The sequence below is a fragment of the Mytilus californianus genome, unplaced genomic scaffold (assembly GCF_021869535.1).
Source record: "Mytilus californianus isolate M0D057914Y unplaced genomic scaffold, xbMytCali1.0.p SCAF_9, whole genome shotgun sequence".
Lineage (NCBI taxonomy): Eukaryota > Metazoa > Mollusca > Bivalvia > Mytilida > Mytilidae > Mytilus > Mytilus californianus.
In genome coordinates this window covers 62,645,613-62,773,285 of record NW_026262745.1, presented here as the reverse complement: position 1 = coordinate 62,773,285, position 127,673 = coordinate 62,645,613, and the positions used below count along the sequence as shown (strand labels likewise).

The window sequence follows — 127,673 nt, the reverse complement described above, 5'->3', positions numbered from 1 at the left end:
TCATGCTGATATCTATTGACCTAATAACCAAATAAGGATTTGCTTGTGGGTATATTTTATGATTGCTGCTGCACTATTTCGGGGGTCTTTGTCTACTTTGTAAATTCATCATGACATAGACCTTCAAATTAAAATTAATACATGGATAATAGTTTATCATCGCTATTTTAATACGACCAATATATTGTTTTCTCTCAATTGTTGTTAAATCAACTTGTTTAGGAAAACTCAAAATAAACATAAGTATTTTTCTTATGTCACGTTTTTTTTTTTTTTAACTATGTTGCAAATGAAATTTAACTCTCGTTAATGACCTGAAAAATTGAATGCATATTTTTAGTTCTTTTAAAAATCGTCATCCTGTTATATATTGATCAAATAACCAAAAAGGGATTTGCTTGTGCGTACGTATTTCGATTGTTGATGCACTATGTCGGGCGTCTTTGTTTACTTTGTAAATCTGTCATGACATAGACCTTCAAGTTAAAAATAATACATGGATAATAGTTTATCATCACTATTTTAATACGACCCATATATTTTTTCTCTCCATTGTTGTTAAATCAACTTGTTAAGGAATACTCAAAATAAACATAAGTATTTTTCTAATGTCACGGATATATTTAGACTATGCAAAAAGTATAATCACAAAAATACCGAACTCCGAGGAAAATTCAAAAAGGAAAGTCCCTAATCAAATGGCAAAATCAAAAGCTTAAACACATCAAACGAATGGATAACAACTGTCATATTCCCGACTTGTTACAGGCATTTTCTTATGTAGAATGGTGGATGAAACCTGGTCGTCCGAACTTAAAGTATTTCTACTCGAAATTCAATAGGCTATTAACAAAGCAAACACAACTATAGGATTATTTGCTCGCAGTAACATATCATTTTCTCTTGCGATACAATATTTTATTTTACTTAATTGTACAGATTTCTTCAATTCAAACAACATATAAATACATGTAATAAACATAGCAGCAACTGTATATATACTAATGTGAATAACGTCGATTCGACGTAAATACATTTAAATGCCAAACTTTATATAGTACCTTAAAACCCTACCCGTAGAAACCGCCAAAGCTTTTCTCGTGCCTTATGCACCTAACATCAAACTTTACAAATAGTAAGTACTGTTGCAGAACTAGTATCAGATCTAGTTATACTAGTTCCCATCTATATATAAGTACTACAAATAGCAAACCGGAAAAGCCCAATTTTAAACGAAATGAAATATATTGATGTTGATTTGTACAGTCAGGTAAATTACTGTTACAACCACTGAACAGTCTGAAAATAGACTGCGTACACCTTAATCGACTGCAAGCGAATTGTCTGAACAGCGGTGATCTTACCGCTGTGATTAAGTCTATAAAATGACTGAAAGTTGTAGTCAGGTCAGGTTTAGGGATTTTTGTCAGATGTTCGGACTCCTTGATTTTTTTTAAAGATACATGGAAGATATTTTGCCCAATGTCACCTACTTTTCTTTCATAGAAGACTAAACTGGCTCATAAAATTGTCATTATTAAAATTTGAGCAGATTCTAGATTTTTTTTCTGTCGATTTGAGACCCATATAATGCCTATGCTAAATATAAGGTAAACGTCCGAGTCAGCCTTTTTCCGCCATTTAAAAAAAATTAAATATCTCAAAAATTTAAACATTCTTTTCATTATTTATCATACTTAGAATTAAATCATGTGTTCAATATATCAACAACCAGTAAGAATGTTCTTTGTATATATATAACAGTCAGCATCGCCCTTTTTCAGTTCCTTGATATGATACTGTTAACATGAATTCGGTTGAAATGTTGTTCTTAAAGACCGAAGCAATGACATTTTACAGTATTACCAAACAGTAACTAAAATGCAATATCGTGAAAAGCCTAAAAAAGGGCGTTCTCTTTGTGATTTGTACATTCGTGATTCTCTCGGGTGGAGAGATGTCTCATTCGCAATCCTACCACATTTTTTCTTATTTTTATAAGTAATGATGACGTTTGATGCTAATCATTTTTATCTTATTACAAAGGAAATACTATAATAATGTATGTAACAACGAGATTTTAAAACATAGAAGTGATCTAGCAGTACCTTAATAAGAAACCCAGTAGATTGGTAAAAAGAAAGAGAAGCCGGACGTTGTTTTTTTTATAGAAAAAAAGGTTTATATACAAATTACGATAAATAACAACGAGACAATAACAAACTGAAGATGTAGAATGGCAATAAACGCCGTGACAAAACCGGATAAAAAGGTAAATATATCCGTTCTGAATTTAGTTGTTAAATCCGGTGCTACGTGTAGGGGAGTGTCATGCTCTTTAATTGGAAGACCCATTGTAACATATCTCCGAAGTGTACGTCAGTCTTTTGCAATGTTAAAGTTCTGTCCCTATCCAACATTTGCCCATTTTTTGAGTGGCAGCCCGAATTTGCCGCCCTTCTTACCTTTTGACCTATGAGGCCCCTCATGGAGGTGTTCAAGTAATCACATAATCACAAATTGGTTGCCAATATAATCACATAATCATTAACAATTGTTCTAAACAAGATAATCAAATAATCAAAAATACAGTCTTAGATTATTAAATAATCAAATAATCGTGAAATATTTGGTCTGGTAATCAAATAATAACTATAAAATCGGCCATATAATCACATAATCAAAAACCCAATGAGGAGGCTCACATATCTTTCAGATCCAACATAGTAAATTAATTGTTGATTTGTTCTTGTCCTGAAAATGAATGAAATATTTGCCACTAATCGCTAAGCAACAAAACATCAATCACATAACACTGTACAGAAAAATGAGCAACAAAAAAAACCCTAGGCGAAAGCGAGTACAGCTGAACAGTCAATCGATTACTCTCCCCTATTACTACTGTTAACTCCGTTGATTCGCATTTATTTCAAGTCTGATGATACTAAAGTCATATACACGGAATGAAGGACACAGTGTAGGAAAGAACAGAAAATTAACTGAGACATAGATATATGCAATCCGTAAATAACTGTCAGTCAAAAGATGGGTGTATTCTAAAATTTTAGAAAGACGAAGACGCACATAAATTGAAAAAAATGAAGAGATGTTGAATTTAAAAAAAATAAGTAGTAAAGTAACGAAACGACAAGAAAAAAAGCAGAGCGAAAAAAAGTGTTTGGGAAAACGCCAATAAAAAAGGGGGAGGGGGGCATTAAAATAAAAAAAAAAATCATAAGTCGAAGAAAAACAGACAAGACTGAGCTTGATTCAAACTATGATCACAAATATTTAAACGTAAGGTAAGAGAGATAAATCGTGAATTTCAAAGATACTACAGTAGCATGTTAACATTGGTTGCGTTGGTACATTATTTGTAACAACTAACAGTACATAAATTTAGTGAGCAATTTCTGCAATATCACGGTATGTAATTTTATTAATCAGTTAAAATGCTGATCGACGAATAATAAGGGTCTGGATTGGGGTTCCTTCATTTCTGTATTCTTTTATGTTGTAGGTAATTTTTCTCTATTCTTTATATTTTTTGCCCGTTATTCTCTTTTCTATATATTTTTACACCCCATTATTTTTTATTCTTTATTTTTTTTCCAATTTTACTGTAGTATTGGTCCATTATTTTCTAACCTACAAACCCCACCCAGACCCTCAATAATGTCATTCTCTGATGTTTTAAAAAGTATTTTTTTAGAGGTATCATTATAGTCTTTGTTAATAAAAATAAATGATTAACATAGTTACATATTTTCCACTGAAATTCTCACGTCTGGTTGGTTGATCTGTTTTGTAATAATGATAACTTGATACGGTTCTTAATTTTACTGTTTTGAATGACATCATGTATTCTAACTGCAGTCAAATAATTATGTTGGAAAACAAGTTCATAATATGTGAAATGTTAAATCTTTTTTGTTGTTTACTGCTGACGACTAAACAACAAAAACAAGGATGCCTCCCGAGTTATTGTTCTTTGAGGGTTTTTTTTTTGGTTGAGAATTTGGTTTGGTGTTGATTGAAGATCCATGATATTTTCTGATTAACTTAATTACCATTTAACGACTCGTTACGATCTAGTGCAATCTAATCAAAATATAGATTTCTGATTTTGTTATCCATACGATCACGAACGTTAAGATAGATCTGACTTTTTATCAAGTCGGATCTAGGGCTGGAATTGTTTTTGAATTTGCTGACGACTGTATGTTGACATGTAGATATTCTATTATCAGGTTATTTTTATCTCTAGATTGTTGTCTCATTTACGCACATTAACAACGATGGTGTATCTTAAGTACGTTTACATATGTATTATTTTATGTTATTATAGGTTGAAGTGGCAGCTAACCAAGTAGTGCTCCATTGTGTGCATGTGAGAGCTCGTGTAATACAGCTCCTGTAACAGGTTGACAAGGAGTATATATTGTATCTAACAAATAATTGGGAAATTTTGTATTTAAAACGTTTTTTGAAGTATTCGGTTTGAATAATGAAACTTTTTCTGTAAATAGTGAGCAACAAACGCCAACCTACATGTAAATAGAAACAACTCGCATTGTCTAATTATTATCCAACATGTATTATCTAATCTATCTTTAAAATTAATCAAAACTAAACATTTGTGAAACAGTTTTTTGCCCATATGTAAATATTCAGTAGTTGATATTAACAAAACTAAAAAAAAAGTGTCTACAATGCTGGTACCTGATGAATTTTATTAACCATACGCCACGTTTAAAAATACTATTGAAGTTATCATCTGGTGACACATCAGATTGCATGGTCAACTGTTTGTTTTATCTTACGACAATTTGTATTGTCTCGCTATTAATAACTTAATGATACTCACAGATATTCTAACAATATAAAAATAAGAAGATGTAGTATGATTGCCAATGAGACTACATTATACTTTCAATCAGAGACCAAATGACGTAGAAGTTAGCAATTATAGGTCGCCATGCGGCCTTCGCCAATGAGAAAAACCAAAGTCTGATTTCAGGATCCATCAATATAGCTGTAACGGCACAGGCATTATAAAATAAGATGTGTAAGTCATCGTAGTTTATTATGGATAAATCCTCCATATAAATATATATTATCACAATTGTATTCTGTATCACAAACTTTTCTTCTATTATCAAAAATTTCAAATTAAAAATTTCAATTCATATAAATTTTAGGCAACGTCTAATATACAATAGGAAAGAAACAAAAATAAAGATTGTAAGTATGTTTTATTTCTGTATATAAATGTTATACAATATAACCAAGTGCATAAATTTCTATTTTCTCACTAAAGATTCCTTTCTTAACTTTATTATAAAGTTTAATAATTAATCAAGTCCTTTAAACTTTAAACAGTTACTAAAATGTAATTTTGATAATGAATTTCCATATAAAATTACCAAGTAAAATGTTTCTAAGTATTTCCAATTCTTAAATATATTATCTCCCTTATCAAATTATCTCTCCTTATCAATAAGAACTTCAAAAATATGACTAAAAACATGTTATCATTTGTAAACAACAAACATTTTACAACTAACTGATAAGCTAATAAAGCATACACAATTAATAGCAGTAAATTTAATCTGTATTAATAATTTTAAGAAGTCATGGTCGATAAATATAATTACTACACATACCCTAAGTAAGGTAAGAGTAGACATCTCATTGCGAATAATCACAAATCTTTATCAATCTTTCTGACAATCACAGCTGATTACAAAAATCTTATTACACCGGCAAATAACATGTACAGTTCTAAATAGTTCCACAGGTCCGTGACTGAATTAAAGTATCTAATTATGTATAAGCCTTATTTTTAGTCTGGATTTTTAGTATTGGTATTGTCATATAATAAAGTCATGTTGATTATAAGAGGCACGGGTTTCTCTGCTTTCAAAATCTTTCTGTTTGAACCCGTCGACATGGAACCAGAGATATATAATACAATGTCTCTGATGGAACTTATTTATTACTTGGAAATCAAAAGTGCCTGGAGTGGTGTAATTTGTAATCAACATCATTGTCCTTTATTAGTTGTATATACAATGGAATTCTTTAATTCGCCGTTTTAACGCCATGCCGGTTAACAAATTGGAAACTGTACCTACGCCTTAATTATTTTAAGTCTGGATTTTTAGTATTCGTATTGTTACCTTATAAAGTCAAACTGATTAAAATACTTCAACCGGAAACAATGTGACGATGATTGAATTTAGTAGTGTCAACCCTGTATAATGACGAAGTTTAGATGTGATTATGACCCGTGTATATAGCAAATCCAAAATTCACCGTTTGGTGGTGCGCCTGACAGATGCGGAACTCACAGATTAGGTAATAGGTAACAAGTGTGTTAGCACGAGGATAAAAGATATTTATCTATACTTTAGCGCATCATAGGAGCCTGCAGATCACATCACCACATAGATCTGTATCATAGGTGCATGAAGGCCGAATCCTATAATATGATAAGAATAAGTAAAATGGTGACCTGCAGGCACCTATGAAAGGATATGTAAAATAACAGGGTGACCTACAGGCACCAATGATAGGATAAGTAAAAATAACAGGGTGACTCACAGGCAGCTATAATATGATACGGATAAATACATGGTGACCCACAGGCACCTATGATAGGATATGTTAAATAACAGGGTGACCTACAGGCACCTATAATATGTTATGATAGATACCATGGTGACCTACATGCACCTATGATAGGATATGTAAAATAACAGGGTGACATACAGGCACCTATAATATTTCATGGATAAATACCATGGTGACATACAGGCACAAATGATAGGATATGTAAAATAATACGGTGACCTACAGGCACCTATACTATGATATGGAAAATAACAAGGTGACCTACTGGCATCTATAATTAGTTATCAAAGGTACCAGGCTTATAATATAATATGATATGGTAAACAACAGGCTGACGTACAGGCACCATTGAAATGATATGGTAAAGATCAAAAGCAGTGTGACATACAGGCAACTAGGATATGATATGGTACAGATCAATAACAGGGTGACCTACAGGCACTTTTGATAATTATGATAATATATGGTAATGACAATTGCAGTCACCTAGTTAGTGAAATTAATTATAACACTGTGACCTGCAGGCACTTATGATACGGATAAATAGCAGGATGACCTACAGGTACCAATGATACGATTTGGTAAATATCATGGTGACCTACATGCACCTATAGTATGATATGGAAAATAACAAGGTGACCTACGTGCATCTATAATATGACATGGTAAAAAACAGAGTGACGTACAGGCACCGTTGAAATGCTTGATAAAGATCGAAATCAGTGTGAAATACAGGCACCTAGGATATGATATGGTACAGATCAATAACAGGGTGACCTACAGGCACTTTTGATAATTATGATAGGATATGGTAAAGATAAACAGGAATATAATCTTCAGCAGCTATGATAAGATATGGTAGAGACTGATAGTAGATGACCTACAAGCACCTATGATAGGATATGGTACAGATCAACAACAAGGTGACCTAATTGCGTTTTTGAAAGGGTATGATGCAGATCAATAGCAATGTGACCTCTTGCACCTTTGATATTATATTGCAAATATCAATAGCAGGGTGTCCTACAGGCACCTTTGCAATGATATGGTAAAGATCAATAGCAGGGTTACCTACAGGCACCTTTGAAATGACATGCTACAGATCAATAGCTGGGTTAACTACAGGCACCATAGATAATTATGGTACAGGACATCGAGCACCTCATATAACTATGGAACAGATCATTAGCAGGGCGACCTACAGGCCACTCAGATAATTATGGTACAGATCAATAGCAGAGTGACCTACAGGCAACTCAGATAATTATGGTACAGACCAATAGCAGGGTGACCTACAGGTACCTCAGATAATTATGGTACAGATCAATAGCAGGGTGACCTACATGCACCTCAGATAATAATGGTACAGATCAATAACAGGGTGACCTACAGGCACATCAGATAATTATGGTACAGATCAATAACAGGGTGACCAACAGGCACCTCAGATAATTATAGTACAGATCAATAACAGGGTGAACTACAGACACCTCAGATAATTACGGTACAGATCAATAGCAGAGCGACCTACAGGCACCTTTGATATGATATGGTACAGATCAATAGCAGAGTGACATACAGGCAACTCAGATAATTATGGTACAGATCAATAACAGTGTGACCTACAGGCACCTTTCATAGGATATGGTACAGATCAATAGCAGTGTGACCTACAGGCAACTCAGATAATTATGGTACAGATCAATAACAGGGTGAACTACAGGCACCTCAGATAATTATGGTACAGATCAATAGCAGTTTGACGTACAGGCACCTCAGATAATTATGGTATATGTCAGTAAAAGGATGAACTACAGGCAACTCAGATAATTTTGGCACAGATCAATAGCAGTTTGACCTACAGACACCTCAGATAAATATGGTACAGATCAATAGAAGGGTGACCGACATGCAACTCAGATAATTATGGTACAGATCAATAGCAGGGTGACCTACAGGCACCTTTGAAATGATATGGTACAGATCAATAACAGGGTGACCAACAGGCACCTCAGATAATTATTGTACAGATCAATAGCAGATTGACCTACAGGCACCTTTGAAATGATATGGTACAGATCAATAGCAGGGTGACCTACAGGCACCTTAGATAATTATTGTACAGATAATAACAGGGTGAACTACAGGCACCTCAGATTCATATGGTACAGATCAATAGCAGGGTGACCTACATGCACCTCAGATAATTATGGTACAGACCAATAGCATGGTGACCTACTAGCACCTCAGAAAATTATGGTACAGATCAATAACAGGGTGACCTACAGGCACCTCAGAAAATTATGATACAGATCAATAACAGGGTGACCTACAGGCAACTCAGATAATTATGGTACAGATCAATAACAGGATGACCTACATGCAAAGCCCAATGAGTTTCATATGTCATACGGAATGGCCAGCAGTAGTTAATATGTTATCACGAGTAACCTGTCCTTACCCATACGTTTTTGTGTGACCTGCAGCTTCCCATGTTTTATTGGGTATGGCTAGCAGTAGATCAACTGTTATTTAGTATGACTAGCAATAACTCATGTTTTATTTTGTATGACTAAGGATTTAAAACGACACAGCTCTTTGACATCATGAATTACCAAAAAAGGAAAAAAAAACCACTGCAACACTCAAGGAAGGACTCCACTAAAACAACATTTGAACTAAGACGAAGTTCACCTGTTGATTCAGTTAACTTCCTAGATATACCCCTGTAGATTTTTCTGGATTCAAAATTCGGTTGATGTACAGTAAACACCTTTGTTTTCACGAACTTCATAAGTAGACATTTGATTTTGTTGATTTTTAAAAAGTCAAGGGCCTGGTTTTCGAAAGTATCCTAAGATATGTCATAAGATACATCTAGGACAAATTTTATGACCATCTTATGACTATCATATGATATGTCATAGAATGTAAATCAGAGCTGTCATAAGATAGTCATACCTATGATGCTCTTATGACAGTCAAAAGTGAAAATATATAAAAGTATAGAAATAATAACTATTACTATTCTTCTCTTATGCGCATATTTCATATTTTTTCATTATAATGAACACGATGAACATGAAATTATATATGAAAAGGAGTTAAAATCTGAGTTGATAATTTGTTAAAATTTAGTTAGAACTTCGCGTTCATGTATTATTATAATGAAGTGTTGTCTAATTGGGAATACTTTTAAGATTTGGTACATCGAGTACCCGCTTAAAGAAATGCCGGTGCAAATGCGTTAATAAACTACTATATAAGGAAAGAAATATTATAAATATTTATAAAAAATAATCATGACTAAGAAAAGGATTCGAAATTGTACGTCGCAGGAGATTCAAATTTTAAATGACGAAGTGGAGAAGAATAAATCTTTACTCTTTAGCAGATTAAATAACACAACAAACAGTGCCAAAAAGAAAGAAAGAGAGGCTGTATGCAGAAACGGATTAGTAGGAGGGGACAGGGCCTCGCCCCCTATGGAGCTACATATATGGTTTATGTATAGACTTTTAGCGTATGCCACTCCAAACGTTGCCTAGTTTGGGCCTCCCCTTTTTCAAAATCCTGGATCTGCATGTTGCATGCGCAAATAAAAATGCAGTAAATGACACTTATCACCTTAGAAACAAATGTGTGATGTCATAACATTTATGACAATCATAATACCATCATAAGTCATGTCGCGAGGTGTCTTAAGTGTACGATAAAAGTTATGACATATCATAACTTGAGACCCTTTCGAATACATATCTTACGACTATGACATGTCCTTAAACCATCGTAAGACATGTCTTAGTCATAAGATACTTTCGAAAACCAGGCCCCAGGTCTTGCCTTTCAATTTCCTCCTTGTCCCTCATATAAATAATTGTAAATCCATGATACCCTGAACAGATCTACAACATTTTAAAAGTTGGTGATATGTAAATGTGACCTGCAGTCACCTATCATTTTGCCTGATATGACTGTTAATGGTGTTTTAAATATTTCCAATAAACAGTAATTTTCAACGTAATATAAAGAGGATAATCAAAAGATAAAAACGGAATATCCGAAACCTTAAGTTAAAATTAAAGGACAAAAAATGTATATTATAGAGACTGACAGAATTTATGATGTTAAGCACCAACTGAGTCACGTGGCATGTAATAACATCGTCAATTTTAATCTAAATTTTTTGCCGGAATTAATCTTACTTGTAAATCACAGGCTATTCTATTGATAACCAAGAAACATTGCACTGAATTTATAGCAAATTATTTTACCGCACATACATGATCAATTACAATGCTTCCTTTTAGGTATTTAGATCTACCTTTTTGGTTGGGACTACATTAACTTGCGTATACACTTTTCGTTGTGCTTTGGTTTTGACGTTGGGTGACTGGCAGTAACCCTTCACATAAGCTTTTATCCAAAAAACAATGCAATAATTGCCGGACCGATGTCTGGTATGGATATGAAAGTACGGACTGTCATACAGAAAACAGCCCATAATACATGCATTACACAATCTACATGTTCCTTTAAACCCACTTTGAAGGCTATATTAATCTTCAGCTATCCAAAAATGAATGTTATTGCACACTAGCTCTCATATTTGAAAAATCCACAGGGGCCAAAATGCGAAACTACACACCTAACTGTGGAGTGCTACCTGAAGTAACCCCCCCCCCCCCCCCCCCCCCACCCTTTTCATGTTGAATTGATGCGGTTCCCCTGAAGGAAAGTTCTTGATGTGTAATCTGTTGTTAAATTGCTGAGAGCATCCAGGGAATGTGTATCACAAAGTGTTTCAGTGTAAGGTCAATATTTACCGTATCTGCTACGAAATAAAATTTAATTCACTTTTTGTCGCACGAACTTTGTGATTAAATTTTACGAAAAAATGAGACGAAAGACACCCAATTTCTATTTGATCATTTGGTAGATTAATGTCAACAGTTTCAGAAAAAGTATCACTCATAGGCATTGAAATTCTAGTTTAAACCAAATTTTGGGGGAATATATGACATTTTCATGCCCCTTTTTGCAATGTTTTATGATAAATAAATGCAGAATGTTGCCATGGATACACAAAAAAAGAATTATTTTTCACCATTTTAACTTTTGAAAATTTAATCTATGGAAGATACTGATTACATACATTTGCACATGTATGACACAAACAGTTGGCTTAATGTATTAGAAAGCCAGGAATAGAAGATGATAAAACATTTTGTGGTTCAATTGTAAATTTATTTTCTAACTGTGGAGTGCTACCTCAGTTTTCGGTTAAAAATTGGTACCGAAGTGCGGCTGAAATGTGACCCAACCCCATTCATATTTTAATGCATAAAATTTTCAGCCCATTCATATATGGGGGTGGTTCTGAGCACGGAAACACCAGGAATCAGGTGCGGATTCAGGATTTAATGTTAAGGGGTGGAGGGGGGTGCAAAATATATTGTTCTGCGGAACAGAGCATGTTACGAAATATTTTTTGGTAAATTAGCAAAAATTTACGTGCCGTCATCATTTCCGCTTTGTCTGCAAGTACATGTATTATGGTCTGCTCAGCAAAAAGTATACCCTAAAGGGTGGGGGGATTACTTCGGTTTTCGGTTAAAAATGGGTACAGAAGTGCGGCTGGAATTCGACCCCCCCCCCCCCCCCCCCCCATTCATATATTAATGCATAAAATTTTCAGCCCATTCATGTATGGGGGTGGTTTTGAGCACGAAAACACCTGAAATCAGATGCAGATTGACTGTCATGCGCACCTGGATTTTTTATCATTCAATGTTTTCCCTATGTGTTCAGTACACAAAATTTATTTCCAAAATTTTTTTGGGGGATTGGCAAAACTGCTAGAAGTGCTTGACAGATTATTTTTTTTTACCAAATCAGGGTCAGGATATTTTTTGTAAAAATACCAGTCAGTGTTCACTCTATATGTCACCAATTAAAGGTATTTATAAACACATATTATTTTGATCAGTGCAATGCATCCAGGGTATAACAATGACATATCCTATGATTAGATCACAAACGCCAATAGTTTCTGTCGGGAAGACTATTCTTTTGGGTATCATATTGAGTGGTGGTATTTCGTCTGTGATACGCTTCAAAAAGATTTCAGATCTTAATATCGCCTTACACCAAAACTATATATCTTCAAGTTATGAACCAAAGTATATTTCGCAGGTATTTTCTAGTATTCTACTAAAAGAGAACTCCCCTCAAAACATAAAATTACAGTAACAGAAACCTTAATCCGCCCATGTACTATTTCCCATTGACAATAACATTTGAATTGAATGGAATATCCAATAAAAAATTAAAACAACCCTTGACTGCATACGTCCGAAGCGCTTTTCTGTATTTACCTAAATCTGGAACACTCAAAGCTGAATATTTGAAAGCCAAGAATATATTAGAACCGAAACAATTGAAGAGGTGTATGGCCTAAGGGGCATTAGAAATAGCAAAATCCATCTAAGTTCAACTTAGCCTGAGGGAGTTGAAACCTATTATTCTTTATAATTTATATACAAATGGCTATTTTAAATGATTGATTATTGGTTCCTAGACGTCCAGTTAAAATATTTCATGCATCTTCAGGACGATAACAAATTAATAATTAATACAATAGGTAAAAGAGTCCGTCCAAAAGCAAATGGCAAACTCAAAAGCTCAATCACATCAAACGAATGGATAACAACTGTCATATTCCTGACTTGGTACAGGCAACCAAAGAGTTTACAGGGGTCCTTAACGTGCAGAGAACGTGGCACTCTCTTTACACGCCACATTCTGATTGGACGTAGTTTTAGATAATATTGTTTTCGTTTTGATTTGTTTTGGTAAATTTCATTTCGTTTCCTTCCATTCTTATTCCGTTTGGCACTTGTAACAGGTATCCACGTTTTAGTTCTTTCCCTCTTATCTATATTTTAATCAAAAATAAAAAAAATCAAACTTTCAAAAAGCAAAATGATCAAAACTGTACGTTCAGTTTAGTATTTTTAAAGTTTGCTAAAATATCTTAACTATTAAATTTTAAAACGAAGTTTATAATTTTAAAATTTTAATTATTTGGTGAAATTTTCAAAATTTAAAAAAAAAATAAAAAATTTGGGATTTTGATATTGGTAAGTAATGGTTTTCATGACATTCATGTTGTATTTCAAATAGTTCAAACTATACAAGCCATTTAACAGTCCTGTTTAAAGGCTGCAGTAAAAGGGGGCGAGTTTAGTGGATGCATGTGAACTATTTGCTTTTATAAACCTAAGTCCATACCAGGTCCCTTTCTTGGACCCGTTTGGGGCCTTAAATCCAGATTTGGGACAGGCCCATGCAATATGCGGTGGGTAAACATGTTTTGCCGTATACACACCCTCCCACATTATTCTTTGTGATTAATGATGTAAATAAAAACAGTATTAAACACATTGTAAAAAATCAACACCCAGAAAGCACCAAACCTACCCAGAAATAATAATGTCCGTCTGTGTCTGTCTGTTTGCAAATCAGGACCAAGTACTTCGTAAGGATAAGTGTTCTCGGTTTCTTATGAGACACTATCAATATGTCAATAGCCACTTAACATCTAATAAACATATACCGGTTCATGTATTTCAATCCTGAATGGGTATTTACATTTGCAACAGAAAAGGTGGGGTAACTGCTATATGACCTTTATTATACAAGTTTGTTGCAGGTATATAAGCTTAGGTTGAAAAAAAACTCATAAAAAAGAGAAACACAGAAATATTAAAATGTGACTTTTTACGCCATTAGTTTGTACAAGTCTATGTGTGAAGAATGTCAGCTTCATCGCAAAATTCTGACAAAGAAGTAGTTAAACCTATTTTGTCAAAGGAATTTAACTCATGTCAGAGGGCAAGTTGATTTGCAAAGTATGCATGATGGAGATTTTAATTTTATTATGAATTATCAAGATCATTTAACCAAATATGGCATAATCGAATGTCTATCATAAAAAAGAGCCGGCGAAGTTGCCTATAAAGATATCAGCTGTAAAAATGACGAAAAAAATCAGTGAATACCTGTAATCACTGAAACAATCAGTAAATGCATGTAATTACTAAATTGATCAGTAATTACAGTTATTTACTGAATTGTTTAGTACTTACGTGTAATTCTTAATTTCATCTATTTACTGTAACATATATATATATAGCTAAGTTAAGGTTAAGCACAGATACTGAACAGATCTTAATCGAATGGAAGTATCGTACGACATGAGTGATTAATGTATCGTTATGGAATTGTTAAAACAGCTACTGAATAACAAGGCATGGCCTCATAATTACTTGTTCTGTCTTATTAAACCAACATCTCTCTTACAGTCCAAATACATTTTGCTAAGGCTAATACATTGTAATCCCATGTTATGATTAAATGACAGCCATGTATGGTCTACAAACCGAAAGGTGATTTGTGATTTGGGGCAACACAATATATTGTACCTATCAGCCTACGTTATGAACAGATTGTTTTCGTTGTTGATTGTCTTTGTCTTAACGTTTATTTTTTCATAATGCTGTTGGCTTGTAATATGTATGCTTCTAGATGAAAATCACTCAAACTAATAATAAGGAACTATTTAGGAGAGCCGTGATGTAGTGGTTAGCGCATCGGACTACTAACACAGAGGTTCCTGGGTCGATCCCCGTTCCGGAGAGAACATTTCAGGGACTGAATTTTCGGCTCTCCCTTGACACCATTTGCGAGTATGGTCTTGAGAAACTGCAAAATAACTTGTTTGTCATAGATTAACACAAAATACACTCCTTAGGTAAATATATCTGTTTTTGCTTCAAATGTTGTGTCATTTTACTGAGTATAACTATATGGGAGTATAAATCTAGACACTGTTTACTTCTTTAAATTATGTCCACTGTTTTGCTAATATCTATATAATCAACATTACTCCATAGCATGCTAAATGTCACGATATAACTGGTGCAGGTTTCTGACAAAACAACATCAACACATGGGGTGAATTCAGGAGCTCCGGACGAAAAGCAAAATTTCATATTATCTAGTGGCAACTGTCGTTTTACTCATTGCATAGATAAAATACTGGCTGTTACTAAGTAAAGTATGCGATGAATCAGAAATGCGTGTCAAATTAGGTTTTTTTTAGTTCTCATATAGTTTCAGCTTAAAAATAAAAGAACATTTATATATTATTTACTTGTAATCATTACTCAATGTTTTTATTAAATATATAATGAAATATAACTTTTGCTATTGTTGTCCTTTAAAAATATTTGTCATGCAACTCAGGATTTCATATCCGAAAATAAACATCTATTTTAAGAGTTAAATAAATTTAATGACGGTTTTTTTGTGTATGCGTCATGAAAAGTAAATTTCCAATTGATATTACCTTATCATAGTGACTTCATCAAATATTCTCATATGCATATATCTTTATTTCACAGAAATCTACCAGATATTTAATATAATTGAGTCATTAAGGGAAAGGGAAAAAGCTAAAAATCAATCGAATCAAAATATGAAAACAGACACAAAAACGACATTTGAATAAAATATTAATACCTCACTATGTACAGATTTTACTGATTTAGAGTTTATTTAGGTTGATATATATCTAAAATTGTACTTTGAAGAAAAAGCAAAAATCAAATCAAGCTTATAAATCCACCTTGGAACAATAGAAAAAATTAAGAATTGAACGCGTATATACAAATAGATTGAAACACATTCTACGACTGATTATAGAAGAAATGACAGAGTGCAGTTCATCGTTTCACAATGATACATATAGTTGATAATTCATCGTGTTTACACCAAATTAAATCAAGATAGTGACCTTAAATGGATTAATCACCAATCAAATACGTATAGTGTTTACTTTTGAAAGCAAATTTTCAGAATAAATAAAATGTTGAAGTAGAAACAGTATGCTTGATAAGAGAGTAAGATGTTAAAAGTGTACCTAAAAACGTTAAATAGAGACTTGAGCTTATACACCAGTATAAAAAAATCTGCTTTTGTTTTTGATATCTTTTAAGTGTTTTTGGTTAAAGTTGTTATTTCGTTATCATCAACTGCTCAGTAATTGAGAAGTCAGAATGTATTCACTGAATATAGATGCGCTTTAACGTCAATCTAATCTAAACAAAAGCAAAACTATGTGAGAAATGCAAGAAATAATATACTTTACTTTTCCGAATTGTGTTTGTCTTTTTACCTTTCATATGGATTTGATTTTGCATTTCCTTTCGGGAGCACCTGAGACAGACCCACTTTTTTGGTGGGCTTCGTGTTGCTATGTGTCGTGTTTTGCAGACTGTTCTTGGTCTTTTTGACAGTTTATGTTTTTACCATGGCGTTGTTAGTTAGTTTTCGACTTATGAGTAGATTATCTATTTGGTAGCTTCTGTCTCTAATTAAAAAACATTAGTTCTTATATTCTTTATGATATGTACAGTAGTACTATCAAATATTTTGTTTGACACATGTTGATGCAGTAGAAAAAAAAAATAAATGTGATAATACGTTTCTATTGACAGAATTCCCTTATTAACAAATTATATTTTCTATTTATCTAGTACTTTATTTTTTCTCTAATATAACAACGTTAACTTTTATATAGTATTAACTTGTAAACATTATTTATCATTTGTCTCATACGTGATAGAACAAAAAATTCGCTAACGTTGTTTATTTTTATTGTGGATTTTGAGATTCATGGTTTCAAAATACCTGAAAATAAACATCTATTTTTAGAGATAAAAAAATCCGACAACGGGTGTTTTCATTTAATGTCTCATGAACAAGGTGCAAGTACACTTTACATTGTCATAACCTTGTTATTGACTTTGAATATTTTAAATAATATAACTTTGACATGCTTGATAAGTTGTAACACACAAAATGTAAACACTAGTTAATATAACTGGTGAAGGCTAAATCGAGATAAAATGTGTACACAGTACCAACAATAAATCTAAACATTTAAGCTTTTGGTTGACTTGAATCTTTAAATGTACTTTAAGAAAAATAAAAAATAAAATATAGCTTCTAATTCTAAAGAGAACTTAATGGATAGTCTCTTTTTAAATGTAATTTATCGTAAGGTGTTTTTGTTTCTTTTGACACTCAGTATATTATTGCATATAGTATTCTTTGTCGGAACTTGTGTAATCCTTTGTAAGATGGAAATGTATTTAAACTTTGATTTTGGGAATGATGTGGTGTCTTTTTAAAAATAAGAAGATGAGATATGATTGCCAATGAGACAACTATCCACCAAAGTTCAAATAAAGTGGATGTAAGCAATTATAGGCAACCGCACGGCATTCACAAATGAGAAAAACCAATACCGTATAGTCGGATATAAAAGGCCCCGACATGAAAAGTATGAAACAATTCAATTGAGAAAGCTAACGGCCTAATTCATAACAAAAACAATTAACGAAAAACAAATATGACAGACATGAACTAGCGACAACCACTGATCTACAGGCTCCTGACTTGGGACAGGCACATAAAGAATGTGGCGGGGTTAAACATGTTTTTTAGCGCTCAACCCTCCCCTAACCTGGGATAGTGGTGTTAAAGAACAACATAAGAACAAACTATAAAAAAATCTTAACTCATCAGATCGATACAAAGCAGAAAAAAATCAAACATAATCACAGACCGGGCGTGGCAGGGTATTCATCCATCCCTCATCCCTAACAACAAAAAAAGACACTAAGTACAGATCTGAGAGTACTCGCAGTTACTGACAGCTAGTTTAAAAACAATAACAACTTATAAAAAAAATCATGTATAAAAGACTAAAATATCAATCAGTACACATCCAACATCCAATGGATTTAGTGTAAAGACGTTATTAACAGTCAGAGAAAAACATGACCTTGTGCAATGCCAAAATAAAGAATTGACAGATTGTAGTACCGTTAAAGTGCATATGTGTATAACAAAACTATTGATATGATTTTAATTTACTGATAACAAAATCATTATTTACACCAATAAAAACAATATTCAAAGATCTAATTACAGTGTTGAATTGGTAACCTTTTAGAATAAATTGATTTAAAGGATTGATAAGTTTACCCGGATCGTATATGAATTTTCAATCTTGGTAAACAACATCACCGTAAAATTTAGGATGTGCTATTCCGTCTAAAATAAGTTTTTTTTACAGGTACAGCCAAATATTTGTATCTATGGAATAATTTAGTATAGGTTTTAAGTAATATGTGGTAAAGAAATCTCTGACTTAATAATTTACCAGTAATACATAGATTACGCTCATTAAAATCCAAAACATCACAACAGACACGGGCATAACGAATGAGCTGGGATATATAAGCACCGTAAGATGGTGCCAGGGGAATATCACCGTCCAAAAAAGGAAAATTAACAATAGGGAAAGAAAAATCATCCATTTTGTCGTAAATTTTTGTGTAGAGTTTTTGGTGTAAAACTGAAATATCTAAATCTAGGAAAGGACATTTATTGCTGCTAATATTTGATTTATTTAAAGGAAGTTGTTGTGGGTAAATGTTGGCAGTATATTTAGAGAATTCTTGATTATCTAACGAAAAAATATCATCAAGATAATTGTAAGTGTTGTTGGATTTATCAATTAAATGGAATTTAATCTGTATCTTTTGATATGAATTAATTGTTGTTATTGGTACGAGAGACACAATTGGTAAAATTTGAGGATCCTCAGAGGGTCGCATAAATTCTTTTAATATCTATGTAACATTTATATATTATTAGGAGATACTAGAAGAACAGGCTTTGTATCATAATGTTATTTACTCATAACATCAAAATCGAAGCTCATTTGCACACAATTGCAAAGAGCGTCTCAAATGGGAATCTTTTCAAGTTTTTTTTTTATTTCTGAAAAAGGAATGCCATAATTGTATATGTTATTAATGGGTCAAATTGAATTCCGCGAAGTTTCATCAACACCAACAATTTAATGTTTTGCCATTGTACATGTCGTATTGATAATACAAACAGAAATATACTGAACTTGGACTGTTCATGGATAGTAAAAGCCTTTACAATACAGAGGCTCTCTTTGTTGCGGGAATAGAGAACATGTTGAATATGTTCTAGTCTTCCATCTCAAAGGTCATTGTTTCTTATTGCTATATTCTGATCATGATGGTCATCGCAGTAAATTAAGGTTTGCGTACTTGATTCCTTGAAATATTTCAAGAAAATAAAACTCCTATTCAAAAGCTGTTTCCAGGTTTTTGTTTACACACATTTAAGAAACAAACTGAAAACTATAACAATAATGTGTTATGTTTTATCACGAGAAGTATCGAAACGCATTTTACGCACATTCCCGTAAGGTAAAAACGCGTGCGTGTGTCTTCAAAGTTAGTTGCAATTTTGAATCTCATTACGTCGTTATCATTTTAAATCAACATGAAAGGGTACTTTTCCCTGAAGGGAGCAAATTTTATCCACTACCTTCACTTGCGGGATCGGATTTTACATCTCAATCCAACCCTGATTTAACTGCATCCCACCCGCTTCCTCCGGCTTAGGTTTAACTGCAAGATTAGAAAAGTCAAGGTGCCCTTATTTCTATATCTCATTCAAATCTAAAGGACATGCAGTTTGATGATACTGACACTTCAGGGCAAAATAACAAAATTAATATGATCGTACAGTAAGCAAACATTTCAATTACAAATCAGTTTGTGTAATATCATAATTACACGAAATGTGTTTGGGTCCGACCAGTTTTACGTGCGTGCACACAAACCCCTCTTTGCCTAGTATTTAGGTCATATCAGAAGAACTAATATATACACACTTAAAAGCTTACACAGTGCAGCTACCTACAGAAAAACCAATTTGCAATGTAACTTGCACAATGAGATAATAAAACAGCGGATAATTTTTAAAACAGGGTCAAATTGTATCCGCTACTACAGGAAGCTTTCTTACTAGGTAGCAACAACTGTTTTAGATGCTGCCGCTCAAGTAAACAAAAACAAGCAGACACAACACTCCTGATAGTCTCATCATCAATTTAAATATAATCGGCAGTATTTTTGAGAGGCCAGTAAGTTATATATAGCACGCCTTTTACGAATTAACGTATTTAACTCACAAAAAGCGTAGCTTTATGTTTATGAGTAAGGTCTGTCTACATATGACTTGTAACATTAATGGGCGATGGCATATTTTAAAGGTTAAATGCTGATCAACAAAACGTTACATGAATTAAATATGTCGATCAAATAATGACGTGATTTTTATGTCTTATTTTCAGAAAATTTACCAATACAGTAGATGTCAGTAGTATTTGTATTTCAGATACATGTACATGTACATAAAGTGTGGCCGTGGAAGTTTACAGACCCTCAAGTCATTTATGTGTTGTTGAATAGTTTTTTCTCCCCGAAAATTCTAGAGATAGATACAAAATTTTATTCAATATCTATCTGCCTTCAAATCCCGAATAAAATGGGACGTGTAGTTTTGAAAGGAGGTTTAAACGTTGTGATAAGAAGGAAACATTTTTTTAAAACCAATATTATGAATATACTATTCTTTCACCCCAACAACTGCAAAAAGATCGATTAATTGGTTGGTTGGTTGATGATTGCGTAAGGTCCAGGGACAAATATTTAAAGCATGCTCAATTCACGGATTCCTTTGTATTAAAAATGACCAAACATCCAATCACATATATTTTTTGAATGTTAATTCCGACACAATGAATACAGGTATCAAACCGAAATGACGGTAGAAAAATGTATGATCATTTTTTTTTACTTTTTGTGTTATTCTTTCAACAACCAGTGGGCAAGTCCTTTAATTGACGTAAGGAAACAGTGTTGACGAAAAGAGTGGATGTATAAGTTGGGTTTTTACATTGCTTTAAACCACTGCTTGGGCCCCTGCCTCTCCTAAATCCGCTTCTGGAGACAGCAACACAAGCGACACAATAGGTCAGCAGAGGTCAGCGTACAGTCTTCAACAAATCCAAATTATGAACCTTATCATGGTATTAAAGTGTTATTTGGCCTGTCTCGCTGTGTCCAACGTAATACCCTAAGATGGGACTATATAAGGAAGTGTATATATGAAGATATAACTACCTTGATATGTTGTTAACTGTATTTGTGTCTGTTAAAGGCTTTCTATAGAACCGCTTCGGTCAAGTGCATCAGAAAGAGGCTGAGCATGGTCCACTGTCGTCCTTGTGTCATCATCCGTTTGGGGTCTCTCGGGTCTCTACCAGTATCACCATGTCTCTCGGGGCTCTACCAGTATCACCGTGTCTCTCGGGTCTCTACCAGTCTACCAGTACCACTGCCCCAGGCTGGGGAAACTCCCTAGAGGATATGCAGGGCAATAACACTACACCCCCTCCATCTTAAAAAGGAGAAACAACAGGAGGACAACTGTAAAAAATCCCCAGGGCTAGACTGGTAAGGTCTCTCACTGACTAACCTATGACACAAGGTTGCTAAAAATATCTACCCTTACCCTTATTTCCAAAACTACAGGAAAAAATGTAAAAAATAAAATTACCCTTACATGAAGAATCATCAGCAATCCCATAACTGGGAAAAAATGTATCAAATCTGTCATCTTACAGAAAAAAAAAATCACATTATCAACAAAAATTTGTTCAAATCACAATAATACCGTCCTTAAGACAAATTCATTACTCCGCCCTAAATTTCCAATTTTACTAACTAAATAATTCCCCTTATAAAAACATCAACCCGACAAGAAAAAACAACCTCCCATAACTGGGATAATAGCACATGACCATAAAAAGATGACCTTTGGTCCAATCCCACCATCACCGATGTAACAAATTACTATTCTACTCTACTATATACAGTGGTCAAGTTGGAGCTACCAGATCTTGTCGGTTGAACTACTTTAACGAAGTATACACTGTACATGGGATGTGAGGCAAACAGTTCAGCATAAAAAATGCAATTTACTGATAGATCCGTTTAAGAATATACATAAATCCATTCACAAGTATTATAGTCCTTCTACATCTTGTGGAATACAGTTCATAATATGTACACATTTGTCAATATAAAATTCCAGAATCTTCTGTTGTTCCTTAAAATAGTCACTATATAAATGTCCTCCATATATTGTAATAAAATCCATATACATATATCGAAATGTAATTTAAACCTCACATCCTCGAGCTATGTTGCTATAGCAAACCCAAACTGGGTATCATCCTTTAAGGAAATGTACTAACTCAAAGTTGAGTGGTTTCCACTGAGAAGAAAACCTCAATGGTTGGCCTAGTCTCCATCTGGATTATAACCTGAAGTGTGACGAGGGGATCAAGCACCATCCCCTGGAACTGTAAAATAACCTCCCCTCTGCCTGGGAACCTCTCTTGGGCTAGTATGCGCAGATCCCTTAATGAACATGTTGGCACCATACGCCTTTCTGTTCCATTCTGAAGGATAACGATCTGTCTGTCCTCCATAGGCACCTCTTCCACAGACTTTTGAAGGGCAACCTCTGTTGGAGCTACAACAGCTTCCTCCTGCTGAGTTGGAGCAAGCAACTCCGGACCTGCTGCTGCAGGCTGATCCTCAGCCACTTCTTCCACTGTATCTAAGTGTTCCACAGGAACTGTGTTTTCCACCACGGGTTCGACCTTGAAGAATTGCCTGTTCCAGGCATGTAAATAAACAAGGTCGAGTCCATTATCATCGGGGCTATATTGCTCTGTTGCCAGGATGTCTTGTTGGGAGGGTGGCAATCGGTGTATTAGAGTTGCCATAACCCTCCAGTGCAATACACAGACAGGGCTGCTGATGTTCAGTGCCGGTTGGATCTTGAACCAGGCAGAGGTTGGCCAACCCATTTCCCGGCAAACACTCCTGAAAACTGGCATTTCTTCCCCAGACTGGGGGTATCCACTGGGGACTCAAAAAACTGAGAAGATCATCATAGGTGGCGTCCTCCTTTCGCGTCAGCCACTGAGCCAGTACCATGACCATCTGGCCACGGTACTGGTGAAAACTCCGTTGCCTCATCAGGGATGAGTCTTGTTTCGAGTCAAACATGACTGTGAGGTGTTCTGCCAGAACGTAGCGACGCACGTTACGTGTGACAACTGGACAACCCCTCACCGGACAGTATTGGTCTTTTTGGCTAACAACCCATGTCCTCTCCTCGGTCTTGCCTCGAGGGCATACATAGTATGCAGGCACCTGATTTACTGCAGACTGAGGGGGTTCTGTTGAGGTATGTGGCACCTCAGGTACTTTTAAGGTCACGACCAGCTTGGTCAATCCAGCCTGCAAGGAAGAGACATCAGCCATCTTGGCCTCTGGAGGTGTCTTTCCTCCATCCTGTGAGTCTTGAGGAGCTTCCTCACCCACCTGCTCGTCTTCAACGGAGGATACCAGAACATCTCTGTAATAGGTTTTACCTCCCCTCTCCACGGTCATCCCTCTACCCACACTGGGTTTGTCAACAACTGTGTCTTTCAGGTTATTGTTTCCATCCACCTTTCCTTCTTTATAACTTGCCATACTGAAATGATAAAAGGGAAAGGTTAATTATGCAGACCTATTGTACATTTGGCTCTCCGCCCCTATCTGGGACAGAAAGTGGCCTATTTATGAGTTTACAGTTTAGGCAAACATATATATCTATCGCGTCTACCTCCTCTACTGATAAACCTACACAGGTAAGGTGAAACCACTCTTTACATTGGTCACATTGTACCATTGTTTCACCAGTATCTGGGCCCCTGCACAAACAGTACTCCTTTGCCTTATTTTTTACCTTTGGGGCAAGGACATATATACCTTGTGTAAACTGTTCATGGCAGGTCTGCAGCCATGCGGGAATGTTCCTATCTTTGCATAGCTTCAGCCTGTCATGATTTGTGTTGAATACAACTCTTTGAAGTTTTACCTTATACACATAGGGGGTAATTTTACCTATTATCATACCAGGCCCCTTCCAAGGAGAACTCAATTTTTTACTCTTACCCTTTACCTGGGCTGTGTCCAAAAACGTACACGAGGTCACCGGCCGCGTATTGCCGTTCCAATACCCGAAGATCATAGTCTTTTTTCATTTTAGCCTGGCTGGTTTTCAAGGTATTTCTAGCTATCTCATGAGCACTCTTAAGAGCTTTCTCAAGGCCTATTATGTACTCCTCAGTCCCAGTGTACTGAGGCTCCTCTGTTTTGCCAAACATTAAATCTGCAGGTTGGTTTATCTCCCGGCCCAACATTAACTTGTTTGGGGTGTAACCTGTACTTCTGTTAACACTAGCCCTCAGTGCCCCTGCTAACTGAGCTAGGTGTTCATCCCAGGTCTCCTGCTGTAGGTCCACAAAACATCTCACAGCGTCCATCAAGCTTCGGTTTTGTCGTTCTACCTGACCATTAGATGAGGGTCTGTAAGGGGTAGTCCTGGCCTTATGTATTTGTAACAGGTCACAAACTGCTTAAAATAAGGAACTTTCAAAATAACGTCCTTGATCTGAGAAAATTTCAAAAGGATCGTTTTGGGTAGTGGTCCCATAAAGTCCAAATGTACCCTTTCCATAGGAGAACCAGCGTGGTAATTAGTCATAGGACATCTTCCGTACCTGTTGGGTTTCTTATATTTGCTACAGGTGGCACATGTTGCAACACAATTCTTGATGTCACAGGTCATTTTGTAATACTGATATTTGGTCTTGGCCATTGTCCTGACTATGCCCTGGTGTCCTGCACTAGGCAGCTCATGGCAAAGCTCCATTACTGTATCCTGTAAACTGGATGGAATCACTAGTCTTACATTTGCCCCTTCATTTTTGGGATGGCTCTTTAAGATGCCATGGTCGTCTAAAAAGAATTTCTCTTTGTTAATCCAGTAACTCTTGACCGCTGGTGAAGCTGAAAACAAGGCGTTCTGGGTTGGTTCTGCCTTGTCTTTTAAACAACTTAAAAGCAATATGAGATTTTTTGGGGTGTAACCTGTACTTCTGTTAACACTAGCCCTCAGTGCCCCTGCTAACTGAGCTAGGTGTTCATCCCAGGTCTCCTGCTGTAGGTCCACAAAACATCTCACAGCGTCCATCAAGCTTCGGTTTTGTCGTTCTACCTGACCATTAGATGAGGGTCTGTAAGGGGTAGTCCTGGCCTTATGTATTTGTAACAGGTCACAAACTGCTTAAAATAAGGAACTTTCAAAATAACGTCCTTGATCTGAGAAAATTTCAAAAGGATAACCGAATCTTGAGAAAAATTCGTTTATAGCTGCCCGTGCTGTAACCTCTGCTGTTTGTGAAGGCAAAGGTATGCATTCTGTCCATTTAGTGAATTGATCAACTAACATCAAGATGTTCTCATGACCATTCTTGGTTTTGGGTAGTGGTCCCATAAAGTCCAAATGTACCCTTTCCATAGAACCAGCGTGGTAATTAGTCATAGGACATCTTCCGTACCTGTTGGGTTTCTTATATTTGCTACAGGTGGCACATGTTGCAACACAATTCTTGATGTCACAGGTCATTTTGTAATACTGATATTTGGTCTTGGCCATTGTCCTGACTATGCCCTGGTGTCCTGCACTAGGCAGCTCATGGCAAAGCTCCATTACTGTATCCTGTAAACTGGATGGAATCACTAGTCTTACATTTGCCCCTTCATTTTTGGGATGGCTCTTTAAGATGCCATGGTCGTCTAAAAAGAATTTCTCTTTGTTAATCCAGTAACTCTTGACCGCTGGTGAAGCTGAAAACAAGGCGTTCTGGGTTGGTTCTGCCTTGTCTTTTAAACAACTTAAAAGCAATATGAGATCAGGGTCCTCATCAGTGGTAAAGCCTGAGAAATTAATACCCTCTGACTGAGTTACAGTTGCTACGTGACAAGAGTTATGATCACTAGCAATTATCTGAGCCGTTGTTGGTGTACAAATCAATTCAATATGTGTCGAAAACCATGTGTCATTGACTTCCTGCTGTTTCTGAGTAGGTTGCCGAGACCGTGAGGTCGAGGTTGCAGTCCACATCAGGTAAAGCAGATACATCCTGAATATCGTCTGGAGCTTGGGGTAGAGCCAAGGTCTCAGGTTTTGGTGTTAAAAACAGGTGCACCATGGCTGTAGACACATTTGTAAGAGGTTGCTGTCTGTTTCGGTTTTTAGCCAAAGGTATAACTTCATCTACCTCGGTTAGAAATCTGGCCCAATTTCTGTGTGCTCGTTGACAATAGGCACACCCTTTACAAGGTAACTGTTTCAGGCTTACATCAGGTTTGTAGTGTACACACTCTGGCAATGTGTCTGGTGGTCTAGACAAGGCGTCTGCGTCTGCATGTAAATGGCCTGGTCTATGTTTAATTGTCATATTATATTGACTAAGCTCTTCTAGCCATCTGGCCAACTGTCCTTGCGGCTCCTTAAAATTAATAAGCCAAGTGAGACTTCTATGGTCAGATCTCACTGTAAACTCCTTGCCTAACAAGTAATGCCGGAACTGCCTTGTAAACCTGATCAAGGCCAATAATTCCCGTCTTGTAGTGCAGTATCTCTTCTGCTCCGGTGTCATAATAAAACTACCATATGCAATGGTTCTCTCTCTCCCTTCCTGGACCTGAATAAGCTCAGCTCCAACGGCATTTTGGGACGCATCTGTGTCCAAAATGAACCTGTCTGATGTATTAGGCAAGGCTAGCACTGGAGCTACAAGTAATTTGTGCTTCAAGGTGTCAAAAGATAATTGTCTTTGATGAGTCCAAAAGAATGGCTTTTTCCCTCTGACTTCATACAGAGGTGCTGAAATTTTCGCATAATCTTTAATGAAGGAACGGTGATAGTTCACAAATCCAAGGAACCTTTCAACTTCTTTAGTGCAGGTAGGCACAGCCCAACCACTAACTGGTTGTAAATGTTGCTGCCTAATTTTAAGTCCCTTGTTGCTTACACTCCTCCCCAAAAATTCAACAGAGGTTTTAAATAAAGCGCATTTCCTTGGCTTAAGTTTCAGGCCGTACTCTCTGAATCTTGTAAACACATCTTCTAGATTAGTTAAATGCTCTTCAAAGGAAGGTCCTAAGACCAAGATGTCGTCTAAAAAAGCTAGGACTGTTTTCCATGTTGGTCCCCTAAGGACTAGGTTCAACACTCGGGCATAGGTCCCTGGTGCATTACAAAGTCCAAAGGCCATTTTGACGCATTCAAATAAACCATACTTGGTCACAAAGGCTGTTTTCTTCCTGTCTTCCGGCTTGATGTTAATTTGCCAATAAGCACTATTTGCGTCCAGTTTGGAATACCAGACGTTTCCTGCCAAGGTGTCAAGGCACTCATCAATGAGAGGCAAAGGAAATAAATCCCGGGAAGTCACAGAATTCAATTTTCTATAGTCTATACACCAGCGTACCCCTCCGTCTTTCTTCCTTATCAATACTGGTGCTGATGCCCATTCCGACATGGAAGGTTGAATCACTCCTGCGTCCAACATTTTTTGTAGATGTGCCTCCTCTTCATCCACAAAGCAAGCCGGGGTTCTCCTTATTCTGTATTGAATTGGCTTGGCATCCCCTATATCAATGGTGTGCTCTATAGAATCGAAGCTGCCTAGGTCAAAATCTTCTTTGGCGAAAACGTCGCTGTACTTGATAAGCAATTGTCTTAACAGGGTCTGTTGAGATTTAGACAAGTTAGAACCGGAGTCTGTATAAATGTCCTTCAAATGACTTGGCATCCCAGGCTTGGAACTGTTAGCTTTACTGTTGGCCGTACAAGTACCAACACTTGGTAATGGTTCATCCTCTAAGGATTGAATTACACTGACTTCTTGTGTGTATCCTACTTCATCTCCTTTAGGAAGTTTTACGGGATGGTCTGTTATGTTTAAAAAACATAGGGTTGGTTTTTGTCCCTTTGCACAAACTGTTTTAGGTATAAGTAGTGTTGAATTGCCTTTAGGCTCGATCAAGTAGTCGGAGGTTACATCATCTGTATTTCGATTAATACGTAGCGCTGTATTTGGCTGTATTTGGTGGTACTATGATAGTTTCTTGGACTGTTACCCTGTTCACTATTGGGACATGTGTTGGTTCCCCTCCAAGTTTCAGTTGTACCACTGTGTTTTTTAAAGTCATCTTTTTGGCTGGTACATCCAAAATGGCGCTGTTTTTTATCAAAAAATCTGCTCCTAATAACATACATACAGTCTCTCATTGAATGTTAAGTGTTGTATTGAAAATTCCACAGGATTGGTTATTCGACATGTCATAAGCATATCCCGGCCTGCACCATGCATAGTAGTCTCCCTTATTATGTAAGGTTTCTGAGCTAGTGTTTCAAAAACGCTGTCCTTTAAGATAGTAACCTCTGACCCTGTGTCAATCAGAGCATTAACTTCTTTATCTTGGATCTTAACTATACATCTCAGTAAGTTTGCAGAACCTAAAGTACCTACTGAAACCCCTTTTGAGGAGTTTTCTTCTGAATCATCCTGTATTAAGTTGTCATCGTCAAACTCTACCCTCCTTTCCTCCTTAGGGTTCTTTTTTGGTGTCAACTGTTTTGATTGTTGACGGTTGTTATTCTGTCGAAGATCTGGACAGTTTCTTATGTAATGGCCTGGTTTGTGGCAATAATAGCAATAATTGTTATACCCTCTAGGGTTCTGACGTCTGTCACCTGAATTATTTCCTCGGCCACGCCCTCGGCCATAGTTACGTCTAGGAGAATAGTTGGAAGGCCTGTTGTCTTGGTTTAGTGACCCAGAACTTGGACTGGCTCCCTGTCGGACAGATTTTTCCTGAGCCAAACTGGTTACTGTTGACATCATTCTCTCAATGTGTTCCTCTATGCGAGAGAGACGAGTATCCATACTGGACTTGGAGCTACCTACACCAAGAACTACAGGTGAGTTACCAGGTTTCTCTGAACTAGACTCATGTGCTGGTTTACCAGGTTTTTGAATGGCACTGACCGCCTTTCTGGTGTGCTGACACCATCTTATCATGTCCTAGGCTGCATCCATAGACTTAGGTTTTGAGATACAGGCTTCTGTTCCTGCAACGGTATCATTGCAACCCTGGCAAAATCTCATAATTGCCTGTTCAGTCATCAGTTGTTCACTGTATCTGCTGTAGGCTCTAGTGGCCAGAGATAATACTCGTTCCGCCCACTCCTCCAAGGTTTCTTTTTCGCCTTGGGCACTTGTCTGGAACTGGACCTGTGAGGTTTCTGGCAGTTCTTGATGACCAAATCTCTTATTCATTATAGATATGATGTTAGTAAAACTAGCTGATTTGTTATTTTCAAGCATTAAGGTATAATACTCACTGGCTGCATCATCTAGACACCAACAGAGCTGTTCCCTTTTTTGTTCATCAGTCCACTCGGCAATCTTAGCGTAACCAGAAAACTTAGTATAAAAGGCTTTCCAGTTGCCTTTTCCACTATAACGGAGCGTTTTAGGAATTGAGGACAGAAATTGTCTTTTTTCAATCTTTTTGGCTTTCTTTGACCGACTCCTCGTATGTCGACTGTCTGTCTCAGATTCTGATTGCGACTCTCTAGCAGTAAGGCTTCTCCTAGACCTATGTCTATTATGTGCTGGAGAGGTCCTTGCACTTCGTATAGGTAAAAAATCTCTGTGTGAATGATCACTGAGGTAAGCAGGTGCTGACCTACGCTTATTCCTGGTCTGGCGGTATGATGAAGCATCTGACGTGTCAGAATCACCTGTATAATTATGACCTGGATCACTTCTGCGTTGTCTCTCATAATAATCACTATTATAAGGATATTCCTTCGGTCTGGCAGAAGGTTGGTTGTAATGTGTCTGTGGTGCTCCTGATAATGGAGGTTGCTGCTGTTGCACAGGTAATGTGTGTGATTGTGGCTGATAATTACTTGTGTCTGGAGGCCTTGAAAAGGTAGGCTGACCCACGACTGGGTACGTTACACTAGACATGTTTTGTTGGTGAAAGGACTGTGTTGGTCCTTGTGGTGGTGGTCCACTCCTAGGAGGTTGAAACATAGAAGTTGGATGACCAATCATTATAGGTGGTTGGGTCCTTGGTACAAAACTTGGTGGTTGGTACCCTGGTTGTTAATTAACTGGTTGTTGTTGATTCGGCTACTGTTGAGGTAAGGAAACCGGCGCAGCAGCTGGATTTTGTTGTATAGGTTGTGCATAGTTGTTAACCCCAAGTTGAAGCTGGGCTAGCCGTTGGTGTAGGCCTTGTACCTGTTGTTGCAATTGCACACCTTTTTGCGCTGGCAACATTGGTTGTTGAACCTTGTTGACACTTGGTTGTTGGTTGGTGGAACCAAACTGATATTGGGGTACCTGTTGATGACTCTGTACATAAATCTGAGATTGTACCACTGGTTGTTGAACCCTGTTGACACCGCCTTGTGTGTTGCTAGTACTAAGTTGGTATTGATGAGTTGAAGGTATGGCTGTTGAACATTTTCCCTGTGTACTTCGTTGAAAATGATGGGATGTAATATCCTGTTGACGGTTGTACCCTTGTTGAAGGTAGGATTCTGTATGCTGAGCACTCGGTGAGAAGTGAACATGATCAGAAGGTAACCTTTCTGGTTGATACTTGTTGAAGTCGTGTTGACTTACATGGTGAATTGGTTGTTAATGTTCCACCAATTTGTTAGAAATTGGTGGAGGGCTGTGAATACCATATGTCTGATGTACATGCTTGTGGAATTCTGGTTGACGGTGGTAGTCATCATGTTGAATAGGCGGTGAGAATGGTTGAACACGTTCAACTGTTGGCGTGTCAGGTTTGTATATATCCCTATGTTGTTTTACATGATTTTCACTAGTTGACGACCTGTGATATGCCGGTGAAGCCTGTTGAAGGTGGCTGTTTACCTGTTGATCTTGTTGACGGTAGATGTTGTCATGTTGAACACTCGGTGGAAAGTGGAGAACATGGTTACTTGGCAGTTCATCAGTCGTCACAGTTAATATATCTTGTTGATGGTTGTTGTTGACTGGTTGAGGTCTGTTGATACCCTGTTGGTCTATTTGTTGAAAATTAGCCGCAGGTGGTTTGTGATGATTCTCAACTAGTCTGATGTCATGGCTATGTGTACTCAGGTCTAGAACTTGTTGTCGCTGTAGGCTGTCAGCAAAATGTTGTTGTTCTTGTTGGTGTTGAACAACCATATTGGTCCGTGGGGAAGGTGTCAGACTATCCCTATCCGACACATCACTGAGATGTCCCAGCTCACCGAGCAAACTCTCTATTTCACTAGACACCTTCTCTATCTCGGACTCAAGGACTGATTGCATTGCAATAGGTGAGATTGTTTGTCTGAAATCAGGCTGTTCAATCGATTTCAGGTGTGGTTTGACCTTATAGGAACCTGTGTGTGTGGTGTCCCTATTCGCATGGTGTTCTTCAATCCAGTTACTGACCTTATTACCAAAATTGCACATTTCTGCAACCTTTTGCTTGTTCTCCTCATGTTGATGAGCAGGAATAGGCCTAAAATATGATGAATCTCCATATGCCTCTGATCTGCCCACATCTGGGTCAGAACATTTTCTGCGCAACGACGCGTCTCTATCCTCATGTGTCTCCACACATAACGGGCTAAAAATAGGCGTCGACTGCCTGTCCTTGTCTACTACTGGAATGCTGGGGTGCCCTGCACCAGCATTCTCCCTAGTTGGGCTAGGTTCAAAATCAATCATTCCCAGGAGACCCTCAGTTACTCTCAGATAGGGGATTTGCTCTAACACCTCCCTATCAATGTGGATCCCCTTGTTCCTGATATCCATTATCCTGTTTCCTATGGCATCCCCTATGCCAGGCATACACTTCAGTACCACCTCAGGACGGGTGTTTATCTTTATAGTGTACCCTCTTCCTCTTTCCATAATGACTTATAATATTTTATTTATTTTACTTTATTTCGATATAAATTACAAAACAATAATTAATATTCAATGTAATAAAAGAAACAATAAATCTTTATTCAAAATAAAAAAGTCAATATAAAAATGTATACACCGTTATACAATATGCACAAAAACACCGTGTTTCTTTACATCCGTTCATTTAGGAATTCAAGATGGCGCCCAAATCTCGCGGCAAAAACCTCGCGTGACCTCGCTATCAAACTATAGCAAACTTTCAAAAAGTTTTTCCGGGCCCAAAAACTAGTCAATTACGATGTAATTTTCCCTACTTTCGCCCAGAAAGTAAAACACGGGACCTGGTATGACTCTTCAGGACCTAATACCAATTCTCAGGGTTGACCGAAAGCACTCAAAATTTTGGAGTGATGCCCAAAATGGCGTCCCAGCCCCTGCAAGACCAAAATTTAAAACCACCCGCAACTACCAGTAAAGTATTTGGCCTGTCTCGCTGTGTCCAACGTAATACTCTAAGATGGGACTATATAAGGAAGTGTATATATGAAGATATAACTACCTTGATCTGTTGTTAACTGTATTTGTGTCTGTTAAAGGCTTTCTATAGAACCGCTTCGGTCAAGTGCATCAGAAAGAGGCTGAGCATGGTCCACTGTCGTCTTTGTGTCATCATCCATTGGGGTCTCTCGGGTCTCTACCAGTATCACCATGTCTCTCGGGGCTCTACCAGTATCACCGTGTCTCTCGGGTCTCTACCAGTCTACCAGTACCACTGCCCCAGGCTGGGGAAACTCCCTAGAGGATATGCAGGGCAATAACACTACAGTATTTACAAAAAATGTATATCACAAAACGGGTCTAACAAACAGACGTGAGCATTTTTGGATAAAAACATCAGTTCCTCAACAGCTTACAATTACTCTTTATAACTAAAGACTATGATTATTCTAATGATTGTTGTTTAAGGAAACACGTAGCAGAAAATCACTATTCGTCGATCAGCAATTTACCCAATTCAATATATTATATATGGTGATGTTTCAGGCTCACGAAACTTAGTTACTGTACTGTCCATTGTACAAAAGCAATCGATGTTAACATGTTTACTTCATGTAATATCTTTGAATTTTCAAGATTTGTCTCTCTTTACCTAATAAATAACATACTTTGAACAAGTGTGATCATAATTTGAGTTTAGCTTTTCTTCGACTTATGAATTGAATGGAAACGGGGAATGTGTCAAAGAGACAACAATCCGACAAAAGAGCAAAAAATAATCCAAGACCAACAATGGGTCTTCAACGCAGCGAGAAAATTCCGAATCCAGAGTCGGGCTTGAGGTGGCCCCTAATGTATACTAGTTAAGCGAAATAGATGCCACATTTAACTCCAAAACTAAGAAAAAAACATACAAGACTAACAAAGAATAGAGGTTCCTGACTTGGGATAGGCGCAAAACTGCGGCGGGGTTAAGCATGTTTTGTGAGATCTCAACTCTACCCCGATACCTCTAGCCAAGGTGGAATAAACAAACAGACAGCAAAATGCACAGTAAAACTCAGATTAAAAGATCTTCGAGTCACATATTCGAATAGGTAACTGAAGAAACTAAGCAAAATGACATTGATAACATAAATCAACAAAGGATAACTAGCACTGTATTCATTTAAATAACACTAAGATATAGAGGTGTTTTTTTTTCAGAAACATTCCACTCCTATGTATGGTGCCAAAGGCCTTGATGAAATAAACAAAAGTGCAAATTATTTGGTTTCAAAAAGGCTTGATAAGATAAGTAGTGCAAACAAATTATCAATGGTAACCTTTTCGCAAACCTGCTACAAATGTAACAATACAAAATTGTCAATATATAGTATTTAACACAAACAAAGTTCTACTGGTTTTCTTATTACGGTACTGCTGGATAACTATTCAAGTAGCTTCCTGTCATATTCTATAATAATTCATGTTCTACAATCTTATTGTTACATACATAATCATAGTAATTCTTTTGTAATAAGATAAATAATAGTAGAAAAAAACGTCACCAGAAATACTATATCTAGTCGGAAACATTTAAAGTCATGTAAACCAATCATTGTAAAATAAGATTGATTGATTGATTGATTGATTGATTGATTGATTGGTGTTTGACGCCACTTTCAAAACTGTTGTGCTATTTTGTGGCGGTCAGTTTTTATTGGTGGAGGAAGCCGGAGTGCCCGGAGAGGACCACCGATCTTCGGTAAGAAAACTGACAATCCTTGTCAATTAAGATTGGAGTCGAGTGCACTTGTCACGTGCGGGACCTCATATTTGACAGACTAGTGATACATTTGTGCTTCTACTCAGACCACTCGGCCACTGAGGCCCCTTGTAAAATAAGAAGATATGGTATGATTGCCAATGAGTCAATTCTCCACCAGAGAGAATCACGAATGCATGAACCAGCTTATAGTATAGTATAGAAGCTATTTCTAATAAATACTCAAATGGGTCAACATCAAATAAACTTATTTTTCAGCCTATAAATGAAGAATTTGTTTCTAAAAGAATTGGTAAAATAAATGTTAAAAAGGCAACTGGTATAGATGGTATATCACCAAAAATTTTACACGCTGCTAAACCTGTAGTGATGAAACCTATCACACAGCTTGTTAATTTATCATTATCCACTTCCATTTTTCCAGACTCGTTAAAAATCGCCCAAGTGGCACCCATTCATAAAAAAAAAGAAAAGGGTAATTATAGACTGACCCGTTAGTGTTTTACCTGCTATATCTAAAATTTTTGAAACAGCTATAGAAAATCAACTTACTAAATACTTTGATGATATTTTCGACCATTTCCTTGCGGGTTTTTGATCAGGCTATGTCTGTTTGTCAACATTACTTAAAATTTTGGAAGACTGAAAAAAGGCACTGGATAATAATAAATACTTAGCAGCAATATTGATGGATCTCAGTAAAGCTTTTGACTGTCTTCCACATGATCTACTTCTTTGTAAATTGGAAAAATATGGCATTAGTCCATCTGCTCTTGAATTGCTCAAAAGTTATCTGACGACAAGAAAACAGTGAGTAAAAATAGGTCAGAGTATCAGTCAAATGCAAGATATCTATAAAGGTGTTCCTCAGGGATCTATACTAGGCCCTGTATTATTTAATGTATTCATAAAAGACATCTTTCTTTTTGTCAAACACTGATTTATATAACTATGCTGATGATAACACCCTCTCTAAATCAGGTACTACTTTGGAATCAGTAATTAAACCCTTAGAGGAAGATAGTAACTCCTTAATATCATGGTTCTCTTTCAACAAAATGCAGGCAAACCCTGAAAAATTCTAGGCAATTGCCATAGGTAAAAAAAGACACACACTCAAAATGTAGTCTTCAACCTACATTTTTGTAAACGGATTCAACATAAAATGTGACGACGAGGTGAAACTTCTTGGTGTAACATTAGACTTTAAACTGGATTTCAACACTCACATTTCAAATATATGTAAAAAAGCTGCACGACAACTAAACGTACTAAAAAGAATCGGCACTTTTCTCACCAGACTTTCTAAGCTTACAATATACCACTCATTTATCTTGTCAAACCTCATCTATTGTCCTCTTACATGGCACTTCTGCAGTGAACAAAACACAAAGAAAATAGAAAAAATACAAGAAAGAGCAATCAGATTCATTTATGAGGACTACAAAAATTCTTACGAGACACTCCTTGAACAGTCTAAGCTACCAGCACTAAAAATCAGAAGAATGAGAACCATGGCAGTAGAGACTTATAAAATAATTAATAAATCAAGTCCAGAATTCCTACATAATTTGATAAACATTAAAGAAAATTCATATAACTTCAGGTACAAAGGCATAGCGGATATACCACGGCCAAAAACAACAAGGTATGGTAAGAAAATCTTTAGTTATGAGGCAGCAAGACTCTGGAACTCCTTTCCAAATGAGGCAAGGAGCTTATCAACTTTTGGCCAGTTCAAAAATTTTATCTCCACCTGGTGTTTTTCAGAAAATTGTACCTGCAGTGCTTGTAGATAATGTAACTCCTTGCTGCCCCATGACTTGACCTTTAAGCCTGCTGTTTGTTTTATGTTTCTATTTTTTTGCAATTATTTTATTTATTATTTCCTTGTTTTGCTTATGCATTGCTTGTTGTAGCTACTTGCAGTCTTTTGCTTGTGATTTATAGTATTTAATTTTGCATGTGTTACTTGAATATAAATACTGTGTGCTACTATGTGCTGATATTTGACATTTGTTTTGATATATATTTTGCTTAGCTTTTATTCTGCATGTGTTACCTATGTACTAATATTTGTATGTGCTGTCTGTCTGTATGTTTGTGTTGTATATGTATCTGATGTTATTACATGTATGTTTTGTTTATTAATATCAGTCCGTTAAAGAGCTCATGTTCTTTGTTATTATGTATGTATGCAACCCGACTTCAAATAAAGATTACTTACTTACTAACATAACCAAAAGTGTTTGAGGAGGACGCCTATACGTAAGGCTTATCACGATATTGCATTCGATTACTGTTAGGTCACTATAAAATATCAACCGAATTCAAGTAAGTAGTTGCATACCAATGAGCTTTAAAGGGCGAGGCTCAATTAATGTTTATATCTACAAGGAAAATATTCTGACTCATATTGAACACATTATTTTATACTATTAAACTTTTTTAATTTTTTCCTTTAAAAAATTGGCCTTTAATGTCACCATTCTGTAGTTTATTTCCCCTCATGTTAGAAATTAGGAAGTTGGTTTTCTCGTTTGAATTGTTTCACATTTTTCATGTCGAGGTCTTTTATTATAATAGCCGACTGTACCTTTTGGGTTGAATGCCCTACGGTGACATAGAATTGCTTATATCCACGTCTCTGGTCGATATTTGTTTGGCAATCATACCGCATTTCCTTATAAGTGAGCTTTTCTCATCACTTAGCGTCCGTCGTCCGTTGTCGTCATAAACTTGTACAAAAATTTACATCTCTGAAACAACTTGGCCAAATGTTAACTAAACAATTGGCCACACTCATTATTTGGGTATCTAGTTTAAGAAATGTGTCCGATGACCTCGCTTGCAAAGCAAAATGGCCGACACGGCTAAAAATATAACATAGGGGTAAAATGCAAGTTTTGTTTTGTCTATTATTTTTAAAATTGCTATGAATAGAGAAAATCTGACTGGACAGAAATGTTCGAAATATTGGGCTCTACATGTTGTCTGCTTACGTCAAAACTGTCAGACGAATTTTTATAGGAGTTATTGCCCTTAAATGACGAATTTTACTTTTGTGTTCTCTTCTCAATTTTTGCTTATTATCTTGAAATATATATTAGACATGTTAGATAGGGAGAAACTCTAAATAGCAAAAAAGATCAAAAAAAAAAAAAAACGAGATCTATAATTAAGTCAAATGGCCGAAATTATCACACAACTCCTTATTAGAGTTGCTGTCCTTTAATGACGATAAGTCAACATTGTTGAAATCGTTAGTCAACTCGTTTATTAGAGCTCTTGCTCTTAATGACGAGATATACAATTGTTTTGCCTTTTATCTTAATTGAAAACTATAAAAGATAGATAGAAACTATAGATAGATAACAAAAATGATCAGCAGGACAAGATATTCAATCAATTCAAATTTTGCCGATATATTTGTACTCTTTATACAAATGATTGCCCTTAAAGACGGTTGTTTTACCCTTTTTTGGGGTTTTGGGCGAAAACTAGAGAAGACAGAGAGAAACTGTTGACAGAAAAAAAGATCAGCAATACAAGATCAACAAGACTCAGATGTTTGTCATGAATTCTATTCTAGTCTACATTGTTGGAGAGTGTGAATTGTTGAAGATGCATATAGAACTAGATGAACGACTCATGCAGGTTAATTTTTAACATTAACAAATTCTTTATTGCACTATCTAGTTGTTAACAACTGCCCTATATCATGTATATAATGCAACTATTCTATATAGGTTTATCCCTGTGTGTTGATCGTGCAGGTTCGCTAGAGCCTCTAGTTTTTATATAGTTATCGCTGTAGATGAGCTGCTTTGACAACTCGGCAACCGAGCTCCCTATATTTCATAATCCCCTCGAGTTGTCCATTAAAAAACCATCACCACTTATATAACCCAAAAATAGTCACCATATACCTCTAAATTGATCCACAATTATCCATAAGTGATCCACAATTATCCATAAGTCAAGTTAAAAATAAAGATCCTGCGACTATAAAATAATCCACTGCAAAATCTCTGTCCCGGTATGTAGTGATCATGTAATGAATTATCAATGGTATAATTAAACGCAGTGTATGCATTTTGGAAAACGAATAACTATCACTACCATACTCTTTTCTTTTATATGAGTGTCTGGATGGGAGTCCTTCATTTCTGCATTCTTTATATTGATTTGGTCATTTGTAACTTCTAAAATAACGCTTTTTCTATAAAATTCTCAAGAAATCATTTTACTATCAGATTTGTTTGATATTACATGATTTCTTTATTCTGTACATGGTTCTTTCTGTAATCAGTATTTTATTACCTTATTTCTTTATTTTTTACAGTTATTCTTTATTCATTTGTACCCCATTATTCTCTATTCTTTATTTGTTTAGCTCATTTATCTCTATTCATTATTTTTTTGCCATTATTCTCTATTCTGTTAACCCTATCCAGACCCTCTTATATAAATATCGCATGATATAGCCAATCTGATTAAAATTCAAATCTATCGCAACTCGCGTGTCATGAGTATAAAGAAATCAGAGATCTATCTATATTTTAATCATTAGATTGGCGATAAAGAAGAATATGAAGTGCACACGCCTTAAACTTGTCATGATATATAATGCACATATTTGTTCTTAAGATTTAAAAAAAAAAAAAAAATCGATTAAAACGTAAACAAATCTAAAAATTCGGTTATACCTTGTACGTCAGAAATAAATATTTAATTATGTAATATTTCATGCATGGGATCTTTAAACGAAATCGATCTTTTCGAACATAATTGAACACAACAGCACAAAGGACTTTGCAAAAAAGTAATTATATTTTATAATTATTCGAAACAGGATAAACATGTCGATCTCGCAGTAGAAACACAGTTGCAGATTTAAAATGTAATAAGTATTAAAAAAATGTATTCATACATAGCCAAAAAATAAAAATTGTTGACATTAAATTAAAAATGCCAGTAAAATCCCCTAAATATACAATAAATTTGTAAATTTTATTCATTTCAATTAGAATTAAATTGAAATTTTGAATAAGTATAAAGTACATTGGGAGATTAGGTCGTCTGCATTTTAATGCGATTTATCATGGCACTTCCTAACCATGTATGATACATGTATGTACCCTAGGATAATCGATGATGACTCAATCTCCACGCGTGTACATGTACTTTTATATGTATTCAAAATTTCAATTAACAACAAACGTAAAAGTTCGGCTTCTAAACATGACAATATCTGAATCAAATAAATAAAAAAACTCAAAATGAATAAATAAAACAACTCAAAATGATTTACAATTACAAATAAAGACAGGTTTTACAAACTTTCAATGTACTCTACAGAGAACATGATATCTTGACTATTTCTGTCGATATTAAACACTTATTCGAATGATTTTAAGATTCACGTTACTCTCACTTAACCACGGTTATTAAATTTAAACTTGAAAACTAGGTTCGACCACTGTTTTCTCAACTCATGTTGTTTGAAATTATTGTCTTTGAGCATTCGTCACAACTCGGCCGATTCCGTACCTAAGACGGAGAGAAGTGGAGTCACCCGAGGTAAGTTGATTGGGCCATTGAGGTTAAAAATGTTTTTAAGACTGATTGATTCATACCAGCGATAAATACAAATTATATTCAGGCCCCTAAAGAATAAACCATACTTGGTACTAAACTTTGGTGGAAAGTCGTCTTATTGGCTATCATACCACGTCTTCTTATTTTTATATTGTTACTAGAACAACTCGTTTAATAGGCTTTTTAACGTGCTAGTTCAAAAAGTAATAGCCTAGTTAGAGGTTGCACCGTGGTTTAAAATTTGCCTTATTTTTTCTGTTAAAGGGGCACGACTCGCCCGCAAAGGAACCTCATTTTGCTATGCGGGGTGTGTAAATACTCAGCCATGTCTCGTCGGAATTGGTATGTCAAAAACGACTCTCTTCACGTCATGAAACCATTACAGCAGCTCTTTTGATCGTCCATCGATGACCTGCTGCAAGGCAAACTGTTTCAAATATTCAGTGGCCTGTTTCAAGCCAAAATGTTTCCCCTATTCAAAATACCTTAATTTTCCATGGGCAGTCTAAATTTCCGACCTTCATTCAAGTCGACGCAATTTGGAAACTTACAGAGCATACTTTTTATAGTTATTTTCCTGACTATGCATGAAATATTTGCCATTTGACGTTAATCTAAAAAGTCCAAGAGAACATATATATGCACTCTACAGGAATCCTGTATTCTGTTTTGATCGAACAAACCATTGCTTTTATTTACTTATATATGCCTCGTGCTTCATGGAGATACAGTACATATTAATTTGATAGTAATCGATGAGTTGATGGAACCGCAACATTTGGCTCTCAAGGCGCTCACGCTTTCACGAGTCCAACAAGATGGTGTGTAAACTATTGAAGAAACATTTACAAGTAATCGTGCACTATATATGACTGAGGATTTCGATTATGATATCCTATCTTTCACATCAATCCAAATCACATTTAGATCACAAGTATTAGTAATAGAAAATAATTCAGGATTAAAACGCGGGTTACACTAAAGACCTGAAAGTGGACCTGAAAAGACCTGAATAGACCTGAAGATATACGACTCAAATTATTCAAATTGCAATAACTTCTTTATTTTTCAATGGAATTTCTTCAAGTTAGAATTTTATTAAATGTAAAGATCAACATTTCATAAAAAATAAAATGTTTAAAATAAAAAACCAATTTTTGATGCCAAAACTTGAACCTGAACGGAGAAATTAAAAGACCTGAACGGACCTGAAAATCTATGGTCGGACTTATTCAAACTTCAATAACTTTTTAAATATTCAATGGATTTCCTTCAACTTTAGATTTTGTGAAACTAAAAATTAGGTTCATACAGATTTTTAATTCTCCGTTCAGGTCCGAGTTTTTACACCCCAACAATATTTTTCATAATGTTTTTTTTTAATATTATTAGTTTATTGAATTTTTAGTTTCACACAGTCAAATGTTCAATTGTTGATGGTTGTATGTAGTACTGTAAAACAACTTATTTTCGCGGATACTTTATTTCGCGTTTATTCTTTACTATCCCAATTCGCGGCGATTTAATTTCGCAATTTTCAAATTTACTTGATGTAGTTAGACAAGGAAATATCCAGGTTTTAAATTTTCTCGCCGATTTATATTAGCGTTATTTTCTTCTCGCGAAAGTCGCGAAAATAAATCGCTCGCGAAAATTAGTTGGTTAACAGTATTTAGTTGGCTGTAACGTAAGTAAACCAAGTAGTCTCTGCTCCACTGGTGACATCCGTCAAGAGTACGGTGTTTTATATGGGTAAAGGTGCTGACTCTCTTTTAAATGTATCGAGCATACATTGGTATTTTAAGATGTTTTATTTTGTTGGCTTAGTTTTCTTAAATGTAATTATAAAAGTTTACAACTTAAGACTACTTTTGCCATTGAAAACCAGTTAGGTTGTCCCACGTGTGTTTTCCGTATAAACACAAAGCCGCATTCGAATGATTGTTGTTTGCTTCATGTCGCATCAGTGCAAAGAAAAAACGTTTGTTTTACTGTGCAAAGCAAGTAATACCAAATTGTAAACAATCGTTTTAATCTTAAAATTTAAACAAAAAAGACAATTTGGAAGTTACACGCGAAAGTGCCTGTAACAAGAAAGGATCCTGACGGACAATCGACATTATATATTTTCCCTTTATGTTTCTATTAAGGATGTAGTCAGGTGAAATTAAAATAAATCTGGAATTTAAAATTGATACTATACACCAGAAGAGCATTTAATTTAGTTAGGGAACAAAATAAACTAAACATATTGATAGGTTATGGAACTTCTTTTCGAGATATTTATTTTTTTTTAATGGCGGAAAAAGGCTGACTCTGACTTTTATCTTATATTAAGCCTGGCATCATTTGGGTCTCAAATCGTAAGAAATCTGCTTAAATTTTGATAAAGGACCTTTTATGAGCTATTGAAGTCTTATATGAAAAGAAAAGAGGGTGATATGGGGCAAAATATTTTATCCTGTATGGTAGGACAAAACCCAAGGAGTCCGAACATCTGAAACAATTCCTTGTCCTGACGTGCATCCTCAAGTGATTTTCGCCAGGACATATTATTTTCCCGCAAATATCATCTTACCTTTTCGGTGTGCTTTCATCCTTCAATCTCAATAACAATGTTTCTTTTCCATATTTATTTATTTATTTAAAAATAAAATAAAAATGATTATACATAACTATTATTGCATGATAAAAAGAGGCGGAAATTGAACACAATGGAAGGTATATTTACAATGAAGGAAATTAAAAAATCAAGCAGTCTTCATTTATTAGTAAGACAACATTGACAACCTCAGGCATTGATGTATGCACCACATACAGCCTCGGTGTCGTCGATACACTACGCCATGCTTGTTTTGACAGATCAAGTAGCAGATAAACTGGCCACTGTTTCGGTGATGTAATAATAACACTTTTGCCTTTAATATTTTAAAACGATAGTACTGTGCAAAGGGATTTAACAATATACAGGTTTTGAGAAGATTGCTAAACAGGCGTTCTAATTCTACAGATAAATGGTCCACTGTTTGCTAATTTGAAAAACATTTTCACGGACGAACGTGATGCAGGATTTTCTGTTTCTCTTATTCGCCGTTTGTGTGTTTTACGCTGTCCCTTTTGCACTAAAACGTTACTATTTTCATATTACCGACTTTTGACTCCGTTATATATAATTTTTCGACAGGTTACCTTTTCTGTGGTAGGACATCCTGGTACCAAGTCAAGTAAGAGCAAAGTAAAGAAGTAAAACCAAGTTTTCAATCGGTACAATTTTATGGGGAAATTAACTGCTTTACATTTTCTTTACACGACAAAATCATCGGAAAACAGTAAACTTACCCCTCAAATAACAGCAATTATATGTTTGATTTTACTTTTTTTGGTTGCTCCTACTGGACCGAGTACCAGGATGTCCAACCACAGAAAAGATAACCTGTTGAAAAATTCTATAATCCGGAGTCAAAAGTCGGTAATATGAAAATAGTCCGCTGCGTAACATTGCATCAAGGTAGCAAGCAAATCTAATTCCATAATCTGTTACGTCACAATTTAAATGTTAACAATATAATTCTTTGTATCAATAAATTATTATACAATAAAACATATAGACAAAAGTTGACATCATCTTAACGTACAAATATAGGTATAGACGTCAGGCTGGGATTTAAAAACACCCCCTATTCATATATTGATTTTTGAGAAAATCCCTACCCATTTATATATGTCATAGGCACATCAAAACCCATTTTAATATATTCCCCAGCTATCACGACATCTTATTCAGACGTTAACCACACAGGATCTTTCATATTATTAGGTAAATAGATCAGAACACAGGTTTTACAGACACCTTAAAATTTATGACCCATTGACATATAAATTTCTACCCATTGGTATATTACCTTCGTGAAAATGCACCCCATTGATATATTTGACATTCCAAAAAGTGACCCATACCAGTGGCACGTCTGTGTATACCTTTATATAGGAAGAGACCCCTCCCCCATCCCCTGGTGATCAAAATAGATTTGACAAACGTCAATGAAACTCAATTTAGTTAAAGATCAGGTTCGAGTTAGACTTTGAAACAAATTAAAAGTTCGAGCCACTTTTGTTATTATTTCGCTTGAAATTAACAACATTGTTATTGTTCATAGCTTTCGATATAAATCAGCAAATAATTTACATAGTAGCCTAATATGGCGCGAAGCACACAAAGTGGGCGTTCTTATCCAAAATAAAAAATTGGCTCATATAAACTTGTACTCTTTTTTCAACAAAAATCAAACTAGATTTTGAACTAAATGTTTATGCACGTCCAACAAAAATGATTATTATTCGTAACAAAAGAATAAACTAATGATATTTATACTACATGTAGTATATATAACTGTGATGTTCCCACAAATGAATTAGACTACGGAGCCCCGTTGGGAACCTTTACAGCACTATATAAATATTTTGTGCGCACAACATAAATATTTTGTGGCGCAATATAATATTTTGTGCGCACATTATAATATTTTGCGCGCACTTTTTAATATGTTGTGGGCACAGTTTAATATTTTGTGCGCATATTATAATATTTTTTGCGCACATTATATTATTTTGCGCGCACAATTTTTTTTTCTGTATTCGTCACAAACTGGTCTCCATATTAGACAGACTTAGCTGTGCTTAAAATATGAAGTGTAAACATAAGTGCATTAAAGTGGCGCATCTGATGCTTCCGCGTAAGGAAATAATAAAAAATGCATCATTACAACCAATCCAGATTTCATTCATAAGTTTTGGTAGGCATATGGCACACGTATTTAGAAAATCCTTGTGAACATCTTAATCTTCTATAACGAATTAATCGAAAGATTAAAAGTAAGTTAGTATAACTTAATGTGTAATTTTGCAAAAATAGTGTCTTATACAATGCAATAAAAATCTCAGTACAGATGAACTGATATAAAATATACTATTCAAATTTTCACTTTTAAAAATAATATTGCAATGTTATCATTGACTAAGGGGTTAAACACTTCCCCATTCATTGAACACTTATGACTGGAGTGTTTGTTTTGTCCGTAAGTGCTTGAAAGACGAGAGAGATATAAAAATAAAACGTATATTGGAAGTCTTTGGAAAGGTGTTTGATTCCATGTGGAAATCCTCTAAAACAATGATGAATAATAGAAGCTAACTGCAAACGCGTTAATGATAATTATAGTTCATCCTCCTTGATCTTTAATTGCATAATTGCACAATTAATTTTCGTTGATATATTTAAACTGTTTGTACATGTATTTTTAGTGATCCGCTCTAACTATTTTTGTAGAAAACGTTTAGTTACATTTTCATTTTGAATGTAAACTGCATAATTGGCAAGAACGTTTAATAGAAAGCTTTCCGGAAATCTTTTCAGCAATAAACTGTATCCTACTTGTCTAAAGATTGGCACCATTTGTAGTCTGAAATGAAAATAATGAAAACATAATTATAAATAATTGTGTATATGAAAAAAGTACATTTAACTTGTTTAACATTATTACTGCATTAACTTTACCTGAGTGGGCTTTGCCTCGTATTTACCTAATTTTGGACCCCCCCCCCCTAAAAAAAGTAACCTTTAGCACAATTCAGCTGTAAGGATCGCTCCTTTAAACCATACCCAACCAAGTTATACACAAAAGAACACAAAAATACATTTACCACATAGTTTGCATATCATTTCATTGCATATGCAATATTGAATATAACTAAGAAAAATAAAAGGGGATACTTGTACACAGGACAACATTGTCATGAAAAACGTGCCAATCGAAAAACAACGGAACAGCATATTGTCTTTCTAAACTGCATATTTTATGAAACATCATATATCAAGACATTTGAACTGCTTATTGCTGAACCTTTATCGCCAAGTTGGAATTATGATTATTACTGTAACTGTCAATAGTTAATTTGTTTTATAGTTACTGGGCTGATATGCATAAAACCACTCAAGTTAAAATATCCAATCGTAGTACTAATTTATCGTAGGACATGTAAAAAAATCCGTCTGTTCGGAACTAATCTTAACTTAAGTAGTTTTATGCATATCAGCCCTGGTCTTATTATTTTTAAAACGCCGGACGCGCGTTCCGTCTATAAAAGATTTATCAGTGACACACGAATAAAAAAATATTAAAAGGCAATTAATTGCTGTGTGTTTGTTTATTCTACATTGACTAGAGGTATAGGTGAGGTTTGAGATCTCACAAAACATGTTTAACCCCGCCGCATTTTTGCACCTGTCCCAAGTCAGGAGCCTCTGGCCTTTGTTAGTCTTGTATGTTTTTTAATTTAAGTTCATTTATATTTTTTGGAGTTTAGTGTGACGTCCATTTTAATTGAACTAGTACACATTTTTGTTTAGGGGTCAGCTGAAGCCCGCCTCCGGGTGCGGGATTTTCTTGCTGTGTTGAAGACCCATTGGTGGCCTTCGGCTGTTTTCTGCTCTTTGGTCGGGTTGTTGTCTCTTTGACTCATTCCCCATTTCCATTCTCAATTTTAAAAATAAAGTACGAAGTTGAAGAGCATTACCCATTTTGTTTCCAAATTTAGTTTTTTGGCAAAGTAGAACAACATCAAGGCAGGACAAACTGTATCCCTGTCTATGCAGATTACCTTATAGAAAGAGAATATTTTAAAGTACGTTAGATTAATGAATTTTAATTGCAAATAAAATCCTCTTTTCTTACAATCCCATTTTGACCATAAAAGTAATTAATATGTAAGATTCTTACGAAGATAAAGGTATTGTCAGACCCGGCAATACAATATGCGTATTTCACATGCTTTCCATTGGCAGGGATACAGTTTGTCCTGTACTGGTGCTATTTCTCTTTCTAACAATTTTAAAAAATTGGAAAAAAGTCTCTATCGATGCTTTGTAATGTAGAATGCACGTATTATATCAACATTATATGCGTAAACTATTTTATCAAGGGAATGCTATAGAGTGTATCAATACGTACCTGTTTTTTATGTTCATAGCTATCGATTATGACTGTTAAACACAAGTCCTATGGCCACAAAGACAATTGTCCAAGTTTTGTTGAAACCTGTTATATAAGAAAGCAGATTTAGAGTTCAACACATAGTGTAACCACTTCAACGTGGTATAGGACTGTATATTGACCGCTAGGCATCTTTTCTTTTGTGTAATTAAGTTGCTGTCTCATTGACGTTTATTTTATATCACCTTCATTCATATTTTAAATTTTCACATCAAGCGAACATATAATATGTATTCAAACCAACCATTAAACTATCTTCTTAATATATTCTATCCGTGTTTTATTATATATTATTGCAAACTCAAATCTCTCCAGTGGCGTATGAGTAGATCGGAAAGTGTGGTTGGTTTTCTTTTCACGAGGAAGGGGATCTTGAAAAGTTAATTACAGTCGTCTATCATTTATTTTTTTTTTTATGTTTTATATGTTTTTTTCACCACCCACCCCACCCTGCTTTTTGCAGAGAGAGTAAACACAAATTTTAGTTCTTTGGTTTTACTCGGACTGTGATTGACCCCATGCATGACAACCAACCTCGAGACCGGGCCTTACAGGCTTTAAATTATAAAGTACAATTATCGTTCTCAGACTCAGAAATCAACAAATCACAATAATTATTATTATACTGGGTTCGGTGTTTCGACAAATTTTGTGGACCGAGTACTGGGTAAAGTTTTGAGACCAAAACGCCTGGACGCCTCAACGAGATAACCGAGGCAGATTTGAAAATCCTGTATTAGAGTCATATCCAGAGAAGCGCATGAGGCTGTCATTTTCATTCCATAGTAAAATATGTAGCCTGTGCCGACAAAGCATAACACGCATAATTATGTATCAACCACGCGGAAGATGTCGAATTGTTTTTTCATCGAAACACATTGTCAATATTTAAAAATATTTGAACCTTTTATCGTTGTTTTTTAACATGCATAGTTGAACAGTTGTATGGGGAGTACATACCATAGTTAAAAAACGGTTTGTTGAGTTAAAAAAACAATCTATTTTTATCTTTGAGGAGAAATTACTCCCTCTTTTTTTCTGTTTCGAAAGCTTAATATGTGTGGATATACATCTTCATGTTTCCTGTTTTTTTTCAAATTTATTTAGTTATGAATGGATCTGTCAAGTTTCTAAAGAGCATTGCATCTGAACCAGCTGATCTTAACAAAGCGTTTCTGTTCACCGAGGGGTAAATATTGCTTTTATTTAGCATTGTGAACTACATCGGTATGTATTATGCAAGGGAACCAATTCAGGCAATATTTGAATTGAAGTAACCATTCTTTGTCAATTTTAATTGTATGTAGAACAGTTCGATTCAAACGCCATGTACTGTTTCCGCAGTATGTATATTTTAATAGAACAGTTTTTTTTATTCATTAAGCATGGTTATACACATACATGTATGCATCTGTTTGTAACTTTTAAAATTTTGAACATACAGTATTTTAATAAATAGCTTGACGTGAGTATGGATAGGATCTGATTTATGTTCACATAATTTCACTTTGTTTGGTAGGGAAAACATGAAGTCTGGGATGTAGCTTAAAATATAGCTAGCAAGCTAGTGACAATAGTGTTTTGATTGGTCTAATTCAATCTGTACCCCTAAAAAGTGTTTTGATTGGTCTAATTCAATATCTACCCCTAAAAAGTGTTTTGATTGGTCTAATTCAATCTTTACCCCTAAAAAGTGTTTTGATTGGTCTAATTCAACCTTTACCCCTAAAAACTTACCTATAGAATAAGCTCTACTGCTGCATGAGCTGCCACACTCACATAAAGGTGTACTGCTGGGCAAGCTGTCACTTGTACCTGTGAACAAACATAGAACTGCGAGTGAACTAACAAAGAGATACACCATTCCCGCAATGCATGACGTAAAAGTATTTTGAAGTAAATAGATTTGATTATTTCCCCTTCAATATGTTGTTATATTCCCTTCTACACATCACCAGGTAGTGCTTTACAACTACGCTACTTTGTATCAATATCCGTCAAGCCGTATAGAAATTTAAGGAGTTGTGCCGACAAGGTATACGGAGAGTACAGACAGACAGACAGGGTGTTTATAATCCTATATACGGGGAGGGGGAATAAAAAATAAAGTAAAATGAATATACATGAGGATTTCAAACTAAGTTCGAGACAGTTGAAATTTTGATATTTTGATATCGGGAGGGAAAATATGTCATTGCAAATAGGGCGAAGTGGTATAATTACCTTTATCGAAAACTTCAACATTTAGTTAAGTATGATAAATAGTGAAACAACATATTTAAACACTTTTCTAATTCTTTGGCAATTTAACCATTTCTTGAACCATTGTATACAAAAATGTAATCAACGTATGGTTGCCGATGATATCGGAAGATGATTTGCGGAGTTTAAGCACGGGTGTCATTCGTTTTATCGAGAGGAATGATCGTGAAAGAATAGCTAACGGTGGTCAAGCATTGCGATAGGATCGTGAATGAAATATTACCGAGAAGACACATCCTCCGTCAGTAAATAATCTTATTTAATCAAGTATTATGAAAAATATTGCGGAAAAACAAGACCGTCTGTCAAAATGGTTCAACATTCTGATTAGAATCCGAGAAAAATCAAGACCTAAATATACACCGTTTTTACAAAACTACAAATTAAAGGCAGATTGCTTTTCAAAATTTCAGAGAAATGAAAATGTAAACAAACACGATTTTTTTCTTCAAATTTTTAATGCATAAAATACTTTTCTCATAGAAATATCGTTCAATATTACTGTTTGAAATAGTTCTTAAAGTTATTTTGATTTAGTTTATTCAGAAACTTTGCAAAAACGGTAATATTTGTAAAAAAATTGATATTACTGATCGTGAAAGATCGGGTACCGCATTTGGATGATAGTGAAAGATCTGTTGCCGCTTATACGTTATTGCAAAATATCCACGAAAACGCTCGAATATTTCTTTAAACAAGTGATTATTTATGCTTGTAATCGGTATATCAACAGATTGGATTTAAATGACTTATTCCGTTTCACTTTTGTTTGTGAATAGGGCTATAATGGTTCAATGCCATTTGATTTGATTTTTTGATAATACCACACCGACTAGTTTTCTTATAACAATAGAAGGATGTCTGTCTGTCCTGCATAAGTTTTATTTTGTTTGTAAAGTTAAGATTGTCTCATCTGATGCCCATTAATTTTTATGCATAGTCATACATGTATCTGTACAACAAAGATCCTTGCTGATTTTTGTAAAAATTGGGGAAAACATTGTTTAAAACAAAAAAGCAGAAAAACAACTGTCATATTACTGACTTGGCATAGGCATTTTCCTAAGCAAATGGTGGGTTAAATCTTGGTTTCTTGCTTGCTTATACGCCCACTTGTATGACAGCTGTTTAATGTTCCGTAATATTGTCAAATGTGGGGAGCAACACTAACAGAATTAATAGGTTTACGTGGTCATATCTTGCATCCAGTAGCACACATCAAAGGCATACAACACAGCTTAATTTAACGTTCAATAGATACCAGAAGATGTGATATGAGTGCCAATGAGACAACTCTCCATCTAAGTCACAATTTGTAAAAGTAAAGCATTATAGGTCAAAGTACGGCCTTTAACACGGAGCCTTGGCTCACACCGAACAAACACACTTACAATTGAATCAAACAAATACGCCAGCCAAAAAAAGATTATGTAGTTGATACAGCCAGTATAGTATAGCATAACTGATCGAGCCCCTTAAGTGTCATGTAAATATAAATATGTTCGTTTGCTAGATATTAAATTTTGCACGCACCAAGTTGAAAACTCGTGCGCACGACGTTCGAACTTGTGTGCATGACTTTGAAACTGGCGCGCATAACTTTCAAACACGTGCTCACGACTGTCAAAAATGGTGTTCACGACCTTCAAGATCTGGTGCGCATGACTTTGAAACTGGAGCGCATGACTTTTAAACTGTTGCGCATGACTATCAAAATTGTGCGCACGACTTTCAAACTGGCGCGCACGACTTTCAAAGATGGTGTGCAAGACTTTCAAGAACTGGCGCACACGACTTTCAAACTTGTTCGCATGACTTTTAAACTTGTGTGCATGACTTTCAAACTTGTGTGCATGACTTTCAAACTGGTTTGCATGACTTTTAAAGTGGCGCGCACAACTTTCAAATTGGTGACCTTTGACCTAACTACTTGTTGAGGGATCTCTCAAACTCGTGTGCACCAGTTTCAAAGTCGAGCGCACCAGATTTTGAAAGTTATGCGCACCAGATTTTGAAAGTTATGCGCACCAGTTTTTAGATGCCGTGTGCACGACTTTTCAAACTAGTGCGCACCATCTAAATGTTCGGCGAACGAAAATATTTCTATTTACTTGGCACTTAAGGGGCTCCGTAGGGGTCTCCTCTCATATAGACATATACACTAACCCGATAAAATTCATAAAAATTAAAATATAAGTACAAGGGTATACAAAATGAAACTTCGCAATAAAAATCCCAATGTGTCCTTATCGCATCTCTGGACCAACCCACATAAAGAGCGCTAAAAGTCAAAAATCTGAAAGCTGGATGCACATATACCGAACCGCGACAAGAGGCATACGATCAAATGGAACATAATACTATACAAAGACAAAAAAAATAAAACTGTAAAGTAGATAAAATGCTATACAGAGTCAACACCTTAAACCCTGGTTCATTAATTGTTTGCATTATCTTGACGCAGTCGTATACATTCGTAACAAAGTCCTATGGATCGGGAATTGTATTTTATTAATATTTTCTAAATAAAATGAACTACCTAAGCAAAAATTCACTTGGACGGGAAATCGAAATTGACTTATTAATTGATTGATGTTTGTGTTACACCCTTAAGAAATCTCATGAATATTGACCCAAAAAAATGCATGCATCGTGACTTATAGAAAAGACATGTTCGAACATAATTTTTTCTGAACCTGTTTCAAGGACAGTTTTTTTTTAATTCTATAATGGAAGAATAAGAATCATTTAATAAAAGTGGTATGAAGGCATACTAGGGCCAATACATCATGAACAGCAACCACTTCCATTCAAGATGGATATAATACACCATATCGGATATTTGAGTAATCAAAGCCGTAATTTTGCAAAATCTGCAACAAGTGTGCAGATGACGTGACCCTAAACCGTAAACGTGACAGTAAACTACCTTAAGTTACATCATTGTCCTAGGTTAGGAGGAGGGTTGGTGCTTTCAAACATATTTAACCCCGCAACATTCTGTATGTGCCTGTCCCAAGTCAGGGGCCTGTAATCCAGTGATTGTCATTTGTTACTGTATATCATATTTGTTTTTCGTTCATTGTTTTGTATACATAAATCAGGCCGTAAGATTTCTCGTTTGAATTGTTTCACATTTGTCATTTCGAGGCATTTTATAGCTGACTATGTGGTATGGATTTTGCTCATTGTTGAAAGCCGTACGGTGACCTATGGTTGTTAACGTTTATGTCATTTGGTCTCTGGTGGAGGGTTGTCCCATTAGCAATCATATCTTCTTTTTTTATACCTTAAACCACATGGGATGGACACTAGTGTAAAGCTAGTCGCCGTTAATATTCATGAGGGGATGGATGCACATACCGAAACATAATCGCTGCCTACAATCATAGGCGGGGTTAAAAAAAACCTGCACAATCAATATATAATTAAGTTATGCAACTTACCTGATTTTCTTAATGTACGAATTTTCGGTGTCTCTGTGTACTGACAGAAAGTGTTACATATTGAAGCATCATCAGCTGTGTTAGTTGACACGAACACTCTCTCATTCGGATTTACGTCAGTATAAATATCTGTATAAATAAGAAAAACGATTATGTTGTATACAAAAAATACAAATTTACAATCGATGAATCTCTCTCTCTCTCTCTCTCTCTCTCTCTCTCTCTCGTTTGAATTTTTTCTTTTGTAAAATGTGATGATATGTGTTATAATAAATGTCATGCTTATACTGTAATTGCTATACTTTGATTAGGACAACGGACCTCGGTGGTCGTTAAGTTGCAACTGCTCATCTTCAGTATCATTAAGCTGTCAACACAGAGGTTGTTATTTTAAACCTTGTGCGTAGCAGATGCGTTCGAGTCTAATCTTCAAGTTTTCCTCTCGCAGGTCGGTTGTTCTCTCCTGACACTTTAGCATCCTCCACCAAGAAAATCTAGCATCCACTATATGGCATATAGTGCCGCTGGAAGTGGCATTAAACATCAATAATTAATCAATCAATTGAATAGGATAAAACTATTTTGTGTTTGACATTTCATACTTATAACAAATTGCCTTTGTCTGCATTTGTAAAATTTGAGTACAAATTCTTAAATCATGACACAAGTTCCAATTTGCTTCTATCGGATTGATGTTTCATTCAAAGAAATTTACATATCGTGTATTTTTTTTATTTCAATTTTTGGACGAGTTCTTTAAAATTTATAAAACTAAAACATAATCGAAATAAAACGCCAACACACTAAAATGGCTAACAGAATATTTAGAACACAACAACACAATGATCAACTTCTTCAAACATTAAAAAAAAGTTTTTAAATATTGTATATAAATAAAATAGATATTCTTTTTAATTCAATAAAGTTAAACAAAACACATGCGTTTACTATCTTTATTAATTTAGCCCTAGTCTTCACCTTTTTTTTTAAATTCGGGCGTGCATGTATGTATATGTATGTGTATCACTAAATACTTGTTGTCGAGGATTGTGTACACTACAATATACAATATAGTATCTGTACTCAGCCCTTTTTCAAATTGTAAATGAAGTCACATACCTGACAAAAGGTAAAAGTAATATAAATCGGAGGTAACTTCTGTAAATTTCATACATAGATAAAGCCTGTTTCCTGATGTCAAACCTCCATCGGTAAAGCTTGTGTCACTTCTGTAATATATAATCATAACAACAACCTATACATGTAGGAATAACATTTACAAAATTAATGTATTTAATAGTCAATATTTATAGTATTTTCTTACATTATAAAGATTTTTCATTTTTAGCTACCAAAATCACAAAACAAAAAAAATCTGAGTGATTGTATTTTTTTTTACTTGTTTGAAATTTCTTTATTTTTGTATTGTGTGTTTTAATTGTATACTTTATTCTTTCATTAACAAGTGTCGAATCTATCAAGACAGGACAGTTCATTAAATATTAGGTAATTAAAGCATTTACAGTATATCAATGTAAAATAAACTTTATTATCACAACGAAACGAGAAGCAATTACATCATATCATTTACGTCTCTCTTGCTAGGGGTTCTCAATCTTAACAAAAATTTCATCAGAAAAATATAGTTTTGCATCATTTATCAATAAAATTTAGACAATCTTGGTCAATCAAAATGAAGGAAAACATAAATTTTGAGTTAATAGATATTTTCAAGAGAGCGAAGTAATTAAACAACGCCGATTTACGTTTAAATCTCCAGTCATGGATGATCCATTGTAATCATTATAATCATAAAAATTATTGATAACATGTGGCCGCCTAACATCCACGTTACATAATTATTCTTTTCTTTACAAAAAGTAATTGAGGGGGTGAACATGGGGTGATTTCCACTTCCCTCTCCCTTACTATTTTGTTTGTTGGTGAAGCATAAATTATCCCTTTTTAGCTCACCTGGCCTAAAAGGCCAAGTGAGCTTTTCTCATCACTTGGCGTCCGTCGTCCGTCATCTATCGTCCGTCGTCCTCGTCGTCCGTCGTCGTTAACTTTTACAAAAATCTTCTCCTCTGAAACTACTGGACCAAATTTAACCAAACTTGGCCACAATCATCATTGGGGTATCTAGTTTAAATCAAAGTACTGAAGTACTGAACATCGGATGACCGCAAGTTCTTGTGGATGGTCAAAAGCACTTGTCACAGAAAAAAATCACATCTCTATGCCTGAAACTGAGGTTAATGTACAAAGATATATTTTTTTCTGAGACAAGTTCGTGCTAGGATGATGAATAAATGACAGGAAATTCAACCTCACCGTAATAACTATTATATTGTAGTGATACAAATCAGTATACACTGGTTAGTTGTTATATATTATATTAATATAACAGTTACATATATATATATAATTTTCATCCATTTGTATATCATTCTATTATACTATTCTAATAATAGTGCAATGCAAGTGCATGGTGGACACTCTTCTGTAAAAATTCGATTCTTCTAAAAGATTGGATATGAGTAGGCATTCATATTTTCCCGCAAAAACAATTATAGAGTTTTCGGTCCTTGCCGGGATTGTCGCAAAACGTTCTTGAGATATTCTTCCGCATGCTTTAACACAATTTTTCGGTACGTGTGCATAGATATTATCAATGATATTTTACTTATATATATATATATATATATATATATCTAACGACAAAACATTTTCATATCATTAATTTATGTTCTAAACAAAAATATTTTTATCAGTATTCATTGAAGAGATGTATTTATAACAAACGATAAGGAATGTTAGTTTGCACTCGTTAATATCCGCGTATTTATCATGTTTATAGATCGGTTATAAACCCAAAACGAAAGTTACGTAATGGAAATCTAGGCGATAGCAATACATCGGAATACCCTCACGGTCATCGCGATTGTAAAAATGTGTCCGATGACCCCGCCCGCCAACCAAGATGGCCGCCATTGCTAAAAATTGAACATAGGGGTAAAATGTAGACTTCGGCTTATATATCTGAAACCAAAGCATTTAGAGCAAATCTGACATGGGGGTATAATTGTTCATCAGGTCAAGATCTATCTGACCTGAAAATTTTAAACAAATCAGACAACCCATTGTTGGGTTGCTGCCAATGAATTGGTAATTTTAAGAAAATTTTGCAGGTTTTGGTTATCATCTTCAATTTTATTATAGATAGAGATAAACTGTAAACAGCAATAATGTACAGCAAAGTAAGATCTACAAATAAGTCAACATGACCAAAATGGTCAATTGACCCCTTATTGAGTTATTGCCCTTTATAGTAATTTTCTAACTTTTTTTTGTAAATTTTTTGTATTCTTTTACAAAAATTTTCTCCTCTAAAACTACAAAGACAAATTTAACCAAACTTGGCCACAATCATCATTAGGGTATCTTGTTTAAAAAACGTGTCCGATGACCCCGCTTACCAACCAACATGGCCGACATGGCTAAAAATAGAACATACTATTAGGGGTAAAATGAAAGTTTTGTCTATTATTTTTTGAACCGTTATAAATAGAGAAAATCTGAAAGGAGCAAAAATGTTCAGAATAATGAGCTCTACCAATTGTCCATATACGTCAAAACTGTTAGACAAATTCTTATAGGAGTTATTGCCCATAAATGACAAATTTTACCATTTTTTTCATTTTTGCCTATTATCATGAAAACTATGATATTTAGAGAGAAACATTTATTTTCCGTTATGCCTCATATGATTTAAATTATAATAGATAAATAAACACTTTAAATCACAAAAATGATCACAAGCAAGGCAAGATCTATTAAAAAGTCAAAGTTTGACCATAGATGAATAAACCCTCATACATCTATGGTTTGACGATATAGTTAGTAGACTTCACTCTTCATAGGAGTGATTGCCCTTAAATGAGGATTTTTTTTTCATCCTCTTTTGTGTTTTGAGCAAAAACTAAAGAAGATAGAGAGAAACTAAACAGACTAAAAGATCAGTAAAACAAGATCAACAAAATAGAGATTTTTGTCATAAAGTCTTCTCGTCTACAATGTTTAGAGTGTCCTTTGTTTGATATGCACATAGACCAAGGTGAGCGACACAGGCTCTTTAGAGCGTCTACTTTACTACCCTCTTCACCAGGTTCCCGCCCGACTGACCCCTGTAATTGAGGGGTGAACATGGGATGATTCCCACTTCACTCCCCCTTACTATTTCTTTTTGGTGAAGCATAAATTATCCCTTTTTTACTACCTTCTTCACCTGGTTCCCGCCCCTGTAATTGAGGGGTGAACATGCGGTGACTCCCACTTCCCTCCCCCTTACTTTTATTTTGGTGAGGCATAAATTATCCCTTTTTTACTACCCTCTTCACCTGGTTCCCACCCGACTGACCCCTGTAATTGAGGGGGTGAACATGCGGTGACTCCCACTTCCCCCCTTACTTTTTTTTGGTGAAGTATAAATAATCCCTTTTTTACTACCCTCTTCACCTGGTTCCCGCTCCTCTAATGTAGGAGTGAACATGCGGTGATCCCCCCCCCCCCCTTACTATTTTTTTTGTGAAGCATGCATTATCCCTTTTTTACTACCCTCTTCACCTGGTTCCCGCCCGACTCTCAAAATTCCCTCCAACCTAACTCCCAGTCATTCCCAGGATTCGATTCCAGAATCGTGTCCACGCCTCGTATTTGTAATCATAATTGTTATATGTACACTGTGATATGTTCCCCTGGGGATCTAATTTGGAAAAAAAAATAATAACTTATCCTATCTTATCTGTATATCATAAAACACACTGCGACTTTTATGTAGCAAAATGCCAAATAAAAAAAATGAATCAAATAGGTACAACGGAATCTAAAGGAAATCTTCGGTATCAAAGATATTGTCATCAGCAGCCAATTAAGCCGTATGTCTGACCATAATTTATTAATTACCACTATTACAGCTAACAGTTATGTAGACTATTGAACATTAATAAAAAAAAATTATAAAAATAAAATAAAAAGAAAGGAATATATATGTAATACACATTATGTTCAGCAATTAACCATTGGTACATGCATTTCGTATTGCTCTGGATGGGGTTTACTTTTGGGAATTCACTAAAAACTCTGGCTGTTACAATAAAATGATGGCGGTTTTGGGGTTTTCCCGGGCTGGGTTATAATCGTAAAAATTGATAATACTGGAAAATACTGGTTAACACGATTTTTAAAGCTTATTTATTCATAAAATGGTTAAGTAATTGTAGTTTCATAGTAGTAATGCGTTACATATACATGTTATTCAAATAAACCTTTGAAGTAATTTTCAGATGATACACAATAAAATTACCTTTTCTCCAAAGGGTCTATATCGGCAGAATACAATTGTAAGTTTTGCATATTTTTGGATACCTTTTTTAATTCCCAGAAAAAAAGGTCTCTTTAACTTATGTGTCGCGTAAACCTCACTGTCAGGAGATACATCATGGTCATATCCATAACGTACGTGTGGAGTAAACCTCACTGTCAAAAGAACAAAAGGGAATCCCTATAGAGTATGTGTCGAGAATCCTCACTGTCAGACCAAATATCATGGTAATCCCCATAACGTACGTGTGGAGTAAACCTCACTGTAAAAAAAAAACCAAAAGGGAATCCCTATAGAGTATGTGTCGAGAATCTTCACTGTCAGAACAAAAATCATGGTAATCCCCATAACTTACGTGTGGAGCAAACCTCACTGTCAAAAGAACAAAAGGGAATCCCTATAGAGTATGTGTCGAGAATCCTCACTGTCAGACCAAAAATCATGGTAATCCCCATAACGTATGTGTGGAGTAAACCTCACTGTCAAAAGAACAAAAGGGAATCCCTATAGAGTATGTGTCGAGAATCTTCACTGTCAGAACAAAAAGCATGGTAATCCCCATAACTTACGTGTGGAGTAAACATCACTGCCAAAAGAATAAAAGGGAATCCCTATAGAGTATGTGTCGAGAATCCTCACTGTCAGGACAACAATCATTGTAATCCCCATAACGTATGTGATGTGTGGAGTTAACCTCACTGTCAAAAGAACAAATGGTAATCCCTATAAGGTATGTGTCGAGTCAACTCCGCTGTCAGAAAAACACATGGTCATCACTATAAAGTATATGTAGAGTAAACCTATCTGCCAGGAGAGCATATGGTCATTTCTATAACGTACAAATGTATGTGTCGCGTAAATTTCACTGTCAGGTGAACACATGGTCATTTCCTATAATGTAATGTATATGTAGAGTAAACCTATCTGTCAGGAGAACACATGGTGATTTCTATAACGTACAATTGTATGTGTCACTTAAACCTCACTGTCAGGAGGAGATAAGTCATGGACCTCCCCATAACGTATGTGATGTATATGTTGAGTAAACCTCACTATCGACAGAACAAATGGTAATCCCTATAAAGTATGTGTCGAGAATTCTCACTGTCAGAAGAACAACTGGTTATCTGTATAACTGATTTCTATAACGTACAATTGTATGTGTCGCGTAAACCTCACTGTCAGGAGGAAATAAATCATGGACCTCCCGTTAACGTATGTGATGTATATGTTGAGTAAACCTCACTGTCGACAGAACAAATGGTAATCCTTATAAAGTATGTGTCGAAAATTCTCACTGTCAGAAGAACAACTGGTTATCTGTATAACCCATGTGTCGAGTCAACCTTACAGTCAGGAGAACAAATGGTCATCACTATAACGTTTGTGTCGAGTAAGCCTCACTGTCAAAATTACATATGGTCATCCCTATAACGTTTTAGTCGACTCAACCTCACTTTCAGAACAAATGGTAACCTTAAAACGTAAATGTCGAGTTATTCTCACTGTCAGGAGAAAAAAATGGTCTTCCCTTTAACATATTAGTCGAGTCAACCTCAGTTTCAGGAAACACATTGTCATCCCTGGACGTTTTTAATAGTCGACTCAACCTTCGTTTTCAGGAGAACAAAATGATAATCCCTATAACTTATGTTATGGCTTAATTATTAAATAAGTTCTAGATATTTCTTACTTGAAAACCATAACTCCCTCTGTGCTAGAGATGGTTAAACTATTTATGCAAGTCCAATCGTCTATTGTTGTCCCAAAAGCATTTAAATTGATGACGGAATTCTGTAGCGTTGTAGTTGAGATTGTGAGTATTTTTGATTGTTCTGAATTGTCTGATACTTGTGTGTATTTATATTCCCAATCTGAATTTCTCAGATTTTCAGGCAAATGACATTCGGCGTCTAAAAAAAAAACCCAGAATAATAAAAATCATACCTCATGAAATTCAACGAATTTGTACAACAGTAGATCACGGTAATTGCCAAAAAAAAAAGAGACAACCATTGATGTAAAGAAAATAAATCGTAAATACACTTCGTATTGTTTGGTTAAACTTCGGGAAGGGATTTGTTTTTTGTTTTTTATAAGATTTCGATCCCATACACAAATGTTAAAGAAATGTAGACGATTTCAAAGCCTCTCTCGAGCTAAACTCGTCCTCTTGCCGATGAGTGTGACGAGTAAGAAATCTAACTTGTCACTGACTTGCTGGAGGAAATCAACTACAACTGGAGACTGCATGATTTTCTGTAGATTCGGGTAGAATCCGTCTCACTGATATTTAAATGTTCCATACCTAGCGTGTATTTTATGTCATGCCTGAATAATGTATAATTATTGAAGTTACATTAACAAGTACATATTTTTTCGCATTTTTGCTGTTTCCATGGTAACGGCGGCCATCTTGAAAATGCCATACCCCGATTGCAAATTTGCACATGTTGGTTAACATTATGGTATAGTTCCATAACAATTGGTTCATAGAATTCCAAGATATAAGCTGGACAAAAAAAGTGGAAGAAAAAAAATAAGAAAAAAAGAAACGTAGAATAACAATACGTCACCCCAACTCCGTTGAGGGTGCCATAACTAGATTTGTAATTGCAAGCAATAACGGATGGCACCCTCGTCCCCTCATTGCCAGGGTAACGGCAGCCATTTTGAAAATTCAAAAGTTGAACATCGCATCTACACATGCCAGTTACCATTACTGTAAATTTTCAGAGAGTTTGAAGCATTTCGAAAAAAATTGACATTTTGAGTGTTTCCATGGTAACGGCCAATGTTAAACTTTCGCCCAGTTTCCATGACAATGGCGGCCATTTTGGAATTTCTAAATACTGAAAAATCATCTAGGCATACGAACTAACATTTTCATAAAGTTTCATCCAGTAAGGTCTTATAATAAAAGATTTTGATTTTTGATTTTTTTTACATTTAAATGGTTTCCATGGAAACGGTGGCCATTTTGAACCATTCCAAAGTCAGGTGCACAACTTCACATGGGGGTCCTCATTATAGTAGAGTTCCATCAACATTGGTCCATTAAATTCCGAGAACTAGCTCGGACAAAAATGTGTGGAAGAATAATAAAAAGGAAAAAAAGAAACGTAGAATAACAGTACGTTACCCCAACTCCGTTGAGGGTGCCATAACTAGATTTGTAATTGCTAGCAATAACGGATGGCACCCTTCCCCCATTGCCAGGGTAACGGCAGCCATTTTGAAAATTCCAAAGTCAAAGAGGGTATTTACACATGCCAATTAACATTATTGTTAAGTCTCATTGAGTTTGGAGCATTTTGATTTTTTTTTACATTTTTGCTGTTTCCATGGTAACGGCAGCCATTTTGGAAATTCCAAAGACAAATGGGACATCAGCATATGCCAGTCAATATTTATGTGAAGTTTCATTAACTTTGAAGCATATTGATTTTTTGGACATTTCTGCTGTTTCGATGACAACGGCAGCCATCTTGGATATGCCAACCCTTATTTGCACATCTGCACATGGTGGTTTTACATTCTGGTATAGTTCCATTAAGATTGTTCCATACAATTCCGAGAAAACGTCTGGACAAAAAAAGTGGAAGAAAAATAATAAAGAAAAAGATACGTAGAATAACAATATGTCACCCCAACTCAGTTGAAGGTGCCATAATAATAATAAGAACTGAGCAAAAACAATAAGTCTTCCCAAACTTCGTTTGGGAGACTTAATAAAATGATTTGTATATACTGCAAATACACTATTGCGTATTATTATATGAAAATCAATCTCTCAGACTTGTTATCTAAATTCGAATACATGTTTAAATATCTGAAAGTTTTCATCATTAAAGAGAGGCGAAAGATGCCAATGGGGCATTCAAACGAATAAGTCGAAAATATACTGACAACGCCATGGCAAAAATAAACAAGTTGCTTTCTTTCAAAAGAGAAAAACAATACGTGAACCCCATACCGCTGACTGGTCACCAAAAAAATGTTGCCGATTTCTTTCGCTTTTGATTTGAAATTATTGACTGTGAATAGAATAAGGTAATCGTGATGTTAAAACATATTTTGAAAATGTGTAACTTTGATAAGATTCTTGCAGATGTCAATTAAAAGCACCGTTTGATTTTAGTTGTAAATAGTAAATAAAGTTGAGAATGGAAATGGTGAATATGTCAAAGAGACAATAACCCGACCAAAGAGCAGATAACAGCCGAAGGCCACCAATGGGTCCTCAATGGAGCGAGAAAATCCCGCACCCGGAGGTGGGCCTCAGCTGGCCCCTAAATAAAAATGTGTACTAGTTCAGTGAAAATGGACGTCATACTAAACTCCAAAACATATAACTGAACTAAAATTAAAAAAACATACAAGACAAACAAAGGCCAGAGGCTCCTGACTTGGGATAGGCGCAAAGATGCTGTCTGTACTCATGGTAGAGGTGGAATAGGGAAAATTTCCATGTGATTTGTAACTCTGTGTCCTGCAACTTATAAAAAGGGTGCGCATTTTGTTCTTGAGAGTAACACAGCAGCTTCATTAGGATCTATAATATACTGGCAATTATTTTCGTCTCATAAAACATTACTTAATTCAATCCAAATATTCTACAGGACAAATTTAGTTTTGAAGAATATTTTGTTTTCAGATATATTATGAATACCTGAACATGCTCTCAAAAGAACCAATTTATATAAAAAAAAATTGTTTGCTAAAAGTCAATTATATCATCATAGATACTAGGATTTAAATTGTGTTGGCCAGACGCACGTTTCATCTACAAAAGTCTCAACAGTGACGCTCGGATGAAAAAAAGGTAAACAAGGCCAAATAAAGTGCGTAGTTGAAGAGCATTGAGGACCCAAAATTCCGATAGGTTTTGCCATATGCAGCTAAGGGTATCTATTTCTGGGTAGAAACTCCTTAGTTTTTCGAAAATTTAAAAGTTTATGATAGTACAGTCACTTAAAAAAAAAAAGAAAAAAAAGATAAGAAACAACTACAGGTCAGAATACCAGAAGTCTTCAAAGTCACATGTCAAGCTCTTACTGTCGTGTCCCGAATTAAAATTGGAAATGCGAAAATTAACATTCCGCGAGTGAAATTAGTATTTATGATGCATGTGGTTTTCTTGCGCAAGAAATAGTAAATGGAAAACATTTTCTCAAATCTTTACTCAAATTCATTCGTTTGATACAATAATACAATAATTGGTGGATTCATTTGACACAATAATTGGTGGAGTATTCGTTTATTCATTTGACACAATAATTGGTGGAGGCCCGTTAATAAATGTTGGACGACTTTTAAAAGCTGACACCAAACATCGACATCCAGACCTTACAGCATGCTAGCGTTTCGACAATTCGAACAGGAATATTTATATTTGAACATTATTTTTGTACCGTTCGAACTATTTAATTTCATATGTATTTCCAGTAAATGATTTATTTGTGAATTAATCAGAATACACCATTGAACAACGACACCAGCTGAATATCAAAGAACATATATATAATGCATTATTTTCAAAGAAGAACTTTTATCAACATCAGTGACATTAATAACTTTAAAGTTATATTTTTGTGTATTTTTATTGTAAACATATATTTTCATGAAACTGTGAGTATATCAAATGCTTATTTAAAATCTATTTTACAATCTAAATTTTAAATTTTAAATTTTCAGCTATGAAACAAAATGTTCATTCTCATTTCACAAATCGTATTGCGTTTCATGTCTTAAAATTTTAAGAAAATCTTTACTCAAATGCTGTTTGAATAAGTTATAAAATTATTTTTAGATAAAATGTTGTAAAATTTATTCATTTAAATCATCCATTGAATAACTTTTCAGAATGATGTTAATTAGAACTTTGTTTGTATTTCAAACGCTTGTCAATATTATCATTTGCAATCAGTCATCTTTAAGATTAGGTTCAACTTTCATTTAGGGTTACATAAAGTAAATCTCCTTGTTTGTAAGTTACCTATTAGGAACAAGTTAGACAAATTCTTGTTGCCGTTTACTGTTGGATAATCTAATACCGGTACAAAGTAATAATAATTTAATATATATATATATAGGCAAGCATATTGCATAGGCAACCTGAATAGCAGGGACGCCACACAAAAATACTAAATAAAGGGCTACCCCAGGAGCAGGAACGCCACAAATACTTAACATAAAGGGCTACCTCAGGAGCAGGGACGCCACAAATATTTAATATAATGGGTAACCTCAGAAGCAGGAACGCCAAATAAACGACTAAACAGTAACTTAGAGACTGAAGTAAGCAATTCAAATTCTGTTAAAGTTTTATTCTAGTCTTTTCATATTTCATATATTTTTGCAACATTTTGTTTAAAACACTTTGCATATATTTTTAATTAAATTTCATTAACTGTAAAAATAAACGTTCAATTGTAAGCATGCGGGTAACAAACTTTCAAGAGCAACGATTTAAAATTAATACCAAAATATTGTAACATCAAAGACATCGATTGATTTATAAAGAATTACAAAAAAAAAACACCAATTAAACAGGACGATTAACATGCAGTCTCGAAAATGAAAAAAAAAAAAAGAAAAAAAAAAAGAGAAAAATATTTAAAAAAAGAGGATTCAAGTTTTTTTTATCGCTTAAAATCAAAAACAAAATACTATACTTTATTTTTTTTTTGCATCGCAATCTTCTCAATTACTTGTCTTCTATATTGTTTTGAGGTTTAATATGGATATTAATTATTTATTTACGTTAATAATTAATAGTTATAAATCCATTTTCAGATTAATATAGTAAACATAAAATTGTATGCGATTTCTTTAAAATATTTTTTTTTTATTTATATAATTTTGGAGTCCAAAATTTCTAAGGAGAGTGATATATTGTGATAGATATTTGACATAAATTTTGGATATAGATGACGTTACAATTATTCCTTTGATATTGAACTTATCTCTTCTATAAAACTTCGGCTGATGCCAGACTGACCTCCAGTTGTATGTCTGGCAGAGTTTGACATAAGGTCTTAGAAGTTAGACAGCGGTCAACCTGCGTCAGCAACTTTATTTATAACTCATAAAGCATAAATTCTTTTGTTTGTTGCAATCAGTTAAGGGTTACTAGGACATTCAGAAATTAGTATATAAACTGATCAAGCCGCTATAATATTAATAGCGAGTTTCTTGATGTTCTAGGTGAGTCTCTTGATTTTGAAAACAATTTAGATTTTAAAGTATTTTTCTTTTAATTTTATTTTGGAAAAAGAATAAATAAAGTTTATAAGTAACTAATATTTTAATTCAAAGGTTGAATTTAACAGTAATTATTATTGTTATTATTTGATATTTAATTTGAATTGTTTGTAGTATTTTATTATTGTTTTCAATTTATTTTGACATTCAAACTTTGTATATTTTAATTATTTTTTTATTAAATTAATAGCGAGTTTCTTGATTTTCTAGTTTGGTTTTCTTTCCTGTTGTTGTTCCCGGCCTGCCTCTACATCGGCAACAACGCCCGGCCTGCCTTTACATCGGCAGCAATGCCATACACCATCAAAGGCATTGTTCACAGCTAGTTTCCTCCGAACATGTAAAAAAATCAGAACCAGCTCTCACAGATGTAGTTCGTCTGTTGAGAGTCTGAGGGAAAAGAACAGTAAGCAGACCATGTTACATTACGCAAATATCAACCAACTTCTTATTACAATAAATGGTGGTTCATTCATTCGGACAATAATTCGGATTCTCTTGATACAATAAATGGTGGATTCTCTTGTTATAATAGATGCACTGATATTCTAGATAAGAATATGCTTTCACTTTATCATACGAATACCTTATCTAGGCTCAAATCTAATGTTAATTGAATTCGAATGTCAAACTACCTATCTCAAGAGGTTTGACTCCATATTCATTGCCCTTTAGGGGCTTCGGTGGACTAGTTACACCAAACAAAGGAAATGATAATAATAATAATAATAACAATAATAATAATAATAATAATAATAATAATAATAATAATTGGCCTAATATTAAAACCGAACTGGTGCAAAATACATCATTATATAATATAATACACAAGTGGTAATTAACGATAAAAATCAAAGCTGGTTCTTTCAAAGTCGTAAACAATTATGATTTTGCAGTAACTCTACAGGAATTGTGTGGGTTTGGATGTTTTCTTTTTGGTGTTATTGAAGAGAATTCTAAGGTAGATAACTATTTTTTTTTCTTCAATTTATTCATAACCTTTTGTAAAATCTGATTGTAAAGACATCGGTCTATCGAAGAAGGCTGTATGTTGGTCTCTAGGTGTAACTTTCAGTTGCGTCGTTGGGTTAACCCCACTTTCCTCACATCTTTAACTCAAACGAAATATGTTATTTTTGTGAACAAATATTGGTTGTAGTATGAAAAAAAACATTCTTTTAAATGTATTTTTAATATGTTTCTCGTGAGTGAAGACATTTATTACATTGATTATTTGTTAAAATTGGATTTCCATCTAGCTTAAGTTACAAAATGTATCATATGGCTTTTGGCTATTTGCCTGAAATATGTATTTTCATTTGAAAGGCGTATTTTAATTCAAATATTATTTAAACTCTCCTTTTTGTAACTTTTTTAACAGTTTGCATTCAAAATTCAAGTGTGGAATTTACATTATAAAAGCATTTGAAAATAACTTTCATGTTGTGAAAGTCTTTTATCAGATATATTGTTGTGTAATTACAATTATTGAAGTGAACATTTAAGATAACAAAAAATGCTATCATATATATATTGGAAGACATGCTATAGGGAGTTCCATCTGATTTTGGTAATTAAAAATATTAACGAATAGCAAACATCTACTTTTATGTGTTGCTCCAAAATATGAATATAATGAGAAAAATAAATACAGAAAGAAAAATTAAGAGAAGAAAATGAAAAAAAAAAAAGATTGAGATAAAGAAATACAACGAGAAGGAGAAGTTTCTTGCCCTTTAAATGCGCTCACACAAGGAGTTTCATACAATTTTATTTACACCAAAATGTGTCTTATAAAACTAAAAACAATATTACGTACGCAAAGTATTCCAAAAACAATATAAGATTCAAAGTACAAACAACTTAACATGAATACTTAAGATATGTAAACAAGTTTATGTTTTGATTAGCTCAATCTCAGACAGAGCCCAACAAATCAAAATGTTGCTAAAGAAAATGGCATTTAATTCTTCAGGGGAATATACAACTAAACAACAGACATATAAAGCACCAAAGGATGAACATGCAGTGCAAGGTAAGTGATAAATGGTGTATGTTGGTGGATTTTTTAAAGTAACATGTCGACAAAAAAGAGAGGCGGAATATACCAAAGGGAAATCCAACTTAAAAGCCGAAGACAAATTAAACTGACAACTCCATGGCAAAAAAGTAAAACAACGAAAAGACCAACAAGAGTATACAAAATACAACCCAGAAAACTAAAGACTGAGCATTAACAGTAACGCGTCGCAGGGGACATGGAAAAACCGGGCGTCCGTCCGTGCGTCCGTGTGTCCGTCCATCCGGTCTTGTTAGCGCTCTCACAGGTACAATTCTTGCCAGATTTTTATAAAACTTATACTATAGATTAAAATCAGCAATATCTCAGACAAGTTTTATAATGGTGGACGATCGACTTTTTTAAAAAGAGTTATGCCCCTTGGAAATAATAGATTTATGGAAAATGGCCTCGTTAGCGCTGCCACGGGTACAATTCTTGCCAGATTTTTATAAAACTTATACTATAGGTTAATATCAGCAATATCTCGGACAAGTTTTATAATGGTTGTTGGTTGACTTAATTTTTTTAAAAGAGTTATGCTCCTTGGAAATATTAAATTTATTGAAAATGGCCTCGTTCGCGCTATCACGGGTACAATTCTTGCCAGATTTTTATAAAACTTATACTATAGGTTAATATCAGCAATATCTCGGACAAGTTTTATAATGGTGGACGATCAACTTTTTTAAAAAGAGTTATGCACCTTGGAAATATTAAATTTATGTAAAATGGCCTCGTTAGCGCTCTCACTGGTACAATTCTTGCCAGATTTTTATAAAACTTATACTATAGGTTAATATCAGCAATATCTCGGACAAGTTCTATAATGGTGGACGATCGTCTCTTTTTAAAAGAGTAATGCTCCTTGGAAATATAAAACATGTGCAACGCGGGGGAACTTGGAATTATTTTTCTTTTATTATTTTTGACGTCTAAGGCGCAATATAGAAACAGACACATATCTGAAGAAAGGACACAGATTTGAGGCCGGACATAGATTTGAGGCTTACATGTATAAAGATAGCGAACAAAAACACACCAAATGAAACTGATTTCATTTATTTGTTTCAATTTTATTTTTTTTCAATTTTATGCCATTTCATTTTAATTAAAATTGTTTTTTAAATGTAAGATTTTTAAGGTGCAAAATAATTTTATCTTTAAATTACATATTTTCTTATAATTAAATTGTGTTCATCCAATCACTAAAACATTACATATTCAATTTATTTTGTTGGCATTCGAGGAATAGATATTGTATAAAATATTGGCATTCCAGGAAGACACAGGACACATATCAAAACGTAAAGTAAAATTCAGATCAGAAACTAAGATATTTAAATTTTGAGTACCGGTATTAATTGACAATAACAACAGAGAAAGAAGTAAAGAAATAAAAAAATATAACTGTATCAAAGATTGTTCACAGTAACTGGATGATTGATTTGGATGCTTCACGTCCAGTGGCAGATATTTAATGGATGTTCAGCCAGGACGAAAAAAAATTAACTATACATACAATCATTAACTGAAGAGAGGCGAAAGATACCAGGGGGACATTCAAACTCCTAAGTAGAAAATAAACTGACAAAGCCATGGGTAAAAAAGAAAAACACCAACAGACAAACAATAGTACACAAAACACAACATAGAAAACTAAAGACTGAGCAACACGAAGCCCATCAAAAACTAGAGGGATCTCAGGTGCTCCGGAAGGGTAAGCAGATCCTGCTCCACATGTGGCACCCGTCGTGAAAAGACGCCCAAAGTACTGAACCTATTGATATAAGAAAGCTGTAATAGCAATGGCTGAACTTCATAGAAGAATTAACACAGGAACTAAAAAAAAAAAAAAAAAAAAACAGTACAGAAAGACGCTTTTTTGCCATGCCATGAACACACTTTACAGACTTTCAATGCAGGAAATAAATTTAATCTTTATATAAGCGAATTGTTGTATATCCTATATTTCAGACGCAATCATTGCACAACAATAAAAATTTATAACTTCAATCAACAGGTTTATCAACCAAAAATTATAGATTCAAAAAGACAATTCCTAAAAAAAATTTTCGTAAAATACTGGATTTGAAATACTGTAACGTAATTGAGTTTCTTCAGATTGGACCAGACTGCAACGTTTGACCTTCAAGTCTTGACCTGCTGACATAAGTTTATAACAGTTTGTGGTCAGGTTTTGTAAATGTTTCTACTTGCTGCTTAACATTATTTACAGGACCCACCTATTGTATTAATTGTTAATTCGTTCTCGTCCTGGATATACATAAAATACAAAAAAATTTACGAAAAAACACATATGACAGACATGAACCAACGACAACCACTGAACTACAGGTTGCTGCCGTGGGACAGGCACATAAATAATGTGGTGTTGTTAAAAATGTTTGTGAGCGCTCAACCCTCCCCTAACCTGGGATAGTGGTGTAACAGCACGACATAAGAACAAACTGTAAAAATCAATTACAATTGGCTAAATTCAAAAGATTGGTAAGAATAAAAAATAAAAGTATAACAAAAATGCCGAACTACAAGGAAATTAAAAGAATCCATCTAAGTAGATATAAAAAGATGTGGCATGAGAGCCAATGAAACAACTCTCCATCCAAGTCACAATATGTAAAAGTAAACCATTATAGGTCAAAGTACGGCCTTCAACACGGAGCAACGAAGGTCAACTTTGTCTGAGGGAGTTGGGTCATAGTTTCCCAATAATCTATAAATTTATCAACGGTTTATTTAAAAAGCTATTTCATAAATCATGTCAGTACTGAAGCACTGATAACTGAGCTTTAAGTTATTAAAATTATTTGACCGCCATTAACAAAACAAAGAGTGACACGTATCAACCAAAATAGATAAATATACTATTTTTACAATTATATTATGATTCAATCTTACTTATAATTAGACCATTTACGTTGCGAATTCAGACATATATTATATAATTATATAATATACATTATACTACAATAGAAGTGCACTAATTTAAACTTAAATATAATTACAGTTCGACACTTGAGACTTACATGCAGTTTGTCTTGTACGTTTTTGTTATGTTTTCTAACTACTAGTAAACAAACATTATGAAAGAAAGCATGCACGTAAGAATTTTAACAAACAAAACGTAGCTGTAATATGCACAGTACGTGGACCTCTATTCTTCCCTCCCCTTATACATGAAACTGAATAATGAAACACTGTGGATTCGTTTATTTTCGTGGTCTCAAATTTTCGTGGATTGAGGGAATATTGCACTTTTGTAGATATTTGAGTTCGTAGATTTGCCAAAACCTGCATATAAGCTTATAGAAAATGTGTACTTCGTTGAACATTTAAATTCGTGGATCATCTTTACCAACAAAATCAACGAAAATTGGTATCCCACGAATAAAAATGAATCAGCAGTAACGAATTATCTAAATTGAATACTACGCGTTTAGAAAAATATGATTTATAATGGATATACGTTAAAATACAGCAATCCAACTACAACAATTCAAAATAAAGTTAAATGCAAAAGTACAGTTTTAACAATGAACAAGGGATTATGCAATATATGTCTTAATCGCCCCAAGTCTAAACATTAGTGAATAAGTCATTCAGATCGCATGGTTGATTTTCGTCGCGTGCGCAAACGATTAGATAGCGGGAACTTCTAGTGTCAATATGAATAGTTTATTACAATAAAAGTGAAGTTTGCTTGTGTGACGGGATTGATTCCCTTGGTAGGTATTTAACCAGCCGGAAGCGGTAGAGCTAGGGAAGTATCGGTCAAGAGGACTGACTTCGAACACAGTGGTCTCGTTTTCGAATAGGGGAACTTTGAATTCTTCATTAAAATTCGTTTGATGTGTTTGAGCTTTTGATTTTGCTATTTGATAAGGGACTTTCCGTTTTGAATTTTTCTTGGAGTTCGGTATTTTTTTTATTTTACTTTTTAGCTATTGTAAATAGAGTAACAAACTGGCCTAGCAGATTTGTCCGTCACCTTTGTTTAAAATTGTTTGTTGTTGACTAGATATAGCTATTGTTACTCTTTCAAAATGTAGTTAATTCCTCGAGTTTAGAAATATGATCAACTCTAGGCCTGGACTTTTCCCGTGCGTCAGTAAAAACCTTGCTAAAGTTTGGCATACGTTTTGATCTGTTAGATATATAAACACGCAATCATGTCTGGTCAGAAATCTGATGCCGATTGCACGGAAACCCTCAAGCTTGTAACAACTCTTTGAGAAGTCAGTATGTGGCACCCACATATCCAATATACCATCATTTCCAAGTGGCAGTCAAATGTCCCGCCTTTTATCAAACTTTGCATTACCTAACTATTGTATAATAATAATTAAATGTTTTCTTGTCCTGAATATGCGTGAAATATTTGCCACTGAGCAATAATCAAACAACTTATATTTATTAAGGAATTGTTATAGTGATTACATTGTTCATCTCGCAAACATCTACATGTGATAACATTGGATATGTAATTCAAACTTTCAATTACCCAATGGTTTTGCAAGAAAATTGAACAAATTTGCTTCATAACATTTTCAATTGTTTTTGAAAATCAGTATACTTCTTTCAATTTACCGTATATTGTACTCAATTCAAACCAGACTTAAAGATATATATTTAGAAATATTGGAAAGCAGACTTTTTTGTGATAGTAACCTGAGAACATATAGATAGAGTAAAGAAAATTAAAAATGGAAAACATACTTAAATGAAAAAGAGATAGGGAATTTTGCTAAAATTATAAGTAATAATGTCCTTTAAATTGAACAAGGTCGATATACTTGAACTCATTTAAAAGGGATAATTTTTCCCTTGAGTTTTTCAGAACTATAGAAGACGAATTTCATTTCATTCTATAATGAACAAATCTTAACACAATTAGAGAACCATTTTTTTCTGAATTAAGTGAAATGTTTCCTTTTTTTTTAATATAAATCTGGCTAATGAAGCTATAGATTTAAGTATTTCTAGCATTTACATTTTGTACATATCAGTTATAAATTTTTACAACAGTTCTAATGATAATGAAATGATCGTCACAAGAATACAAAACTCTTTGTGATTAATACAACACCTCTTTAGAGTGAGACCAGATTGATCAAATAATGTTATAATATTTTCTTTTTTAGTCACGGAGGGAATACCTTTATATAGGTTTGAACGTTGTTTTCAATTTAGACTTGTTTATATATATCTATCTATATAAAAAAGTGAAAAAGTATAGTTTAACAAAACGCATTTGACTAGCAGGTCGAACAACGGAGGTTCTTAAACCCTGCTGACTGTCACTTGCGATTGCCAAATAAAAGGATCACCAGATGTAACAAAATGGATCTTAACTTTTAATTTAATACCAAACAGAAAACGATAAACTTGCGGAAAAGATGGTATACCGCAAACAAAAGGTGCAAAAATTAGTACACCATATCCGGATTACGACAATTAATGTCTCTTCAGTGATGTTAGGAATCGAAACGGTATTTTGAAGGCCATATAATTTACCTCAATGTAGGATAGACTCTTGAATTTTGACTCTTATGATCTGTTCATCCAAAAGACCAAAAGAGTGAAAAAGTATATTTTAACAAAACGCATTTGACTAGCAGGTCAAACAACGGATGTTCTTAAACCCTGCTGACTGCCATGGCGATTGGCAAATAAAATGACCCCAGATGTAACAAAATGGATCTTAATTATCAATTTAATACCAAACAGAAAACAATAAACTCGCGGAAAAAATGGTATACCGCATACATGACGTGCAAAAATTAGTACACCATATCCGGATTTCGACAATTAATGTCTCTTCAGTGATGTAAGGAATCGAAACGGTATTTGGAAGGCCATATAATTTACCTGAATTTAGGATAGACTCTTTAATATATATATATAATATATATACAAGTCTAAATTGAAAACAACGTTCAAACCTATGATTGCGTAGGATAAAAACCGCAATTTTTATACGTGTGCATGCAAAACAAATTTCTTGGTAGAGGGGTCTAAATACAGCACAAACAACATTTTCCAAAAGACCAAAAAGTGAAAAAGTATATTTTAACAAAACGCATTTGACTAGCAGGTCGAACAACGGATGTTCTTAAACCCTGCTGACTGCCATGGCGATTGCCAAATAAACGGATCACAGTTGTAACAAAATGGATCTTAATTTTAATCTAATACCAAATAGAAAAAAAAAAAAAAACTTGCGAAAATGATGGTATACCGCAAACATGATATATATATATATCTACATCTATATTATATACGTGGGAATAAATATGTATTTGTGTGTTTATTTGAAATTTTAGTAGCAATCCTATAATTTTGGATTAGAAAACAATAAAAATATATTGTTCTACTTTTCGTATAACCGTGTCTTTTTGCGCACACTTGATTATATATGTTGCAACACGAGTTAGTAAGAGTTTGGTTTCAAATGACGTGGCATTACTGACATGTATACTTGTACATGTCATCTAGTATACATTATAGAAATTTTATAGACATACACACTTTTGTAAAAACGTTTATCTATCAACAGATTAGTTCAAACTTTTCAAACACTTCACGTCTCGCGAAAACATGTACACACATGTATACTAGTACATGTCATCAAATTGCGGAAGGTGTAGGTTTTTTGTTATACAGATGATTCACTTTCAATTTTATTTTTTAAACTGATGTAAGAATATATCAAATAGACATACTATACACGTGAACATTTTTGTAGCTTTTCTCATGTGACATTACAGTCACTTCATTAATCATGCGACATGTCAGTCAACGTAAAATCATATGACACATCAGTCAGTTTTACTTGGAGCGTACGAATTCACATCTTATGTCATTTATGTATTGTACTCGTATCAAACCTTTTTTTCGTGAGATGTGAAGCGTTTGAATAGTTTGAATTAATCTGTTGACAAATGGGATTTGTTTTTACAAACTTGAGTATGAAGGTATGGATAGGGGGTCTTTCATTTCTGTATTCTTTAATTTTTTGGCTTATTATTCTTCATCTTTAAAAACAATGGGGGTCTTTCATTTCTGTATTCTTAATTTTTTGGCTCATTATTCTTTATCTTTAAAAACAATGTAATTATTCGATAACTATATTTTGGACATTGCTCTTTTTTATAATCAGTAACTGACTCTATTTTAAAAGAGTAAAATCCATTTTATTCCTTTTTATAATCTTTTTCAATGTTTACTATAAATGAATGCAGATTTCATAAAGAAACACACAATTTTTACAATATTCCATGTTTTTATTCTTAAAATTGATAAAACTTAAATTTAATGTTCGGGAAATTTCCCAAAATATATGAAAGTTTTAAAATATTAGTGTTAAATATGTATGTGACACTTGTTGTTATTCGGGAAATGTCCCGAAATCATTTTCAACATTATTATTTATAACATATAAAAAATTGTTGGAAAAGCGTTTTGACAAACAGATCTGAAACACATTTCGGGAAAAATCCCGACAAAAATAAACTAAGTACAAAATGTATAACACAGATGTCTTCAAATATTTGGGGATTTATCCCGAAAATCTATGTATATGCTAGAACTCATGACTAATAATTTCTTTCACATTTCGGGAAAAATCCCGAAAATATAAATCTATTATCAGGCACACACTTGGTGCATAGTTTTTTTTTTACCCATTTCGGGAAAAATCCCGAAATAAAATCTACAAGCAAAAATTATGCTACAGATTTCTTAAACATATTGGGAAAAATCCTGAAAAACAAAATCTTTCAGATTTTACAACACAGAATTTTGATACATTTAGAAGGTTTTTATGTAATCATGAAATATAATGTTTGCTCTCTATTGCATCTCTTTTGCAACATGCTATATTTGACTAAGTGCATATTACAGGTTAAACATAGAAAATAAAATTCCATTAAAAAAACTTGTTTTAAAAATTATTTCTTAATTAAAAAGACTAAGATTGATGATAGGTATGGTATTTAATAATGCATATATATGCAATTACTACGCGGCAAGCGCTAGTTAACTAATAAACTCACATATAGAAATACAATCAGGACAATGTTTTATAAATAGTGGTTGCATTAAAAGGAGCTAAAAGGTACCAACAAGATTTGCAGGATGTATACATGCCTATACAAATAAGATGATATTGCATTATTACATTTATACCAAAAAGACACAATAATTTGAAAGATATCAGGAAGTATGCAGTCCTTTAAACTATGTTTGGCATTCTTTTCCTCTTGTTTATCTTCATATCTGTGTCTTTTAAGACTCAAGTCAATTTGTCCTCCAAGATTTCTATGTATCCTACAAAGAAAAGTCAATTCAAGTTCAATATTTTAAAGTCCTTCAGGCATATTATTCATGATTTTTTTTTTTCCGGCATATTTTGTTCTTTCTTATAATCATGATAATAGATGAATTTGTTATCACAGGTCGACATCCTTTCATAGCTTACTCATGTTACTGTATGTCATTTGTTTTGTTCAATATATAATTGAAGCCTTTCCACACTGATGATATATAAATTTTGTTCAGATTAGGGCAGTTGTCTCCTTAGCTATCATACTGCATCATTTTTTCTAATCTGGTGTTTTCATTTTTTGATATATATATATATATATATATATGTGTTACTTTACCGATTATTACCTACAAACAAATGGGGCAAACTGGAAAAGTTTTAAAAAATAAAACATTTTTTTTTTTACTTTTAGAGTTATCATTAGGATTAGCAATCATACTATAGATATCTTCTTCTTTTAAAGGGGGCAAAGTTCTAATCCTATTAATTTAATTATTTTACTTTACCAATAATTGTCTGGAAACAAACAAGGCAAATTTAAATGGTTTTAAGAAAAATTTGTAAGGGTTCCAAAGAACACAGTGTAACGCCTGTGATTGCTGCTGTCACTGTAAAAATGACTTTCAAAGTAAGCACAATTTTACTTGAAAAGACTCAACATAATCTAGACTGTACTTAACTGTACTTGACTTTGGTCTACAATTTAACCTAAAGAGTCTAAGAGTACTTGATAATCTTGGTAAAGTCAGAATATGGTCTTGTCAAATGCTCAACCAGTCCCGACCAGTCTCTACTTAGTCTTGACCCAGTCTCCACCTGTCTTGACCTTTAAATTTAGTCTTGACTGGTCTTAAATCAGTCCAACTATATCAATTATGTATTGAACAGGTTATTTTATAATATATGGTTTATTGCTTTCAAACTTAAGGATTTAATTTTAATAGGTATAAAAGCTACAATTTTTAGTTTGAACTAAATTTCAGGCAGTCAACTTTAAAAATTTCTATAACTATTTCAAATCAACTTGGTATTAAAAAAAATATCTAATTTAAAAGCTCACAATCATCATTTTTGCTTTTTAAAGTTTCTATTTTCCATAAAAAAAAACAAACAAACCCATCACTGACAGGCAATAACTCAACTGATGATTTTGGCCATGTGACTTATATGTAGGTCTTATGGTGTTATTCATTTTTACTATTCAAAGTTTCCATCTCTTTACTATAGTTTTCAATAAGGCTAACAACAAAAAAGATGTGTTTTGATTTCCCTTCCAACCCTAATTTATCGGCTCCGACACCAAAAAAGTCAAAAATCGATGTTTAACAAAAAATTAAATGGGGAATGTGTCCATGGACCACAGATGATGCCCCCGCTTGCATATCATATAAAGTTATAAAGGGACATAACTGAAGAACAGTAAAAGTGACTTTATCAAAAACACTTGATCTGAGTTTAGTGGTAACAGGTATTGTGTATAAGTTCCATAAAATTTGGTTGATGCAAACTTAATTTAGAGAACGGAAACAAAAAAATCAGCAATTTTTCCATTTGCAAAGGGGCATAACTCTAGAAAATTAAGTGACAACTCCAAAATTCAAACTTGATCTGTATTTTGTGGTAATAAGTATTGTGTACAAGTTTCATAGCATTTGGTTGAGGCAAACTAAAGTTAGTGAATGGAAATGAAAAATTCAGCACTGTTTCAATTTGTGAAGGGGCATAATTCTAGAACAGTTAAAGTGACCCCCTAAAATTCAAACTTGATCTATATTTTGTGATTTATAAAAAGCATTGTGTATAAGTGTCATTGCATTTTGTTGAGGCAAACTAAAGTTAGAGAACGGAAACTATAAATATAAGCATCTTTTTCATTTGTAAAGGGGCATACCTGCAGAACAATTAAAGTGATGCCCCCTTAATTCATACTTGATCTGTATTTTGTGGTAATACGCGTTGTGTATAAGTTTCATAGCATTTGGTTGAGGCAAACTAAAGTTAAAGAACGGAAACGAAAAATTCAGCAATTTTTTTGTTTGTAAAGGGGCATAACTCTAGAATGGTTAAACTAAATGACGCCACCAAAATTCAAACTTGATCTGTGTTTTGTGGTAATAATTAAGCATTGTGTATCAGTTTCATAACATTTGGGTGAGGCAAACTGAAGTTAGAGAACGGAAACCAACTTTGGGAAGTATGGAAAGACTTACGTACAGACAGACAAGGGTAAAACTACTGCGGGGGCATAACAAAGGTCTTCCTTATCATGTCCCTAATTTGCACTATTTGTGAACATTAATGCTAATAAACAACTGGCCAGCTAATGTGTGCTGGCAGTACGCTTGATTATACAAATGCAACATTCAAAAAAGAAGATGTGGTATAATTGCCAACTGTCCACAAGAGCCCAAATGACACAGAAATAACAACTATGCCTGCTTTACTTATGATTGAAAATATGACGCTTTTACTACAATTATCACTTAAACTTGATCCATAAATGATCCATGAAAATAAAGGCATGGTCAGTTTAACCCGTCAGGCAAAAACAGCTTATAATCATTTCATACACAAATATAGTGGCCTTATTGCTACATAAGTGTCTGAGAGACAGAGTATTTTATTTGTGAAACAGCACATTTTGTTAGACATAACATATTTTTGTACACTTACAAATTTTCAAACTTACCTTTCAAATCTTCCCATATTTAGACTAAGAAAGACCTTGAACTTCACAGAAAATTAAATCAGAGACCTTTCTCTTCCTTTTTGTCTAGGCTAACTGCATGTCCTATGGATATGTCAATCTGAAATAAGAACAGAATGACATAAGACTTCATGCTGAAAATGTTTATCATCCTTAGCTTTTTTTTTACACATGAACTGCTTGAAGGCACATTAATTAAAAATGGTGATTTGCACTAATGCAGGTGGATATTAGATTAATTTCTATGAAATTTTGTCTATGAAATCAGACCAGAGATATGATTTTCACCTAAATAGGTGGATATTGGATCAATTTCTATGAAATTATGTCTTTACTAAGAAAAAGAACAAAGTTGAAAATAGATATATATAATATACCATTCATTACAAATTATCATTCGAATTCTTAACATGCTTAAGCAGAAAACTTCAAAAAGTATTCAGGAAATACTGGCATCTTATTAAAACAGATTCTACAAAAGGTGACAAATTCCATAAAAACCTATTAGTGAAACAGCTATAAAATAATTTATATGAATCTAATAGTTCCTTCTAATGTTTAACTGTGCAGAACTAATTAATGACATTAATGTAAACAACACATGTAAACTGGTATTCTTATGAAGACACTTCCTTACTATGAAAAACTTAATTCAACCATGAAAGTAAATGAAATATAATACTTCCATGATTCAAACAATTTAAAAACCAAAAAACCAAACAAAAATTTTGGTAAAATATTCTTTCAAGGGCAATAACTGCTTTAAAGGATCAATTGTCAATTAAAATAAGGAAATAATGCAAGTCCTATTCCCAGATCGTGCTGATGTTCTAAGTTTTGTATTTTATGTATGAATTCTGTCTTTCTCTGTTTTTCTCTTGATTATCCAAGTTTTTAATTTTGTACATTATTTGGCCTTTTAAACTTTTGTTATTCGGAAGTCACTTATGAGTCTTTTGCAGACGAACTCTTGTCTGACCTAAAAACAAATTATTAGGGTATTTGTTATTTATGTGTTTATGGCTTAAATTTATTAAGGTCTAGATAGGGGTTCTGTATATCTTTATCCTTTAATACATGTATATTGGATTGTTTTTCTTTAATCTTTTGTTAATTTTTTTTAATCTCTATTCTTCATATTTCATCACACTATTATTCTCTAATATTTATTTTGGTTTCCTACTTTTCCCTGTTTATTATTTTTTTTTACCTTTATTCTGCACATTTTGCCCGTTATTCTCTATTTTGTAAACCCCATCTAAAATCTCATCCATGTCAATTTTTTTTTTCAAGTGGCATACTCATTATACTTGTATGCAAAATTCTTGAATTTTAAATTGTAGGCAATTATCAACTCGTGAAATTCAGAAACTAATTCTTAATACTTTTTTTTGCATTTAAATCAACAACAATAATGTGTCCATAGCACACAGATGACCCACTGGTACTATCATTTTTATATGTTCAGTGAACCATGAAATTGGGGTCAAAACTCTAATTTGGCATTAAAATAAGAAAGATCATATCATAGGGAACATGTACTAAGTTTCAAGTTGATTGGACTTCAACTTCATCAAAAACTTAAACTTGAAGCCGGAAAGACGGATGGAGGAACAGACGCATACTCATGACTCATCAGAAAGCATATAATGCCCAAAGGTGGGACATAAAACATCTATAGGCAAATATCCTTAGGTGACAGATTATTAAATTTATCACTAATGCATATATATATCAATATAAAAAGTTTTAATTGATATATTAGAATTTTTTTAAATTATAAAACATCCTTAGTTTCTGTATGTCTGTGGTATGCAGTGGCAGTACCAGAATTTTCAAAAGGGGCCCGCTCAAACTTGCTTCAGTGTTTCGATCCCTCAAAAAATTAATCAACCAAATTTTTTTCAAAAAGGGGTGCCCGGGCCGTATGTTGCGTGTTGCATGTAGATAAAGTTAATTTTTTTGTACATTAGGGAAGTCTTTTCTTTCTTTTTTGTTTTTTGATTGCTATTTCTATGACGTAATTCACAATTATATAACAATACCTTCATTACATGATAGATGAATGGTGGTTTGATTTTTTTTCTGTCATGAGAACAAATTTATGTATTTTATATATGTTTTTACCAGTGTCTGTAAATTTAACTTTTTTTTATGTTAAAGTAACAGAATCTGAAAAATGAAGGCTAAAAATTTTTAATATTCATTTGTTAAATTTACATGAGGTTTAATGTTATAACTGAATGTACATGAGTCATATTTATTCTGTACTATATTATGCTTGGTAATAAATGGACCAAACATGAAACTATATGATGACATACATATGTATATATATATAGTGTATCCTTCAATTCATTTGACATTTTTAATTAACCTATCAACAAAAGTCATCAAAACTTAGATTCTAGAGACTGATCTATAGTATTAATTAGATGATATGGGATAATTTGATAGAATTTTATGACCTGTTAACATGGTTAATTATTTTCAATAACAGAGATTTTCTCTCAACATAGAGATTTTTATATTTGGCTAAAATAAATAAAAAATTTATCAAGCTAAAGGTGAAATGATCTCTTATAATTGAATTGATTCAAATTTCATATATACATATTTGTTATCTACAAATTCCATCATATATATACAAATACATATAGTTAAAGAGAGACACATTCATTAGCATAGGCGTAATGAATGGAAGTAGCTAATCAGAGGCGGATCCATTTTTTCCGAAAGGAGGACAGGCCTGCTTAATTTTTCTAATCTGTAAGTGTGGGGGTCTTTATCTTGGAAATCTGTATGAAATCAGGATTTTGGGGTCAAATTTGGTTCTGCCCTCTCCAACTTACAGTTAAAAAATGTAGCGGGCATGTCCCAGTCCCCCTCCCTTTTCGGAAAGTCATCACTATACATACTCAACTTTTTCACATTTTAACATTTAAAACAATATTGTTAATATTGACCAGGGCTTGGATACTTTCTAATATGAATCAATTTAAAAGTAGAATGTAGTTCAAGATCACACAACTTGAGGAACAGGATATAAAAACAACGAAATCATATAATATAGGGCTAGTAATGAGAGATGATTAGAGTTGATTCACAACCATGACAGCTGCACAATACGTTAAAATTTAACAGTCAATGGGTCAGTCTGCTAAAGTACATAAAAACAATTAATTAGTAATATCAACACTCCTGAAAATAGCAAATTATTGTCAGCAATTAAAAACTGATAAGAGATCAAATATAGTTTACAAACTTAAGCTCAATATTTTAAACTTTAATTAAAGAACCTTAGTGAGCGACCTCACATACCCCACGTCCCCACATTGTCACTGGAGAAATAAAATAACTGTAAGAAAAAAAAATTGTATAAAAAAAAAAATTGAATCCTAATTTCCTGTCGATATGCACATCTACCTAGTATGTCCTTATTATCTGAAAAGGTTTCATGAAATTCTGTTGTGTGGTTTGAGAGGAGTTGCCATGACAAAAGGTTGCAGTAGTATATTGGGCAAATAAGTTCAAAGGGGCGTAACTCCTGGAAAAAAATTGAATCGTTATTTCCTGTCGATATGCACATCTACGTAATATGTCCTTATTATCTGAAAAGGTTTCATAAAATTCTGTTGTGTGGTTTGAGAGGAGTTGCGATGACAAAAGGTTGCAGTAGTATATTAGGCAAATAAGTTCAAAGGGGCGTAACTCCTGGAAAAAAATTGAATCGTAATTTCCTGTCGATATGCACATCTACGTAGTATTTTCTTTTTTATCTGGAAAGGTTTCATGAAATTCTGTTGTGTGGTTTGAGAGGAGTTGCGATGACAAACTGTTGCAGTAGTACATTAAAGTCAATAAGTTCAAAGTGGTGTAACTCCTAGAAAAAAAAAATTAAATCGTAATTTCCTGTCGATATGCACAACTACATACTATGTCCTTATTATCTAAAAAGGTTTCGTGAAATTCTGTTGTATGGTTTGAGAGGAGTTGCGATGACAAGAAATAGGACTGACGGACTGACGGACGGACAGACGGACGGACGGACAGACAGATGGACAGACGGACGGACAGACGGGTCAAAAACAGACTCCATGATGTAAGTCAAAGACATTTTAAAGGGTGAATTTAAACGATGACTGATGAGAAATTTTACCAAAAATATTTGTATATATCCAAATTAAAATTCTTCCAATTTTACAAACAGTTTTTGTATATCCAAATTAAAAATTCTTCCAATTTTACAAAAATTGTAAAAGAAATAATCGAAGATCAATGTAACACGCAACATGCAACACACAACATGAATACTAGTCAATTTCGCCCGGGCCCACTAGCCCCATCCCCTTAATCCTCCTCAAAATAAAACTTTAAGCAGACCATACACAAAACAGAAAATATAAACCAATTATTGGCATTAAGTATGAAATTATTACTTACAATATTTTTTTTCAAAATCTCTCCCTGTAAGGCTGTATGTCATTATGAACATATAATACTGTGTATTCTAATCCTTCTAATGATTTCACTTTTATTTACACTAATAGACCTACTACCATTATACTTAATTATGTCCATTGAATCAATGTGGTGAGTATATATATATATGTATAATATTTACTTGTGTTTTTATGTTTTTTAAGCATAATACACACAACATGTACAAGTAAATGTGACCTGTTTTTATCCAAAGATCTAGGAAGACATAAAATGAATTTCTCTTTTATCTCATTGGTTACTATATGGATTCATATTGATGTCATGACCTCATTACTTGGACATCATAAAATGTGTAGAGGAATATAAAATGTTGAAATTCATCAAGAATACACTACTCTTATTACTATCTTTATTACTATTGTTTTTGTGGTGATTTTGTGAAGAACCATGCAGTGGAGGAAAACAGTTCAAAGAAGAAAATGGCAAGTTAATTCACTTTGAAGTTTAGATACAGTAATATAAATTATATAAAAAGATAATTACAATGATTCTCTATCAAATATTTCTTTAAAAGTTCAACAACAGTGTGTTTGAAATTTACACATCATTCCCTAATTAATGCATAATGACTCTATACAAATGTAATTCTGTCTTGAAATAAGTGGTTCAGGATAGTTTGAAGGGAATATTTTGTCACATATATATATATACATGTGTATACCTTCACTAGATGATTTAAATTATCTTGTGTATGTTTTTTTAATAGTTCTTTACTAAAAATTTTTTTGTATCTTATATTGCTGATCAATAAAGTCTGTTTAGTTTCTCTCTATCTTCATGATCTTATTTAGCTCTTGCTCCAAACACAAAAGAGTATTTTTTCTGATCATTTTTGCATTTTAAAGTTTCTCTCTATCTATTATAGTTTTCAAGATAATAGGCAAAATTGAAAAAAAAAAGTGAGAAAATTTGATTCTATTTCATGTATTTGGCCCAGTAGTTTCAGATTACAAAAATTTACGAAAAATCCTTAAAATAGACTATAACTCCTTAAGGGGTCAATTGACCATTTTGGTCATCTTGACCTAATTGTAGATCTTACTTTGCTGAACCTTATTGCTGTTTATAATGTATCTCTATCCATAATAATATTCAAGATAATAACCAAAAACTGCAAAATTTTCTTAAATTATTAATTCAGGAGTGCAACCCAACAATTGGTTGTCTGATTTGTCTGTAAAAACTATTTTCCCCAATGATGTTTGTGGCCAAGTTTGGTTAACTTTGGCCCAGTAGTTTCAGAGGAGAAGATTTTTGTAAAAGTTAACTGACGACAACGGACGATGACGACGGACCTCAAGTGACATGAAAAGCTCAGTTGGCCCTTTGGTCCAGGTGAGCTAATAAAAAAACTAACAAAAGTTTGTAACATTAGAGTTCTCACGTCAAAATGTGCTTCAATGGTGACTTTCGATTTAATTGATTTTTACACAACTTTTGGTATGCATCCCTAAACTACAAAGTGACAAGGATGGTGAATATACAGCTTTGATTATATCCAAGGTTAGACTAACTTGGCTAGAATAGTGGCATCATTTCAGTTAGTTTACATTTTAAAGTCCAGCAGTTCTTGTTATGTTATTATCATGATTATGTACCAAATGTATTTTAACTTTGAATAAATGCCTTTTTATTTACTTGCATTTAAAGCCTGGACATATTTTTTCAGGATTTAAGAATACATTTTTTATAATGACTGTTAACATCATTTCTAGATGATAGACTTAGTCTACCTGGGCATTACCTTATTGACAAGGATTTAAGCTTAATGCCTAATTTCACTTATTGCCACTTACATATGAATAATATAAATACTTACATATATATCATAAAGGTTTCTACTTCATACTAATAATTGGCATTGGCCTTTTAAACTTTTTTTATTTCAGCACTTTTAGGCATTAACAAAAACATATTTAAAATGTTGAAAATAAAAAATGAAAATGAAAGAGGATGCTGATTTTGTATAAACTGTTGACTACATGTATAAAGCATTGTAAAGACTATAGACTTGTTTTGTTTGCTAGTTAAGTATTTCAAAAGTTTGTCCTCCACTCAGTGTACCCTTGAGCCACTATACTGTGCTAAATCTCTAGAAATATCTTGTACCCAATTAACCTACTAGAATTTAATAGAACCATGAGATAAAATTTCATTTTCTGAAGAGGGTGTATAGAAATACATGTATGAATTCTGATAATAATATATATGATCTTAGTATTATGCCATATTATCAAAATAGTTTCTCTATTACTTTCAATTCCCAGTAGACATGGTAGATGTCTTAATGTTACATTTTTTTGTATGTCCTATGGATTGAGGGATATCAATTTTAAATAAATTCAAGAGTACAATGGACTAAGCAAGTTGATTGTTTGACCACATAAATAACAAAGGCAGAAAATAGTAGATTTAACTTTTTGACCATAGTAAATAATTGATAAAGAAATCTAAAGAATAAAAGAAAAAGAGGAATCTAAGGCACTTACTCATGTTATTTTAGTAAATCAGCTGATTATGTTCTTACCAGCTGCACAAATGGTCAATCAATTAAAAGCAATAAATTTCTTCAGTTTAAGTGACCACAAATAATTGCTCCCAATCAAGCATTAAATTTCTCTGACCCTAAAATGTTGTGGAACAGTATCATTATAAATCACAGCTTTATTCTGTTAAGCTCCTGTATATTTAGCATGTCAGTTAATACATGAGATTTAATTATGCTCACTGAAATTAAAGTTATTGGAATAAACATAATGTTGGAAGAAAATATTTTAGTATATTTAGGAACTTTTCTACAAAAACCGTCACAGATACTGGACAAAAACTATAAAAAAAATCCATTGAAAAAACAATGAGAAAATATAATAAAAACGCGTCGAAAACTAGTGCAAAGAATGAATAAGGTAGCTTTGTTACTCTAATAATACCAGTTGTTTCCAGATTATTAGGGTTGATGATATGATGATATATTTCACTTTATTCATCTAATTGTAATTATAATAATTTGTATGTATAAATGTAACACTCCCAAACGTGTCCATCCCCCCAAACGTGTCCGATTCCCCCAAACGTGTCTATTTCCCCCAAACGTGTCCTTAAAAGTTGATATCGCCCAAACTTGTCCGATTTCAAAACCCCCAAACGTGTCCGATAATTGTTATTCGCTAAAACGTGTCCACTTTAAAACGCCGGAACGTCTGAAAACTTTAAGCGCTATTATATTCTCAGTTACGTCTATAACATTTACGGCAATTCCATAATAGGGGACATGTCGGGTTTTTGTTGGATCCTAAATAAGATAAAAGCCGCATTCAAAAGACATTACTCCTGGAGTATATATTTTGGGCACAATTACCAGAAATTAAAAAGGAACAGAGTTAAAAGAAGAACATTCAAAATGTATTAGCATTAGTTTGTTCAACACCAGTTGTTTATATGTATGCAATATTGATTATCAACATATACATAATTCTTGACTGTTGCTTGCTTAATGTCTAGTGGCAAGTATTTGATGCATATTTAGAGCGAACATCAACATTACTTTAGTACAGTTAAATTAATCGTTTACTCAATAAATTATTTTGTACTAATAAACTGCAGTGATGTCTTACTATATTAATCATGTATGAGGATAATGTACGACTGGCTTCCTGCAGCGGTGTTTTCCAATTTTTTTCAACAGTTCTGATTTTTTAAAAGCTCTTGAAATCATAAACTTGTTTTCAGGTTTAATATTATAAATTTGGGGTTTCGAACATCACTTAAAGACACACAAACAAGAGACATTACTTCCAGTTGCAAATATTTCATGCATTTTTAGGACGACAACATATTAACAATAAATATTATTGGTAAGTTCTTTAATGAGAGACGGAGGACTATTTCCCGGGACTTTAGGATAGTAACATTTTTATGACGGGAATTTGGGATTGGGCCTAAATTTGTACGGTTATTAGGAATTTACACTAATCGGGACTCAGAATTAGATAATAATTTTTGGGAGCAGAGAAAGACCACTTTATGTTTACGGGGCTTCAGTATAACAATCTTTTATTCCCCTTTATATAATAGAGGCCGTTTAAAATTAAAGTTGGGGAAATTCCAACTGCCACTAGATAATATGTATAGGCACAAAAATGGTTGCCTTGATGCATACTATCGACGGCACCCTGAAAGAGTTGTTACAAGGATTTTAATGTACAGATAGCGGGTATTCTCCCTATACAGGAGGTATCTGATTCAATATCCACATTGTTACCTGTAGACATTGCTGCGTACTTTTACACCCCGCCCAACCAAACGGAGGCCCCATTTTGGCACGGGTTATTCTGTTTGTTTGATAAAGACCTAAAGGACTATATTTCAATTTGCAATGAAATAGTAAAAGGAGTATATGAAAGAGCAATAACCATGCAAATAACGGGGACACGTTTGGACATTTTTATGATATGGACACGATTGAGCTTTTAGAGAAAGAAGGAAAAAGTTAGGCTTCATATGGACACGTTTGTGAGATGGACACGTTTGGGTGTTATTATATAAATGGACATGATTGGGCGTTAATAAAAATGACACGCTTTGGCGCCCTTTTACATTTAGATATGTTTTGCAGTTCAGTGACGTCATGTGGACACGTTTGGGGGAATCAGACACGTTTGGGGGGAAGGACACGTTTCTGAGTGGACACGTTTGGGGGAATCGGACACGTTTGGGGGGAAGGAATAAGGTAGCTTTGATACTCTATAATAATACCAGTTGTTTCCAGATTATTAGGGTTGATGATATGATGATATATTTCACTTTATTCATCTAATTGTAATTATAATAATTTGTATGTATATATTCAATAAAAATTTTGATAAATGTTTGTCTAAAATTAACCCCTATATGGTACAAATACATATAGGGGCCAGTTAGTCCTAGACTGTATGAGTATACTCAAATGGTCTGACCGTACACATATGGTCCGACTGCACGAGTATATGTGTACGGTCCAAATACTCATATGGTCTGGAACATATATACAATATGAAGATTTGGATAAAGAGGTTTTATTACATTATATTCTTTGATGTATAGCCTGTACATGTAAGAATATTTAATCGCATTAACAAAATCCCTCTGCCCTGATTACATGTTTCCCCTAGGTCTGTTAACCCAGAGTTCATTCACCCACAGAGTCTGTTCGCCCTAGGTCCGTTCTCCCTAGTACTTTTATTAAAACATATTGTTTAATGGGTATTAAATTTTAATAAACTTATTCATATGGTATAAATTCTGGAAATTTATGAAAACACATGGAAATATTTAAAAGTTGTTGGCTTAAAATTTGTTTTAGAGCATTAATTGTTAAAAATGATAATTCTCACTGATTGTTGTAATGGATTTATAATAAAAATAACATTTTTTTTTGATAAACTAGCTATATAGTCAGCTTGGAATGAGTAACAAAAAATGATGTACCAATTTTAAAACTTGAAAAAGATATAAATTCATATTGTTATCAAATTGACTGATTAGAATTAATAAAATTGTTAACAAATATCAATAAGATAAGTCATGTAAGTACAATGTATTCCAGTATTCTACTATGCAAATAAAAAATAATTTATATTTGTTTGCAGCAAATACATTTTACAAATATTGGGCGAATTTTTCAATAAACTTAAACATACTCTGTTCGAACAATAAATATTATTGATTATGCAACTAGACTATAATATAAAAAAATCAGGATGAAATTCGAAAAAAAAACAGGACAGGAGTTTTGAGTAATCAAAAGGTGGGATGAGACACTTTGCCGAAAAAAGGCAGGATGACTATTTACATGTATGTAAAAAAAAGTCAGGATAAACTAATGAACTAGTACACATTATTGTTTTGGGGCTAGCTGAAGCAAGCCTCCTGGTGCGGGATTTTCTCGCTATGTTGAAGACCCATTGGTGGCCTTCTGCTGGTTTCTGCTCTTTGGTAGGGTTGCTGTCTTTTTGACACATTCTCCATTTCCATTCTCAATTTCAAAACAAAAAAGGCAGGACCGAATAGAGTGAAAAATACATAACAACTAATAGAATGAAGGACAAAATTGTTCATCCTAGCCCCCCATGAAAACCAACTGGTAGGTCCATTAGTTATCTATACCTTTCACCTCCCCCCTCCCCCCTCCCCCCCCCCCCCCCCCCCCCCCCCCCCCTCAAAAAAAAAAAAAGAAAAGAAACAAAGATTCAAAACAAAAAATCCAGTCCCCCTTTAAACGTAAATTGCTCTCACACTTGTTTTAACTAAATGTTTACCATATATATAAATTGAAATCATTTCAACAACAGGCTACTGTCGTACTGACAAGTTTTCATTCAGCATCTCTGCATCTTCAAGTTCAAGGTCACAACAAGTTTGTCTTACATGAACTGGTTCCCTGATTGCATTTGGATAACAGACGTTCTTCTATCGCACTGCAACTCAGGACTCTTGTAGAAGTTGAACTTTACCAGTTTGAAGGTGAGGATGTTTGTTCCATCCACAGAACTGTTACCCGTCACCTATTCTGTATTAAAATTCCACCTTTTTTAGACGAACCACTTCGGTTTGGAAATCCTCTGGTTACCTGACAAGTATGGGGAAAATCTGGATTCCGAATATTTTTTGGTATCTGCTTGACCACAATAATGTCAACTGGTCAATGCTTATTAGATAGAGCAATAATTTCTCTTACACAGTTTAATAATACCAATTTAAAATTCAGAAATAAAGTTATTCATTAAATCAAGACTACCAAATATAGACCTATTCAAGTACACCTTTGCCTTTGGCTTTGGGTGTGTTTGACTTTGGATTGTATTTGATTTAAGGTTGTGTAGGACTCTTTGTAAACAATAAATGCTGGCATGGACATAATACTTGTAAGTGAGTTAAATTTTACAATGAAAATCTGTAATAGATCAAACTATAACAGATAAAAGTCTTTGTTTTTTTTTTTTTTTTACAAAAATCTAGGCTTTACTTGCATACAATCCCTATTTTCTATTCACCTACATCTGACACAGGTATTTGGGGATTTGGGGCCCACTGTAAAAAAGTCTTTATTATTCTCCATAATTACAATTTTCTAAAATGTATTGACATATAACAAGTCTCAACAATCCATTACTAGTCATTTACATGTGTAAGTAACAATACCTTTTTTTACTATCAACCACCTTGACACTTTTTCACAGAAAATGTAAATATTTTAATTTGTCCGATGCTTTGAAAAAGTGTCCTTCAATTCATTATTTCATGATAAAGTACTATTAAATTCTGTCCTGCAAGGTTGATTTTCAATAAGAGGACCTTTTCACAGTAAAAGGTGTCCTTTAAAGGGAGATCATAAAAAAGTCACTCACGTATTTTGGCTATATTAAATGTTCTATTACTAAAACAAACCAATCAAGAACCTGTTATAATTTGATAAAAACACCAAATGGAAGGTGTTAAATTCCAAAGCATATTCAATTATCTTAGCTATAAAGATGTCAACAAAAAGTATCCACCAGCATCAACTGTCACAACCCCTATATAAAGTACAAGAATACCAAATGAAGAAAGAACAGTATTTATGAGAAAATTCTTGAAAATTACATGATTTTTAGCTCGCCTTGACAGAGTAAAAAAGCGAGACATTATAGGTTTGCCGACGGCAGCAGCGGCGTCAACAATGTATTAGTTTGAGATTAGGTCTAGTTTATGGTGAAACACAAGTGGTAGGTCAATGATATTTGGTATGCAGTTGTATAAACATTGGCATATCTCATTTCCATAGAGATTATTTGGCCCTGCCTCCTGAGTCATGGTCTATTGACCTTGAAAATTTTGCTTAGTTTTATACATGTATTAGTTTGTGATTAGGTCTGAGTCAGTTTATGGGGAACCACTAGTGGTACATTTGTAGGTCAATGATATTTGGTATGCAGTTGTATTAGCATAATGGCATATCTCATTTCCATGGAGATTATTTGGCCCCTTCCCCTCAGTCATGGTCTATTGACTTTGAAACATTTGCTTAGTTTAAATGTATTAGTTTGTGATACTGATTAGATCAGTTTAAGATGAACTGCTAATGTTAAGTCAATGATATTCGGTATGCAAATTTATTGGCATAAATTTGCAAGTCTTGTTTCCATGGAGATTATAAAGCCCCACCCCCTCATCATGGTTCATTGACTTTGAAACTTTTACATAGTTTACCAAGTTAATGTTTGTGTTTAGGTTTTTTTAAGGGAATGACTTAGGTAAGTCAATTATATTTGGTATGCATAAAAAGAAGCTTTTGTATAATTTAACATTAGCACATCTCATTTCCATGGAGATTGTTCAGCCATGTACCTTCAGTCATGGTTCATTGACTTTGAATATTTTACATAACTTACATGTTAAAGTATTGCTATTTTAATTTCAACAATATTGCTTTATCAAAATTTCAAAAAGGCAAGACATATCTCTGTGATAACAGTTTATGTAAATTGAAATAAAATACATGTATTTTTATTAACATTGTTCATATTTTTAAGTACTATTTAATATATTTCTGTTTTTGTGTGTATTAGTACATGTTTTATTGTATAATTCATGTTTAACTACACATGGTGATGGTCACATTTAGTATGAATTCACTACTCCAGTTTACATGCCATGTTTTAATAGAGACAAAACCTATATTCTAATTTTTAAACTTTAATTTAGATAAAGAATTGAAGCTATGTAAACATAGTAGGTATTGATAGTGGGCACTTTTTCTCTTGACATACTGTCCCTTCAATGAAGGACACTTTTTTCATATGAAATATTGTCCCTTCATTGAAGGACAATTTTTTTCACATCTGGACACAATTGTATACTATAGGCAAACATTGTTTGGACAATATTTCATAATAACATTAAGTCCGTGGACACAATTTACTGTGAAATAGTGTCTGGTGGACATAATTTCATGGCAGACAATATTAAATCCGATATATATGTTCTTTGAAAATTTCTTAATACATTGTTGGTCATCTAAAATGTGAGTCATTAATATTTACATGTACTTGGGATCTTTTAAATGTTCAAAACTGTTCTATTTGCTTAAAAGTAATCTGAAGCAATTTCTAGACACGCTTCGATCATTAGGGTAAAAGCCTTGTGACATAAGGGTGTATCTCCTACTCGAGCCCCAGTTTATGAATGCATGTACATATCTTACCTTGGAGAGGAGGTTGATCTTACATTAGAGTCAGTCAGGGTAATTCCGTACACTTTTGGTCCTAAATGAAAGTCATTTGGTTCCCTGTTTAATAAACAAGCAAAATGTACAGTAATTACCTGGTCTGGACACACAGTTATCGTCCTTTGATTTTCATTGTCCACGAATATAGTCCCTAACTAGTGTGGACAGGGTGTTACTTGCCAATTTTTTTTTATCCCCCTTCCAAATTTATTTCTTCATGTTTTATGTCTCAAATAGCAAGTTGGGGGATAAAATTACACTGTTAAAAAATTTGAATTATGAATTTTAAAGTAAAATAGTGATTTGTTCCAGCTGAAAAAGGTTAAAAATTAGCATTGATTTTGGAAGCTGTCAAGATTTCAAGACCCCCTTAACATAAAATAGTCCATATTTTGAGTTAGAGCTGATGAAGTTTTTCTATAATTTCTATATAATTTGTCCCAAAAGTTAAGTAGTACAACACACTGTAAAAATATTATTGAGAAAGCTCAGTTTGGATTTTTTTTATTTCCACTTATTTTCTAAAAGAAATGCACTACAAAAAAACTGTGTTCTCGGACCAACTGCCTGTACGAAATTACCTGGATCGACTATAATCTTTATAGATTAATCAGTTAAGCTAATTCTTTTTTTTTCATTAATAAAAAAATTCTACAGATGATTAAGTATACAACGTATATCTATTTCAAACAAACTAAGAATGTTTAAAATTAAAAAAATTCACAGAATCTAAATAACAAAAATTTTTAACTTTGCATTATTTGTTAAAGGGACAGTATAGACTCAGTTCATCATTATGATAGGAGCACATGTCCTGTGCATGCTGTGTATATAGTATAATAGATTTATTATGTCTTGTCTGTATCTTAATTTTGGTTAAACTGCCTACTGGGAAAAAAATTATTACATGTTTACATTCCCAATTACTACTATTAGTCAATTATGTGTGAAAAGTTTCAATTTCATGGGTTTATATCCCCCAGGATGTGAAACATCATTAGAATTTGTAGATATAAATGAAGAGATATGAAAATGTTATCCTCAGTACTGTGTCAGTCACTTAATTAAAGACAATAAAAACATTAAATTAGGGTAATAAATATTCCCCCAAAAAATGAACATTGAGAAGTTCTGACTCTGATACACATTTCAATGATCAATTAATTCATCTTTTAATAATTACCGTAGATGTGAGGACATGATGGATAATTTTTAAACTCTTTCCTTACTTAGAAAAAGCACCTGGTTCCCTTCAGAGCACAAAATTTCAGGGGGAGGGTGCAGAGCCTCGATATATTTACTGCTCTCCCGAATACTGATTTGTGAACATGTAAAAATAAGGCAGCTAATGCACTCATGTAACCTCAACAATGAAAGCGACAAATGAATAATTTTATTTACTTTTTGCAATTTCTCATTGATGTGATGTAAATTTTCTGTTAGAAAGTCACACGATTCTGTATCTAAACTAGTATGACAGTTACACAAGACTGTTTTATCTTATTTTTGCAGATTTTTTTTCTAGGTGTACAACTGTGCAAGTATTGAACATCAGCTTCAAATGCAATGTGATCTAAAAGACAACATAATAATGGACAGATGTAAGTAATGATCAAATAGTTAAAGATATGGGAATGTATGAAATTGTTTGAAAATGTCCACATGAAAGTAGATAATTATCATTTTTACTGTTCTGCTAAATGAGGGTTTGGATGAGGGGGTCCTTATTGTCTTTATTCTTTAAATATTAGACCATTTTTCTCTCTATTCATTATTTATTTTTTGCCCATTTATATTATCTCTATCATGTCTTAATAATTTACTGTATTTTTGTGCCCTATTATTCAATATTCTGTATTATTTTTCCAATATTCTCTATTCTTTATTTGTTTGCCCCTTTATTCTGCACATGTTTGTCCAATATTCTCTATTCATTATTTGTTTGCCCCTTTATTCTGCACATGTTTGTCCAATATTCTCTATTCTTTAAACCCTATCCATTCTTTCTCTCCATTACAGAGTTCTTGAAATCTTTTTTCTCCTGGTGGTCCTTGAGGGAAATACTGAAATTGTTCTTTGCAAATTTTGGTGGTCAAAAACTTAGACTTATATGTGATACAGAAACAAAACAACACAACACAATACAAATATAAACATTAACAAAAGACTTCTGTGAACATGAATAATTTAAATTATGAACTTTTCAATAGTATTTTAAACAAAGTGTATAACTCTGTATGTCCCCGCAACTAAAAGTTGGCGGGCATATTGTTTTACCCCTGTCCCTCCGTCTGTCAGTCAGCTATAGGTCACAGTACAGCCTTCAACAATGAGCAAAGCTCATACTGCATAGTCATATATAAAAGGCCCCAAAATTACAAATGTAAAACAATTCAATACTAAAGGCCTTCTAAAAAAATACAAAAAAATTAACGAAAAACAAATATGTAACACAGCAACAAACGACAACCACTGATTGTCCAGGTTCCTAACTTGGGACAGGCACAGAATGTGGCAGGGTTAAACATGTTAGCGGGGTTCCAAGCCCTCATAAATTCATATATTTTAGATATTCTCCTCAAGAAAATTGGATATATCAGAAATGTTATTAACATCTACACTTTTAAATGTTGTACTTAACTTTACTTGATGTATGCTTATAAATGATGTGGTATGATTACCAATGAGACAACTCTCCACAAGAGACCAATTGACACAGAAATTAACAACTATAGGTCACCGTACGGCCTTCAACAATGAGCAAAGCCCATACCACATAGCTATAAAAAGCCCCGAAATGACAAATGTAAAACAAGAAAACAAGAAAAATTACGGCCTAATTTATGTACATGTACAAAAAATGAACGTAAAACAAATATGTAACACATCAACAAACGACAACCACTGAATTACAGGCTCATGACTTGGAACAGGCACATACATTACATTGTACATTAATATTTAATTTCCATATTGCTATAAAATCTATCATATGTTTTTTCTCATGGGAGCTCTAATATAAATAAAAAAATTTCTTTGGAGTGCATTATCTTCTTTATTTCTAAACACCTGTTGAACATCTTTTTTAGCTCACCGCGGCCCAAAGGGCCCCATGTGAGCTTATGCCATCACTTGGCGTCCGTCGTCTGTCGTCGTCTATCGTCGTAAACTATTTCAAAAATCTTCTCCTCTGAAACTACTGGGCCAAATACCTTCAAACTTTAAATAAATGTTCCTTAGGGTATCTAGTTTATAAATTGTTGTACATCTTTTTTAGCTCACCTGGGCCCGAAGGGCCCCATGTGAGCTTATGCCATCACTTGGCGTCCGTCGTCTGTCGTCGTCGTCTGTCGTTGTAAACTATTTCAAAAATCTTCTCCTCTGAAACTACTGGGCTAAATGCCTTCAAACTTTAACTAAATGTTCCTTAGGGTATCTTGTTTATAAATTGTATCCGAAGTTTGTATCCATTGACAAACATGGCCGCCATGGCTAAAAATAGAACATAAGGGTCAAATGCAGTTTTTGGCTTATATCTCAAAAACTAAATCTTTTAGAGCAAATGTGACATGGGGTAAAATTGTTTAATTGGTCAAGATCTATCGGCCCTGAAATTATCAGACGAATCGAACAACCCATTGTTGGGTTGCTGCCACTGAATTTGTAGTTTTAACAAAATTTTGCAGTTTTTTTGTTATTATTTTGAATATTATTATAGATATATATAAACTGTAAGCAGCAATAATGTTCAGCAAAGTAAGATCTACAAAAAAGTTAATATGACCATAATTGTCAATTGACCCCTTAAGGAGTTATTGCCCTTTAAAGACAATTTTACACAATTTGTTCATCAAGTTTGCTAACATTTAAAAATCTTCTCCTCTGAAACTACTGGGCCAATTACCTTCAAACTTTACCTAAATGTTCCTTAGGGTATCTTGTTTATAAATTGTATCCGAAGCTTGTATCCATTGACAAACATGGCCGCCATGGCTAAAAATAGAACATAAGGGTCAAATGCAGTTTTTGGCTTATATCTCAAAAACTAAATCTTTTAGAGCAAATGTGACATGGGGTAAAATTGTTTAATTGGTCAAGATCTATCGGCCCTGAAATTATCAGACAAATCGAACAACCCATTGTTGGGTTGCTGCCACCGAATTGGTAGTTTTAACAAAATTTTGCAGTTGTTTTGTTATTATTTTGAATATTATTATAGATATATATAAACTGTAAGCAGCAATAATGTTCAGCAAAGTATAAGATCTACAAAAAAGTTAATATGACCAAAATTGTCAATTGACCCCTTAAGGAGTTATTGCCCTTTAAAGACAATTTTACACAATTTGTTCATCAAGTTTGCTAACATTTGAAAATCTTCTCCTCTGAAATACAAGTGAGCGATTCAGGCTCTTGAGAGCCTCTTGTTTTATTTATGCCTATTATCAGGAAAACTATGAAATTTAGAAACATTTTTTATGCCTCGCCGTAGCGGAGGGGGCATTAAGTTTTACCCTTGTCCGTCTGTCCCGTAGGTCCGATAATTGGTTTCCGTTCTCTAACTTTAGTTTGCCTATACCAAATGTTATGAAACTTATACACAATGCTTATTACCTTAAAACACAGACCAAGTATAAATTTGGGTAGTGTCATTTTTACCGTTCTAGAGTTATCCCCCTCTACAAATGGAAATATTGCTGAATTTTTCATTTCCTTTCTCACTTTAGTTTGCCTCAACCAAATGTTATGAAACCTATACACAATGCTTATTACCACAAAACTCAGATCAAGTTTGAATTTGGGTAGCGTCACTTTTACCGTTCTAGAGTTATCCCCCTCTACAAATGGAAATATTGCTGAATTTTTCATTTCCTTTCTCACTTTAGTTTGCCTCAACCAAATGTTATGAAACCTATACACAATGCTTATTACCACAAAACTCAGATCAAGTGTGAATTTGGGTAGCGTCACTTTTACCGTTCTAGAGTTATCCCCCTCTACAAATGGAAATATTGCTGAATTTTTCATTTCCTTTCTCACTTTAGTTTGCCTCAACCAAATGTTATGAAACCTATACACAATGCTTATTACCACAAAACTCAGATCAAGTGTGAATTTGGGTAGCGTCACTTTTACCGTTCTAGAGTTATCCCCCTCTACAAATGGAAATATTGCTGAATTTTTCATTTTCTTTCTCACTTTAGTTTGCCTCAACCAAATGTTATGAAACTTATGCACAATGCATATTACCACAAAACGCAGATCAAGTACAAATTTGGATAGCGTCACTTTAACAGATCTTGAGTAATGTAAGAAAAGGCATGGCAAGATCTATTAAAAGTTAAATTCTGCCGATATAGTTAGTAGACTGTCACTCTTAACATGCTTAATAGGAGTGATTGCCCTTCAGTGAGGATTTTTGTTTACCCTCTTTTGTGTTTTGAGCAAGAACTAAAGAAGAAAGAGAGAAACTAAACAGACTAATTATAAAAGACCTGTAATAAAAGATCAACAAAATAGAGATTTTTGTCATGAAGTATATTCTCGTCTACAATGTTAGAGAGTGTCCTTTGTTTGATATGCACATAAACCAAGGTGAGCGACACAGGCTCTTTAGAGCCTCTTGTTTAGCTCACCTGGCCCAAAGGGCCCTCGTCGACCATTAACTTTTACAAAAATCTTCTCCTCTGAAACTACTGGGACAAATTTAACCTAACTTGGCCACAGTCAATCATCATTGGGGTATCTAGTTAAGAAAATGTGTCTGATGAATATTAAGAAAGAACAAAATGAAAATGATATTTTGATAAACATGTTGTTGTCGTGGTATTGTGCTCTCTTAAACCATCAGATTATTACTGTACGTACTGCAATAAAAAAAAACATGAATCAATATCAGGGAACTTGAAGTAATTGAAAACTAGTTCAAATCCCTAATTGCACTTTAGCTTTTCATTGCCTCAACCAAGTGTTATGAAACTTATACACAAAACAAGGAATTATCTGAATCTGGAATAATTTTGAATTCTGGAAAATTGATAAGAAATGTATGATGAAAACATACCCAACTAAATAGGGATAGCCATGCAAGGGTAATTTTACTTTCACTGTTCTTTCAGTATGAACTAACTAACCCCCCTTAGCCATGCGCGCATGGCTAACCCTATTTAGTTTGGTTAGTTTTCATCATAAATTTCGTTTCAATTTTCCAGAATTCAAAATAATTCCAGATTCAAATAATTCCTTGTTCCAATGCTTATTAACATCAAACACTGATCAAGTCACTTTCATCATTCTCATATTATGTTACTTTATTAATAGAAAAAAAGGATAAATTAGAGATATATTTACAAGCAGGGACATCCGTGTCCCATGGACACATTCTTGTTTTATTTATTACATATTTTAGTGTATTAAAGTAATTATACTGCTTCCACCTTTCAAAATTCTAACAAAGCTCTATCTCTTTAATGGATAAATAAATGATACTAGTCGAGAACTCAACAGATAATTTTTTTTCAGGTTCTCTGGTCGTTAGTACTGGTTTGCCACACACATGAATATATTGATCCTGCTTTCAGCTAAATATCAGAAAAATTAAGAACAAAGGAAAGGATGCTGAAACTGTACAGTCACCGGTCAGGATTGTTTCAGAAGTGAAATTACAATACAATATATGTTACTGGTTAATTCCTATGATTTGTAATTTTAAACAACACACATAGACTTTGCATTATTGTTTTACAAGAGAGACACCAAAAGATGCAGTCAACATTTATTATTTTTATCAAAATACACCGAGGACAAATCATGGGTACACTTAGCTTGAAATATGGTGCTTTCATACCAAAATTGCCTGGACGTAAAAGAAATAAAGAACCAAAATTCATGTCAGCAATCATGCAGGGGATAAGATGAAAGAATAAAGAATAAGGTACTGTCATATTCAGTCTTAATAAGAGTCCTGCTGCTTTATATGTATATGCATTTTGTTATGCCCCGTCGTAGCGGAGGAGGGCATTAAGTTTTATCCTTGTATGTTTGTACATAGATATAAGAAGATGTGGTATGAGTTCCAATGAGACTACTCTCCATCCAAGTCACAATTTGTAAAAGAAAAACCATTATAGGTCAAAGTACAGTCTTCAACACAGAGCCTTGGATCACACCGAACAGTAAGCTATTATTAATTTAAGGACCCCAAAAATGATTAGTGTGAAAATAAATTTGGAAAACAAACGGTCTAATCTATATAAAAAAAGAGAAACAAGAAACACTTATAGTGCGTGATTTTCTCGCTGTGTTGAAGACCTTATTCTTTGAAAAAGCGACGGAGGTATCATGTGCTCATGGCACAGCTGTTTATTCATTTTAGTTCACTATAAACTTAAGTTTGCTTAACCAAATGTTCTGAAACTTATACACAATGCTTATAACCACAAAACTTAAGATACAACTTTAGGTAACAGGAACGGTCTTGACTTTGGAAAGCCACATGAAAACTCAATTCTGCTCCCCTTTTAAATCTTGATCAGTATTTGTTAAATGAAAAAAAGTAACATAAAAGAATGCAGGTTGCCAGGAACATTCAATTGGAGAAAGGGAAAAGAACTCAACTCTACACTAAATAATTTTGAAAACTATTATTGGCTATACTATCTTTATTGATAAAAAATGTCAGAAAAGTTATGTACATTATGATCATGTTGATTGTGTGAAAAGTCACACAAGGTAATCAAAATGGTCAGAGGGGGAAAAGAAGTTTTGTTATAAATGTCAAATGTGATAGTCTCAACCTATCAACATGATCAAAATTGTTGATTTCACCATTAATATTTACATTTAGCATGTTCAGCGGAATAGCACGTTTTTGTTATATTTTACTAAATGTTATTTTACTTTTCTCTTATAGGCAGGAGTGAAAGGAAGAGAAAAAGTCATCAGTAAAGAAACAGATCAATTTTAATTAACATGTAATAATTCCATCTGAATATAACAAGCATTGCACATGTTATGAAGATTTATTCACATGTTACTATGATTTGTAGTTATATTTTATTGTATGTATTTGTAATATTATATAGAACATGTATTTTATTTTAGAACAGTATTTTTCTTTTTCGTCGAGCCTGCGATTTTGTCGCAGAAAGCTCGACATAGGGATAGTGATCCGGCGGTGGCGGTGGCATCGTTAGCTAACTTCTTAAAAGCTTTATATTTTAGAAGGTGGAAGACCTGGATGCTTCATACTTTGTATACAGATGCCTCATGTTACGATGTTTCCGTGTGTCACATTTCCATTGACCTTGACCTCATTTTCATGGTTCAGTGACTACTTGAAAAAAAAGTTAAGATTTTTTGTAATGTTAATTTCTCTCTTATTAAGAGTAATAGGTTAACTATATTTGGTATGTGCGTACCTTGCAAGGTCCTCATGACTGTCAGACAGTTTTCACTTGACCTCGACCTCATTTCTTGGATCAGTGAACAAGGTTAAGGTTTGGTGGTCAAGTCCATATCACAGATACTATAAGCAATAGGTCTTGTATATTTGGTGTACAGAAGGACTGTAAGGTGTACATGACCAACTGGCAGGTGTCATCTGGCCTTGACCTCATTTTCATGGTTCAGTGGTAAGTTAAGTTTTTGTTTTGGTCTGTTTTCCTTATACTGTTTGCAATAAGTCTACTCTATTTGGTGTATGGAATGATTGTAAGGTGTACATGTCTAGCTGGCAGGTGTCATCTGACCTTGACTTCATTTTCATGGTTCTGGGGTCAAAGTTAAGTTTTTGAGTTGTGGTCTTTTTTTCTAATACTATATGCAATAAAGGTCAACTATATTTGGTGTATGGAAATATTTTATGATGTACATGTCAGTCTCGCAAGTTTTATTTGACCTTGACCTCATTTTCACAGTTCATTGCTCAGTGTTAGGTTTTTGTGTTTTGGTCTGTTTTTCTTAAACTATAAGCAATAGGTCAACTATATTTGTTGTATGGAAGAATTGTAAGCTGTATATGTCTGCCTGGCATGGTGCATCTGACCTTGACCTCGTTTTCATGGTTCATTGGTCAATGTTTAGTTTTCTTGGTTAAGTCTATTTCTTAGAAACAAAAGCAATAGGTCAACTATATTTAGTGTATTGAATGATTGTAAGGTGTACATGTATTTCTTGTTTGGTTTATATGACCTTGACCTCATTTTCTTGGTTAATGTTAAGTTTATGTGATAGTGGTAGTAAAGCTTTATATTTAGGACTATCAACATAACATCAATAATTAGTAAAGAAGGCGAGACATTTCAGCGTGTGCACTCTTGTTATATTTTGTTGTGGAGAACATCAAAGAAATTTAGAAAAATATAATTAAAGATAAAGTTTCTTCCATGTTTTCTGTGACAAAAACAAAATTGTGCAAATTAGGAAAATGAAATGAGGCTACATTATTGAATATTTTTGAGTTTGAGTTTTTTCTTTTTATTCCTATTTTAAAATTTCATTGGCATTTGAAGTAATGAGTTAAAACTAGTTTTTATCAATCATTTTGTTTTCAAGATGTACAAACAGTACAGTAGGTTAAGGTTTTGTGTACAATAGTTTACTATGATGTTATGGTCAAATAAACTTGAAACTTTGTACATTCAAGTGTTCATTATGAAGTCATCGATTTTTTAAGTAATTACAAATAAGTTACTGACAATGGAAATCTGATTGTGGAAGCAGGGCATAATGTGTTATGGAAACACATCTCAATCCCATAGAGCACCGCCCTCCTCACCAGCCTCTCAGTAATGGAATATTGACTTTGAAAATTTCCTTAGTTTACACTGTAAGATTTGTAAGAAGTTCAGTTTAAGGAGAACCACTAAAAGTAGGTCAGGGATATTTTATATGCAGTTGAATAAGCTTTTGGACAATACATGTGCTTGGGGATTTTTTTATCCTGAACCCTAAATCATGGTTTTATAACTTAGAATCTTTTGCAGTTTATATGGAAAGTTTATGCTTAGGCCAGTTTAAAATCGACCACTTATAAGAGGAGGATTTAGAGGAGGCCTAAGCCCCCTTTTTGTGGGACAAATTTGGTTGATATTATATTTGGGAAATTACTAAAGCATGACAAAAGAGATGCAGTAGAGAGCAACCTTAATATTTCTTAGAAAATACTTTTTTCGGACCTGTAATGAAAAGTATGGTTATAAACAAAATACATATTTTTTTCAGTTAGAAACATATTTTTTATGAATCAAAATTTTAACAAATGTTGGAAACAAATTTACATAAAAACTTTCTGAATGTATCAAAATTCTGTGTTGTAATATCTTATAGATTTTGTTTTTTCGGGATTTTTCCCAATATGTTTAAGAAATCTGTAGCATATAATTTAAAAAATTTGCTTGCAGATTTTATTTCGGGATTTTTCCCAAAATGGGTAAAAAAAATCTATGTAACAAGTGTGTGTCTGATAATAGATTTATATTTTCGGGATTTTTCCCGAAATGTGAAAAGAAATTATTAGTCATGAGTTCTAGCATATACGTTCTGTTTTCGGGATAAATCCCAAAATATCCGAAGACATCTGTGTTATACATTTTTCACTTAGTTTATTTTTGTCGGGATTTTTCCCGAAATGTGTTTCAGATCTGTTTGTCAACATTCTTTGCCAACATATATGTTATAAATAATAATGTTGATAATGATTTTGGGACATTTCCCGAAAAGTTGTCACATACATCTTTACCACAAATTTTTAAAAACTTTCATATATTTTGGGAAATTTCCCGAACATTAAATGTAAATTTTATCAATTATAAGAATAAAAACAAGGAATATTGTAAAATATGTGTGTTTCTTTATGAAATCTGCATTCAATTTATGGTAAACATTGAAAAAGATTATAGAAAGGAATAAAATGGATTTTACTCTTTTAAAATAGATTCAGTTCAGTATATTTTTACCCAATTCTTTAATTTTTGAAGTTATTCTTTATTCTTTATTTTGTTTGCTCATTTTTCTCTATTCTTTGTTCTTTTTGCTCAATTTTCTCTATTCTATAAACACATTCTACACCCTCGTGTATGTCAATAAACTTTCTATAATGTAACTTTGAAAATTAGCTTGCAAATTGCATGCATGAAGCACGTAAATGCATAAGCTAAAAGCATAAATACGACAATTACACTGCTGAAATTGCTACACCGAGTCCACAGACACCTGTTTCTAAATTTCTTTTTACCTATATACCTTAATATTATTTTATATTAAGGTTTATATGTATTTTTTTTTATAGAGACCCCGTTTATTGGATTATCACAGTTGATTGAATATTTGAAAAGAATCATGGAGTCATAACGGACAAAAATGATGAATATAATCAAACTTGCAGTGAGGTGTTTGATTTGGGTTATCCCTGTGTTGGATAACTCTTTGAAATGAAGAAAAGCAATGAAAGCATTGTTTCTTTGTCTTGAATTTTGTCTGTGATTGCATATTATGTCAAGAATGTATGTATTTGCCCTTTGTTTTCACATACATTTTATTTTTGCAAAAATTTATATTTTTTTTGGAATTTTGCATTTTTTTCGATTTTTTATTTAATTTTGGAAAAAATGATTTCCCGGAAATTTGGATTTTGATATCCCCGGGTTAACTAGGGTGGGGTGTTCTTTACATCCGGGTTATTATCCAGTGAGATTGCAAGGTTCTTGCTTTATAAGAAATAAATGTATTTATCCCTTCTTTTCACATATAAATTTTAATATAAAAAAAAATGAAAACTTAAATCTAACCTGGTAAGCAATGGGGACAATCACTGTATTATTTATAATACAAGTTTCAAAAAGGCTTATACTAATTCTTAAAACATGATTGATCGTTGATGTTTGGCAGGAAAACTGAAAATCCTAGTCAATTAAGGTTGGAGTCTAACGCACATGATATATCTACGTGAGGGGTTCGACCTCACAACCTGGTTGTTGACAGGCTAGTGATACAGTAAATGAACGACTAAAGACTATTCGGCCACAAAGGGCTCTCTTAAAAAACTGTTTTTTATCCTTCAAACATGTGAAGTCAATCGTCAATTTTTTGAAAATTTTTAATTAATTTTAGATGAATCTTTTATATAAAGCAACTATTGTGTAAACGTATGAAAACAAACAAACCCTCATGAGTATACGTGCACTATACATACATACATTACGATTTGTAAATCAAAGTCTTACCTACTATTTCCATTCTGTTGATCACAAAAATGGAAAGAAATATAAAAAAAAATCCAGTAGAAATATGATCTTTAAGTATATCCATATTCGTTGTTTTGTGGAGCTTTAAAATCCTTCAAATGATGTGTTATGAAAGTAATCATGAAATGTACATCAAAAACGTATTTGGTATTATGTAAATATCATTTATGTTCAATAGAAATAGTCAATAGATTCTACCTGTGTATATTTCGTTTACGGGCGGTTTGAGAAATTCAATCATAAATATATATTATACATGAATTACTGCATTGGTGCATTAAATTGAGTTTGACATACATGGTTTGGAAGTGCTGTCACTCATTGTATTCCACGTTGAATTTGAACGATCAATCTTCTTTGTAAAGTTTCTTTTTCGTTTAGTATTGAGCAGAACAATAAAAGAGGATCACAGTTATATTATGAAAAAAGTAATTATAACGAACAACTGATATCATTGTAGAAAGCTCTGAGCAAAAAGATTTTAAAACATATACTTGATGTATAAATAAAAATAAAAAAAGATTGGTAAATAAACTTCTACAAAAAAACATTCAATGAGAAAATATTGTTATTCATTAATCAAAAGGAAAAGTTGTTTTAAGTCACATGAAACGAGTTTCTTGTTATTATAATGTTAGGGAAATTGTTGAACCAATGCATGCATATATACTAAATTAAGTCCTTTTATGCGTTTTTAAAAATTTATTACGAATCCATAACGTATAATCGGCAAAAAATATTTCATTCAGTTAAAGTTGATTAAAAAAATTAAACGGCTTATTAACTTTTGGATTTTGTTGTTGAAGTTTACCGATCGTGAAATTTGATAAACAATCAACACAGAAGCATGGAGCACACGGAAAATAAGTGAGCTGGTAGAGCGATGTGTTTATATCTTTACTATGCGTTTATTTTTGTTAATTCAACTTTGTCATAGCAGTTGTTAGATGAATTGGTGTATTGTTTTTTTCTTTCTTTCAGAATCATGCAATTAACACAATCTCGTAACCTTCCAGTGCACGTTTGTTTCATCACGTGTTTCACTCGCACTTGCGCTGTTCGATTGTAGAAGTTCTAACTAAATGCCTCGTGGTTAATATGGCTGCATACAAAAAAAAAAAAACTATCGGCGAATTAGAGTACGGGAAGACAATACTTCAAAAGCAGTATATTTCTGAAGATTGTGATGAGATAAGGTATTTTATATTACAATGAAGTCAAGGCCATGAACACTTAATTTTCGTTTTATAGTAAAACATTCAAGATAATAAAACATATTCAACTATTTTTTTTTAAATTGGAGGATAATAATAATGACTTAAAATTTTTAAAAAGCCAATGCTACCAAATGTTTATAATTACACTAAATAGACGTTTCTTCTATTCTGAATTTTGATTGACTGAGGCATTCAAAAACTTCTATTCTATTTCCGAGACCTATGACTGCGCGCGCTTTCAATGACAAAACTAAAACAATACGCATGCACAAAACATGAACGAAAGGCTTGATTTAACTTGCACCCTCATTATTGTAGCTTACAAATGTAATCACAAGAATTAAATGCTTCTTTTTGTAATATTAAAAGGTTGCAAAAAATGTTGAACGGTTGTCGGGTGGATTTTTCGAAAATTCAAAAACATTTAAAAAAAAAATCTAATTAAATATTTAATGGAAGGGCAGACTAAAATTTTTCAGAGGTCGAAGACTAACAACCCTAGATAAAACACACAAAAATGAAGTTTTTTTGAAGTTATGCATTTTTAAGATCCACTTGTAAAGTCTGCCGTCAAGTAGTCTAGTAAAAATGTGTAATTCGAACACACCTACTCTGTTGTTATATCTCATTAGACAGGTATTTCACTTGACCTATATATTTCATTTTTAGTACTGTGAATTTTCAATGTTAATAAATCAACATGTAGCCTAAATATATCAAAATATAGAATCTGAAGCGAGATTATATATTTTAAATATTTTTGCTTTATTTAGTTAATTTAGTTTTTTCCTTTTTTTTTTCCTGTGTTTTTTTTCCAGCGGAATTTTTGCTTATGCACAAAAAAGATCCACTTGTATTTGCACAGGTCTACCACAATTGACTGTTTTATGAAAATTTGTCTTTAATTTAAAAGTTTTCAAATATCTCGAAGCCCCATACTATAATTTAAGTAAAACACGTATATAAGATGCATAAAATCCTAAATTATGTACCTTTGTTGAACTTTTAAAACATTTCTTTTGTTTAATTTCAACTGGGTATACGTCTGATTGAGGTTGACATCTTTTACTACTTATTGTAATTCGCCTATACATTTATTTGACAAACAGCTTTTTTCTATGACTTAGGTAGTTCTTTTTAAATAAGTTAATTTACTTTCTTATTGCGGAAATCGAACCTGATCGGACATGGCGTCAGTGACAGCAAAACCAAAGCCTCTTTTGAGGACAGGTTATCTGAAATAGAACACTGCTAAAATATTTGTTTATGTTAATTTGATAGATTCATAATTTGGTTATCTTTTAATTATTTGATAACGAAAACCATCAGTTTCGGTAATTTATTTTGCAGAAAAGCATATTCCTAAATAACTAGCTATTAATTGAAGGCGCCCAGCCTTGTCAAAGTTATAAAGCAGGGTCCGGATGGGGGTCATTGATTTCTTTATTCTCTATCATTTTTGAACATGTTTTTTTTAGTTTTTATTTATGTTGATTATAATTCTCTATTTTTTAATTTTAGCAACCCATTATTCTCTATTCTTTATTTTTTGGCCTATTTTGTCTCTTCTTTAATTTTTTACCCTTTTGTCTGCACTTTTTGACCTTTATTCTCTATTTTGTAAACCCGATATAGACCTACATAAAGATTTAAAACTCTCAATACCATTATTGATCATTGGTAATCATGTGTGGAAACCATTACAATATGCGAACCTCTGCACCTTTTTTTTTTTTAGGTACTAATACAATATGTCAGTGACGTCATACAAATATAACCTTTAACTATAATGTCGACCTATTATAAATAATACAGCTGCATTTAAATACAGTCATCATAGATAAATCAAAATTCGTATAAAGACCACCGCGTATGTAATATAATCACACGGAAGTCTATCGCATTTTATAAAATAAAAAAAAGAAAAATATATCCTACCGGATTATGACTTTATAATATAGGATTTCTTAACATCTTGTAGGATTTTAAAAAATCCTATGAAAGAAAACGATATCAAATAGGACTGTTGCACAGTTTTCACTCGTAATGCAGAACCACGCCAGCTATATCAGATTTGTTTTGAAAGTTTTACATATCCCAAGAGGTATAGTATTGCTTAGTTCGATGATTCTACCTAAACAAAATGTTGTACCAGTTTGTACTCATGAGAACTGCAAATTAATCTGGGAAACTGTTTCGTGTACCTACAGGAAGAAGGATGTTATATTAAGTCACGTAAATCAATGAGTTACAGGTGCACGACACTTTTCTGTTAAGACAATGAGAAATCGTTCATTCGAGCTTTCAACAAGCTAACTTACACTGTAGGAATTCGGAAGATCCGAAGGAAGAGATTACAAGCTTGGAGGATACATTATCCTGACATCGAGCCGGCCAGTGCTCGGGTTTATTCCTCAATACCACATGTTTAACAGAAAAAAAATCAATCACTATTTCGAAAGTCTTGTTTGAATAAGTAACAAGGCAAGGAATCAAACCCACGACCTTCTTGCGAGTACATTACCACGAAACCACCGATGCGGTTTTAATTGAGTAATCATGATATCTGAAAATGGAAAGTTATACTTAAACTAGATATATACTTCATCCTCCGAAACAGTGTTTACGTCGTCCATGGTACGCGACAGTAACTTATCAGTAGCACGTCTCACCTGTATCGTTGATTGCGATGAATGCGCATGTTACTACAACCGGGCTGAAGAAGACTTCGAGAAAAAAATGAAAACAACACTTTAATATAAATTTCATGCGTCCGAAGCATATTTCTGGATTAACCTTCATCAGGAACGCTCAAGCCGAATATTTGAAAGTAAAGGGTGTATAATACCCAAAACATCTGAATCGCATAAAAAGTAAAACAAACATACCGAACTCCAAGGAAAATTCAAAACGGAAAGACCTTTAACAATTGGCAAAATCAAAAACTCAAGCACATCAAACGAATGGAAAACAACTGTCATATATTCCTGACTTGGTACAGGCATTTCCTTATGTAGAAAATGGTGGATAAGACCTGATTTTAAAGCTAGATAAACCTCTCACTTGTATGACAGTCGCATAAAATTGCATATAAATGGACGTTCTTACATCAAACTTGAATTATCACGTGGTCACTAATAATATCAACTGATATAGCTTTTTCTTTTATGAATGTAATATCTTATTCATGTATATAATATTCCCGACCCTTGAACGAAACATTTAGTAATACTTGCCTAATGAATTTCACTCGGCTGCATGTAGAAATCTAATACGTTTACAGCAGTTTGAAATTCAAATAGTAAAGAATATTTTAAAGTTTATGTCATAAAATTTGATATTAACAAAATATTTTATATATGTCTGAATTTAAAATATATATTTTAATATCAAGATTTGTTTAGATTTCAGAAGATTTATTATAAGGTAAAATATTTTTAGTTTAAATTTAGCATCTTTTAAATGTAATATCGGTTTTTATGATCTAAAAACTCATCAAAGATACTGAGAGTAAATATAATACGTAAGATGGTTGAAAAGAAATTTTTTGAGTGCTATATGATTTCCGAAAAAGGATGTTTACCAAACATGTTCCTAACAAAACATTAAAGTACTTTTTACAAAGAAAAAACTCAAACACACAACAACAGATGATGTTTAAATCCCAGATGTCACTTTAAAACACGCAATTTAATAACTTAAAACAACTTTAGGATCATATCAACAGCATTCATTTTTATGTTTCATGTGACGCCTGTTAACATTAATTCGAATGATGTCGAATTTGAGGTAAAATACTTTATACCTTCCGGAACACCTAAATAAATACATGCAAGGAATTTGTTGAAATTTTGTTACCCAAAGCATTAATTTTACCTGTATAGCTCTCTTTCCATCCACCTCTCTTCTTTCAAGATTTAACATTCATTATCAGATTACATATTAGCACTAGAGTTTTTATTTTGCCCCTCATTCTCAATTCAGATCAATTTAATCTTCAATAGATTACAGATTTTCTGTCGACATCAATTCTACGTGACCAATTGAAAATAACCACACATTTAACTCGATTCATCGTTTAATTATAGCAACCTTCTGTCTTTTTTTCCTGTAGAGTAGTGTGTTAACTATGGTTTTCGATATTGTCGTTTTTATTTTTTGGTTGTGGTTGTGTGTTTTTTATCGACTTATTGCTTCGCATCTCTGTTCGAAGCAATTAGTTTCTATCAATATCCACGCCATCTTGGAATTATACCTTAACAAATATTGGTTCTGATTGGTTGTCATATGATGTGGCTTAGTTTCTATTGGCTAGACTAAGACATAGAATTGAGAACACGTCCCGAACGGGAGAATATATTAAATACGGAAGATAAGGAATATTGTATATATAATACAGTATGGGTATTAAAAACCCGATGTGCATTTATTGCTTCATATTGACGTAAGCAGTCTGTACCCAGTTAGAGGTTAAACGTGTTAATCTTTTATTGTCCCTTTGATATATTCCACCTTTTGTTAATATTGCAAATGATAAAGAACGATCCTGGCTATAAAGTACTGAATTTGTTAATCTAATTTAAGCTACGTACATTCAATGTTATTTTATAGCTGAAAACTTATTTTGAAGTTCTTCTTCTTTATTTCATTCTAATTTACAAATGAAAAAATATTGGAACCAAAAGGTCCTAAAAAAATAAAAGGAACACGTTATAAATTTCTTGCGTCCGAAGAGCTTTTCTGGATTTAACTTCATCCTAATGGTTTAAGTCATCCTTTCGACACTAATACGGACACCATCTTCCTTTGGATTATCAATTTTGAGTATTTGTGTTAAAGATTATCACGAATATGTTTTCATTTGTCGATGCCACTATCCAGTCTTCTCTCCTTCGATGTGACATCAACGGATCTAAATGAACACCGAGTTTTGTTTTTTCTATGAAAAACATGGCGGTTACCACTAGTGGAGAAGGATTTACGCACCCTTCAGGATGACATGGAGCCATTCTCGGTTTTTATGGTTGTTTTCCTGTTGTTCCATTTTTTAGTTTTCTGTTTAGCGTTATATTTAGTGTTTTGTGGACTCTTGTTTGTCTTTTCTTTTCTTTTAATTATTCTGTCCATGGTTTTTCTTCGGAGTATGGTTTCTGCTTATCCATTTTCATCTTCTGTCCTCTTTAAGATTTACAAGAAATGTTAAAAGTATTCAACAGTTAATTCTTAAATGTATTAAGATTTTAAATTAATTTCAAACTGAATTTCTAAATGTGTTGTTTGTTCAATACATTTAAAAAAAAAATTTAATTTTTAATTATACGAAGAATAATTTTTTGATTATATAATTTAAAGTACCATTTCAAAAGGTGTTCTGAATGATTAAATCTAATATACATTAACATTTAATTTAAAAAAAAAGTAAAAACAGCAGTTACATTTTTTTTTCTCGGAATTACGCAATAAAACTTGAGGCTTGATATGTATTTGAAATTGGAAAGAAAGTTTCCCTTGTCATAGATTGTTGGAATATAAGGACACCAATCTTTTTGTGAAATGCGACAAAAATATGAAAAAAGCACAATACATGTACTAACTTTCATTTTCATGTGTGTTAAATAAAATCGGTACAAGGACATCATTCGTAAATATAAATCAACGTGCAGACATCTTATACGTTCAGGTATTTCACATCCAATCTTTTATGGTAATATGCTACACAAAGCACAAAAACTTCGTCATTCACCTCAAAAGCTAACCAAACCTTTAAACAGACTTATCCAGAAGGGATATAGTTACGATAATATTGTCAGGTTATTAAAGATGGCATTTTTGAAATTAATATTGATTCACTCATAGGGTCTTTGCATCGGAAATAAACACATTTATTCTAAAACCAGTTTTTGGCATGATACGGGTTATGTTCTTCTCATATATTTTATGATGGTATAATGCTAAACCCCATAACGGGAGTGATTGTGCTTGATTTTCAAATGATGAAGACATAATCTTTCAATCAGTTTGATTGAGGTCTGGAGCTGGTATGTCAGTAACTGCTAGTAGTCCTTTGATAATTTATGTATCATTGTCATTTTGCTTAGTTTCTTCAGTTACCTTTTCTGACATCGGACTTTGACTTCTTTTAAACTGAGTTTTATTGTGCGCATTGCTGTGTGTTTGTTTATTCTACATTGGCTAGAGTTATAGGGGGAGGATTGAGATCTCACAAACAATGTTTAACCCCGCCGCATTTTTGCGCCTGTCCAAAGTTAGGAGCCTCTGGCCTTTGTTAGTCTTGTATGTTTTTTTTTAAGTTTGGTTCATTTATATGTTTCGGAGTTTAGTGTGACGTCCATTTTCGCTGAACTAGTACACATTCTTGTTTAGGGGCCAGCTGAAGCCCGCCTCCGGGTGCGGGATGTTTTCGCTGTGTTGAAGACCCATTGGTGGCCTTGGGCTGTTTTCTGCTCTTTGGTCGGGTTGTTGTCTCTTTGACACTTTCCCATTTTGCATTCTCAATTTCATTAATTGATAGTTGTTAAAATCGATAATTACATCGATGAGGGCCGAATGGGGCCTATAGAATGGAGAATAATTGGAAAAATGGTCAAAATAAATAAAGAATAGATAAAAATGGAGTGCATAAAAAAAGAATAGAAAAATGGACAAAACAACTCAAGAATAGAGAAATGAAGACCCCTCTAATCTAGACCCTCATAGATATATTTTTCAATGATGATCAAAATACTTTGTTCATTTTGAACTTCTCGTAATATTGTGTAGCCCACTCGTTGTTTTCCTTAGTAAGCATGCCTTAATTTGTTTATCAGTCCGCTGTCATAAAAACTATTCTTACATTTGTTTTTTAATGTTTATTACTACAGTTTAACATGTTGAACATTCATTACTTCCCACACAATTTACAAATGCAACTTTGATGACACCCATTTACCACTAACCATATTATTGTACAAGGACAGCAAAAGAATTGTGTTGCATACCGATTCAAAAATTCAAAAATAATAATCTTGCTGTATACGCCCCCTGAATCAGCCTCTATTTTTGTTATTTATAAAAAAAGAAGATGTGGTATGATTGCCAATGAGACAACTCTCCACCAGAGACCATTTGACATAGAAGTTACCAACTATAGCTCACCGTACGGCTTTCAACAATAAGCAAAACCCATACCGCATAGTCAGCTATATTTGTTTTGTTGGGTCTCTCTCATTGTCATATTAAATACAAAGCCACATGTATTAGGAATACAAGAAGGGATGACGTATAGGACAATTAGACTGCAACCCAATAACACAGAACAAACACAAAGACATTTGTAGATGTTACACATGTAGCAGATTATAAATCAAATGATAGAGACAAGAACAAATGTGTTTGTAAATGTTGAAGATAAGCGTAGAGCTTTTGCTGTTTTAAATTGATCTTGATATGGAGTGTCAAGAGCAACTGGGGTGGATAAAGGAACTGTATTATAAAACAGGCATACACAGTTTTACTGTGCGTATTGCTGTGTGTTTGTGCATTCTACATTGGCTAGAGGTATAGGGGAAGGGTTGAGATCTCACAAAACATGTTTAACCCCGCCGCATATTTGCTCATGTCCCAAGTCAGGAGCCTCTGACCTTTGTTTGTCTTATATGATTTTTTTAATTTTAGTTCATTTATATGTTTTGGAGTTTAGTGTGACGACCATTTTCACTGAACTAGTACACATTTTTATTTAGGGGCCAGCTGAAACCCGCCTCCGGGTTCGTGATTTTCTCGCTGTGTTGGAGACCCATTGGTGGCCTTCGGCTGTTTGCTGCTCTTTGGTCGGGTTGTTGTCTTTTTGACATATTCCCCATTTCCATTCTCAATTTTAAAGAAGAGTCAAAGCCATTCGATTCAGTTTGGCCCGAATGCTGACTTAGTTTAAAATAGTAAATTAGAACCAGACGTTTCATAATTGTCAAAAATAGTGAACTATTTATAATTTATAATGTCAAAAGAATTGCTGTTAGATAAATAAAATTGTGTTTCTTAAATGTATGTATAAAATTATATATAATTATTATATAATTATATAAAAAGTACGTATAATATGAAACAGTTGGAGTATACTGTGTCTAGTTCAACGCTATTTAAAATTCATTGCAACAATTCACAAATTAGTATACACGAAAAGATACTATACAATAAAATGTACTTTGAATATAAATTACACAACACCTTTAAGTTTTCAAATGGCTTATTTAACACAAAAGGCCTTTCTTCTTTAGTTTGACGTTTAGAAATTACGCACATTCCTGTAAGTATGACTGTAATGCATTCACCGCAAAATGGAGAACATTTCACAAAGTTTGAAAAAGAAAGAAAACATAAAAACCAAATGATTTTGTCCTATGATGCTCAATCGTATTCAACATGCGTATAGACAATATACATATGAATTATGCCACTGTATCAAGTGTGATGTCATTTCCCATCTCGAGACTGTTCAACATTTAATCAAAATGTCGAGAGTTGACAATTGTCGTTTTGTACAATATTCTGTAGGGGGAATCTATTTTTTTCTTCTTCAATTTCTTCCAAATAGATTTGTTCCTATTTTTTGACTTTATATTTTCTGGTGTTCCCCTATATTTGTATTGGTGACGTCACCAAAAAAGGCAACGATGCCCGATGAAGTCAAATAATAAGAACAAATTTATTTGGAAGAAATTGAAGAAGAAAAAAACAAATTCCCCTACCGAATATTGTACAAAACGACTATTGCCAACTCTCGACATTTTGATTAAATGTTGAACAGTCTCGAGATGGGAAATGACATATCACTGGCCATACTGGAAATTTAAAAAAAAAATAATTGTCCGGTCGGAGATGAGATATTACATTTACAACTGGAATCAGTTTTATACGCCCGTTTACGGGACGTATTATGGTATACCGTTGTCCGTCCGTCCGTCTGTCCATTCACCAGTCTGTCTGTCCGTCTGTCCGTCCGTCCATCTGTCCGTCCGTCGTCAACATGCCGGACAATAACTCAAAAACGCTTTATCCAATTTGCATGAAACTTTGGAGAATTGTTTTTATCTATTGACGTAAGCTCCCTTTTGATTTTTATAAATTTTAGATTTTACTGTTCCGAGTTATGGGGTTTTATTCATTAAAAAAGGGGGATTTTCCTGTTTTCGGACAATAACTCAAAAATGCTTTGAGCAGTTTTCATGAAACTTTAGTGACTGGTTTATATAACTATCAAAATAACCTCCCATTAGTTTTTTTATCATGCGCTCATGGCCCAGCTCTTTATTACACTGATTATTAAATGTTTTATGCTGTTTTGTAAATAGTCAGTTCAACGTTAATTCAATCTTGAACAAACAAAAGTAGAAGTAACGCGATCATAGCTGACACACTGATTTCACAACCCCACATACATAAACTCAAAACAGATACAGGATTAAAATTTTGTACGGCAGATGCGCATGTTGTCTACAAAAGACTCATCAGTGACGCTCGAATCAAATAAGATAAGGAGGCCAAATAAAGTACAAAGTTGAACAGCATTGAGGACCCACAATTCCGAAAAGTTTTTCCAATTACAGCTTAGCTAATATATTCATAGGAAATCCTTAGTATTTTGTAAAATTCAAAGTTTTGTAAACAGTTAGATAATAATTATGTTCATATCATTGATAATTCATATCAAAATGTATGTGGTGACTACTGGACTGGTGATACCCTCTCGGAGAAATCTTTCACCAGCAGTAGCATCGACCCGGATGGAGTTAAGAAAATCATCATATATACCAGGCATTGGCAAAGTCGATGATGTGCTGAGGAAAACTCAACAAAATAATTCAAATGAAAAAAGAAATAAATGATGTTCTCAATGAAATTACATGATTACGATTCTGAGAGAATTAGATAAAATTCTTATTAGAGATTGAGGAAAAGAGAGGATATCAAAGGGTCCTTGGGGATGTGACAATTAAATCCAAATATCGCTCGAATACAAAAATTGAAAATGCAAAAGTACATCATGTTTAACTTAAAGTTTCATTAAACTTTGTCGAGCGGTTCAGGAGCAGTTGCGGATACAAAAAGGGGTAGGACTTGTGACAAAACTTATTGCAATCCAAATTGCGTAATTGAAACAGAAATTTGATTTAAATCCACGTTAGAGAGTTTTTTATATCACCATATCACCTTTGCAAACATATTTACAGATGTAAAAACTAAAACCAATAACAAGCACACACTTTAGTCAAGGCATTAATTTATAAGGGTGTAAAGATTACATTGTCGCTCAAAAGATACTTTGGTTTAAACATCAGTGTTTTTCTGTATTATGAATAGACCGCGACTGATCTGAAATCTGACGATCCTAATTTATATTTACTGGGGCTAGAGATCGTTAGAGCGCCGCCCATAATGGTGAATATACCTAATTCGTCCCAAAATAGAAATAGAAACAAAAAACCTCTGACATTGAACATAGTGATATTTCAATGTTTAACTGAGCTTAACCATTAGTGTTTTTTAAGTAAAGAAGCCCATACAATAAAGATGTAAGATTTTTGGAGTTTTAAAATAAAGTACAGAATTAATCTGTGTAAAAAGGGAAATTTTAGTCGCATAACAAGGGGCCTTTCATGGTTTAAAATTTTGGGGAAAAATTAATCACACTTCGTACCCCGAAAATGTTACCACATTTTCGAAAACGTCTCAGCTTCAAATAAACTCATCATACTTCCTAGGATTAAAATTTGGTACACCAGACGCGGGTTTCGTCTATAAAAAAACTCACCAGTAACGCTTGAAAGAGTTAAAAAACCAAAAAAAGTACGAAGTTGAACAGCATTGAGGACTCACAATTCTGAAAGATTTGGCAAAATACAGCTATCGTAATATATTCCTAGGGTAGAAAATTCTTTGTATTCCGAAAATGTAAAACAGTTGGTAAACAGTTGATTTTTAAGTATGGCCATATCAATGAAAACTCATGGCAACACAAAAGTGCAATCTACATGGCTGGTGATACCCTCGGGGAGGAATCCTCCAACATAAGTGGCATCGACCCATTGGTTGTAAATAAACTCATCATAGATACCAGCATTGCAATTTTGTACGCCAATGAACAACTATTCATATATACGTTTACGATATGTCCGGAAGAATGGAAGAAAAGGCTACCATTGTCGTCTACCTGAAACGAATTGCACGTATTAACCCATTAAAAAAACATAAATAGACAAACCGGAAAAGCGGACGTAGTTAAACATGGGAGTTGAAGGCAATATATAGCTTTCTTTTGTGCGTAAAATGAGGAGATAGTGTTTGTATTGTAATAGTACATATTATCGGAATGGAATTAATAAGGAATTGAATAGTGTAGGATTTATGTACTTGAAAATGGATCTATATATAACGATTACGAGACAGAAACTAAGATACGACGTCCAAGGGACCCAGCAAGTCCACAAGAGGTCGTCAGATGTTTGCAAAATCTCGGACTATATTCTAAATAACTCTTTCAAGACGTACAGCAAAATAGAGTTATGTAAAGAAACTTGGTCAACACATGAATAGCGTATTGTATGCATGAAGATGACATAACAAAATAAACATTACGTTGCGTGCACTTATACATGTATGTCAAACGATTCATTAACCGTGGTCATATTCATTTAAAGTCTTTAGGAAACAGTTGTAGCGATTATAATTTATTTTGGGAGATAGAATAACAAGTATATGTTAATAAGTAATGCCTGTTTTATTAATTTAAGCTAGACTGATCTTGAATGAATATGTGGATAATCGGTCCATATATGATATGTTTGCCTTGGTAGGTACCATAGTTCTGGAAGTTAATATCAAACAGCTGGAATTAAATAAAGATGTGGGGTGTATGCAATATTTTTAATTGCCCTACAAAATATTTGTAATATAGAGCAAATCTATCGCAAAAAATAGTAATCAAACAGTTAGTGTATTTTGTGTTTATTGATTTACTGGCAAAAGCAAATTTTTGGCGTGGCTTGCGCTTTATGTAAATTTTAACATCCAAACAGTTTATTAATTCAAATAAGCATATTCAAGACAAATATCTGAAACGTCACTATTAATGATTTCACTTTTTAAATGTGTCATCCTTGCTTCACCTGACTAATATTCCCATCTTCTGAAAACCTTTCTACTTATGTTCTAAACAATTATATTATAGTACCTTTTATTTCTGGTGAATGTAAAATGTCAAATAAGCCCCAAAACGTACATTATCCAGTGGACCTATGATTTAATACCTGCGGGGCTTACCATTCTTTAATCATTCATGTCATGCAAACTAAAACTGTATTACGAAAAGGACAAACTTCCCTTCAAACAGAGAAAATTCTTTCATTCGATAAGTCTATATGTTTACATTCGAGACGAAATTTGAAACAAAAATGAAAGATTTATAATTTACTAATTCATGTTATTCATAGTGTTTTTTTTCAACGGTTATGGCTACGGCTAATGAACCATTTGAACATTAAACATTTGATTGATATGTATAATGTTATTAAATTACATGAGATATGCATTTAAAGTTAACATTTCACTGTTAAATCAATTTTTGATGAAATCGAACCAAATGAAGTTAATACGATAAATGCTTTTTAGGATATGATTACTGTACTACAATGCTCCCTTTTTACTACGCATGTGTTTCATATCATGATTTCATTGATAGAGAATTGGACACGAATCCTTTGAACCAAATGTTCCTAATTGTTCGAGTCCTGCCATAGAAAATTATACTTCCCCTTACGGTCACTATATCGTCTTTTTTTTTCAGATTACTAGTGACATTACCGGTTGCATCTGATTACTTTATATAATATTTATATGAATTAACACCACAGTAGTTTACCGATATTCAAATCTCGTAAATCCATTAGGTAGAGAAAAATCAAGGTAACAAACAGAAACTGAGGGATCGCATTAACTCCAAATATAGCGAGACCGGGTTCGTCGGCAGAGTAAGTGTCTCCTGCTATACATGCATCATCTGCCATGCGACACGGTGGATGCAACTAGTTAGGCTGGAACTGCTAAGCCTTTCGGCAACCTGTTCACTACTGTGTTTTGTTTGGTTCGCACTACTCAGTCTTTAGTTTTCTGTTTAGTGTTTTGTATGTTTTTTCTTCAATCTTATATTGCCCATTGTGATGTCGATTTTTTACTAAACTTTGAATTTTTTGAAATACTTAGGATTTTCCAGCCCAGGGATATACTACCTTAACTGTATTTGTCAAAACTTTTCGGCATTTTGGGTCTTCAATGCTCTTCAACTTCGTAATTTATTTTGCCTTTTAAACTTTTTTGATTTGAGCGTCACTGATGAGTCCTTTGTGGACAATGCGCGCGTCTAGCGTACACAATTTTAATCCTGGTATCTATGATCACGACGAGGAGATTATTTCTAGCTTATTTCTGACTAATGCTTTTTGATCATCTTCTAAATATCTTCTGTCAAGCTTTATATATGCAGGAACTGGAATAAACATTTTTCAATTTTCATGTGTATCAAGATTTTATATTAAATTCAATTTCAATTTTTAAAGTAATTTGTTTGTTGCAAACAATGTTTGTCAATTCAGGATAAATATAACGTGACGAAGTAATTGTTGTTGGTTGTGTAATTTAAGACACCATTAAAACGGAAACATTAAACAGTTAACCACATGCATAATGAGTTAGAAAAGCAATACTACTTTTTTGACAAAATTACTCAAGAAGTCGATCAAGTTTAATATACTATTAAATACAAATAATAAATCGAAAAACCAATTATCAAAGATCAAGAAAACGTGAAATAAGATACCTTGTTATGGTTTGTTTAAATGTAATTGAAAACATTCTTTTTTTTAAATGTAAGTGTAACAAAAGATGTCAAAATTCTCACAAAATTTGACATTGCATAATATTCTATATAACCAAAATAAATAATTATGACACTTGTAAAAATCAATACACACATACATAAAGGCAAGTTTTATTTATGACGTGATCTTTGTTCATTCTAGCTTAAGTACATGGTGGTCTTGCATTAGCGTGTTCGTCCCAAATGCTAAAGGTTGTGGGTTCGAAACATTGCCGGGTCAAACCATAGACTTGGTATTTGCTATTCCTTCGCTAAGCATACGACATTAATGGAAAGAGCATATACTGGTCGGTTTTTTAGTCAAAATAATGTGTCCGGTTAGAGTTGCTCCACTTAAGGCTTGCCATGTGACACATTTCTGAGCGTAACAAAGATCCCGGGTTTGTCAATTAAGGTTGACGTGAAGAATCACACAGAATAAAAAAAAAAAAAACGCTGAGTTGTTTACAATAATTAAGCATAAATATTTTACTACTATTAAAACATAGCTTACTTTTGAAAAGTGCACGCAGTATTCCATCTTTACCACGAGCTGGTAATATTCCATTTATGCTTAACAATAAATACTGATGGAGCGCCACAAAATAATATTAGTTTAGACTAATTTCTCAGTTTTCATTCATTACTTAAAGTCACTTCGGTATACAATTGAATAGTGTAAACATTTTTGAAATGACACAATGGACATACATATGAGATATGACAAAGGTAGTATATTCATGTTGTTTATGCAAACAAATTTAAATATCTAATGTATTGAAGAATAGAGACACGTTTAATACATTGTAGATGCAAAGAAGAACTACTTTGACAACAGAAGGGGACACAAATAGTTTCAGGATGCAAAAAAGGCCATATACCTTATATTATATTCTTATTTTAACTTTTTTTACAAAACTTATCCTGCTAAACATCTTACTCCCATCACTTGTGGTGAAGATGGGTTACATTTAATCCTGGCAAACGGACGCGACTGTTACAAGTAAATAATATAAACTTAACAGTAAAACATGTATTACTATTATTTATATATGTATTATTGAATGTAATATTAGCTCAAACGAGATCTTTTATTTTGGCGGAAATGAAATATAGTTTCCCTTTCTAGGTCAGAACATCAAGCGGGACGCAAGTTTAGAAATTGTTACTCGATTCAGTTTTCATTCATTTAAAGTAGATTGGTGGCAATTCTCTCTTCTTTTTTTCTTCTTCTAACATATGCTAGAAGATGTTCATTTTTGTATTTGATCGTATGCACATACACTTGATTACAGAACTTTGCTTAAATGTACGAGGTGTTTTAATGCATTTTTGTTTTCTGTTTCCATGGCAACGGCGGCCATTTTGATAATTTCAAAGACATGTCATTTTAATAACATTTAACTGGGTTTGATCTTAAAATTTGCCAGAAAATGTTACTTTGACGTTTTATCCCATATGGGTCAATATTACACTTTTAGCATGATCTCCATGGTAACAGCAGCAATCTTACAAATTCGCAATCAATTGTACAGTGCATACCCTCAATTCAAGGGGGCAGGTTTTTGGGTCGTATCTGTAACGGTTAATTAACTATGAATTAATCAAGGATTTTGTTTTCACATTTGGACGATTTCCATGGCAGCGGTGGCCATTTTGAAAGTTTCAAAGATGGATGGCACACTTTCGAATGACGAGAAATTATTTCCTGAAAGTTTCATTAGATTTGGACCAATTTTCAGTTTTTAACATTTCGCCCGTTTCCATGGTAACGGCGGCCATCTTGAAAATTCCAAACCCTATGTGCACATCTGCACATGGGGATTGTCATTATGGTGCAGTTTTATCAATGTGTGTCAAGTCATCTCCGAGAGCTTAGCTGGACAAAAAAAGTGGAATGTAAATCGTAACAATAACAATATATCACCCCTATTATCATAGGGGATAGGAGTGACATAATGGGCTTTTTCTTGTATACAAATATTGTGTTACTTCTATATTCATCACAATACGATGGTAAATCAAATGATAAAAGGAAAATTGTGTTGGTAAATGTTAAAGTAAACCAAAGAACTTTTGCTGTAGTAGATTAGTTTGCATTCGTGAAGCCAAGTATAGAATTATATCGTATAAACAATATTTTTTTATTCAAAATAATTAAACTGGATTGGAAATTGGCCAAGTCTATGTAAATTACATAATTATTATATAATGTGAAAAGGACGAATAAAACGAAAGCAATGTGTTCTGTGTATAGTTCAAATTTATTTTAAATTCATTGTAACCAGTTCACAAATGCATTAAAAGATATTAAAAATTCAAATGCATTGAAGAAAATATGGCTCACTTTACCATGTTTACGCCTTAAAGTTTTCAAAAAGCTCATTTGACGGGGAATAATTGCCCTTTTTGTTAGCCTTGCAACTATGATTTCGTAAATATGTCTATAATGAGTGCATCATAAAACGGTACAAAATTCACATAGTTAGAACATTGCGAAAACATTGAAACAAGCAGTGCTTATTCTAAAGTATTCAAACTTTCTTAACATGCATACACATAGTAACCAATATAATTGTAAATTTTACCACTGCATCAAATTTTATACGAAGTTTCTCTACTCGAGACAGTTAAATTTCTAAATTTTTAATGGGAGGCTTGTCGAGCGACTTGTATGGTATTACATGATGTTTAGAGATGGATGCCTTTTTGCATTGATTTTTGTACAAGATATGTTGTAAATTTCCCTTTCTTTTTCTGAATTAAGATGTGTTTTTTTTTATTGACGTCATCAGACATGGTCGTTTTTTTTCGATGCAAATTCAAAAACAAATATGACGTCATACATGTAATCGAATTTTGATCGAGACTGGGGTATAGAAACAAGGTTGCTTTGGTCTTCTACCAACCGTCTGTAATTCTCTCGCTACAATCGGGCGTCCGTTTGGAATATGTCAATTCGAAGAAACGTGAAGTACATGTAAGTATTTTTTTTTTTTTTTTTATTCAACAATATATTGCACGCTGTTAACAATTTACTTTACTAGTCCAGCAATCTAGTGAAGGGTCCAGGATTACTCTCTGGTTATCATTATTACATTACATAACATTACATCTAAACTAAATCATAATATTTCATTTTTAATCATGAATAAACAAGTATAGATGAAACTTCTTATTTATCGATATGTATTATCTAGCTTCTTTAGTAAAAATAATTTCCGGAAATAGTTTCCGTTATCAATTTACTAGTATCGTCTTGAAATCTCTTCCTGGTACATGTAAGTATTAAAACTTTAACTCCGATGCCTCGTAAACAGAGTCACTCTCTCTTTGTGATTAAAACCCTTGCAACAACTCTTTCAGTGGTCCGAATTTGGCCTACCGCATTGAGAAAATTCTGTCCCTATTCAAAACACAGGACATAGCCACGAAAAGGCGTTAAATGGAAAGACGTTTTCGTTTAGGATTTGTGTAGGGATAGGGGTTAGTACTTATACACGGGTAAATTAATCAGAAATTGAATAATGTAGGATTTTTAAACTTGAAAATTACAATTTCTGGACAGAAATTTCCGTTCTACATTACCAGGGCTTGAACAGACAAAGCAAGTCTTAAAAATGCCGTCAAAAAAAAAATCGAACCAACATTAAAATAGCTCTTAACAGACGTACAACAAAATCGATTACTGGAACAAATTGATTGACACACGAATAGTTTATTATTTATAGACTACATAAAAAAAAAGGTGCGTACACATAATACATCTTTGACAAATCCATAAAAGTCTTTCAGGAACAGTAGTATTAATTATCTATGATATAAATAAGTAGTGCCTTTTTTTAATATTTTAAACCTCATCGATTTTGTTTGAATAAACGGATATTCGGTTAATTAACTTGCACTTAGACAAGTTTTTAAAAGAAATCCTTTATTTTATCAAAATCTTTGAAAGGGTATTACTATTGAATTATTGTTTTCACATACTTTTATTCGCCGACATCATTTCCGTATGCAGTAATCTTAATAATAACTTTTATCGTTATACACCCGCTTTAAAAAAGTGGGGGTATTCTGTTTTATTTCTGTCTGTCCGTCCATCCGTCCGTTCGTCCGTCCCATGAATATTTTTCGTCGCATTTATCTCAGGAACTACATTACAAGGATTTCTGAAATTTGGTTTAAAGGTTTATATGAGTGAGCTTTATCGTGTGATGCGTTTTCAGATTCATCACTCAACAACTTCCTGTTTACCGAACACTTACATATTTTTACACTATTAAAATTATCCATATTTGGGTTGAGGTATCATCAGTGAGCAGTAGCTCGCAGTTTCACTTGTTAGACATTCGACAACCATCTAGGGTATAATGGATACGAAAACCGAAATGAAAGAAAAAGTAAAACAGCGTGGAAATAAGATATTATTAATCGATTCAGAATAAAAAATTTCGAATACACCAAATTACAATATTAATATTTATGAAAATAACAAAAATCAAAACATCGCTTTTTATCTCATTTTCTTCACGTGATCTATGATTCTATCTTTTATTAAGACTACAATAGGAAAACGTCGGCACCAAAACCCTGAAGTTTCCGATTAAAAATCAATGATAATTGTAATAAGATATTTTTAATCGATTTATATATAATAAATATTATTTACATGAATGATCTGTTTTAGTATATAAGCTTGCATTGGTTCAGTTATTGCACCAGATACAATGTATGACTTAAATATTAACATGATTTCATAGCTGGATATGAATAAAAAGATATGAGGGGTATATGCAAAATCTTAAAACTTTGAAACTTGTCTTAAGGGACAAGGGGGGTGGCAGGCGGATTTTTTTAAAATATTCATTCTAATATGCTTTGCTGAGTAAATATAAAAGAGAGGCGAAAGATACCGAAGGGACATTCAAACTCATAAGTCGAAAAAAAACGTGGCGAAAAAAGAGTAAGACCTACAGACAAACAAAAGTACACAAAACACAACACAGAAAACTAAAGACTGAGCAACACAAACCCTTCCAAAAAACCGGGGGTGATTTCAGGTACTCCGGAAGGCTAAGCAGAATCTGCTCCACTAGAGGCACCAGTCGTATTGCTCATGTAAGTACAAACCCAGTGATATGTCTAATTTGGTTGGTCTCATTGAAGGAAAAGAGAAGGGGATTGCAGCTACGACAATTAAAACATTCCGTCTTCATCTGATGTTCCATAACGGTTAACCAACTCGTGATGATTCCATTAAATTTACGAAGGGATGATTTCAACTTCACCACTTGGATTTCTTGGTTTAATAGCTTTCTTATACGAACCCTCTATCAATGAAATCATGATAGTAAATACAAACCCTGGACCATCCTATCAACTAGGAGATATATTCTCCATATTCAGGCGCTGCTGGAATGTTGCTTCATAGAAATGGAAAGTTCACGATTGGATAGCTGAAATCATCTCCTTTGTCGGAAAGTTTTGTTTTTAACCGACCCACATTATCAATTTCTAGATGAAAGTCAAGATATAAGACAGACTTAACTGTATCTGTTGTATTTTTTATCTCAAGTTCGATGGGATAGATGCATTCAACAAAGTCATCAAACTTTGAATTATTTAGTAAAAGGACATCATCTGTATGAAGTTAGCCTCATATGAATATAGGAATAAGTCGGCGAGACGAGAAGCAAGGTTTGTTCCCATTTATTTGTTTAAAAACACGTCCACCAAACGTAAAAAATATGTTGTCAATCTAGAAATCAAGCATCTTGATAATGTCAGTTTCGGAGAATTCTGTGTTTGACATGTTTGAATCAGATGGATTTGTTTCAAGGTACGATTTATCAATCCCTAAGACAATATACTTGTAGATACGTTGACTATTCTTTTTAATGGAACAAAGCAGGACCAACTCTTTCAATTTGTCTTTTAGTTTGGTATAAGGAATACTTGTTTAAAGTGTTAAAAAGTAAAATGCTTTAATACTGTTGCAAGATGAAAGAGTCTTAGAAAGTATATACTCTAACAGATCGTTTGATTTCTTTTATAGTATCCACATCGGATTCACGCCAACTCTAGAATAGGTAGTTTCAAAATTTTGGATGCTGATCAAATTGATATTAATAATTTAGAAAGAGGTTTCGTAGAGCACTTGGAAGACCCAGAAATTTAATGTTGTTTGTAAGGACACGTATGTAATTTAGGTATCCAATACATTGAAGGAAAATACAGTTCCTCTTCTTTGGTTGAAATTCCAATGAAACATAGAATAGACCTATGCCTATCCAGGATTTCCTCCTTAGTGAGTGTCGTGGGGTTTAACTACGTTGTGTTTCTAAGTGGATTGTCAATACCTAATTCATTTATCAAGCAGTTTATGTAATGCAATTTAAACCCAAACATGATCCTGTGTTATCTTTTGGGACAACACCATATTTGTTATGTAGGTAGGACAGGCGTTTGCAACATTAGGATCTTTAAAGATTCATGTAGCATGAACATTTTTAATTCTGATGTGTATCAACGACCTAACAGCCTTAATTCATTCGGAAAGAGTATCTACGTCTTCCTTCTCGCGTCTGACCCATGGCCATTGTCCAGCATAATCGTCGACTGAATCCATCAGTATTTTGAAATTATGTTTCTTATTGACGGATTCAGGCTGACGATAGTTCGAGTCTTTGGATAATACATTTCACAGAGAAGTGTTATTGACAATGTTTAGGCCACCAGTATTAACATGTCCAGTCGGTTTATATATGAATGGGGAACTAGAACTGGTGTAATCAGGAGGTTTTTACTTAAGGTTTTCAATATTGAGATCCTGCAACACGTTTTTGTAATTGAAAATTTTAGTTGCAATTATACCAATCAATATAAATGATACAACGTTTTATTTCCGGTGAACAAACCAGGCCAACTAAACTCCAAAACGCAGGCTTGACTCTTAAGAATTGTCTTGTAAAATTCAAACTTTATTATCAGAAAGATAAACACCACTTTAACGAAGAATGTTTTTTTCTATAAATCTCTATGTTTTGATATGATATGAAATATGATTTTGACTCCGACAATGTTTAAATATAAATAATAACATTACATTATATGTTTCATAAGAATCTGTAGTTTTGATTGACTGATAACAACCGATAGACATTCCAAAATTAGATTGTTTTCTCTAATAAACAGAGTGTTTTATAATAGTTGATCGTGGGCACATTTTTAGTATGAAGCGCTTCCGCGCTTGATTCAAAATTGCTGCGGCCATCGCTTTTACCTTCCAATAGAATAAAACAAAGTATTCAATTGTTTATGAAATATTTATAATTGACTAATGCACAGTGTTCCGATTTCATACGGATATGACCATGGCTAATGAACCACCTGAACATAAAATATTAAATTGATATGGATAATTTTATTAACTAACACGAAATATGCATTTAAGGTATATTCTCCATTACCAAAAATCAAGCTATGATGAACACGTGAACGAATCAGGCTAGATGCTTGTTAAGTCAATAGTTATAACTACACAATAGTTGCTTTTACTAAAACAGTATAAATACAAGGTTGAAAGTTAATCAACAGACTTAAGATAAAACACGTACCA

General features: G+C 33.6%; 1 protein-coding gene and 2 long non-coding RNA genes across 3 annotated transcripts; 2 read left to right on the top strand and 1 right to left on the bottom strand.

The window, feature by feature from the left end:
* Positions 1–43,033: 43,033 nt before the first annotated feature.
* Positions 43,034–105,155, bottom strand: LOC127714528 (uncharacterized). Its single transcript, XM_052220615.1, has 7 exons — positions 104,909–105,155; positions 60,249–60,468; positions 54,292–54,401; positions 53,173–53,301; positions 49,202–49,279; positions 47,423–47,509; positions 43,034–45,874 (listed from the first exon to the last, which is right to left on the bottom strand). The coding sequence occupies exons 1-6, from the start codon at positions 104,991–104,993 to the stop codon at positions 47,442–47,444; spliced, it is 690 nt and encodes a 229-aa protein (XP_052076575.1). The 5' UTR covers positions 104,994–105,155; the 3' UTR covers positions 43,034–45,874; positions 47,423–47,441.
* On the top strand, positions 67,275–109,573 carry LOC127714535 (uncharacterized). Its single transcript, XR_007987773.1, has 4 exons — positions 67,275–67,856; positions 105,911–106,125; positions 108,128–108,250; positions 109,551–109,573. It is a non-coding gene; the product is annotated as an uncharacterized LOC127714535 (long non-coding RNA).
* LOC127714530 (uncharacterized) lies at positions 89,647–100,638 on the top strand. The gene is made up of 4 exons (XR_007987767.1): positions 89,647–89,941; positions 94,210–94,285; positions 99,207–99,618; positions 100,597–100,638. It is a non-coding gene; the product is annotated as an uncharacterized LOC127714530 (long non-coding RNA).
* Positions 109,574–127,673: the final 18,100 nt, after the last annotated feature.

Excerpts from the sequence above, each read along its gene's own strand:
- LOC127714528 (XM_052220615.1), bottom strand. The coding sequence starts at position 104,993 with ATGGATATACTTAAAGATCATATTTCTACTGGATTTTTTTTTATATTT. Across the intron at positions 49,280-53,172 it reads TCGTACATTAAGAAAATCAG|GTACAAGTGACAGCTTGCCC; the intron begins GTAAGTTGCATA and ends GTTTGTTCACAG. Across the intron at positions 47,510-49,201 it reads CAGTAGAGCTTATTCTATAG|GTTTCAACAAAACTTGGACA; the intron begins GTAAGTTTTTAG and ends CTTATATAACAG.